Raw genomic sequence first — 144179 nt, 5'->3', positions numbered from 1 at the left:
TTTTGTCTGATCTGTCTATGTTCTGCTCCTACAGCTCCATTGTGTGGTGAGGTCATTACTGGGGGAGCTTGGCTGGAGAGGAAAGGTGTTCAGCTGCCTACCTGACTCCCAGTGTGGAGATTTTCAATGAGCTTTCCTAACATCTCTTGCTCTGGAAAATATTGAATGCAGTTGATTGAGAAACCAGCAACTGACTTCTTCAGAGAATGCCTCGGAGTATGTTAATTGACAGGTTGGGCTTCGGCTCCATTCATGATCACGGCTCCATTCTTTGTGAGAAACCAAATGCAATTTATTGTGCTCTTCTGTTGTTCTTTCTTATGAAAACCAACAGTTCCGAATAACAACCTTGATTATGGTGATGATGATAATAATATTCCTTGGTATTATTTATCGAGTGCTTTTAATGTCAGGCACTAGACACTGAATTGTGTATTATATGCCTCCCTTCACTCTCTCCACAATCCTATGAAATGGCTATTTTATGCTCATTTATTAATAAGAAAATTAAGCAAAGAATCTGAGTCATTCATGAATCTAAAAAGTAGCCAGCATGGAATCTCATTTCTCTATCTTTAACTTGGTTTGGAGGAGAGCACACAATTTAGGGAATGCATTTTTACTCTCAATATTTCTAATAAGTACAAACTTCTTGAAATATAGTAAGCCTTCTATAATATCTTTTGAGGGAATAAATGAAGTTTCAGGAATTTCTACCATAATTTTATAGCAAAGTCCAAAGATTTGTCTTGGCCATTCTACTGGGGAGTTGGGATGTTCGCTGGAACTGAGTATGGAAACTGTCCCTCTGAGATTGAGATCCATGGGAATGAGGTATGGAGGATGAAATGAGGCATTCATTTTCTTTCTTCAACATATTTTGACTTTTTTTTTGTCACAAATATTGAGTTGGTTTCACTAAGTGGATGCATTTGAGCAGCAAATTGGCCATTATCTTGACGTGATAAAGACAATGTTACAATTGAGAATGGGTAGTTGCTCAAACTGCCAAGAAGAACTTTTTTGGATTCAGTTTCTCCACTCGTATCCCTGCTACAGTTCAAATGTGATCATCAAAACTATACCAAAGTGAGGGGCACCTGGGTGGCTCAGTGGGTTAAGCATCTGTTCAGGTCATGATCTCAGGGTCCTGGGTTTGAGCCCCGTGTAGGGCAGGGGAGTCTGCTTTTCCCTCTGCCTTTGTCCCTCCCCCTACTTGTGCATGCTCTCTTATAAATAAATAAATAAATAAATAAATAAATAAATAAATAAATAAATAAAGTCTTTTTTATTTATTTGGGAGAGAGAGACACAGAGAGAGAGAGAGAGAATGAGAAAGAACACTAATCAGAGGAGGGGCAGAGGGAGAGGGAGAATCAGGCTTCCCACAGAGCAGGGAGCTGGATGTGGAACTTGATCCCAGGACCCTGGGATCATGATCTGAACCGAAGGCAGACACTTAACTGACTGAAGTGCCTGGGAGCCCCTAAATAAATAAAATCTTAAAAACAAAACCAGGGAACCCTGGGTGGATCAGTGGTTTATTGCCACCTTCAGCCCAGGGCCTGATCCTGGAGACCCAGGATCGAGTCCCACGTCAGGCTCCCTGCATGGAACCTGCTTCTCCCTCTGCCTGTGTCTCTGCCTCTCTCTCTCTCTTTCTCTCTCTCTCTCACTCTCTCTCTCTCTGTGTCTCTCATGAATAAATAAATAAAATCTTAAAAACAAAAACAAAAACAGAAACCACACCAAAGTGAAGTTCAAGGGTATTCAGTAAGATGGCGTTATAAAAGTAGTGGGAGAAGGCCTTTGACAAAACAGGGAAACTAAGTCTGCTGGTGAGTTCAACTAAAAAAAATTCAACCCAAGGTTGATGGTTTTAGGATTCCAGTTTCTGGTGACAAAGCTGCATCTCAAAAGTTTAAAATCATGAAGTCTTGATAAAATATCATAAATTCTAAAGATTGATTCAACCTCCTTATTACATAGGTGAAGGGACAGAGGGTCCCCAAGAGGCAGGGACACCTGAGCAGAGTTGAAGGACCACATCAGCTTGCCAATCTATAATTACTGTGCACAGGATTTTTCCTCCCTCTCATTTCATTTTTTCCCCTCTCCACTTTCTGGTTTTCTTTCTTGCAAAAAGGGCAGCTCAGTGTGATAGGAATGTTCACTTGACAAATTCTGTCTCCCTGCCTGCCCGGATTCTCCTTGGAACAGCCTGAGATCCCCTCAGGAGCAGGATGCATTGCTTTTCCCATGAACACTGAGAATTCAGTATTTTTATTGGCAAGAGAGGTGGCAATGATAGCACATAATGAATTTTTTTAAATGTCTGAATGGCCTTTTTTTCTCCTAGTTGATGAACTCTAGGCAGGTATGTAGTTTAAGCACATGGGAAGATTTGACATCATTGCTGACAGAGATTTTATTGGATGCAGGAAAATATTAGAATTCTTAGTTGTGTTACTGTTTTCTCCAGGTATTAAAAAATTTTTACCTGTAAGCCTAAGCAGTTGGCTTTTTGGACTTCCTTATAGATGGGCCATGGTATGTATTTATCAAATTAAAACCTGGTTGAGTTTCTAACTAGGGAAAATATGTACATTTATCCAAGGTGAACTCAGGTTGCCAATAATTTGCTGATTTACAGCGTGATGAAACACACACACACACACACACACACAAAATGAACAGACACAACTGCAAACAGCTTGGGAAAATGTCCTTTATCCTTCCCAGAATACTCTGATTTTTTAGTATCATTAACATCTAAACATTTCAATATAGATCATACATTTTAACAAACAGCTTAAATTAAATACATTTTTTAAAAGTCTCACTCGTAAGTATTGACTACGTAAATTTTACTCATTGTGGTAACAGTGAGAAAGCAACCTGGTTATAATCAAGTTGTCAGCATTTCATTCATTTAAGAACACAAATATAGCGGGAGAAACTAACCCCACCCCCATGATCCAATCTCACTTTTGATTGGTTGTGCTCACTCTAGAGTAAGGAATCAAAGGCTTGATGTCTGCTTTCAGATTTCAAAAAATAATAGTCTCTGTAGATTAGTTTTCATCTTTACATCCAGATTTCTTTGCTTTAATGGTTTGTATTAGTTTCAATGCATCTGAATTGATCATCAGAACACAATCCTACAATCTATGAGACTTAGAGGTAAAAATATACAATGCCACACTTATTTCTTGAAGGCCTTCCAGATTCAGATTAGATTTTTTAAAAGTCTGTGTTCAGTTGGGACCCCTGGGTGGCTCAGAGGTTGAGTGCCTTTGGCTCAGGGAGTGATCCTGGGGTCCTGGGATGAGTCCTCCATTCAGCTCCCTGCAGGGAGCCTGCTTTTCCCTCTGCCTGTGTCTCTGCCATATCTCTCTGTGTGTCTTTCATGAATAAATAAATAAATAAAATCTTAAAAAAAGTTCCACAAAATCTTTAAAATAAATAAAAGTTTGGATTCGCTTAAAAAAAAAAAAAAGCTCTTCAAATCTGATTGTCAAGAACCTGCCAAACCAAACAACTGCCTGATGAAAAATTTTCAGGTCATAATTAATTGTTTTGGGTAGGTGGTCTAAAAAGAAAAGAAGAAGGGGATACAATGAGATGATTCTTCGATAAAACATTTTTTTATTGTGGGCATCTTGTTTAAAAACACAAGAAATTTTTTTTTTTAAAGCACAAAACCTAGCTCCTTCCTTGATTTATCTATAAATCAGAAGTATATGCCCTGTCACTCATTCGCTTATTCAGTAAATATTTGTGAGATACTTACCGTGTGTTGGAGGCTATGTTGTATTGGGGAAATGCAATTAGGATGGGACATAGTCCCTGCTCTGGAGTAACAGAGGTAAATGGGTTCTGGTGTCAATCAGCTACTACTTCTTGGGAACACAGCATGAATAAGCCAGGTGGGGCTTTGCTCCAGCAAACCTCAGAGCCCAGCAGCAGCCATAAAACCCATGTTGAGGATACTGGACATCAGACAGAAAGAGCACATTGGTCCCAATAGGCTTGTTTGTAGGGAATCTTCCCTTTTATGGGGGTTTATCAAAGAAGAATTGTTTAAGCTGATTTTTGAAGTGAGAGTTATAGTCAGAGGGAGAGACTGTTCCAGGCAGAGGAAACTGCTGGTGACAGGGCAGTGGGGTGAGGTGGGAAAGAGGGTCAGCAGGAAATAGGAAGGGCTGGGTATGCCTGGTGAGGTGAGGGTGACAGAGGGGCTGGGTGGCCCCACGGCTGATGGAAAGCCCTCCAGAAGCACTGTGCTACCTGAATGCTCCTCAGGACAGTTGGTTTGCAAATCAGCTTCACCATCAGTTGTCAGAGCAGGTGCTCCCTGGGCACACAAACCCACAGACCCCACAGGTAAAGCAGCACATCTCTGTGTAACTCATTATTGCGGGGGACTTCGTATCACACCTCAGAGCTTTTTCATTAGCTTTACAACCACGTTCCAAAATCAAATCGATGCTAAGGGAATCCTAGCCTCCCATTTCTGACTCAGGGTTCCAATGTTTTCAAACTTTTTAAGGTAGTCTAAATTTCAGTCATCTTTCAGCCCCTCCTTGGTTCTTTTAGCAAACCAGGCATTTTGAGATTGCTCAAGCCTTTATAGGCAGGATTGGAAAGAGTCCAGAAAAGAGGCTCATCTTCTTTTGGGAGGTGGAAAAGGCAATAAACAAAAGTGGACATCAGTGTGTAAGGGTGAAATCAGGAAAAAAAAAAAAAAAAGTAAAAGCAACTTGGCTCAGCAGGGTCATTTTGGATGTCCTTTCTGTAGTTGAGCAATCAGGGCCCTATCAGAGCTGAGGTTAGTAATTATTTGCATTGGGCCAGTCGTTTGAAATGAAGGTTTGGGTTTATTTACAGAAGGAGATAACAATTTGGGGCAGAATTAGTGTGACTTAAGATCTTGTAGATGAAAACAGCACACCCAGATCTTAGCATCATGGGCAGATATTGTCTTATTTTACTCTCCTCCCATCCCCAAAGAAAAAATAAATACAGCACATTCTCGGGATCTTTTGGATTACATGCTAGGCATAATTAATACGTCTGTTGAATTTCCTGTGTGGGTGGCACTGGATAACAGTTCAGAAAATAATGTTTCTTTCAACACTTTGAACATCATCAGTCATTTGATTTGACTCTTTTGCATGTCATCAGCCTTTGGTCCCGGGGCTCATTTTTTCAATTTTAGGAAAACTGTTTTTAAGCATTGCTGAACATATATTTGGGATGATGTTGTCCACAGGTGTTTCTCTTAATTCTTTGGATCCACACATACTAGTGAGATTTGTAGTGTTTAAATGTTTATGACATGTAATGCTCTATCCCCCAAACTGGAACTCTCTGAATAGATACCGTGGTTCGCATTCTCTTTTGAAGTTGGTTCTTTTGCTTGTTTTCTTTGATTCAAACCAGAGAACCTTTCACACCTCAGAAGCATGGATAGTACATTCATTATATTTACCTTTGTATTATACTTACCTTTGTAGGTGCTTAGTGGTCTCTGATTCTTTGGAGGTCCAGCCTACAGTATAATGTGGTTGTCACAAAGTAGAAAAAAATATAATGACAGACTACTAAATGGGGCAGAAATACAGCTTAATTGGACAGGAAAAACAAGTAACCCGGAAAGGAAATGAACTTAAGATCAGACCCACTTGACTCCAAATCCTGATTGTACCATTATCTGTTTGCCCTTAAGTGGATCATTGAACTGTTCTAAGCCTCAGTTTATTCAACTATAAAATGGATGTAATAACTGCTGTCAAGGTGGTGGTGAGGACTAGCAATGTAGAACACATCAATGATATGCTTCATCCCTGTCTGTATAGTACTAGGCACTTTTAATAAATGGCATTATTCTTATGTTTAATAGTAATAAAAATAGACATCATGTATACCCAAATATCTTATCATCAGAGCTGTCACCTGCAGAGAGTAGATTAATACAAGCATGTAGGCAAGGTGTTGCCTTAAGGACTATAAATTAAGCAAAAATGGAAGTTGGAGAGCTACTGAAATAAAAGCAAGCAAAATCTGGGACCAATAGACCAAACATATATGAGGATACATTTCACCTGTGTTCATGGATGGTTTTTCCAATGAATAGCTGCACTGTAGGATGAGTGTGGGTCTGCCTCATGAAGCCCTGTGATCTCCGTCTGAATGTGTCCAAGCAGAAGCTAAAAGGTCACTGATTAGCTAATACCAGGGTTTTCCCTTTGGGTACAAATAGAGATGGGTAATTATAAAATGGTTTTTCTGACCCTAAGATTCTATGACTGTATGGTAGGGATCCATATGTAGTGGTATGGATTGGGGCAGTGAGAAGACCTCTGAGCCCAATGTCAGAAAGTCTTTCTCAGAAGTATATTTTTTCTTTTCCCAAACACTCAGTTCTGGTGAATAGGGAAGAAAGGAAGGAGTAGCTGAGGTTGATTTATTTTCAGTTTCGATTCACACATTCTTTAGAGTTGGTAAAGTCCACGAAAGCTATCACATCCAACCTTTCACCCAGTTCCGGAATTTCCTCGCACCGCTGTGAAAAGTGATCACTGAGGCCATTTAGTCCCTTACAGGGCTGGGAAACTCACTTCTTACTTAACAAGGTTGGCCATGATGGTATTGTACAACTCTAACTTTCTGCAAACTCTTTAATAGGTTGAATAAAAATACATGAGCTTTCCTATTCCTGGGGGAGAAATCAGGTTTCTGAGACCTTGGCAAACTCACCAAGTTAATGGCCTCTTGGGAGACTGTTGGCTGGTGCACCCCGGGGGGCGGGGGGGAGTACACAGCAGCCCACATTACCTACTGAGATTAATGCTTCTTTGTATAACTTCCCCAATTACCACACCCCTGGTCACGACCTTTACATAGCTACACGACACGGTACTTTTGGTAAAGCAGAGTTTGTGCGAAGATATTTTACGCAAGAATTACATTATTACCTTGTACACGAAGGGCTTTTCTTTAACTCTGTATGAAGAATTTTATTTTTAAAATTATTTTTAATTTTTTGAAAAGATTTTATTTATTTGGCAGAGAGAGAGAGAGAGAGAGTGCACAAACAGGGGGAGGGGCAGAGGAAGAGGAAGAAGCAAGCTCCTGCTCTGCAGGAGCCCACCAGGGGCCTGGATCCTGGATCCCTGGGATCATAACCCGAGCTGAAGGCAGATGCTTAACCGATTGAACCACCCTGTATGAAGAATTTTAAATATGACAAGGCTAAGTATAATTTTAATTGTTTCAGATGCATCACACTATTTATTAAGAATTCTGATTCCATCTCCTAGTAGCCCAGGGGTTGCCAAAATACAACCTGTGGACCAAATTCAGCAGACCCCTCTTTTTGTAAATTTTGGAACAGAGCTACACCTGTTTTATTTACACATTATCTATGACTGCTTTTGCAATACAATGGCGGAGTTGATTAATCAGAACAGAGACTGTGTGGCCCCCAGAGCCTAAAATGTTTGCTATATGGTCTCTTACAGAACAAGTTTGTTAGCCATTGACCTAACTTATTATATTTCTTTCCCAAATCTATGTCATCTGAAAATTAGAAGAGTACTTTTTAGGTTTTTTTATTATGCTGTTTAAAAAAATTAGCTATGACAGGGCCAAGTGAATTCCAATATAAGATTTATTAATCAAAGTTTTGTAGATACAACTATCACTGTATTTCTATTGTAGCAGACTGCTGGTGCTCACTGGTATTCATGTAATCCATGCTTTCCTTGACTTTTCCTGCCTGCTTCTAGACCTCGTTCCCAATCTTCTTTGCAACTTGGTGTGGCACTGAGACTAAGTTCTGGCCAATGGAATGAGTGGCAGTGCTGTGAGTCACTTCCAGGTATGTTGCACCCAAACTTCTCCTCTTCAATCCTATCTTTCCTTGTTCACCGACTTCATGGAGAAGACTCTGGAGACCCAAAGAGGCATAGCTACAAGGTGGATGGAGTGAGAGCAGAATTGAGATCATCATTCAAAGTCCCTCCACTGACCCACGCTGAAATAAGCATGCATTATATCCAGCCATTGCAATGTGAGAGTTGTTATAGATGCAGACTACTCCAATACCACAATCAAACCAGTTTTTATCCCTCTTGTATACAAGAATAGCATGAGACTTGTCAGATATCTTTTACAAATTGAGGTAAATATGTTCATAATATTTCCCTAATTTAAGACGTACATTTATAAAAATAAATACCATTTAATGTATTATAAATTATTCACTTTATTTAAACTAAAAAAAGCCAAAACCAGTTCATAAAAATAAATACCATTTATTTTATTATAAATTACTCAATTTATTTAAACTAAAAAGAAAAAAAGCCAAAACCAATTCACCCATATCTCTCATCATTAAATACCCACCAGTAAATACCATACTCCCACTGGTAAATATCATCTTACCCCTTCTTCAATGATTGTATCTTCTTTGTAAACCTGTGTTTTTCTAAGTTTTTACCACCTACTTATTCATCAGCTCCATATTTTTTTTTTCAAAGATCAGGAGCGTTTTTTTTTTATAATAAATTTATTTTTTATTGGTGTTCAATTTACCAACATACAGAATAACACCCAGTGCTCATCCCGTCAAGTGTCCCCCTCAGTGCCCGTCACCTGCTCACCCTCACCCCCCGCCCTCCTCCCCTTCCACCTACCCTAGTTCGTTTCCCAGAGTTAGGAGTCTTTATGTTCTGTCTCCCTTTCTGATATTTCCCACACATTTCTTTTCCCTTCCCTTATACTCCCTTTCACTATTATTTATATTCCCCAAATGAATGAGAACATATAATGTTTGTCCTTCTCCAATTGACTTACTTCACTCAGCATAATACCCTCCAGTTCCATCCACGTTGAAGCAAACGGTGGGTATTTGTCATTTCTAATGGCTGAGTAATATTCCATTGTATACATAAACCACATCTTCTTTATTCATTCATCTTTCGATGGACACCGAGGCTCCTTCCACAGTTTGGCTATCGTGGCCATTGCTGCTATAAACATCGGGGTGCAGGTGTCCCGGCGTTTCATTGCATCTGTATCTTTGGGGTAAATCCCCAACAGTGCAATTGCTGGGTCGTAGGGCAGGTCTATTTTTAACTCTTTGAGGAACCTCCACACAGTTCTCCAGAGTGGCTGCACCAGTTCCCATTCCCACCAACAGTGTAAGAGGGTTCCCTTTTCTCCGCATCCTCTCCAACACTTGTGGTTTCCTGCCTTGTTAATTTTCCCCATTCTCACTGGTGTGAGGTGGTATCTCATTGTGGTTTTGATTTGTATTTCCCTGATGGCAAGTGATGCGGAGCATTTTCTCATGTGCATGTTGGCCATGTCTATGTCTTCCTCTGTAAGATTTCTGTTCATGAAAGATCAGGAGCGTTGATGACATCATTCCCTCATTTGAAAATTTGGACACTTATGAGTTTTCTGAAGTCTTTCTGGTGTCTATTTTTGTGATTCCCACTGACCTCTTATTTCATTCATATCCCTTGAATCTTTTGGGAAATGGCTATCCTTGTCTGGAGAATTAACTAAACCCAGGAAAGCAGCCTGCTACTACTTCTTCTCATGTTCCTTAACCTTTTCCCCTCTTCCAGTGGCTTTCAGTGCAGCAGACCTAGCTTACTCACATGGACACCAACAAGCTCAGGCAACCCTGAGTGTGTCTTCATCTTGAGCATGCCCGGGTTTCTTTTAAGGGCCTAGACAGAAATGGAAATTTCTCTATCTCTCCCTTACTGTCTTTCCCCTAAATTTCAATAGCTGTTTTCCATTATATGAAATTAAAAGTTTTAACTAGTGAATGAATAAATAAGTATATTTTTCAATGATTTATACCATTTTTATTCCACCAGAGAAGTTACAAAGGGTGGGGGGAGCCTCAATAAACATATGTAACATGGCTTTGAGATTATTTCTCAAAAGTTGTTGAAAGCTTTCCTAGAGCTGAATTAGCTAAGGAATAAGGTGTGAATTCAAACATGGGAAGAGACAACAGTCCTTGATTTTTTTTCTTTTTAAAGTGAGCTTTGAGATGTTATATGATACTCACCATCACTTCAGAGGAAGTCTGATTAGAGGCAGTGGCTTTAGTCTACTCTGTGACCGTCAGATTGGCTGAGTGAATGCTGCCATAAGGAGGCTCCTGTGTGCCAAAATAGTCTGTTCAAAGGGAAGACCTTGGAATTTCTTCTGTTTGCCACTGGCACATAAACTAGAGTGGATGGGATGCCAGCTTTGATCTTCAAAAGTGTAGAGCTTATGGAAAAAATTAAGTTACTTTGAGTTCACATGTTTCACAAGATTGAGCCATCTAACATACAGAGCAGTGAGGAAGACAAGAAGGGCCGGGTGCGGGGGTAAGGAATGTCAGATTCTAAATCACTTCACTTCTGAAAGTATACAGCCTGATTAAATATGACTAGGTGACAAATTGAGTGACTTTGAACATTCAAGAGAGGCAGTCTGATGTGGAGGAGGAAACACAGGACATAGAGTCCAGCTCAATAGCACCACCCAGGCTGGCCCTGTTTCCCAATCTATACATGGTGACTCAGAATCCTTACTTGCTTTTTGGGGATGTCATGAGAATCAAATGAGATAATAACTAGAGAAGCAAATTGAGACCTTTGAATTTTAAACAACTGAAATAATTTTCCCCCTTCTCCTTTAGGGAGAATTAAATAATAAATGGTTTTCATTTTCCTAGAACTATTCAAAATATGGCTTGAGATTTCATCTCTTTCTTCCATCCAGTCTCACATTCCAACTGATCTGTTATATAACTGACCATGACATTTGCCAGGCCAATTAATCATATACCTAGATTAATGTCAGTCAAGCTCTGTAATTCAAGTTCCCATTAGCGTTAAAAAGGGTCAGCTTAATAAACTTTCCTAATCTGTAAAAATCTCAAAGTGGTTAGGATATTAGATATAATTTTGGCATGTCCCATTTCCCTTTTCCCTGCAAATACTCCAATGATCATCTCTGTCTGCTGATACATCTGGTCATCACAGTACATTTTGAGGGTGTTTGTGCATCAGAGCAGAGATCTCAGAGGGATTAAGACCGCAGTTTTTAAATATGAGAGTTGATTTCCTCTATCTTATGATTAGGGTCTATACTCCAAAGACCAATTATGCTACCTGTCTAGTGTGTAGGTGAAATGCCTCTGCAAAGATCAGTCCATGAGAAAGAGGAACATGTGAATTTGTTCATTCCTTCAGCAAATATGCATTAAGCACAAGAGAGTGCTGTGCACTCTGCTAGGTCCCTTCCCTCCTTTGACTTACAGAGAAGAGGTAGCGACTGACATTCCTGAAGTAGACACCAGTGTGATGAAATTATAAAGGGAAAATGAATGGCCCAGGATATATCCATCAACTGTTTTTGAAAAAATAAGACATCAGTACCTGTATCATTTGCATATGTTAAAGTCCCTATAGTATTATTGTTGTTTTTACTATTCATAAGTTATGGTTTTGCTTTTCTTCACATAGCACTGAGAGTATTACTGTAAAGAGCAAGAATTTTGTGTTGTTCAGGGAAAGAGAGTAATCAGACACCATTTAGCTCATTGTAATTGTTGCTCATCATTCCTCTTCTTAAAAAAAAAAATCTACCATAGGTGGGTGCTATTTTATTCGAGTCATCTTCAGCTATGGTTGACTGTGTTGAAACAAGGCCAGACTGAACATTGATACCAGGTGCCTGTCCTAGCAGAATCCAATATCACACCTGCAGATAGAGTGTAAGATTACATCATGTGTCGTCCTGAGCACCACAAATGACTCTATACTTCATCTCAAATAACATTATAATTTACACTTGGAGACTTCAGACTACGTGGCCTTGGCCAAATGAAAGTTCTTGCAGCCAAACACATCAAACTCAATATATTTTACTGCGCCAGTGGGATTGTTTTTTTGAGAAAGTTGAACATAATTAAATCTATCAATGGCATTTCAAATAAAAAGTACCTGTCCTGGAAAGGTGGGCTTATAAACATTTGGCTGTCAATTAAGAAGATACCACAGCGTTTTGTGCTGGAAACCAGAGACAAATGAAAGGACTCCAGTGTGCTATGTGAATTAAATAAAAGTTCACAGAGGATGGGAGGAACAATGAGATCTTTTGTTTTATGAAAATGTCATAGCTATAAAGGTATAAATTTAAAGTTGAAGAATCACTTCAGGCAAAAATGAAAAAACCCTCCCAATTCAAACATTTTCCCGGCTCTGGGACATAACCTAAGGTAATCTCCTCTGAACTTTTGGAAATATTGTGTGGCTATTTCAACACCTACTCACTCCATGCATTCAAATTTTCACCTTTGCACTTTGGTGCCTGATGGGGTTCTCTTAGAAAGCAGTCATCGTCACCTGCTCACACTTTGATCCACTGGCTGGAAAGCAGCTGCTCCTCTTTGTTCAGAAAGCCATCGCAAATGTTTATATGACTTGAGGAAGGGAAGAATGTCTTCATTCCCTTTCTTTCCCCACTAACTTCTTCAAAGGATTGGAGGCGCTTTCCACCTGGCTATTGGGTTTCTATGACTTTTGGATTCATTCTACGGTTTTCTTATTTTCTATGGAACTGCCCCAGCATTTTGAGTCTTTTAGACAGGTTTATATTCTGTTTAAAACTAGTAGCCAATAATCTGTGATCTCAGTATGATTGTAGGGATAGTGGAACAATCTTTATCATCTATCTCCCCCACCCCTTCTTCTCAGGATAACTCCTTCTTAACCCTGTCTTAATTTTTAAATTTTATCTTGATACTTTAGGGATTCTTTTTAGAGTCTTAAAGTTTCCTATGCATTGTCACATGAATCCTAAGGTTGTAGGACATGGGAAGTGAGGATGTTGTTTGGAGTCTATATACTGCAGTGAGGATCCCAAGATACCTGAAGCATCTGGGATTCTTGGGGAAAAGAATGTGCTAGAAAGATGTTTGAGAACAACTAAGGGGAAGTAAAGGATCACCAGAGAAAACTGATTTATGTAACTGTTCTGTGTTCCATGAGCACAAGCTGCTGGGGAAAGTGTTTATCATACAGCTATGTATGAATCAGAAAGAAATAAAGGTAAAGAAGATCTTCCCACCTGTAAGTGAGGAATATCTATTACCTTGTACACAGAACAAGACTCATTTTTCTCATCAGGTCTTTATGGTCAATTTTTACTTGAACAATGATTTTCTATGAAATTATTTTTATCAATCCTATATCGGGGAAGAATATGTATTAGGCAGTCTTGCTGTGGTAACTAGTAGTCCACGAGTTGCCATGGTCTCCAATAAAGTTTATTTCTTCTTGTCATTTCATGTGGGTGATTACAGTTGGCTGTGGTTGCCATAGCACTACTTGGATCTGCTTGGGTTTGCATCAAATATCTTTTTATTCTTGCATTTAAGCTGAAGGAACAGTATCCATTTGGGATCAGCCATCCTCATAGATGAAGAAAAAGACAAGAAAGCTAGGGGAGATCTTCCATACTTCTGCACACAATCACATTTGCTCCCACTTCATTTCTTCAAAAAAGCCATATGGCCATGCCATACAGTGGCATGGGGAGATGTATTCTGTTTCCACAGAGGCATGTGAACCACAGAACAATAGGCAGGAGATAAATCATCTTACAAGGAAGGGAACAGATAATTTGAAAAATAATACAATGTTGCCTGTCTGTTGTCATGTGGCTTCTTAATCAATTTTGTGGAAATCTCAAGTAAATTCAGCTTTAGAGATTCAGAAGTGTTGGTGTACATAAGGCCAAATAGCCTCTTAGAGTTCTTGGAATTTTTACCCATAACTATTTCCAGTCGGCACGTTGTGTGCTAATCAATATTTTCCAGTGTGTCCTTTGTCACTCATACCTTGGCTTTCAACTATGAGTTGGAGTTCAACTCAGAGCTAAGCTGGACTGAAGAAAATTATTTTTCCTGTACTTAAGTGTTTCTCTCTTGACTTTAAATTTTTCTTCATTATTAAATAAATGATGATAAAATATGTTTTCCTTGATGTGGACTCCATACAAACAGTTAAGGAATTAAATATCAACATTTTTCACAAGTAGTGACAGTAATTTGCTGTGGCTTTTATCCCAAAGGATGTTCTAGTGCTGTTCAGTCTCCCCTAGTAATCAGTTCTCTAACACCCTAAGTGATTAGGTCATTAAAGAGTTCCTGGCACTTTACCTAAAGGCTTTGGGGTGTTAATCCTGGTTTCCTGGTCAGATTCCAACTAGGGTAACGACTTGCTGACTTCTTAAATTACTCTTGTAATATTGGCCAATGTTCTCCTTGCTTTCTGTCCCATGTGGTTTCACTAAGTGGCTTGCTTGTTAGAGAGATGTGCCATCTTCTTTCACACAGGAGTTGAGGATAATTTCAAAGCACTTCTAAAAACTTCTGAGCTGCAATGGTGTGCTTGCTGTGAATCTGTCGTGAATCTCCATGTGGTCCCTTTCTTGACAAAGACCTCAAATATATAAAAATGCAGGTGTTGACCTTTCTCCCTGTAATTTGCTTGGATGGCTTGTCCTTGCATGAGCTCACCCTACAGAGGATATCCAGTTAGAGGACTGTCTCTGGGTCCTGTCTCTGAATGAGGAGTGAAGAAGTTCTGAGGAAACTTTTTGATATCTTCTTCCCTGGCTTGTCAGACAGATTTCACACAATCTCTCTTGGAAAGATCAACTGAACTAAAGATCATGGAGAAGCAGCTTTGGATGTTCACCAAGAGCTACTAATAAACATTTCTTTTTTTTTTTAATATGTAAGGATGTATTTTATTATTTATATATTAAAGTATATTACACTAATGTAGCCTATTTAGAAAAATGTGCATTTATGTGTACATATTTTAAGAGTACAAATAACTTGAATCCGAATTTTCTTATGAATAGAATAGGAAGTGATTTCTACAAAAATTTAAACAAATAATTGCTAAATGGATATTTAATGACTATGTATGTATTTGATTTCCTAGGAATCACACTATTTTCTGATATTTTTGCCAGTAAAATCCACTTTATTAGAGTTTGTCCTATTAATATCAAATTAGAAAGATGTTTGCTTCCTGAATAGAATGCATTAAGTAATAATTAATTCACCTCCCTAATTTCTGCTTTTAGCAAAGACACATACAACTAATAACCAGAGCTATTGATTATCTTGAGCTCACTATTAGACTGTAACCTCTTTGAGGGTAGAGATAATACCTTTTCTTATTTCTGTTCTCAGTGCTGAGCATGGTGGCTAACACATTATAGATGCTCTCCAAATGTTATGGAGGAAAGGAAGGGAGGAAGGGAGGAAGAGGGAAGGAAGGAAAAAAGAGGAGGAGGAAGAAAGGAATGACAGAAGGGGAAGGAAGGTAGGAAGGAAGGTAGGAAAGAAGATAGGAAGGAAGGAGCTTGCTTGCTCTTGACACATGCTAACAGAAGCTTATAAAAGAGACTCATGAACCTCATAGATGTTTGTTGTACAAACATTAAAAATGTAGTTAAAAACCTTTTTTTTTTTTTTTTTTTTTACCTTGTGTCTTTTTTTTATATGAAGACATGGGAAGGTTTATGGAAGGATTTTCCTTAGAAATTGTTTTAATCTTATGGTCTTGCATAACTATATAACTGATTGTTTCCTGGCTGACTGAAGTTTATAGACATCTTTCTGCTAGAAAGGTGTGAGTTCAAGTGAAACTGAGGTGGTCAGTGAATTTGAAAAGGTCATGAAAACATGAGGCTAGAGGCTAATATGGATGGTCCAGTGGACTTAAATTATATTAATATGATTGCAGAGAGGGAGACTGGGAAGCAGGTGAAAATTCTAATGGGAAAATTGGGAGGATTGATCAGCTATAGTGATATGGAAGGCTAAAAAGGTGGTAGAGCTGAATGAAATGGGTGTCAAGTAAAGGGTTTTTATGTGAGGGTAGAGGAATAACTTTCTGAATCTGGTAATAGTGACTAGAGGTTGTCCTTCGTCTTCCTGTGAATCCTGTAAATAGGAGCCCCTGTCATGAACCAAGAATATACTCTGATCCATTTTTCATACTTAACTAGTTTATCACTCTGTGCTCAATATTTTAAGCTAGAGAGCTCTGATTCATCCTTCTGTGTACCTCCCTGCCTTTGCCCCTTATTCATTTTTGGGGATCCACATTGAAAGGACATCCAGTCCTTTTCTTCTCTGGCATTAGCACTGCTGCCTTGGTCCATCATCTCTTCAGTGGATTACTGCAATGGCTGCAAGAGCCTCCAAACCCATCTCCTTACTATTGTTTTTCCACAATTCCACCAACTTCAGATTGTCATCACCCTGATCCTCCTAAAATGTGCTTTGCTTTGCTGGTACCCCACATCAGCTCTCTACTGATCAGAAAAAAAGGGGTCAACTTCTTAGTGGAGTGCATAAGACCTTTGCCATCTGGCCCAGGCCTACTTCTCTGGTACCTCACATGACTCTGTCGCCACTCCCTCATAAACCTCCACTATAGTCACACTGAATGTCCTCCATCTTTTGCCCTCCTGAATGAGTCTTGCCCTTTTCATCCATTAACAGGAAAGCAGAGTCTCTCCTTTTTGGCAAAGACTTTTCCAACCGCCCTATCGCCTTAGTCCAGATGAGTCATCTCTACCATAGTAATGTCTCATTGTTGCATTCATGCTGTGGCTTTAGCTCTTACCTCCTTGTTCCCATGACTATTCCTTTCACTGACGTAAACCCTCCAAGGATAGGGAGTGAATGTTATTCGTCTGTTTCTTTCCAAGCCTGATATCTTGTATATAGCTGCTTTTGGCGAAAAACACATAGATGCTTGGGGGGGGGAAAAAGCATGTCCTTCATTGACCAAGGTATATGCACCAAGGTATATTGGTATATGAAGGAACCATCATCCAGGTAGAACCCTTAGGATTTGTTCTTTAATTTACTCCAAGATCTCAATTGCTCATGTGTTGGATACCCCTTGCATACATTGTTCCACAGTAGATTACATAGAGGCTCTCTAGAGGAGGGTGAAAGACATTTTACTGATCAACTTCTCTTTGATGGTCTGGAAAAACAACCACCTGACCCCCAATATCTGGCCTCCTCCTGGCTATTGCATTAGGAGTACCAGCTGGGTATGTGGCTTCCCAGCTAAATACTGCATTTTCCAGTCCCTCTTACATGTTAGTCTGCCCATTGGCTCTAGATTCTAGGCAATGGGAACAGACATAATGTGGGCAAATTCTAAATAAGAGGAGCATGTCTTCTCTTCCCTAGTTTCATCTTTTCATGGACTGTCATGGTGGGAAGTGGAGTACCATCTTTGATCAGGATGCTGAAGCCTAACATTGAGAATACATAGAGCACTAAGAAATAGTCTATGTTTCTATACTACCTATGGCAATAATCCAGTGAAGAGATGGCTGATAAAGACTTGAACTGAGATAGGAATGATGATGCTAGAGATCCAGATTCTGTCTTTTTACTAATAACTTGGGGCTGTCAGCCATGGACAACTCACTTGTGGTTTTTTACCATCTTGTTGAAGCCATTGAATTTTGAGTGACTTTGTTATAGCAGCCTCACTAACATATTTAATTGCTACCAGTGGGCTCGTGCATTATTAAGCTCCATCAGTAGGCATTTTCAACTAATATGTTTTTATATGGAAAATTGTCAACTTACTTTAGTGGAACGAGGAAAAAGACTCTTTAGATAATCTAAAACCAATGATTTCAACTCTTTCTTTTTCTTCCCATGACTTACCTTTTCTGTGGGAGGTTAGTAACATCATTCTGGTCTATCTTTTATCATGTTGGTCCAGGCATATATACAGACCTTCCCCTTCATTTCCTACTATGAAATCAGATCCATAAGATTTTGCTAAACTCCCAGAACAATAGAAAGGAGTAACTTACATGATAAATTATGTGCAACTTACTGCCAAATGTGGTTCTTCTCAAACCCTCAGGTATCAACCCATCTTATAGGGTCCCTTGCAGGCAGTCTTATGGTAGAGTTCTAAGCCTATCTTTTGTGGCAGACGCCCACTCACCTCTCCTGCCCTCCCACCCAGGAGCACCTCAGAACACATCTAGACTATGAAGCCCAAGAGAGAGTTTGAAATTATCTTCCTGTCTAAGATAAAGATGAAGATTTCACTTCTGGTCTCAGCTCTTCTTTTTCTAGGAGGGTCAGGACTGAAATGGCTGACACTCTAAAGAGGTAGAATAGAAACAGTAAGAAGTGAAAAATTCCAGGCAGTAGGAGAAGTAGGAGAGGTTTCATAATAGGGATAATGCTTGAATTAAGTCTGCAAGATTGAGTTAGGTTTGGAAAGTCAGAGGTAGGATTGAAAATCCACATAGCAGGAGTAGAATAAGCAAAAGTACACCCTGTCATAAAGCAACCTGTGGTGTTAAAGATGCTGTTATTTATAATAGATAATACTAATTCCCTGGACCATTAAAAATATAAATTGGAATATAAACAGAAACTTCGAGAATATCTCACGTTTATCAATCTAAAAGTGTGTATGTGAGGCTAAGGCCAGGTTCATCTTGGGAGGTGGTAAGAAGCATTGTCACAGGGTAACCAGGGAAGGGGGATCACACTTTAAGACCCCAGAGGAACTGGATGTCAGTTTCTGGAATACGTGTCTGCAGAGATAGGGTGAGAGGGGCAGGTAGAGGAAAGCTCCCTGTTAGGGCATCAGGGTTCACAGAGGACATGCCCCAGGAAGCCTGTTCCTGATGAATCGATGGTTCTGATGATTTTCCTAAACTTTGGGCCCGATGACATGTTCTTCTCTGCCCTGTAGGTCAGGTTGGTTTTGGAAGTGAAACATTTATTTTATTCTCCCTTGAAAACAAACTTTACATCATTGATCTGCCGCTAAAAAATGTTTGTGCTAAATTCCTGCTTCTAAGCCAGTGCCTATGACTCAGATGGTGTGCATTTCAAAATTCTCTCAACATAATTTCACATAAAAAAGAAACATCTTACATCGGGCCAACTCTGTTAAAACCAACTGCCTTGTATCACTAATATGTAGCTGGATTGATTCATGGCATACATCTTCAAAGACCTGGATAATCATCTTTGTTTGCAAATTCCTTATTAACGTGGAGATAAATGTTATCATAAATTGAACTTTTATATTATGAGCTAAATTTTTTGGTCTTTAAAGTTCATTTCCAGAATATTCGATAGCATGACTGTAAGGGCTGTATGGCATTTTCCCAATTGGACACAGTTTGAGATTTTTTCTTCTCCTTTTTCTTTAAGCGAGATGATAAACACTTAATAAGAAGATGGAACTTATGGAAGGTAGCCAGAAGAGAATAGCATTCTACCAATGGAATTCCACTTCAGATGCTGTGCTGGAAAGAAATCCTCGTCTCGGGCTCCTCTTGCCTTTTGATGATGGCTTTAAAAACTGTGAAAACAGAGAAAGCCAAGTGTGTGGTCTTTGGCAGTTTCGTAATAGTCTGTGCAGGAGACAGAGGGGGTGGTTTGTTGGAAAAAATGATTAGCTTTTTCTTTACGATGACAGAAAACAGTTGCAATTCAAAAATGCCAAAGGTTCTGCAGCCCTCCCTTTGGCAAATTGTTAGGTAATCATTCCTTCCAGGTGGGGCTTTCAATAAAGACCTTGGAGAGTCACGCCTCCCAGAGATGTCCTCGGGGCAGAGCCATTGTCAACTGGGAAAGACTTGTAGAATCAGTGAGAGGAGGCTGAGAGGAAAGGCGATTTTTCTTCAGAGGACTCCGCTCCTGATTTCCCAGAGTTCAAATGCCTCTTTGACTAATAAGCGTCTAATCTGGCCCTGAATTTCTCCAGCACAGCTAGAGAAACTCTTCACATTCCATTATTGTTATTGTTGTTGTTTACTTTCAGCTCTTCCAGGAAGAGAAGGCCGTCCATAATTGGGATGCATCTCCAGAGGCAATCTATTATAACGAAATAGATGTGAATTAACCAATTATCTTGCTTTTGGATACCAACCAACTCTTCCAACTTAAAAAAGTTCTCCCAAGACTGGATTCTATCATGTTATTTTGGTAGCTGTTTGATTAGGCTGATCTGGAACTGGAGCCTGGATTTAGCTCTGTTCCTCACGGACGTGCGTGATCTCTTTCTATGCCTCAGTTTCTTTTTTTGTAACACAGAGTTAGAAACATAGCAGACACTTCGCAAGGTGTGGGACTTAGGCCTGTTTTGTTGGAAAAGCTGTATCTATTGGGTCATTTCAAAGTTCCTTTTTGAGCTAGACCTAGGACATGCTGAGGGATAAAAGGCAAGCCACATCCTTGAGGGCTCACGGTCCAGTGGAGGGCAGACTTTGGATTATGATGTTTTCAGTATATGATGGCAAACATTAAGCCAGGCTATGCACAAGGTGCTCTAAGTCATTATGGCATTTGGGGTGATATATTTTCCTGCATTACACCATTCCCATGGTCAACCCACACGTGTTGATCCCACTTCTGTGCATGGCCTTGCGGGAACTCAATAATATGGGGGCAGGTGGAGCAGCCTGGATGACTCTACCCTGGGTCCTCACAACATGGGCACCTCCTGCCTCATTCTGCTCACACTTGTAATGGACAAGATCTTTTTCTGTTGCAGAATTCACAACTGCTTTGTTCCTCTTGTTCCCTGAAAGTGGAAGACTTCCAAAATTGGTCGTTCAATCCAAAATGTAAGATTCCTCTGATTTGAAAGAGTTCCTGGAAGCAAATTTTGCTGAAGCTTACTTTTGGTTGCCTGTGACTTAAAATGCCCATTTTCTGCACCTTCGAGATTCTTGAAGGTCAGATTATTTCGGGAACGTTCTCAGTAGACCTAGAAAATGTGCAACAACTTAAACGGCTTATTCCTTAGCCTTTCTAGGACTTACTACTCTTCACCAGTTGATATTTTGGATTCTTTAGCTGTGACAGGGTCTCTTGTTACGATGGATGAGAAAGAAGAGTGGTGACCGGGAACTTATGAGTAAAACTTCCTCCGCGTAGCTTGCTTAGACAAAGAGAGTGCTGCTAATTCAGGGAAGGTAGTCCTCCTGAGACTGTCCCCCTGCCCCCCAACCATTACTCAGGCCATTGAGAACTTCATATCTGAGTACAAGTGAGTTCCTAGGTCAGGGAGACACTTCAAAAGAAATGATGTGGCAGGGATATTAACTTGGGATGTGGGCTGTGCAAAAGAATAGTAGGTTTGCCTCTTGCCTCTCTTCCTTGGAAGATGGGCCGCAGGAGTGAGATGTGACCTTCTGGCAGCGGTGGTGCAGAGAGGGTGGTGCTGGCGGGCATGTGACCCGTGGCATGATGAGAGGTGCATCAGGACATCAGGACAGCGACGTGCCCCACAACATGGAGCCCTGGAGGAAAGGTGCCCTGTCTCTGGCAAGTATTATTTTGATTTGCCCAATGATTCTGCTTTCAATTAGAGAGCTTCTAAACTTCTCCTTCATAGAGCCTTCCTTGATCCCAGTCACAGGATATTTTTTCATCTTTGACACTTTTTTACTTACTGGACCTACCTTTCTCTACCTAATGGTACAGGGATGGACAGATTGCAGGAAGGCAGTGGGTCAGCCTCCTCCGTAGGTCTCCTATGGTCCCAAGGTACACACAGTACTTATAAGAAGTGACCCACAAATGCTTGTCGAGTTGAGCCACTGCCGGTCCCTGGGTGTTCAGGATCTAGGCCAGACAGAGGGATTAAAGGACCAGGAGAAATCATGCTACCTCCCTCTTCCATAAGATTTTCATCAAATAAAAATGCACTGAAAATGAACATTTGGGCACCTGAGTGGCTCAGTCGATTAAGCGGCTGTCTTCAGCTCAGGTCATGATCCCAGGACTCTGGGATCAAGCCTGGCCTCAAGCTTGGCCTCAGGCTCCCTGCTCAGTTCAATGAGGAGTCTGCTTCTCCCTCTTTCTCTGCCTCCCCTTACCTCTCTCTCCGTCTCTGATGGATAAATAAAATCTTAAAAAAAAAAAAAGAAAAGAAGGGAATCCCTGGGTGGCTCAATAGTTTAGCACCTGCTGTCGGCCCAGGGCGTCATCCTGGAGTCCCAGGATTGAGTCCTACGTCAGGCTCCCTGCATGGAGCCTGCTTCTCCCTCTGCCTGTGTCTCTGCCTCTCTCTGTGTCTCTCATGAATAAATAAATAAAATCTTTAAAAAAAAAAAAAAGGAAAAGAAAAGAAAAGAAAATGAACACTAAAGGCAACTTTGGAAGTGAAAAGTCATAACAAAAGGATAACATATGCTCCCCAGGGTTTGTTTGGAATAAAGAAGGGGACATCCCCTCCACGTGTTCTGTGAGAGTGCGGGTTCTAGCTTAACTGCTAGGTGCAGGCACAATGCAACTTTTTTTTTTTTTTTTTAATCACCATTTGCTTTTAAATAATGCTCTTTACTGTTTCTCCGTCTTGGTGCCACTGCTCTTCCAACAACACCATGGGGCTCTGAAGACCATTCTTTGGATACCACCGAGAGCCAAACACACACCGCCAAGTATATATATATATACTTGAGAGGGAGAGCATGAGTGGGGGGAGGAGCAGAGGGAGAGGAAGAAGCAGACTCCCCACTGAGCAGACTCCCAGACTTGAGGCTCCAGATTAGAACCCTGAGATCATGACCTGAGCCAAAGGCAGATGCTTAACAGACTGAGCCACCCAGGTGCCCCTAAGACTTATCCTTTCAATAAATTTACTCAATTCATTTAGCACGCTGCCAGCAAGTCTTTGGTAAGCTCCTGCGGTATGGCCAGTGGCAGTGCTTCCTACCAATGACATCTGAGATTACAGTCAAGTTTATACAAAATTTTGAAGCATAGACCATGTGCTTTTCCTTCCCTGCCAGTGGCTCACGCTCACCTTCTGGAAGAGCCTGATGTAGTCATGCTTGTCTGTGCTTCCCTGCCTCCTGTCAATTTCTGCTTTCGGAAATATCGCTATCATGTACTTGGATTACATGTTATTTACATGAAGTTATATGAAATTACATATTTGCCAAAACATTAAAAAACATCCAACTAATAGGGAGAAAAAAATGTCTAAGATTGTGTCTTTGTCTATTACATTGGTATGATGGAGGTGTTTTGAAACATAGTGGAGGTGGGGTGGAGTAAAGAATATTTCTGGCCCTTCCAGTGCATTTCCTGAAATCCACTGAACAATTTATTCCTTACTCTGCATATGTACAGGGTCTACCTATCCATATCCAGGACTCTCACATGTTATGGCTTCTTTCATGAGCTAAGTTTTTTTTTTTTTTTTTTTAAGATTTTATTCATCCGTTCATGAGAGACACACACACACACACAGAGGCAGAGACACAGGCAGAGGGAGAAGCAGGCCCCATGCAGGGAGCCTGACCTGGGACTTGATCCCAGGTCCCCAGGATCACGCCCTAGGCTGAAACTGCTGAGCCTCTGGGGCTGCCCTTGTTTTTTATTTTTAAATATTTTATTTATTTATTCATGAGAGACACAGAGAGAGGCAGAGACATAGGCAGAGGGAGAAGCAGGCTCCATGCCGGGACCCTGATGTAGGATGTGATCCCAGGACCCCAGGAGCACATCCTGAGCTGAAGCCGACGCTCAACCACTGAGGCACCCAATGTGGCCCTCATGAGCTAAGTTTTAATGTGGTCAGGGAACAGAAGAACTACTGATATAAACCCTGACACAAAACGTAATATTTTGGATGTAGTATATTAGATTTCATAGCCAAGTTAGTGCATTCTCCAGTGCTTTTGGAGCCACTGACTACTGCTCATGATAAACTGTTTTGTTCTTGCGTAAATTTTACTGTCACTCTACCCAGGATGACAATTCCACCCAGTAACATTGCTATTTTATAAAAATTGTTCTATAAAACAGTACTCTATACAATATTGTGCACAGTACTGTCCTCCTGGTTTCCAAGACTTGAACTGTCATTGACTCTTTTAGATTTGATGTTGAATTGTATTATATTCTCACATCTAATGTGGGAGAGTGAAATCATGATCATTAAATAAAAATTTAATAAAATAAAATAAAAAAATAAAATAAATTAATAAAATTTATTAAAAATAAAAATAAAAATTATTTTTTAAATTAAAATTAAATAAATTAAACTTAGACCTGCATTCTATAATCTACAATCTAACCTTCAGTGAAGATAATTTTAAATGAATGCAAATCGACAGAAGTTAATTTCACCTCTTCCAAGTCCAGGTGGTACAATGGCCAGTGGATCTCAATTTTCAGGGCACATGTCGCTTGAGTTGTCAGCACCTGTGAGTCGTGTGTGGTGGCCTCTGGCTTTGCAGTGACCCACATCAGGACACCGGTGGAAGGTGTTAGCCGTTGAAACACATTTAATCTGAGTTCCTGTGCTAAACTCAGATCCATGGGGTCTGATGGGTCAGCTGAACTTTGTTTTTTCAAAACAGTGTCCTTAATTGTAGTGTGTCTTTCCTCTGAGCAGTAGAAACTCCAGACATCCATAAATAGTTTCTTACATCAAATCCTTAGTTTTGAATTCTAGAGACATCTTTCCACATCAAAGTATGGGGCAGCATTAGCCACAGACCCAGAGCACTTAGACCCTACAGGGACTTCGTAGGAAGAGTAAGTGAGAGTTTAATACTCAGGGGTAGGGTGGAAGGTTGAAGAGAGGTCTGAGTGGCAGCCACAGCAGCTTCCTCTTCCACATCAGTGGTCTCTGGACTCTGGCTTGGCTTCCCTTTGTGCTCAAAATTAACATTAACTGCTGCTCAGAGCACAGGTAACTTAGAAGGGACTTTTAGAAACTAGGAAGAGAGCAACTTGAATTTAGCTACTGGGCACATTTAAGATGCATTTCCCAATGCAGGAAATCATTGCCTTTTTTCTATTCAGAAACATGGCAAAAAATTATTTTAGGATATGAGTTTAAAAGACTACAACCATTTTTTTTCTGCATAGAATTAGGGAATGAGGGATTGGAACCTATAAATTTGGAGATGATGTGGGGCTGTGCGAAGATTGCAGACACTGGAGTTCAACATGAGTGGGGCAGATGTGATTTATGCTCATGTGCTTTTTATGGTCATTTGCATTATCACAGAGGAGACCAGCTCTATTTCCTTGGTTATAAAATGATTACACTTCGGAGGTAGTAAAATTAAGTGCCTCTCTTTTCCATATTTGGATTATTAGTGCAAATTACATCTGTTCAATTTTGATGAAACAACTTTACCCCTAATTTTGGACAGATCCCCTAATACACCTGTGTGAAGGAAGCTCCAAAGCAGCAGTTCTCAAAGGAAAGCTCAAAGAAGTACATCTAACATCATAACCAAACACCAAGTTTTACCTACAAAAAACTTACACTTAATACACTTAACTAAGTATTATTCTATTTTCTATTTTACTCTCTTCAAATGCACTGAAGAGACGTTGCCATGAGGCACTAACTTGATTTCATAGCCTACTAATAGTCCATGATACATAATTTGAACCCTCCAAAAGATGTTCTTTTCCTGACTCTACACTCTGTATTGATGGCTTGGGTTGAAACTCTTGGTTTAACCAAGTAGCCCTAGAGACTGTGTAGGGGCATGAGTAGCAGAGACTGGTCAACATGGGCTGCTTCTCTGTGAGTTCAACCACAGTTATGCACTTGGACTCGTAGTAAGAGACATTAAAGCCCTGCTGCCCCCTTTATACTCAAGAAAGTGTCTCTGCGCAACCTTTGATGATGAGCAGCAGGAGATAGCTGCTCTCCAGGGGAGCCCACGAGTGCCATGTGCATTTATGAGACAGTTACCTTGGCCATGCTACTTCTCCAAATGAGAAATGTTCTCTGCCTGCAGAAGTGAGTTACAACCTTTGCATGGTCATGTTCTTGCCCCGAGTCTGTCCATACACTAATATGGAGCAGTAGAAAGTCTCAACTCCATACTCTGCTGCCATCTCCACTGAAAACTTGAATTTTGGTCTTTTTTTTTTTTTTAATTTTGGTCTAATTGTTTGCAGTTTCCTTGCTACCTGCCCTTTGCCCTGCACTTTAGCTAGCTGGAATTGACCTCTGGAATGAGTGGACCTCCGACATTTTCTCTGATTACCCACACTTGGCCTCAGAGAATTTTATGTTGCTTTATGTGACCCTGTCTGCTCCATCACTGAATTTTTGGAATTATGCCAACATTAATTTCTTAGGCCATTGTTTAATTTTTATTTAGCATTGGGATAAAACATTTTACTCTGATGATAACACATAGCACTGCACAGGGGCCACAAGCCAGTGTTCTATGCTTTCTCCAAGAATTGCTATCATTAATAGTCTTCCTGCCAGCATGGATGCAAACATGCCCATGGATGCTTTGGCAACTGCAGGTGAGTCTCCTACAGAGACTTGTTTTCACGATGTGGAGTCTCTCTTACACCATGACAACCACTGGCCCCGTGTGCATGTGTTTTACTAGATGGCAAGGAAAGGATGGTCCTTCGGGTCAATGCAGTGTTCTTTGAGAAAGTCTTCAGAAGTCTGCATGAATTTCAAACCCACGTGGTGGGATCCCTTATGCTGAAAATCCTAGATGATGTTTACCATGAGTCCGCACTGACTTTTATCAGGTTTGATGATGATAAAGAGGCCCTCGCTACTAGCCATGGTTCACTTCACCTGTTGTTGCTCCAACTCCAGCTGCTGCTTGGGCCCCACATGGTCCCCAGCACCCACCGGCTAGCATTGCTGGTCATCTCTGCTCCCAAAGGACAAGCAGTGACCCAGCCGCCAATACTGGGAAGTTGTACAGTTAATAGGTATTTGTCCTATCATTTCTGCCAAGAAAATAAGCATGAGCAATAAGTAATACTGTTGTAAGCTTTACTTAGGGCTCCTGTAAGAGCTCAACTGAGTATGTTTTCCTATATTACTGATGAAGTATGAGATTGATAGCCATCAGCAATGTCAAAGCAGCATTCTTGCTCTCAGGGACCATTTTTTGGTTGTTGTATATGATCATCTGCAAGAATGTGTATAGTTTTTGATTGTAGGAGGCAGGTAAGAGGTAATGGAATGATAAAGGGGGAAAACATTGGGTTAACTTTCATGCTTGTTAGAACAAGGACCATCATTATTGTCATCACCACCATCATCACCACCATCATCATCTTCAATAACTTACATTGATTGTCTCTCTATTATAGAAATTCAGTCTAATCAAAGATGAAATAAATTACTTTGAATGCCTCTGTAGCCCAAAAGTTTATAATGAATAAAATTCCCAAGTCCATTTTGGTTCATCTTACATTTTCAAGCCACCCAACACTACCACCAGTTTTTATTTTGATTAATGCCAGCACAAACAGACAAAACTCTTTTTATGGTTTGATTTTTTATATTTTACACTTTGGCTTGATGTCACATCTGTGGCATCTTCATCTCTGCTGTCCGCTTCACAGCACATGGGGATCCTCTTACAGTCTGTGGGGTTATCAGCCGAGTCCCTGGGGGCCCTGCTTCATTAGGCTCATGCTCCCTTGGGCAGCATTTTCTTCTGAAAATTTTACCCTGAAGTCACCTTTGCCCAGAGATGTGGCTGCTGTGGTTGCCTGTGTTTGTGAAGCCGTGTGACTATGAAGAGAGTCATTCAGGTCGAGCCCAGGGCCAAAAGACAAAAATACTTGTTGATCGGCATGGCACCAACTGTTTGCTATAAATGCAGACCTGAGTGTTGGGGCACATCTCTGGAGGCCCCTAATGGGGATGTGGATTTCCAAGAGGAGAAGAGGGACTGGGAAACTCTGATCCAGACTCGGTGGCTGGTTGCTAGTCAGTATGGGAGCATTTCAGTACTCTGGTGTGCACTCCTGGTACGGCCTTCCTACCACCTACCAGCTGCATGGATCCACTTGGATCAAGCCCGTTGCAATCACTGCTTTGTTTCTGGCATCAATACAGGCAAGGACATTTTTCATGCCTAAGTATGCTAAATGCTAAACACCACTGCTGGGAGATATGTTAAGCCAATTCTGATTCCGGGATTAGTTTTTAGGTTTCCTCCCAAATGACATAGACTGATATGATTGTTATTTTTCTCAGCAGCGTCCAGGCTTAAGTGGGAGGGATGGACAACCAAAGAAAACATTGAAATCTTTGACCTGCCCTTTAACAAAGGTCTCACTGATGTGATATTGATTCTGGGTTAACAAGAAAAATCCACTTTCTTCTACTTTTTCGAGTCTCAGTTATCTCATTATTGAAATGAAGTCATGGTGGATCTTATCAGAATATTTTTTTTTTTCTGGTGAATTGCGGACTTCTTTTACTGAAAGGAGACTTGCAAAAATGGAAGCAATTCTTCTGAAGAGGTCCTATGTATGAATCAGTACTTAGACCCGGTGCCTGAAGGGACCGGTCTGGCCATAGGATCACTCATCCCTCCCGGAGTCGGGCCACCAGTACAGCCCCAGCGCGGGTGAGGACAGCCCTGCTGGCTCTGCTAACCCTCTCTCATCAGCCTTGTTGTAGTTACAAGCTGAGCAGGGCTCTCCCACAGCAGCAGCTGAGACTTTCTGGCCTGCGCTCTGTCTCCTGGCTGCTTGGCTTGGAAAGTGGCCACTGTCACTTCGTTTACCTATAACATCCATCCCAAGCTTGTGCAGCAGGGCAGGGGAAGGAGATCCTCAGGCACAGCCAGACAGGGCATTCAGGGCAGCACCTAGATCAGACCTTCAGGGGAAGAGAGGAAACATTTGAGTCTCATGTGAGATGTGTTTAGAGAATATCTATGCCTTTTGCTTCCTAGCACAGATTTTTCCTAGTGTTGCTTAATAATATCATTTAAACTTCCCACTTTGGGGAACTTTAAACGTCAAACATAACAAAGCTAGAGAGAATAGACTAATGGACCCCTGTGTGCCCATCACCTAGCTCTTGTTGTCAATGAACTAGGGCCAGTCTTGTTTTGCATAATATTCCTCACCTAGGCAAATACTCAAAATGAGGATATTTTCAAAAGAACTGATTTGATCTAGGGATGATTTGGTGGAGTGAATCTATCATAGTGAGAATCCATAAAGGTGTGTCGTTGAGTGAGGCTGTCATGTGAAGGAGGCCAAGAACATGTGCATTTGAGGACCACAAAAAGAACAAATTGTGGGTTAATGAAGATTTTAATATTCAAATAACAAGAACTTTCAAACAATGTCATTGGGTTGAGTAAGAGCATGAGGGGAAAATAAGAAGGAAGAACACAGCTGACTCTGGAAAAATAAAATGTTATTAAAAAAAACAAAACAAAACAGACAAAACATCCACAATGGTACAAACAAAAAGAGGGTGGAATTAAAAAGACATACATAGCCGCTGATGGATATGGACGTGGATATGTTTGAGTGTAACGCATAACATCCAGCTAGAAGCCAGCAGGTAAAGATAAATTCTCAGGGAACAATAAATTTTAGTCCCATGGGCTGAAATCTGTAAACACTGACTGTTTTTTTTCTCCTGGAGGCTGGCCATGACCATAATCTCCAGGGAGAAATGTGTCCCCAAGCCAATTGGTCTCTTTTCTATGTGACATCCCATTGGGTATTTGGTTCGAATATTTCTGATTTTGTTGTTGTGGAATTGGTTTTTATTTTAGTTGGTGTGATGTTGATATTTTCAGAAAAAAAAAAAACCTTTTCTTAACGTAGAAGAAATTGCATTCTCTTGGGCATTTTTACTCTGTCTTCAGGATATGTCTTGAAACATATCCATAATTCGATGAACACTAAAGTCTCACTAATACCTTTATTCATTCAATAAATAGTCATTTATTGTCTATCACGTGTAAGATGCCAGTGGAGGCAGTGAGGTGTATGAGCCTCTTTGTCACCCGAGGGGGTTGCAGACAGCTCTGGGGGCAGGCAGCTGCCGGTCTAGGCAGTATGGGATCAGTGGTGCCCATCCCTACGGTGTTGGTGCTCAGGATGGGATGGTCCACTTGGCTGTGGTCGGTGGTGTCGGGGCACTGAGGCACATATACTGGGCATCTGGCAGAGGGGCAGCAGACAGTATGAGCCCACCTATGGAGGAGGACTCCTGAATCCAAATTCCAGCTCTGTATTTACTGATCATATGAATCTTGGACATGTTATCTTCTCTTTACTTTCCTTTCCTTATCTAGGATGCTCCCAGATGTGCCTGCCTCTGGGAGTGGTCGTTAGTGAGAGTGTGATGAGGCCCAAGGAAGTGATCACTGGTGTCATCACTCTGTTTTGGCCCAGTGGGACCAGTAGCCTTGTGACCAGGGGGACTCAGGACCAGCCTGTAGGTGCCCCGAGTCATGGCAGGGGGGGCGATGGCTGAGCTAAGTCCTCGAGAGCATGGGAAACACGGTTCAGAGAGAGAGAGGATGCTGGCTCCCATGAACCCGGCAGCAAGTGAAGACTGGTGGGTTCATGGAGTGGAGTACGTGGTCCTGAAGGAGTAAAGGAAGCAGGCAGGAAGCAGTGCTGTCCTGAAGGGACCTGGCATCTCCCTGTCAGGGACCAAAGAAACCTTGGCTTGCTGCATTTGAATCCCAGACTTGTGGACCTTGCAAGTCATCTGTTCTTCCTCTCACAGATGGAAAAGGTTGGAGAGGTAGAGTGCCAAACCCAAGGCCACACAGCTGGTTAGGAGGGAGGCCAGCACTTGAACCTGGTTTTCTGCCTCCTAGCTCCCAACCTTCTTCCTCAGTTCGTGGCTTTGTGTAGGTAATGAAATAATAGGCACACACGAAGCACCTAGCCCCTGCAAAGTAGCTGGCTGTTCCCTTCTGGACAAAGAAGGAAAGAATCCAGGCCGAGGGATAAATTGCTTCGGGGCTGTCATTGTGCATAGTGACTCAGGCTGTTACTTTATATCCAACCTTCTTGTAAGGTCAGGGAATGACAAGACATTATTCACTCTTTGATGTTTGCTAAGCAAATATAAAGTTTGCATGTTGGCCTGCACCCAGTTTTCAGTTTGAGAACTTTCCAGTTGCAGTTTTTGGAGTCGTGGATGAGGTTAAGAGATAGACAGCTGCGATAAGAAAGGGTATATCAGACGTATGCACAACGAACTGTGTTTTAATTGCATTGAAAAATGCTTTTGCCCTGATGTGTTTTGGTTAATGCCTTCCACGGCATTTGTAAAGAGGCTGTAAACAGAAACCCCATAATGGAGCAGTCTTTAAAATAGGTGTCTATTCTTGGTTGGAAGAACTTCAGAAGTGTGCTTCCTTATTAAAGAAAGACTGCGTGCTTTTCTGCTTTGAAGAAAATGACTGCAGATTTATGGAACTCATGACAATCAGAAGCCAGGCATTGGCACAGAGTTAAGACTGATTGGGAGGTTAAGTGACTTACATTAACATGGAAAGAAATGCCTCTTTTTGGAACACTGCTTTCTATTTATTTCTAGCAGATAATTTGACTTGCAGCAGTGTCTCAAAGGCTTAGCCTGCTCCTTGTTTTGTTGGCTTGTATCCTTTCCGTTCTTTTCTACTTCAGGATGGAATTTTGAGTTGATCTAAACCTAAGAAATTACTAAACATGAAGCTAAGGAGAAATGTTGCCTGGCACTCTAATCCTTCTAGGGGGCAAGGAGGAAAGAAGTGAGGAGAGAGGGCTTCTTTCCTTAGGCTTCTTGGGCCATGACTCAGCCGAGAGAATGAGTGAGTTACTCACTTTCTCTTTGCCATAGTTTTCCCATTTGTGAAACAATTTTAATAATACCTGGGACTGTGGGCTGTGAAATAATTTTATCCCCTCAGGAAAAAAAAAGAGCTATCAAACTATGACATGATTAAGTAATACATAGCTTTTGATTTATACTAATATGCCAAGTTTCTTGCAATATTTTTTTGGCCAGCTTTCTGAAAGAAATAATTTGATTTTCACAATTACATCGGCTGCCCAGCCTATGATGAATGAGCACAATGGCTATGTGACTCAACAGAACACAAATTCTTCTCTAGTGTGATGGTTCTTATTGTTCGAAGCAACTAAATATGTAGATGACTGTGTTCAGCTTCACTATTTTTTTTTTCTTTTGTTTTCGGTCTTGTCTCATCAGATACGCATTCCAAGAAATTACCTTAAGATTTGTTTCACCATTAAAGCGACATTCTCAGCTGTGCTCCAATCAACTGGATAAAAGCAGAGAAGCCATCAGAAGTTGTTCCTGGTTGACTATCACCTTTCAAAGTATGTGTATGTGGGAAAAAGTCCTCATCTCTCTCCGACTATTGTTAAAAATAAGTAATGATGTATTATAAGATGCTTTTCATGCCAGAGGGTTCCGAAATGTTTTGCAACTGTGCATATAAACAGGAATTACTTCACCAGCCACTGAAATGTGGCCACCTCTTGGACAAAATGTGGCAGCTGTTTAATAATGCATAGCAACATTCCAAAACAGTCGAGGCTTGGAAATGAGGGGCAAACTTGCATCCAACTAAAATCACCTGGGAAATTTCCTGGGCTGAGTTGTGCTGTGTTGGGAAGGATCTTTTGTAACCACAAGAGGCCAGGACATTAGTTTTATGTCTCCCTAGGAAATTCAGCTCCATTCTGTTCAGTGCTGGCTCATGGTCACCTGCTAAATCATCCAGATCCCAGACCGCAAAATGATGGACATTCCTCTGAAGTGTGGCCAGTTTTCCACACTGGCTGATGGAAGAGGCTGGGCAGTGTGGAGAGGTGGCCTTGGATGAGGATCATGGTGACCTGACCCCTGCAACAATATTTGGAACTGTTAATGGCCCAGGGTGATAGAAGAGAAAGCTGTGACCAGTTCTTCCTGGTCACTATAAAATATGTTCTCTGACTTCAGAGATATTTACCACAAACTCATCAACATTGAGTCTACTCTGCTTCAGTGTACCAATGTGCCGTAGTATGTCAAAGAAGATCTAGAAGAGCCTCTTTTTGGATCACAATTTCATTAGCAAAAATAGCTTCTCCTTTAGGCAGAACAAGAACTCAATTTACAAGTGGATTAATCTTTTCCAGATAGGTTTAATTTAGGGAGAAGCCACACTCCTGACCACTTGTATTCCCTCATGCCTTTGTTTTCCCAGTTTAGTGTGATTATTTTTATGGCTAAAAGAGAGGGATGAACACTACATAGTAAAACCCATAGCAAAAGAGAGGCAGCGAGGGCAGTCTCACAGGAAATTACAGCTGTACACACATTCATGAAAAAAGAAGAAAGATCTCAAATGAATAACCTAGTTTTTAGGTTATTAGGTGATTCTTTGGAAAGATCAATAAAGTTGAGAAACTTTAGCTAGGTGAGTAAAAAGAGAGAGCAATAAAGAGAGAGAGAGAGAGAGCAAATAAGAGTGGCAGGGACTTGTTTCATTCTTAGGCACTGGATGGTACCAGGCTGGTCTCTTGATTCATCTGGAACTGAGAGCCTTTGTAGGATTCTCTTAGAAGATGGGGGGTGGTGGAGGGTCCAACGTCATTCCCGCAAGGCTGCATAATACAGGTCAGATAAGACAGTGTGTATCACACCTCAGTTATTCTTCTATGAACAAAAAGGGAATCATAAACATCGAAGGCAATCTTACAGTGGAAGAGAGAAATCTGGAGCTGGGCTGGAGGGTGGAGGGTTTAGTAAAATCAGGAGGAACCGATGGTGGTGGGATGACCTTTAGAGAATGATTGTCTAACCAAACTCTTGGCTCACAGCTCTTGCTGGTGAATCCATTCCTTTCCTTGCCCTGAATCACTCCCTGGGACCAGCAGTCTTGTCTTCTCAAAAGCAGGCGTCAGGGCTGTTGTTCTAATTCACCATATCCTGGTGACAGTTCTGATTCTCCATGGAGAATTCCACTTTCCTAAATAGGTCCAAATTAAATATTGACTTTACTAATTTTAAGTCATTTTGCCCATAGACAAATGTGCTTTCCTAAGGTCATTTTGAAGAAATGTTTTTGCTCAATCATGAGGATGCTACTCTTACTATGTGAGATTTCATGGACATGAGCAAAAGACATGCCTGTAGCATCCCTCCCTGGGTGGATGGACAAAGTCCTGGGCCCTGGAAACACTATCCTTGATCAACACTGAAGAAAGTGCTGGACTGTTATGGGTGTGTCAAATTGTGTCTGCTTTGTTAAGGTGATCCTCTTTCCTTCCTTGCAACATCGGATCCTTCTCTGAGTTCTGATGCTTTGTCTTGTCTTCCCCAGCCCTGATTGGGAAGAACAGCACTTCTCCCTGGGCCATTAGTAGAGACTCCTGATTTCTTTTTTTATTTAATCCCACCTGATCCAGTGCCAGAGACTTATTTCTACACAGGTGGCAAGGTAGTCCAGTTCCAGAAGGGCTCCCCACTGACCACAGAGTGGACACCAGAAGTCAGCCCCTGCCATTCGAGAAGCACTGCAGTCTAGGGAGGACCTACTTTTCTAGACTCCTGTCCTGATCTTCAACTCCCTCCTCAACACCATGTGACCAAGCCATGCAAGACTCGTGATTTCCTGAACTTGCTACCTTTTCCTTTTGTGTCTTCATGTGATCCCAGCTCTGACTGGTATCTTAGCTGCGGTTTCATGAGGGACACTGAGCCAGAGCCACCTGGCTAAGCTGTTTCTGGATTCCTGGCCCACAGCACTGGGATAAATGAATGTCATTGTTTTAAGCGGCTACTTGGGGGAAATTTGTCACAGGGCAATGGATTCCCCTCTCGGCCTGCTATCGTTATACATGAGAAGAAGGATACAAGCAACCCACTCCCTTGTTGCTCAGAGTAGGCCAACCTGTGAGCACAACTGCTATGACAGAACAGCCCTCGCCACACTTGACAACATGAGCTTTGTGTTGACCTTCAACCAATGTGTACCTGTGTTCAACCGATGGGTATTTAGAGGTGCTGTGCTCTCATCAAATTTGGGGAATGGACAGATGCAAATGAAAAGAGATAGGACCTGCATGAGTCACGAGGTGGAGGAAGCAGAAGCAACTGCGGGCTTTGCTGAGTGAAATGCATCTGTAGTGTCTGAATGGCTTTTCTGCTTCTCTCTGTCAGAAAGGACAGCAGAGTGGAGAGAAGATGGGTATTTTGAGACAAGGGCGGCTATTTTGAAAGTCCTCACAAACAATAGAATGTGTTCATGTTTGTGTGGTTTGTGTGGTAGCCCAAGAGGCCAGGGCACTGAGAGGTCTGATGGGAGCCAAGGCTTGGGTTTTCCACCCAGCCATCTGACTACTGCCCTGTGTCAGTCTGTGAAGCCATCTCAGGAAGAACAACTGAGGAAGGCAGCAAAGCCCCGGAGTTTATAGCCTCTTGTCTGTGACCTGCAAGCCCACATGGGAACATGGTCCTCGGTGCACTGCATCATCTGTCTTCTCCCCCTGTTGCCCCTTTCCTGCCACCATTACCGGGGTCCTCAGGTCTGGCAGTTACTGGGTGCCTGACCAGTATGTTCCCGGGGTTCACGCCTTTCCTGATCTATGAAGATGTGAGTACAGGAGGGAATCTTTACACACCTTCTCTAACACCTTACTCAACATGTTTTCTCACCTGGGAGCATTAATACTGTAAGCCTGTCCTCCATGGAAAGAGACGATTCTCAACAGTGTGTAAAGAAATCTGGATTTTATTCTGAAGGTGATGTGAAGACCTCAGCAGATGGCATAACAGGATTATTGCTCTGGTATGCTAGTGGGGTGTGATTAGAGGGGGATGAGACTGGAACTTGGGTGGGGGGATCAATTAGGAAGTGTGATACAGTAATCCCTGGGAGGGATGCCCAGGGCCTGACCTAAAGCGCAGGCTGGAAGCAGGGGTACCTGGCAACTGCCTACGCTTCCTGTGCAAAGTGACTGAAGTTGTTGTGATTGGGATCTTCCTCTGCCATTTGGTGATTGTTTGTGAAATGCCCACATTGCAGGTGCTGTGCTGTGCTGGTGAGAACTGGTGCTGCTCAGGCCCTGGTTCTGCCCTCAAGGGGCTCACAGGGGCTTGCTGGGAGACATTCCTGCCAATGTGGGCAAAGCAAGCTCCCTTGAATGGTAATTATGCATTTCACGCAGGCTTAATAAGATAGTAGACATATGAAGTAAAATCAGGATAATTACTTAAAATTGAGGCAAGACATTTCTTTATATCCTAGGTATTAATGGTTAGTGATAGTGTCTTTTAAGACCTTCTCTCTTTGAGTCATTTTTAATACACCAACCTTAGTCAAGGCAGGAAAAAAAAAGGTTGCAATAGTAGTATCTTCTGTTCAACCAACCCACCTCAATGGTCTCTTCCAGAAATATTTTTTTTCCACAGTCAGCACAAGTACAGTAAGCACTTATGCAGTATTTTTTTTTTTTTAATATTCAGGACACTTTATACTTACTAATTACTAAACAACAAGTACCACAACTCCCCACCCCCAACCCCCTGGAAAAAGAAAAAAGAAAAGAAATAAAAGAATTTGTTTCATTTCTTGGATAGGAACACTTGATCTCTTTTTGTGTGAGTTTTATAGGATTTCCCTTCTTCAGCTTTGTTGTATGAGTATATATCATTTTTCTGGGTTGGACTGGCTGGGAAGGGAGGCTGAGGGAGCTGCTGGCATGGCTGGCATGGATGATGATGGATCTGTGGCAGGGAGGCAATCTCTCTTGACCTGGGCTAAGCTGAAGACCTGTGTGTGCTGGCACCCAGGCAGGCCTGTCCCCAAGCTCTGGGCCTGGTTTCCTGCTGTGAGCTGTGGCCTGGGGCAGGAGCTGAGCTGGGCTGGGCTCTCAGCCATGACTCAGCACCTCTCACAGGACCACCCCTGACCACAAACCAGGCTCAGTAATGGGTTGACTGACTGACTCAATAAAAAGATGAAAAACTTTCTCTTTCTGCATCCCTCTTGCAGGAGAGGCATGTGGGGGTGTGTGTGCTAAAAATTGCTGTTCTTATAATGGTAGGCATGACCATAATGATAACAGGAGTTCTTCAGGAGCCATAGTAAGGAAAGAGAAAGAACCAAGTACCCTCGTTTATCCCAGGGATTTTATGAAAGCTCTGGTTTGTAGGTCCTGCCTCTCCTCGGACACAGCTGCTCCTGGATGAGCACTAAAGGATCCCTAGAATTAGACTTCCAACCACTTTTCGGGACTCAGCTTCCATTAACTTTCTATAAGAGCCTCCTTCATCCGCTCCCCTCTCCCTTCCAGCTCTGAACCTTTGGCCACTTCACTCCCCAGGCTCACAACGCTCTTTCACTTCCTTCCTTATCCTTTGGAATCCTTCTACCACCTCATGGACTCTCCTGGTTATCACAGTGAATTCAAGCAAAGTATTTAGCATGAGACTTGGCCTATAGTATAAGCCTTGGCTCTCACTGGGCCCTGCAGTCATGGTAGTCATGGAAAAGGCTCAGTCAGCAGGAATTCACACAGAATAATGAGCTGCTCAAATAAGAAGTTCATTCTCACTCCTCCGCGCTCAGAATCATTTCTGTTGTTTCAGCATAGTCAGGTCTAAAGATGACTGACGAAGCTAGTCATTCCTTAGACGAAATGTATTTTGGTGATTCCTGGTTTGTTTTTTTAAGAAGTTTTTATTTTTTGAAGATTGCCCAGGCTTTAGAAATATTTTTCTTCATTGCGTTTCTGTGAGGTTTGAATTGGTGTGTGTGTGTGTCTTCACTCACTGTAAATCCCCAGATTCTTTGAGGTTCTGATGACGTGAGAGCCAGACTCCAATCGCCTCCCTGAGATCACAGTCTAAATGTGGGTTCTTGGAATTCTCTTTTTTTGGAGCTTAAAACTGAAGATCTCCAATGAAAGAAAACATAATTTTAAATTCTCTCAATGTGTTTTTATAGATATAGATTCTTTATGTAATTTGTAAATCGCTTTGATAGGTGTTATACATATTCTTAACTTTCAGGTCATCAGTCTAAATGTCATAGAGTGTCTTGTTACTTTTCTTCATTTTATGGGTGGGTAGGTGAGTATTTGGGTATAAAGGTGGTGAATTCAAAAGTGGAAGTTGCAAGTGATGAACATTTTCTTAAGTAGAAGTTGCAAGTGATGAACATTTTCTTAAATTTGAGAAGGGGCTGAGTGAGCCAGGTTTAACAAAACCAGACTTGTTCTAACAACAACAACAAAAAAGCCTGTAGAAGACAGAGAAACCAGGTGGTAAGTTCTGGAAAGATGGGGAGAATACCCCCCAGTTCTAATATTTCTTTCCTCCTCCCTCTTCCTCTTCTTCTTCTTCTTCTTCTTCTTCTTCTTTTTTTTTTTTTTTCTGTTCTTGGTGAAGTGAAGGGAGAGGCAGCAAAGACCAAAATGGCTTGCTTCCTTTAGAAACACTGCTCATCCATCCAACTGACATCATGGGAGGAAATCTCCCTGCCTATTTTTGGGGTGGTAATTCAACCCTAAGTGTAAGAACTGAAACCCTCTTCCACTTTGTAAGGTCACCAAGAGCTATTGTGCAAATCACTAGCTCTCTGGAGGTTTTCAAGGAGTTGTTTGTCTTTCTAACAACAACCCCCATAAATCAGTCGTACCACTGGAGTGTCCTCAGCCATCAGAATTAAGTGTGAGCTTTCCCATCACTGGGAATCAATCAAAATCAACCAAGAGGATCAGATGGTAAGGTGGTGAAATCACAGTCGAAGTGGGGGTGAATAGAAAATCTGAGCCTGGGTGGGGCCTCTGGTTCCCCTTTGTGAATGTACTCTCTCCACAGAAGCTGGGGGTGTGTTTTCACTTCCTATTATTTTAGTAGGTCATCATTCTGTGCGAGTGAGTGCTGACCTTCCCCAGTGTCATCACCAAAGTACCTCTGCATCAGGACACTGTGAACAGCTTTGGTTTTAGAAGAAGGATGCTGACTCTGATTTGTTTGTTTGTTAGGTTAAGCGTCATCTGACTTTCATGAGATGGTGACAGTGGATGGAAAGTGAAAAACTGAGATGCCTGGGTGGCTCAGTGGTTGAGCGTCTGCCTTTGGCTCAGGTCATGATCCCGGGGTCCTGGGACTGAGTTCCACATCGGGGCCCCCAGAGGGAGAAGCAGTCTTGCTTCTATGTCTCTGCCTTTCTCTCTCTCCCTGTCTCTCATGAAGAAATAAATAAAACCTTAAAAAAAAAATAAAGAAAGTGAAAAACTGTTCAACAACTGGAGCTGCGTTTTCTAATAGGTGAGAGAGGGTGTGAAGGGGATTTATTTTCCTCAAATGAATGAATTAGTATCTTTGGCTGATTCTTTGGGGTGATGGAAATAAACTCAGGACACCCCTTCTTTATCTGGATAGAGCTACTGTTGTATGTCCATTATGAAAGATGAGCCATGGTCACCAATCTATTTCCACTTTACACTCATTTTCTTTGTGGTATTTCTTTCCTCTTTCTCATTTTTTCAGTGAAAAAAAAATGTTTCATTGGAGAGATGTATAAGAAAGTGTTATTATGACTAATTTTCTTTTTTTTCTGGTTCTACATCATGGAGAGCTATGATGTTTCTCGTCGATGTTAAACTTTTTCCCTGAGGTTTTTGTACTGAGGCATTTATTCATTTGGAAAATGTTAGTGTAAAGTACAGGGACTTTGGAATCAAATCTGTTTCTCTCGTTATTAGCAGGGCAGGTTGGCTAGCCTTCCTGGTGCTCTTTCCTTCATCGATGAAGTGGGAAGAATAATTTCGATTGGGCAAAATCATTACGGGTTTAAAGAGTGTGTGTGTAGCCCCTGAAACAGCACCTGATGGGTTGTGGGCAGTCAGTGAGTGGAGCGGTGATGCTGATGCTCTAATGCTCGCAGCCAGAGCACTGGCAACAGTAGACACTACTGCATTGACTTTGTTACCACAGTAGTAATGCTACTGGTGTTACGCATACCTTTTTCTTTGCCCTTCACCATAACTCATTTGACTATTTTTATCCAGGAACAAAAGGGAGACACTGAGCTCTCCCTGCTTTTAAAGTGTAAACCGAGAGTCCTATGATTTTTAACATAGTTGAGGTGTTTTGTAAATGGAATACTTAAAATAAAGATTCCTTATGATTTGGGTCATGGAAATTCAATAATTCGTGGCTGCCTACAAGACACTGTGCTATAATATTCTTATTCAAATAGATTTAAAAGCTATTCCCTCTCTGACAGAGGTGAATCATTTGCAATGGCAATTATTATTGCTTCCAAAGAAATGACTGCATTGTTGCTGAAAATAATCAGGCTACATTTCTCAGTAAGTTGGTAAACAATGAAGGTCACCAGAAAATGTTAACAATGACGAGCTTTCAACACCCACATCATTTTAGTGTCTGGCATTTTCTTTCTGGTGACTTCACTGGCAATCTCTGTATCAGTGACATTTAACTTCTGTACCTAGTAGAGTAAGTTTTCCCAACCAGGTCTTACATCTCAAGCCCTGTACGTATTGATCACATAAAAGAAATCAGAACACCAGTTCCCTTATTCTCATTTTGAAGGTATAATAGTAAAAATGGCTTACATCATGGGTTATGGGCGAGGGTGAGCAATTACATTAGTGCACACTTGAGAATTGGGTCTTCTCTTTGATTGGGTCTTCTCAGATGGGAGGCATTTGTTCAGAATAGGAGACATTTGGCCTCTATCTAATCCTGGGAAATGGACGAGGATTTGAGTGGGAAGAAGACATAATGGGGAGCAGAAGCAGTTGCCCACCAGGCTTGGAAGGCTCCAGAAAGTTATGGGTGGAAGTGAGAACAAGGACTATAAATAAGCTAATTCTGAAAAGGGACAGGGAGTGCCTGCAAAGACTCCAGTGTGCAGTTACAAAGAGAATCACCAACTGATTTTAAGGCAGTGCACTTATGTTAGAAATTGGGCACAGTTTGGCTCTTTAGTGATAGAATAAGGCTGCTGGCAGGAGTGGGGGTGATAGTGCAGGAACTCATCCCTCCCTTACCATTTCCTACATCACCCCCTCCAGTGAGTTGGGGAAAGCTTTGGAGTGCACTTTTATTATGGGAATAATTCAGGAACAAAATGAAACCAAAAGTGGCCCAAATTCAGTTTAACAAAAAATGCAGTATTAAAGCCTTTTATGAAGAATTCTTTCTAAATCCTTTGAAATCTAATTCCTGGGGCTCAAATACTTCTTAGAGTTAATATATTAAGAATCTCTCTATTTTTCTAGTTTCAATATATTATTTAATATCAAAGTTCTAATAATATACTTTTAAATATTGGAAGGCAATCTTTCTATCTATCTATCTATCTATCTATCTATCTATCTATCTATCATCATCATCATCATCATCATCTATCTATCATCTATTTGCTTTCACCATGAAGATTGCAATGTCCCTCATCTGTGCAGAATAAACTACAAAACAGTATCTAGAAGTGGTGATTCAGGGTAAACAGTGCTTTAAGAACAGGTTGTTGAACAAACTAGCTTCTCTCTTAACAGCTTTTCAAGGGCATGTGGTCCTAAGTATAAAGGTATGTGGCCAGTGAATTGTTGGAGATGAAAGCTGTGGATGGAGATCTGAAAATTTCATCCCTCTTGGACTATAGGAGCTCAACAGTGTCAGCTGGGATGGTTTTTCTGTGACAAATTTGAAATTTGAGCTTGTGGGTACATGTCACTGATTTGAGCTCTTAATGAACATGTAAGATGGACATCTCACCAAAATTTTCCCTGTATTTGGAAGTAATTGGTAACATGATTCCATCCTAATTGACAGCATCAATCCCAAGACCATGTACACATAGTGACTGAATTGACTCCAGTCTCCAGTATTCTAGATGGTTCCTGTAGCTCAGGCTCATTTCTCACTTAAGTGTATTAAATTGAATGGACAAGTACAAAAAACCCATGTGGGCCTGATGTATCATAAACAGAGGCCTTCTTAAAGGATTCATTTTCTCAGTAAAGGAACAAGAAAAAAAGTTTCAATTCTGTTTCCTACCCCTAAATTACAGAATAGTGAATTGGAAATGGTCCTAGGCCTATAATCAGAAGCACTAGACCCGAGTCTCAGTTTTGGGAGGCAATACCAAGTGATTCTGCGGCCCACAGAAGATTGCTTAATCTGCTGGACCCTGGGTGCGTCCTGGGTGGTACCCGGCACGGTGCTGGCACTTTTGCAAACATTATGTCATTTAGTGCTAACGCCACCAACTTCTTGCTTCCTTCTGCATAAACTAGACTTATGAAGAATAAGTTAAGATGTAAGATATATTTTTATAAAATAATAAAATAAGTGATGCTCTGTTTTGAGTGCTTTCTATATGCCAGGCACTTAACCTATATGATGTACGTCAAGCACCTTCCAACTATCATCCTACTTAACCCTTAGAGTAACACTATGAAGTGGGTACTGATTGAGATGATAAACCTTAGGTCACAAAGCTAGGAGGTGATGGTCAATCCTGAGCTATACTTTGTCATCTTTTACCAGATCTATATTTAGCTTCTTGGAACTCTCTTGGAGGACATATTTTCTTTCTTGGAATGATGAAGTAAAGGCACAGTGAGTAATGAAGATATTAACATTTCTAATCATTCTTCAGGTTTGATACTTTTATAAATATTTCACAATTCTCTTTTTATGTGTACCACAGAAGCCTAATATAAACCTAGAATGTTCTAGAGATCATATTTGCATCTTATCAGGAGGCGACACCTTGCTTCTTCCCTCACTGCCTCAGCTGTTTACAGCCCTGCTCCCTAAGGCCCTGTGGGCCACTGTGACTGGCTCCAGAAATTTTTTTTTTTCATTTTAACCCTATCATCAAAGGGACAAACTGATGAAATTCTTAGAGTCCACGTGTACACTTGCCGTGGTGCTGTACTCTCTTAAGTGAAGGCATGTTTCAGACTTTGGAAAAACCCTGTTCGCTCAGCTGCAATTCCATCAGATGTTCTGTTTTGATTTTCTTGCTGTTGCTGCTGTGCTGTTACTTTCCCTCCAAACACTGAGGTTAAGAGAGATAAACCTTCAAGAGTACGCTTCACTAAAGCATTTGGACTGTTCTGGCAGAAGAGAACCCACAAGTCCAAAAATGAATGGACCTCTCGAAACAGCGCATAGCTTTGCCATGATCTCATTCTATCTCTTGTTCCACAAAAAGAACATATTCTCCAGAATATCTCTTATCAGAGATAGAGAGAAAAGACATAATCTGAGATAGCTAAAGTTTTAGGGTGACAGTAACATAGGATAAAGTTATTTAATAAGTGACTAAGGTACAAAAACTCAATAAAGTGATACACTTTATGTTCGTAGTCATAAAAAGTGTTTTTTCCTTTGTTGCACACACTGGCTGCTTATATAGCTTCCCAAACTTCAATTTCTGTTGTGACCCAAAGGATTTGTCTAACTTCTTTTCTCCCTTTCTTTAGCATTTCAAGGCCCAGCACAGACATTTCATATCAGAGAGCTTTCTACTGTGTTTCTTTCTACTGTGTTTCTTCTGCTGATGGAAGGGAGAGCAGGAGGCAGGATCTTCAATGGTACACAAAACGGTAGAGAAAGGTACAAAGGTACCTTCAAATGGTAGGAGGAAGGTGTGATGAAAGGAAACCAAAGAATAGCACATCTCCTCAGGCACTTAAAATTGAGTGGTGATGGGGGTCCTCTTGAGGTGTGATCAGGGCTCCCCAAGAATGAGGGCAGAAGAAGCCAGTTACTGAGGAGAATGGGGGCCCAAGCTTCCAGGAACAGGACTGGAACTTAAGACTCACCATGAGTTCATTAGGCATGGAGAGTCCAAGCCAGGACAAGAGACCCTGAAGACCAGTAGATGTCACCAACACACATCTGAGGACCAACACACGGTCCGAGTGCAACTGGCCTTCCAAAATGAAGATATGCCAGTCATCTCCCATCCCTCACACTTGGGTACCAAATTAGGGGGTTGAGTAAGAGGGAGCAGCTGATAGGAATGGGGCATTTTAATCTGAGAAAAGCTGGGTATTGCTTTAAAAGGAATGTTTCAATGATCTGATTTAAAGGCCAGGCTTCACATTTTCAGGCACAGTTGAGTTTAAATGCATAATGAGTGAAATTTTGCAGTTTCATCACACCTGTTGCTCCCAGATAGTGAGTCTGCAGATGGCATATCATCAGAGGAGGCTGAGTCCCTTTTGGGTCCATCCAAATCACACCATAGCACAGCCTTCTTTGCTATCTCTACCTAAGTGACCCAGACCCTGTGGTCTGTACAAAGCCTCCCTTGATAGTAAAACATCATATGTTAGATGAATCGGCATCTCAGAAATATGTTGGATAAACCAGAGGTCTAACCCAGAGACCTTTCTGAGTCGTCAGTAAATCCCGTTTGGTACACTAAATGTTTTCTGCAAATCCTCACATCCTCTCCTATGGCCTTATTTAGCTCCTTCCTTTGTTCCTCTGTCCCTTGGTCCCCACCAGTAATCATCTCAGACTTTATATGGAACATACCTGCTTTTCCAGTGTGGACTTCTTTTTGGAGGCTCTGAAATGAGAATGACTCACTGACATGAACATGTCTCAAACACTGGTGTTATGGCTCGGGCCACCTTCGGACCCCATGCCTTCAGTGGCTGTGCTGTCACTGTCTGACCCCAACACAAAGTTCAGCTCCTCTGAGCTCTGGAGTCAGGCCTTGTCAAACAACTGGAATTAGAGAGAAGTTCACTCTGCTCTTATTGGGCCCAGAATCGAGATCGGGATGAGATCCACAGATTTGGGCTCAGAACTAGTAAAGGTCTGAGCTGGTCAGCTGGGAAGGAAGGCCTGGGGCATGACCCCCTGTCTCATTCTATCCTGCTACTTACAGTCCCTGACATCACAATGTGGAGACAGCAATCAACAGTCGCTGTGCATGCCCTTAGTAGCTCTTAACAGACAGTCTGGGAAATACTGTTCCAGAAACACCGCTGCACTATGGAATTATTTTACACAGGTAACTTGTAGAACCAAAGTTTTTTTTTTTTTTTTTTTTTTTTTTTTTTTAATGTCATAAAATTTCCATGACTTCAGCACCTGGGAAAGCCATAGAGGCCAACTGGGCAACCCATTAGACAGGTCTGAAGGAGAGCAGATGGAAATTCTGAGAGTCAAGTAAGAACAGATGGGAACTCTGCAGGTTAAACTTGAACTCGAATATTCCGAAGTTCACGTTGCTGAACATAAAACCCCATTAAGCATGTTCCAAGAAAGAGTTAAGCTGACAGGCTGCATGCTGCCCTCCCCCATTATGAATTCACAGTGCACTTAGCTGTCAACAATTCTGTGGCAGGGGGTAAAGAAGCACTTCCTTCCACACTGCCTGCTCATTGGCAAATGACAAAATTTTAAGCTGTACTTTCTCTTACCTGGGACTGAAGGAGGGTGGCTGTGCTATAAACAGGGAGAAAGGATTGGCCTCTTTTTCTTTTTTAGCCGGTTGTTTACCTCTCCCCTATAATTTTCCCCTTCTCCATTTAGACAGCGGTGCACCCAACGGAAGCCCTGCTGGCCAGGCAAGGCTGACCTGCACGCTGGCCCGTCAGAAGCCTCCTAGTGTTTTGAAACGATGTCAACTCATCCCACAAACGTCCCCTGTGTGAAAGAGGCCAAGCTGTCTGACACAGCCGTAGTTGGGGCAAGACGGAACTAGCATACGGTGTGCTGTTAACGGGCTGGATGGATCCACCACCTGCTGTTTCTTCTGATGGTAGAGAACTCTGCAAGACAGGACACAGCTCAGTTCTAAATTCATCCAAGTCCGGGCACCTGGGTGGCTCAGTCAGTTAAGTGTCTGCCTATGGCTCAGTCATGATCTCAGGGGCCTGGGTTCAAGTCCCCAGCTGGCTCCCCACTCAGTCAGCTTCTCCCTCTGCCCCACCCTCTCCCCTTGCTCATGCTTTCTCTCTCTCTCAAAAATAAATAAGTAAATAAATAAGTAAAATCTTTAACAAATAAATACACAAATAAATTCATCCCAGTCTTTTGTAAGGCACCTGAGTAACCCAAGGGAAGCTTTTCCTCTGGTGAAGGAGGCAGTTCCTTACCTTGGTGGTTTGCCTTTTGATGTCATACTAGGAGAGAGAATGTGTGGAGTGGTGGGAATCATAGCCTCTAACAGATGACGTTATGTTGTGTCTCCTCTGCGGGTGGTCCCAACACAACCTGTGTGGAATTCAACACTAGACTTCCCTAGGGGAAAGATGATATATATTTTTTTTGAGATTGAATAATCATATATATTGCTTTGTCATGTCCCTTTTACATTATGGCTTTAAAAAATATGCATACCACTTGAATCTGTATTTGAGAATATTTACAAATATCCAAGGCCTTCTTCTTCCTTTTTTTTTAAACTCCATTTTTGCTGAGATATAATTCACATAACAGAAATTTCACCAATTTTAGGTATCCATAACACAACTGTATGCATAACCAATTTAAAAACATTTCTATCATTTGCACAACTCCCCCCTCAAACTCACTAGAAATTACTGTCTTTATCCTTTTGCCCCATATTCTGTGGAAATACAAGTCTGCCTTTCCTCTGTATGGGTTTGCCTATTCTCATGATTTCATATAAATGAAATGATACATGCTCCTCTGTGATCATATATTTTCACTTAACATTATAGTTTCAAAGTTCATCTGTGTTGTAAGATATGTTAGTTCTTCATTCCAATTTATGGGCTAAATAATATTCCATTGTATGAAAATACCACATATTATTTATCCATTCGCCTTTTGGTGGACATTCGAGTTTCTACCTTTTGGATAATATTTCTGTGAAACTTTGTGTACACATTTTTCTAGGGACATACATTTTTGTTCTACTTCTGTGTATACCTAGGAATGGAATTACTGGCTTAGAAAGTAACTTTATAACTAACATTTCTTGGAACTGGTAAAATGTTTTCCAAATTGGCACCATTTTACATTCCCACTAGCAATGTTTATCAGTCCCAATCTCTTCACATCATGGTCAGTTTCATCTGTGTTTTTTTTTTTTTTTTTAATTATATTGGCCCTCATGAGTGTAGAGTGATATCTCATATTTCCTTGAAACTAATGATATTGAGCACAAAAGGTGATAATTATTTAGAGTCAGATAATAAAAAAAGTAAAAATTCATTCAGTTGCTTGAGGTTCTAAATATGGTTTTAAGAATGTGTGGGGAGTTACACATATAGATACTTCCCAAGGAGTGACATTAAACATTTTAATGGCATGATGGCATAACCAACTATGATAGAGTCTAGTATGATGACACCAGCAGGTATCAGTGGGGCATCTGTGTTGCTGCTAAATCAGTCCACAGAGCTGTACTACTGCCTGAGTACTGGATTTAAAGGTGCAGTATTTTAGATAGTCTCTTTAGAGTCAGGATTGATCAAGGAGTCACTATTGATAAAATTAGTCACTGTTAGTAAAATAAAATAATAGAATAATGTCCAACCCTGAGTGCTTAGTAAATAGCAGCTGATACTCTGATACTATTCTGCATCCTTTAGACTAGAACATAGTAACTAAATGTTTCACTTTCCAATTAATTTTTCTATTTCTATGTTGATAAAACCTCCGTGTTTGAGATGTACCGAGCTTATTTTGAGCATTGAATGTGTAATAACCAAGTATAAGTGTCAAGTTGAGGGTTGCTGGTAAAATACAGGATATGTACTTATTTTGACTTTTGGATAGATAACAGAAAGTTGTCTAATATATGTCACAAAGATTGCACAAGATATTACTAAAAACCTATCTGTTGTTTATCTGAAATTCAAATCCAATTGGATTTTTATTTGCTAAATATGGAAATTCCAGCCAGATTAGAAGAAGCAATGGTTAGTTTTGGAGTCATTGACATATTTTAGGAAGGCATGCCACTCAACATATAGAACGTTGTAGCATGGAAACCTGGGGTCAAGCAGTGAAGGGGTGTGCATCAGTATCGACCTGCAAGCTGAACCATGGTATTTTATATTCCACTATACTCTTGGGAGTCTGCATTGTTTTCCTTTAAGTGATTTTATCTTATTTGTAACTAAACAGTTTAGAACCAGGCAGGAGTTGTGGAGGCCATAAATGACTGGCTTCCACAAGGTTTGAATGAAATACTCAAACCTCACAGTCTCATTGATGAGAGTAGTTCATGTTGCAGAGTTGGGGTTAAAATTCAGGCTATTTTTATTTCAGAATCCTTGCTCCAGATATCCAGGGATAGACATCTTAGAAACCTGAGACAAAATGACCACATAAGAGGTAGAAAATGAGTCTAGTTCACACCATGCTCTTTGAAAAATGGAGGATTTACAGCTTTTGTGATGGATATGATTATGTGGCTTTATAATTATCATTTTTAATTTTTCATATCTCTTTTATAATTTCAAGTAACAACTGGTTGGCCCAGGAAATACTGCAAGATGGAAAAGGTCCAAGACATGTTTACTAAAAATATTTGTTAGAAGATATTTGCAACAATATTTGCCCCAAGGGCATGATTATTCAATTAGGCATTTCTCTTGATGTGTTCGGTACAAATGTCATTACTACTCACAGAAGATTTAACACATCAGTAAAAATAGCAAATAATTGGGTCTCTGAAAGAAAAATATTCTTTAATGTGCTTGCTTGGGTAGCTCTGTAGTCTGGCAGGGCGATAGTGGTTAAACATTTTATGGCCAGTGGACAATAGAGCATTTGAACATAGGCAGGCCCTCTTGAAGGCCTATGGAATAGGAATCTGGAATACCACCATCATTAGGGTCCTACAAAAGATCCTACTGACAGGTTGAGGGAAAAACCTAGAATAAAGAACATTTTATTAAAATTGAAAGAAAGATGGGGATCCCTGGGTGGCTCAGTGGTTTAGCACCTGCCTTTGGCCCAGGGCGTGATCCTGGAGTCCTGGAATTGAGTCCCGCATGGGGCTCCCGGCATGCCTGCTTCTCTCTATGCCTATATCTCTGCCTCTCTCTCTCCCTATGTCTATCATGAATGAATGAATGAATGAATGAATGAATGAATGAATGAATAAATAAATAAATAAATAAATCTTTAAAAAAATAAAATTGAGAGAAGGAGGCTGACTTAGAACAAATAATGATTTTTAGCTTCAAGCTTTTAATATTCAGTATCATATCACAAATGTAATTGGTGTTCCCATGTTACAGTTTCTGGGAAAAGAATCACCAATCTGTAAAGTTTCAAAACATAACACACAAACTTCTACATCTAGAAGTCTAGCATATCGCCTTTCTCCATATGTCTAGAAACTCTTGATTTGATGGGGTTAGATATCTGAGGCCAAAGGACTTCACATTTTCTTTTGCTGCTCTTCTGTGCGTAGTGGGTTTTCAACAGTCATGTCTGGGAAAATGTGACCAACTGGGGATTCTGTTTCATTCACAGAAGCCAGCACTGGTTCCAGTAACTGCCCAAGCCAGAGTGGTTCTTCAAGGTAAAGGAAAGAAAAGAAAGAAACCCCTCAGTACTTGCTTTGGACCCCAGTGACCAGTTTTGCTATTCAAAGACTTGATCAGGAATTCTTTCATATATTTATTCCATGGGAATTAATCAAGCATCTACTATGCACAATGCCTGTGAGAGGCACTGTTAAATGATGAACAAAGCAGGCATTCAACCAGCCTCTCAGGAGTCTGTTATTTGTCAGGAAAGACTGATAATTATTGGTAAACAACAATGAAGAAGATAATTCAAGTTTTTAAAAAGTAGAACAGTAAAGAAAAACAAAAGTGTTCTACATTTGAGAGAATGAAAGGGAAATCTATTAAAATATGGTATTTAGTGAAGGCTTTCTAATGGGATTTCCATGATTTAAAATATTTCTGAAGGGTTTTGGATCCATCTCAACATTTGATATGTTCCCAGAATTTTCCCTTTGAAGCAGAACCTAACACTTTACTCAATGAAAAGTAAGTAAAATTTGGATATTTGATGAGGTCAAAATGTCATACAAACAGAAACCGTCAGTTTCAGATACACAGCAAAGCACCCCTTCATTTATAAAATTGCTGCTGGTGGTGACCATTATTAACATCTCACAAAGCATTTTTCACTTTCAACGCACTTTGAGCACCTCAGTGAGGTATCTTTTTAATTAATAGGAAGGAGAGGAATGATTCTAGGTCAAAGATGTTCAAGGTTAACATCATTTCTATGGTAGAGCTAGCTTGATAAACTATGCTCTCTCTTTCTCTCTCTATTTCTCTCTCTTCAACTCTCCTTTGTCCCTGATTCTGGCAGGCACTCCCCCACTCAGCTTAATTACCTTTGTTCCGCTGCAGAAATATTTTGCGTTTTTATTGATTACAGAACCCTAAACTTTGGAAAACTAAGCTTGCTCAATTGCTGGAAAACTATGGGTCTTCCCAGATGGGAGAAATGAAGAAGCTTCATTCTTCAAGTCAACTCCTTAGCTCAACTCCTCAGGATGGGTCTTAGGAAAGATGACACATTTCTTTCTAAACTCTGGAGAGCCCTTGAGGAACCTTCTGCAAAGTGATGAGTATTTGTGAGTTCCTTCAGTTTTTTTGTTTTTTGCTTTTTAAAAATCTTATTTATTTATTTGAGAGAACAAGAGAAAGAGAGAGCAGAGGGAGGGGCAGACAGAGAGAAGCTTAAGTAGACTCCCCGCTGAGCACAGAGCACAACATGGGGCTTAATCTCATGATCCAGAGATCATAACCTGAGCTGAAACCAACGGTTGGATGCTCAACCAACTGAGCCACCCAGGCATAGGGAATCCCTTCAGTTTTTGAGAGTGAGCACTTCATGTGAGTAATAGTTTTTCCAGTGCATTAAAGGCTTTTAAAATTTTCTTCTTCCTCTGTAGGCCAAATCAAAGAGCATTTTCCATATCTCAGGCTCTTGTTACCTCTGCTCATTAGGAAAAGCTATGTTTTCTTTGAATTCTGGTGATGATCCACATATCTAAACAATTTTGACAGTTTTCAGCTGCTGCAGCTTCTACAAGCCAAGAAAACTGAAACTCTTATAGGGCACCCTCCCACCTCTGCCAAACACACACACACACACACACACACACACACATACACAAATAAGCTGATATACTGAAAATCCCAAGGTTTTTCCCAGGCAAGGAGAGATCTCAGGTCATGGGCTGATTTTAAAATGTGAATGACTATAATTTGTAGTATATTGCATACAATGGGCAAAAGGTTTTATTTTTAAATCTTAAAATATCTTTTTTTCCCAACAAATTCAAAATAATTTCATTATTTCTCATATCACTGTAAGGTTAGTAGAACAAATACTATCATTTTTATTTCACAGTTGGGGAAACTTGCCCAGATAATGGTGGCTTCCTCTTGTCCTGTGGTTGACTACTGTGCCAAGACCTCTATTTCTAATCTAGTGGTGGTTTCCAGGAGAATTTGCTGCTTCTCTTAGAGTTAAGTTATACTTTTTTTGGGGAGACTCTCAAGTTCCCAAATTCTACATAATTTTAGAAAATTAGAACAAATATCTTACCAGGTCATTTATTGTTTTATAAAATAATTACATGATAATGACCTATTGAATTCTAAGCTTCTTGCTTTTGATTCTGCCGTAAAATCTAGCTGTTTCAAAGTTGGAGCATGCTCAATCTAAGGCTTCAGAGATAGCAATTCTTCAGAGTTTTATCATTGAGATCATTCTCCCATCGATAGGAAATATTTGTAAGGGGAAAGACTTACTAGTGACTTGTGGATGTCTATAGCAGAAAATTTTTATGCTCTCTGCCCTATGAGATTTTACCTCAGTGTATAATTGATTCAGTGGATCAATGATCATGCTGATGAACAGCTGGTTTTTTCTTTCTCCCTCTGAATTAGTGATTCATGATTTACTTTGGTCTTGTGAAGACACATTCTCTGGTTGTGATGACATACACAAACTATTTGACTGAATTCAGTAAAAATAAAGGAAAATAACTCCTAAAGATGAACAGGACAGTTGAATTCCATCAAGTGCTTATTTTTATTTACATGATCACAGAGGGCTAGTTTGATTGTTTGGCTCTTTCAGATAGGCATCTCAATATCATAAAGAATGGTGATTTAATTATGAAAGTGGACCTTTGTGTTCCCATCTCCTTTTCCCTACAAAATGTGTTTGTCATGAAAGGAACTTAATTTTTAGCATGATTGAATTACCAAATGCTTAAAAGAAACATTTTCATCAGGATTTATCTCTCACAAAAAACATTCTGTTTCCTTAACACTGCAGTGGGTATTTCATTAGGTATCATAAACAGTTTACTTTACAATTTGAAATGAAAAAAACGGTAACTTGCCCTTGCTCTGGAAGGGTTTTGTAGTTGTGGCTTTCTAGTGGCTATGGGCTGCTGAAGTCAAAGGTCATCGACTTTTCAGATGCTGAGAGTGAAGCTTTTGATTTCTGCTTCCTGGTTTGTGGATGAGATAAGGAAGGATGGAAGGAAGGGGTAGGTGGTGACTTGGAGCTGACAAAACTCTGCCTGAGGATATCTTGACTTCAAATTTTGCCAAAGATTTTTGTAATGCACATTTTGATTTTAAAAGCAAGGGCATTGTTTACTCATGGGGCATATGAAGAAACAACTGGTGTGACAGGTATTTGGAAAATATTTGAAAAGCATGAGTGCATTGAGTATCTGGAAATTAAGGAGAGGAGACCCAAGAAGCCTGCTTCTTTTACTATGTCTGCCTAAGAAATTATTCCACAAGTAAGTGGCTTAAAACAATCACAACATTTATTTTGCTCATGGATCTACAGTTTGGACAGGGCAGAGTAGCAATGGTCATCTCTGTTCCACCTGGTATCAATGTGGGTAGTTCAAAGAATGGACTGAAATCCTCTGAAGACACATTCACTCTCACAAGAAGTTGGAGAGTTGTCACAAATGGGGGGGGCAGTTAAAAGATATGGTAGATGATCTAGAAGTGAAACATCCAGCTGTGGGTTCCAGAAGAGAACAAACAGAATGAACTGGAAAATTTCTAGAAGCTGAAGAAGGTCATGGTTCTTGAGATGCAAGGGGACTTGAAACCAACAAGATCAACAAAGCAAGATGCACAGCTAGACAGTCTAGTGAAATTACAAAGAAGTAATTTTAAGATTTTTCCACCAAGAAAAGTTAGATAACTGAAAACTAAAGAGAATCAGATGAACATCGGACTTCTCATCACTGATACCAGAGAATAGTGATGCTAACAATGAAGCAATATCTTCAAAGTAATTTGGTAAAACAATTCAAAATACAGAATTATCACATATCTATCACATACCTACTTTGTCATCTGAGTGTGAAGGCTAAATAAAAACAATTTTAGGTAATAAAAAGCCTTACAAAACTTACCAACTACAGATATTTTATAAAATAATTATTTCAGGAGATTTGCAAATGTGATATGAAAAATATGATGTAGACTGTAAAAAAAAAAAAAGGTGGCACACCAAGAAATCAGTCTAAGTTCCAGTTGAATTTAAATATTTGTTGGTAAATTGAGGGTAAAACTGATCAGTTCAACAACATTTAACAAGACAAGGAGGAGCACCTGGTGGGTCAATGGTTGAGCATCTGCCTTTGGCTCATTTTGTGATTCTGGGGTCCTGGGATGGAGTCCTGCATTGGACTCGCTGTGGCGAGCCTGCTTCTCCTTCTATGTCTCTGCCATTCTCTCTGTGTTTTTCACGAATAAATTAAAAGAAAATCTTTAAAAAATAATTAAAAAAATAAAAAGTCAAGGAAAAAAATAACAAGGAAACATGGTAGATAGAAAATAATATCCCTAACCTCCCAAGACTGTGGCAGAAAGATGCTAGCATATAGTTAATCATCTAAATTTGAGCAAGTCCATTAAAAAGAACAAGGCATCCTGTATCATATATCTTTTATGACTTGTTTTACTTCATTTGATATTACGTTTTCAGCTTATGTCTTTGTTGATTGATAATAATAAAAATTGGGTTACTGAAATTAATTGCTCTAAGGAATACATTGTATGAGAAAATAACATTTTATCCATTCATTGCCCTCACTTAGAGGCAGTTATGCTTTAAAGTTTTTTTCACTGTTACAAGCAATAATTCAATAAATGCTTTTACAGATTTTTTTTTGTGTTCACAAGGAGAGTTATTCTGGATAAAATCAGCCAATAGAATTAAGTCTCCAAAATGAGCATCTCTAATTTTCTGAGGCATGGTCTGTTCCCCAAAGTGGTAAATAATTATTTAATTCATGTAAATGGGTATATTCAAATAAAAAATGTACAGAAGCATGCATAGGGATGATACATACACACTTCAGAACAGTTTGTATCTGTAAGGAGGGAAGGAAAAGGTAGAGGGGGATCTTTGTGCTGAATCTGTAATATTTTTCTTTAAAGAGATCTAATACCAACATGATAAATTGTGTTAAAAAGCGTTAACTTTTATAAGTGTTAACTGTTAAAAGTGGATGGAGGGCAGAGCATGTTTTATGCCATTTTCTCATCTTATTTGAAACAAAGGACCTGTATTATAAATTAAAATTGCCTATGTATTGGCCTGTATAAAAAAGGGTATGAGAGAAAAGTCTCAAGTCTAGCTGACTGTTGAGGATAAGTAACACCTTCTTAGGAGGTTAGCGGGGAAAGAGGAGCGTCCAGATTAAGAGGCTGTGTGAACCAGGGCAAGAAGGTGGGAAAGAGCAGGACATCTGCAGCTGTTGGTAAGAGATTGGTGGAAATTTAGATGCAAGGACTGGGTTTGGGACAGATGATTAGAGGTTCTGAAATTCTGGATTGAGATGCTAAATCTCTTGGATTTTATCTCATGGGCAGTGGGGAGCCACAGAAGTCTCAAAACAAAATAATCTGGGTTCTAGAAAGAGCAAAAGAAGCCATCTGAAGAATGAATGGAGCTGGAAAACATTTTAGGTAGGCAAGCACTTTAGAATGTGCAATGATGCAGGTTAGGGAGGATGAAGGACCTGAAGAAGCTGTGGTGGGTAGGACCGGACCTGGTGATGAGCTGAATATGAGGCATGGACACCACTAGAAATTCATGGAACAGTCCTCCTAGTTTTGATAATGGAGAAGGGTGGTGCTATTAATTAAGACAAGAAATACAGAGAAATGATGAAACTTTGGAGAAAAGAGAGTTTCACTTCTCTGACTTTTTATTTTTTAATTTTTTTTGAAAAATTTTGAAAAGTTCTTGAAAACTTTTGAGACTTCTTGAAATCTGAAATTTACACATGTGTCATTCAGGGATATCAGTCAGCAGTGGGAAAGACTTACGGTCATCGAATGCTCATGGCATGTGTTTCACATGCATTATTTTATTTATCCTGTGACAACTCATAGCACACGGGGTGTAACAGGTGCTTGGGTTAAGTGACATGTAAGGTTTGGGGCTCAAGAGCAGCTTTGTCTAACTCCCAAGGAAAGGGAACAGAACTAGCTAGTATGTGCTGGGTGCCCTCTAGGGTGTGATTGATATTAAGCATGACCCACTTACTTAATTCCCCAAGTAGCTTAGATTCTACTGCCATCCCCATTTTACGGATGAAAAAATTCTGACCTTCCATATATTATGTAAACTGTGGTCACTTAAGGTAGCTGAAGATGGTGTTCTGGCTAAAGTCACAGGCTCTGGGATCCTACTGCCTGGTTAAGCTGCAAACCTCTTCGTGTTCTTTGGGTCTTCTGCCCCTCCTCTCAGCCTCAGTTGCTAACTGCACCTTCTCAGCAGTAATGGGGTCATACACATGCATAGTACACAGAAGAATGTTTAACATGGAGTGAGGTGCTCAATAAAAGTGCACTATCGCTAATTATTAAACACATTAGATGTTATCATCCTCTTATAGTGGCAATGCTATACCCATGTACCTCCAGCCAGGGAGTGGTGGAGCTCATACTGAAATGCAAATTCTCCAAACCCCCAATCCCGTAATTTTCTCTTATGTGTCTCTGCCTGCCTTTCTTTAAGACTTCCAGAAGTATCTGATGCATGTTGGAGAGTTTTCTCTCAAAGATGCATGGAACAAAACTGCGTTGGTGTTGGAGAGAGGAGGGATCTTCATTTATCTGGCAAACCCACCTATCAGCCACCTTACTCACCCATTCTGTGTAAAACATTACTGCTCTTGGATTGATTTAAACCACATGATTCCCCTCTGTTATTCTGCCCAGGATCTGCCATCGGCTGTAGAGAGTCATGTTTCTAAGTGGCCTCCCTCGGGCACCAAACGTTGGATCCGTGTCTCGAAAGCTGTGAAGTTGGACAGCCGTGAGAGAACACTCTCCTTTCTCTGGAGGAGAGAATGTCATTTTCAACACATTGCTGTACAATTTGTGAAAGAATAAAAAAGGCTTATGATTTTCCTGTGACATCGGATGGCAGCTGGAAGTTACCCTGGAAGAGGAGTAATGTGCCCTGACACTGCTTTGAGGATAATCTCCCCAAGAGGTATCAGACCACACATGTGAGGTTATTACACTCCAGTTAAATTCCTTCCTCCTTCCTTCTGTTTAAAAGCTCCGCTGTTTCTCTTTCATCCTCCAGAGGCTATCTTCCCTTTGTGATGTGGACTGTGGCCACTGCCCACTCCCGTTGCTCATGATAAGCCCGTTTCTCTTTCAGATTGCACCTCTCAGCTCCATATTGTGACAGTTGGCTTTACTTTCAGTTCAGAGGCAGCAAAACTCAACACTTGCCCAAGAGAAAATGCTAAGCTTTATACGAGGCATCATACATTTACCTCTCTCACATAAAAGGCCAAGAAGAGCTGCCTTCCTCTCCCTAAATAACTGGAGAACGACAAAGAAAGCATTTACTCTTCTTTCTTTCTCTCATGTTTGCAACTCAAGGCTTAGATTTTGGTAGAGATTTATGCAGGTAAAATTCTTTTCCCTTGGACTCAATGGTGAAGAAATTACCTACTGAAAGCCTGTGCAAACATGACTATTTTCAGAATGTTCTATAGTAAAGAAAAGCGGCTTCATAATTTTAAAAGGGGGGGGGGTGATTCAGAGAACACAATCTTTCTGTGAAGTACACCCCCCTCCCCCAAACTGATTTCATTTAAGAATTGAATAGTTAAATTTACTGCTTTTCTGAATCCTGGCATCACCGTGATGTTACTTCTGGACCCACTGTCTGTGCCAACATTTCTCTGTGGTTTTTAGCCTTTTTTATCCACTCTTTTATGTTCCTAGGGGACCTCTCGAGCTGTCATGTATGGTTGACCTTGAACCAGTGCCCACGATGCTAATTTGTAACGACTAAGCTTTGCAGCACAGTTGGCTGATCCAAGGATTCTATGACATCCATATTTGCAGCCAGTGATTTTCAAGTACTTTGAGTTTCAGACTTATAACAATATAGTAAGTATCTTAAAAAATAATACAGATTATTGTGGCAATACTTTGACTATTTCCTGTTAACTATGTCTGACTATTTTAGGTTCTGTATTCAACATATTCATTCAACAAATAATTGAGCACAAATTAGCTCCAGAAGTGTGTTGGAGGCAGGATAGTGGGGATTGTTTTTCTTCCCACATGGAGCTTACAGTCTAATGGTGACCAAATAGCTCCTCGCATGAAGCATGGTCACAAGTGCTATGAAGGAGACACAAAAGGTGCTACAAGGGCATGTTGCTGGGGTGGATAGAATCTAAGAGGACATGTCTAGAGAGATCATCCTGAAGAAATGACACCAAGCTGAGATCTGAAGGGAACCTGAGAGTTCTTGGGTGGGGGAGGACATTTCAGGTTCAGGGAAGAACAGGAGAAAGGACTGGGGGTGAAGGAAAGTATGGCCAACTTGGGACCTAGAGGACAGGCTGGTGGGTGGAGGGCTGAGGAAAGAAAGGAGCAGCCACAGTAAACCAGATTGTTTAGAACCCTGATGACCTCTGGAAGGATTTTAAACTTCATCCTGAAGGCAAAAAGAAGCCTTCCCCTGGTCTTCTGAGACCTTCATGTTGGGGCCTCAGGTGCTCAATAAAAGAATACCAGACAACGGGATCCCTGGGTGGCGCAGCGGTTTGGCGCCTGCCTTTGGCCCAGGGCGCGATCCTGGAGACCCGGGATCGAATCCCACATCGGGCTCCCGGTGCATGGAGCCTGCTTCTCCCTCTGCCTGTGTCTCTGTGCCTCTCTCTCTCTCTGTGACTATCATAAATAAATAAAAAAAATTAAAAAAAAAAAAAAAAAAGAATACCAGACAACATGTCCTTCCTGGAAAACATCCTGCCAGTGGCAGAGCTGTAATGCAGGGCAAGTGTGTCCTTCTGGAAGTTTGCCCAGCAGAGGAAGGGTGGAGCTGAAGGGAGCTTTGGTGTCCTGAAGCCTTCAATCATTCCACGCACTCAGACTTCTCATCCACCTCTTCAAAAGCGCAGTTCTGGTCCTTTCAGTATAGGTATGTAAATGAGCAGGCTTATGCCACAGGGTCGTTCCCTGGGCTCATGGCTGCCTGTGTCTTGTTCCTCCTCTTGGTCACAGCCCTCCTGGGGTCCTGGTCTAGGAGTCTCCCAGGGGATCATTCTTGTTCTGGCTAGAAATGTATTAGTAACAGCAGACATTTGTCTTCTCCCCCTTCCTTCATTTCCCTTAACTTTTCCATCCTGTCTTTCATCTCTTTTTAGGTCATTATCCCCAAAACTCTTACAAGCTTTTTAGTTGAACAACCTTTTGTTGAGTATGTTTCACTGTGTATAAATGTGGGGGCCCCCAAAATATTATGAACCTAAGTCTAAGAGGTAGAAGTATATAATTTCCAGGAGAGAATGAAGGAGAAAATGGTTGTGATGGTGGGTTATACAAAGATTTCTTGAAGAAGTTCAAAAAGCCAAAAACAAAAGAAAAAATATCTATAAATTGAACTTCATAAAAATTAAAAGACAAAACAAAAGCTTTTGCTCTTCAAAAACCCTATTAAGAACATAACAAATGAGGCTAGAGACTGGGAGAAAATATCATAAAGCTTTTCTGACAAAGGACTTGTTTTGAAAAACATAAAAATAAAAAGAATATGAAGAATCTAGGGGGGAAATGAACAAAAGGTTGGAGCAAATTCTTTGCCAAAGAAGTGATGCTTTATATCAATAGCCATTAAGGGAATATACATGAAAATCACAATGAGATACCAACTTATACGAACTAGAATGGCTAAAAAGGAAAGACATTGACCATATCGATGGCTGGGGATGTGGAGCAACCAGAACTCTCATAAACAGCTGGTAGGAGTGTAAAACTGTATGTCCAATTTTGGAAAATGATTTGACAGTTCTGTGAAAAGTTAAACATATACCCACCATATGACCCAGTTATGCACTCCAGGGAGTTCTCCAAGAGAAATGAAAGGAAATGTCCACACTAAGATTTGTATGGGAGTGTTCACAGCAGCCTTATTTGTAGCAGCTAAATCTGCAGACAGCTACCATGTAGCCATCCAAGTCAACTGACATGTGCCACCATAAGGATTACATCCTAAAATGCCAGACCGAAAAGAAATGTGCATCATGTATGATTCCATATATAAAACTCTAGAAAATGCAAACAAATATGGATCTAGAGAATAGAAAGGAGATCAGTAATTTCCTGGGGACAGGAGTGGGGGTGGATAACAGAGGGCATGAGGGAACTTGTAAAGGCATAAGGGATGTTATCTTGAGTGTGATGACGATGTTATACATGCAAAATTCATCTAGTCAGACACTTAAATATGTGCAACTTCTCATACATTAATTCTACCTAAATGAAGAATGCTAGAAAGTATGGAAGCTCTCCTTGACTTCAAGAGTTTTCTGTTCTAGGGCACCTGGATGGCTCAGTCAGTTAAGTGGCTGACTCTTGGTTTTAGCTCAGGTTGTGATCTCAGGCTCCTGAGATCCAGCCCCACCTCTTAGGCTCTGTGCTCAGCATAGTCTGCTTGTATCTTTTCGTCTTCCTCTGCTCCTCCCCCCTGTCAGGCTCTCCTGCGCTTTCTCTCTCTCTCTCTCTCAAATAAATAAATAAACACATAAATAAACTAAAAAGAAAAAAGTTTTCTGTTCTGATGGATCTGATTATTTTTGTTGACCTGATCTAGGAAGTAAGGTCTTTAGAATTATTTTAGCCTCTTGTGGGATCTCTAGGATGTCCTGAGATGACTATACTGTTTCTGGGACCATTCAGGGATACAAAATAATCAATAGACACCCATGAGTTCATGCTTTGGCCTTTAGGAATGAGCAAGGCCTCAGTGGGCCTATAGGGAGAAGTGAGTTGAAAGGTATCTCACCAAAAATAACAATGAAACTCTGTTAAGTCGAATCATGTCAAATATTATGCTAGGTTTTCTGCATGCATTTCATTTTCACAATGACCTTGTGGTTTTGATCCTTGTTTTGTAGCAAGAAAATGGAATCAGGGAAGATAAACCACTTGCTCTTCAAACCTCATTCAGACACGTGAGGTTTGCCTCTTTGAGGCTTGTGGTAAGTACTCGACTTCACAAGCTATTTTTCCTATGACGATGAAATTCATCTGTTACAGATCTTTGTGCAGTGTTAGCATTGCAGATGCTGAAGATGATGGCCAGCTCATCAGCGTATCTTGAACAAAAGACATTAAATGATTTCATCAGCCAAGAGAAGAAACCACTCCAGGGTGATGAGCTCATGGCCATTGACTTCCAATTTATTTTTAAAATTGATATATAGTAAAGTTCATTTTTTTTTGGTGTATAGTTGTGATGATTAATTTTATGTGTCAACCTAACTGGATCATAGGGTGCCCAGAATTTGGCTAACCATTAATTTCTGGGTGTTCTGTGAAGGTATTTCCAAATGAAATTAACCTTTAAATTGGTGAATTTGGTAAAGCAGATTACCTTCCTCAATGTGAGTGGGCATCATCCAGTCCCTTGAGGGTACAAGTAGAACAAAAAAATTGAGGAAGGAAGAATTCTGTCCTTCATGCTTGAATACTTGGGCTAAGATATCCATCTTTTCCTGTTCTCAGCATTCCTGGTTCTCAAATCTTTGGACTCAGGCTGAATTAATCCCTGCCATTTTGGATCTCCAACTTGTGGGTGGTAGATCATGGGCCTTCTCAGCCTTCATAATTGCATGAACCAATTCCTATAAGAAAATTTTCATATACATGCAATATATATGTAACAACTCTATTAGTTTTGACAAATTTACAGAGGTGTGTAACCACCATGAGTCAAAAGAGAGGACAATTCTCTCACCCCTTAAATTCCTTTATATATGCTTTTAGGAAGCCATTTCTCCCATCCCAAACCCCTAGCGATCTCTGACTTATTCTTTATTCCTATAATTTCATATTTTCTCAAATGTCATATAGATGGAGTCATAGAGCATCTAGCCTTTCAGTCTGGCTTTTTTCTCCTAGACTAAAGGCATTTGAAATTCATCAAAGTGGTTGTGACTTCACTATTTGTTCCTTTTCATTGCTGAGTATTCTGTTGCAGGCAGGATCCACGGCACACCTATCTACTCCCCAGCGGAGGCACAGATGGTTTGTTTCTGGTTTGGGGTGATTATGAATATAGCTGCTGTAAACATTGGCATACAGGTTTTTGTGTGAACAGGGATTTTCATGTACTTGGAAAAAATATCTGGGAGGCCCCTCCCAGAACCCTGATACTCTGTCTATTTTTTTCCAGCTTTTTTCTCTGTTTTATTTCTATTAATCTATCCTCAAGTTCACCCTTTTCTCTGTCATTTCCATTCTGCCATTAAACCCAGCCTATGAGTTGTTTATTCAAATATTTTATTTTTTAGTTTGGAATTTTCCTTTTTTAAAAAAATATAATTTCTACTTCCTTCTGAGGTTTTCTATTTTTTTCCTCATTTCAAGACTATGCATTTTTACCTCATGGAGATGATTATAACAGCTGCTTTAACACCTTTGTCTGATAATTCCAACATCTGGGCATCTGTTGATTGTTTTTTGTTTTCACTGATTTTTTTTTTCCCTGCTAGGAATTTGTCAGCTTTTTCTGTTTTTTTGGATGCTGAATGATTTTGGAGCACTTCCTGGGCATTTGAATATTGTGCTGTGAGACTCTGGTTACTTATATCTTTTGGAGATTGTTGATTATTTATTTTAGCAGGCAATCAGCCCCTTTCAGTTGAGACCACAAGTTTTGTCTCACCTTCCTTGGGCTTTGGTTCAAACACTGGTTCAGTTTGCAAAACCTTTTCTGTGGTATTTGGGTTTACCCCATGCCGGCTCCCCTCAGGGGTTAGTCTGGGATCTGGGTGGTGGCTTGTATTGTACTTGGCTTTTAAAGCATTTGCTATGCATTGAGGAGTCTGCTCTGTGTGCATGAAGCTTGGAGGAGCCTGGGGTAGCTGTTGGATCATGCACAGGATTTGGAGATGCTTTTATTTATTTTATTATTTTTATTATTTTTAAAAGATTTTATTTATTTATTCATGAGAGATACAGAAAGAGAAAGGCAGAGACACAGCATAGGGAGAAGCAGGCTCCCCCTGGGGAGCCTGATGGGGGACTCGATCCCAGGACCCTGGCATCATGACCTGAGCCAAAGGCAGATGCTCAAGAGTGAGCCACCCAGGTTCTCTTTGGGGACACTTTTAATAGCCCTTCCCTCCCAGGGGTTTCTCCACACTCTTGGACTTTCAGGGTGTTTTGTCAGTTTATGTCCAGAAATTCCAGTTCCCTTCAAATCTTTTGCCTTGTCCTTCCTCAGATTGAGTTGTCTCAGGCTGCCCTCAGCACAGTGAAGAAAGAAAGGAAAAAGGAAAAAAAAAGTAATGAGCATTTTCCCCAAGTTCTTCAAACCATAGGGATCTCTTTTCCTGTTTCCCCTGCCCAGAGACATGGGTTTTTCTCTTTGTATTTCGGGATGGCTGTCCCAGCATGCATGGCCACTGGGAAGTACAACTCTCAGAGGGACAACTGGCCTGGGGGCTGGGCCTGGAGAGGAGAGAGAAGCAAAGGAAATGTCCACCTGCCCCCACCCTCCCTAAGCCGGCACCCAGGTGCCAAGAAGGTTCGGATAGATGCTGATATTTTTTCAAGGAACCTTATAATCTGAGTAGAAAGAATTTTGTCAAGGGCTGCTAGATTTCAAAAGCAAGGAGGTAGAGAATTTGATGAGTATGAACACAGATTAGGGCAGCATAGGAGGTATGTGAAGAGTACATACAAAATACATAGGGTAAGACCTCCACTTATGTAAAAAAAGCATCTTTATAGCACTTTTTTGAGCAAGAACTTCTGAGACATATTATTTTCATGCAGTTCAAATCTCCATTGTCAGAAACAAAAATTTTTTCCTCTACTTCAGAGAAATCAAGTCAAGATCAAAGCCACACAGGTGAAGTCCAGGACCTGCTGGAGTTAAGACTGAGCCATTTGGAGAAGTGTGTAGAACTCCCAGCTCACTCTCCATCTCATTATGGGAAAGAGAGGGAGGCGGAATGAGGAACGGAAAGCAGAAGGGGCCACAAAAATCCACTCGTTTCAAATGGGAAGAAAAGTCAGAATGCCAAGAGAAAGGGTCAAGAGTAAAATATTTAAATTATTTTACTGGTAGTTTATGGATGCCAGCACCATCTGTGAATAGTCAGATAGTTGGATCAAAGTGTTTTGTTAAAATGTGTTTGGATGGCAAATTTGTGCACTCCAGAATTTTCATCCTTAGTTATTTGGATAGTTTCCGCAATTGCCATCCCTCTCCCCCTTTTTTAATGTAGAGAGCTCAATCAGAATTTATACTGTCTTGTCATTGTGGTTAACAGTACTGAAAAGTATTTATTTATTTATTTATTTATTTATTTATTTATTTATTTTCTGAAAAGTATTCATTAAGCCAATAAAAAAATCAGTTTTTCACCTCCCTTTTCTGTGGAAAAGGGAATCAAAAATTGATAGGTTAAGTGGTAGAAGATGCACCTACAATTGGATAATAAACACCAGATTACTAAGACTACATGAATTACATATTTAATGTGTGCGCAGGCCGAGGCCAAATTCAGAACACTTTCAGAGTGGGTTAAATGCTTCACGAGTAAATGTGGTAGAGTTAAAATAATTGACATCTTTCAAACAGTCTGGGGAGAAAGCCAAAGGAAATGGGCTTTTAGGAGCTTGCATGATAGAAGTAAGGAAGTAAAGATGTAGCATTTAGCTTCTCCATGAGTGATGACCAGATAGAACTGGACTGGCTGGATGAATGGAATGGGAGAACTGAAGTTTGTTGGGATAACCTAGTGTTGGGTTCTGAATTCGATGTCAAAGCCACCAGATAGATGCCATAGAAAGTCCCACAAAATGTCACAGAGAAGGTGTGCCTAGGTGATGGGTGATGGGTTAGGAGCATCCCTGAAAAATTAGACATCTCAAGTCCTCTATAGGAGCTTAACTGTGGGAGTAAATAGCATTGGACTTACCTGTTTCCTCGAGGGTGTTTTCGATTCCTTGGGACAGGTTTCGATGGATGAGTGAGGAAAGCCTGTGAACAGGATTAAGTGTCAGATTCAGAAACTGTATGTACTTTTTTGACTCATCCAAAAAATATGTGCCATGCTGCCCTTACTGATTGTTAGGTCAGAGTTCTTTCACTTTCTCCATGTCACAAGGAACAATCAAGATGGAAAATGGACAGCAGTTGTGTAATACGTGCAATATCATAATGATAGTAAATAGAGACACGTGTGATAGAATGAACTCCTGGGTAATCAATTTAGGTAAAATTTTTAGATATAGAGTGGAATCAGTTTCACCCAAGTATGTGTTTCCTTTTACCTATGGAACAAAATCATTTGGGTTTGAAATTCTTTTTTTTTTTTTTTTTTTTTTTTTTTTAAATTTTTATTTATTTATGATAGTCACACAGAAAGAGAGAGAAGCAGAGACATAGGCAGAGGGAGAAGCAGGCTCCATGCACTGGGAGTCCGACGTGGGATTCGATCCCGGGGCTCCAGGATCGCGCCCTGGGCCAAAGGCAGGCGCCAAACCGCTGCGCCACCCAGGGATCCCCTGGGTTTGAAATTCTGATAAGCTTTGATGGATACCTTTTTATTTTAAAGATTTTATTTATTTATTTGACAGAGAGGGAGAGAGAGAAAGAGACAGAGAGAGAGAGAGAGAGAGATAACACAAGTAGACAGAGTGGTAGGCAGAGGGAGAGGAAGAAGCAGGCTCCCTGATGAGCAGAGAGCCCAATGTGTGGATGTGTGGCTTGATCCCAGGACCCTGAGATCATGACCCGGCCAGAAGGCAAATGCTGACTGAGCCACCCAGGTGTCCCTGATGGGTAATATTGAACAACAGAACCAGAAGACAGAAGGGCTTGAGGGTCAGGGCATTTTACATACGACTCGTAAACCTTGGGCATTTCAGAAACAATATGCGAAGATGTCTTCCCAAGAGCTTTACGGCACGATTCACAGCTTTCAACATCTTTGGCTGAGATTTGACACTAGGAATTGAATTCAAGCAAGTTGAGTCGATGTGGGTTTTACAGAGAAGGAGTAAGGGAGAACATAGCCCTAAGCACTTAAATACTCAAACACTGTGTTGTCAGAAAAATGAGTATTTGGCTGTCTTTGATAATTATAGATTTCTAATGATCTGTTCAACTAAAGCATTTCTTTAAGAAACACTTATCAAGCACCTGGGCTGTACAAGATTCTGTTTGGGTATTGATAGAAGAGGAAGTTGATTAGATGATTTTAAAAACATTTCTTTGAGATTCCTTTTTGCCATATGTAATGACTTGATCTCACGAATAAAAGGCTGCCATCCTTATATCCTCATTCATTAATGTAGAGGTTTATAAACTTTCTTGATTTGCAGCACCTTAGTGTCTTAGTAGTTTTGTTTTTTTTTTTCAGAACACATTCCTGAACCAAAAGAAATACCCAACAGTTCTGTTTGTTAAGTAGTTCAGTCCAAATAATGTAATAAATATTTATGTCCTGAAAGTAGCCATTTGCCAAATGCTGCCCATAAATCAAAAGAAATAATAACATTTTTACTTCACTCTTAAATAGCCATGGCCAGTTGCTAATGGGATGGGCTTGCCTGCTGGGCACTGCCACAACCATTCAGACCTCAGACTCATATTGGACTCTGCCATTCTATACACTGATTTTCATACTGTGCTTGTTTTTTCATCACACCAACAGTAGAAATCCAGCTCTACAGAGCTGTGACATTATTGAAAGACATGTGGTATTGTTTAATGCCGAAACTGTGAACTACCTTAAGCATGTGGTTTGTGCAGCATCCAACCAGGCCTGTACGATTGCTGTTTGCCTTAGGTTGGTACACTGTGCCCTCCACCCATCCCTTTGGTCAGGAGAAGGCACGAGACTAGCCCGGATTCAAGGGGCTGGGTCAAAGATTCCACCTGTGGATGGGAAGCAGCAAAGAATTGGAAACATCTGTCCAGCATGACAGCTAAGTCAGTTTTATTCCATATTTCTTTTCTTTTCTGTTCATCAGCTCTGGGAGGTTGGGTGGGATCCATTTGTCAGACAGAGGGGTGGACTGAAGATTCATTCAGAGGTGAAGGGAGCATTATAACCCTATGAGCCCAGCAAGGAAGAAAAGGGCAGAGAATGCCCATATAAACATTTATTGCAATAAATAATTAGAACTTAAATTTCCTGGTTGTATAAAAGTTATAACCCATGTGCTTCACTTCTCTGCAAAGTCCCTTGTATACCTAAGTGTTGTTTTCTAACATAAGACAGTTTCCTAGCATATAAATCAGCAGGGCTTTTCTGCTTCAATAACAGAAAATCGAATTAGAGTGACTTCAATAAATAGAAGCTTTTCTCACCAAACAAGCAGACCAGAGGTAAGTGGCTGCTGGCGTTTGTTCAGCAGCTTAGTGACATCAAGGCCAATGATGATTTCATTTTTCTGGTCTTTTTTTCTCACGGTTGCCAGGTCGCTGCTGCATATTCAGCCACCATGTCAGCAGAAAGAGGAGCTAGAGTAAGGGAAAGAGCAAGGGATTTAATCAGCAAAGCAAAAGCTTCTCAGGGACACAGGGAGGCTACTGCTAATGTCTCAACAGCCGGAATTTTTTTTTTTAATTTTTTTTTTTAATTTCTATTTATTTATGATAGTCACACAGAGAGAGAGAGAAGCAGAGACATAGGCAGAGGGAGAAGCAGGCTCCATGCACCGGGGGCCCGACGTGGGATTCGATCCCGGGTCTCCAGGATCACGCCCCGGGCCAAAGGCAGGCGCCAAACCGCTGCGCCACCCAGGGATCCCTCAACAGCCGGAATTTTAACCCAGAACCCATCGCAGTTAGGATGTAGCTTTGAAGGAAGGGAGCTGTGAATGGAAGTTGGGTGTGACGGGCGTCTCCCTAGGCCCCCATGATCCCACCTCCTCCTGCTCATACCTATGTGCAGGTCTTTTCTTTTAGGGTGTGTTATACCTAGAGCCTCACCTCTAATGGGAAGACTATAGCACGAGGAATGACATGTCACTTCCAAGATTAGGTTTCATGGAGCTGACTTCTGTCTTGCTTCTCTTGCGTTCTCTTGCTCTCCATTTGGATTGCTTGACTTGGAGTGACCAGTTGCCACATGGTGAGGGAAGCTTGGACAAGGCCCACAGGAGTGAGCACGGGCATGGAGCTAGAACATGTGAGGGGCCAGGACAGGACCTTCCAACCCCAGTGGAGCCCCAGGATGACTGCAGTGCTGGCCGACAGCTTGACTGCCTCCTCCTGAAAAGATGTGAGCCAGACACTCAGGTCAGCCACATTTGATGCCTGCATACAAAAGCTGTTTACCATTTTAAGTGGCTACCTCCTAAGCTGAAGTGCTACTTTGCACTAGATAATGAATACCTTGGTTCAATCAATTAGCCACGTCAGTGACACCTATGTGTGATAATATTAACAACAACAAGGAAAAAACTCCCAAACTTCTTGATGAGAAGCATATTGAGGGTATCTTGAAAGCTGAAGTAAATTAAGTACACAAACCCTCCCTGCCTTCAAAGATAGTTATCTCTTCAAGGGTTCTTGATTAATATGGCATCATATAAATTTTTATGCAGATTATGCTGCTATCACCTAGTAGAAATGCTTCTTTAAATGTTTCATAGGCATGTTGTCTACTTCTCAGGCCAACCATCCATGTTCAGATTTTGATTTCTGTATGTGTAAGTCTCTGAGTCTTCAGGACACCTTTCACAGGCAGAAGTTACTCTGACCATCTTCTGGTTGTGAGATTTTTGTAATGATATGTGATACCTTTCTTTTTTAACACGGTTTAGTTTTCTAACATCCCAGTGACTGCAGTTCTTTTTAAAATTAGTTAGTTATTTTTATTTGAGTGTAGTAAAACAGAATGTTACATTACTTTAAGGTGTACAACATGTACTCCTCATGTTACAGATGCTGCTTCAGCCTCAGAATACTATGTATCTCAATTTCTTTCAAAGTTCTCTATGGTGTAGGCCAATCTTAAATATCAAAAGTAGGTTCATTTTTCTCCAATATACATGGAGCAGGCTGATTACCTTCTTCTGTCTAAATATGCTCTCTCATTCTTGCTTTCGGGTCTTTGATCTTTTTATACCATCATGTAAATTTTCCCTGCACATCCCCCCCCCCACACTCCCTACCATGAATAGAAAAATTAACATTATTCAAAATAAAAAATGTTCCAGAACTCAACAATTTTTTTTAAATCTTAGTTCCAGAAATATTTACTCATTCCTACAGCATACCAGACATTTAGCACCTACAGCATCCCAGATATTTCCTATGTGTACTCTACAAATTATAACAACTTATATAACAAACTTTAGCAATGACAAAGGCATTATTCTATCCACTGTACAAATGAAAACAGTGAGGTGTATAGAGGTTAAATAAAATGCCTAAAATCACAGCGAGTGAGCAAAGATCGGAACTCAGGTGGTCTGAATCCCAAATCCTTGCTCTTCCCTCAAAACAATACTTCCTCCTTTTAGATATGGAGATGTGTTAATACCTTCCTCAAAATAAACCAAAATTGAGAATTAATTACCTCTGTCCTTTCCTTTTAATCCTTGAGCAAATCCTTTGCACTTAGGATCAAAAGTAGTTGCAATGATTCTCTTGTTGGACTTCTGCCTTCGTTACTTTAAGAACCTTTTATTATTGGCTTCAGAGTCCCTTGTAAGGTGCTCCTTGAATTAATCTTTGGCATACCTAATTTCTAGTTTGAATTCGGCATTTTAGCCTGTGTGGGTTTCACTGTTTACACTTGGGTAATTTTTTTTCTTCTAAAATCATCAGCCTTTTTGTTAATTGAAATCTTAAACTAACGCATCGTCATCTCATCAGTGATTTCCTGTCAGCATCTCTTTTGCATGCTCTAGAAGAATCTAATAATATTAAATATTATTTAAATAGAATTTTATTAATGCTTAGAAAAGTCTATTCAAAAATTATAAGAGAACCAGGCTTGAGTTGTGAATTGCATGGCTTTCTTACTGCAGAGGAAGCCACTGAATTGTAATAAACAGGACGACCAGTTTGGTTGAGATGTGTGTCTTTGTGCCTAGACACAATGTCAGTCCCATTATGTACTGCATCTCATTAATTGAGAAAGGAGAAAGTTAAGGGAATGCCATATTTTCAAGTAGGCCATGGGAGCTGATGCTAGGGAAATGGAATAGAAACATTTCATCTCTCCAGAATTGGATTAAGAATATTAAGAAATTTGACTATTAAATTACCCAAACACCTGGAAATTTTCATTCTGAGATGCTTGGCAAGCAGAGGCTCAGAAAAGGCAAAGCGCTGAGAAGGATTCTGACAAAGTCCTAAGCTAGTCAAGTGGATACTGCAAAGCACAAAGCACTTTGAGGGAGCTCCAGGGAAATGTGTGGTAATATGACATTAAGAAAGCATTACAGCTCCATTTTGTTTACATTGAAATATACTTTTAAAAATTAATTGACTGGGCGCCTGAGTGGCTCAGTCAGTTAAGTGTTTGCCTTTGGCTCAGGTCATGATCCAAGGGTCCTGGAATCAGTCCAGCATTGGGCTCCCCGCTTAGCGGAGCCTGCTTTCCCCTCTCCCACTCTCCCTGTTTGTGCTCTCTCTCTCTCTCTCTCTCTCATAAATAAATAAAATCTTTAAAAGAATTAATTGACAATTATCCCAAGGAAGGGATGGAGTTGAGGGTTATAAAAAGAATTAGTTAATTGAGGGCCTACCATGAGCAGTCAATACATAATGCACATTACCAAGACAAAGTATGAGGTGCTTATGAAGCTGGAGGGTGTGGGTTGCCTGGGTAGACATGTGGCTGCAACCTATAGCAGCCACACAAACATGAGTGAGTCTCTGAACCCTTCTTCATCATAGTTTCCTCATCTGTAAAAGGGAATAATAATAGACCATGCCTAATCAGGCTATCACAAAGATCAAATGAGTTAATAAGTGTAAGGTCTTGAAAGTAGCTCCCAACACAGAGTGAGTACTCAACAAAATTAGCTATTATTGACGATTAATTGTGGGGCACAAGCATAATAGACTCTTGAGTTAGAAGCAATCTTAAATATCTTTTGCTTAGCTCTCTACCTGTGCTTTTACCTAGTTTTTTTTTTTCTGACCTCATTTTGAGGTTTCTTTAAAACACAAACACACACACACAAACAAACAAAAAACCTCTTTGCTCTATAGCAGTAGAAAACTTACCATTACACACAGAAAAGTTATAGCTTCCAGGTGACTTAATGGCTAGAAAAATACTTTCTTAGATTGAGTAAAATCTATATTCAATAGCTTCATTTATCCTTCTTTTTTCAATCCACCGAAGGCACATTCAATTTCTAATGACTCTTTCAGATTTGGCCATGATATGTTCCCTAAAATTTTTCTTCGGACTGATCATTCTTATTCTTTCAAAACTTTCTTCACAGGTCATCTGGTTTTGAAACCTTAAAAAAAATGGCCACTATTCACTTTCCATCTTGTTGGCATACCTTTTAAAGCCTATTTTTTCAGAGCTGAATACAACTCTCCAGAATGACCTCTACTGATAAGGTCAGAGCAACCTATGGATGTCACTGTAAAATATGTTGCTTAAGACTTTGAGGATTGTTTGACCACTAGAAAATATTGACCCTTGTCAAAGTTATTGGTAATTTCAATCTCTTAAGTTTTTTTATGATTAATCTTGTCTCCATGCTCCTGTATTTGTAAAATTTGTTTTATTCCCATCTACATCCTTCCTTTCTTCTTTCTTTCTTTCCTCCCTCCCTCTTCCCTTCTTTCCTTCCTTCCTTCCTTCCTTCTTTCCTTCCTTCCTTCCTTCCTTCCTTCCTTCCTTCCTTCCTCCCTCCCTCCCTCCCTCCCTCCCTCCCTCCTTCCCTTCCTTCCTTCCTTCCTTCCTTCCTTCCTTCCTTCCTTCCTTCCTTCCTTCCTTCCTTTTTTCTATTTCTTTTTTGCTGAAGCTAAGTGCTGGTCAGGATTTATCTCTATTATATTCCATCTGGTACAATTTAACTCCTTTCTCCATACTGCTAAGATAATTTGGGATTCTGTTTCTGATATCCTTTCTGTTTGTTATTTGTATCCATAATTTGCAAGTTTGATTATGTGTTTCCTACAGAAGAGCAAACTATCACAGGCTGCTGACTCACTTCTTTGAGTCTAGTCCAGCATGCAGTAGGTACAGGTGAGAGGGAGCCCAATGGTTCTGCCAAGTAACAATAGAAACTTGACAAAAACGAAGCCCTGGTATGAGAGAGATAAAATCAGCCCAAAGTAGTTTTCACTGAGGCAAAATAGTTTCAGCAGGTACATTTTAAATTTCTCTGGGTAGACAGCTGCCTACCCATCAGCACTGTAAAATGGAAAGGACAGCTGGGGAGAAGACCGGTGTCAGAGTGTACAGGAGTGCTATCAGGCTCGGGCTAATTCATAATTCTATGCAATTTCCTCCACCCTCACCTCTCTACTCCCTGTGGGCTGGGCAACTATGGACGCTAAAGAGATGATGCTGAAATAGAGTGGAGTCAGCATGAACATTTAGATTGAAACACAGGAGGCTCTCCTTCCTGGAGAATTCCTTCCTTCTCAAAGTCATCAGAAGTGCATCGGCTGGAGCCTGGAATTTATCTCCTTCCTCCAGGTACACATTACCTTAAGAGATGCCTAACACCCTCAGGAAATACATGCTCACAGGAGATAATAATGAAATAGTTTAGGATTAAAATCTCTGTAAAAAAACACAACAAATAGAACAAACTTAGTTATTAAGCAGAATTAAGAAATCAGAAAGAACAAGAACAGAAACTAAGGATAATGAGTACCTTAAAAGAGATAAGAGATTATATGAGGAACATGAAGCAAGAATAAAAAAAGAATTAGAAAATGAGTCATTTAGAGTCACTGAGTATAAACATATAATGGTTGAAATAAAGCACATGGTAGATGAATCAAATGGAAGAATGTGAATAAGGCATAAAAATGAATTAATTGGCTGGGATATTTTGTCAAGGAATCCTTTCAGTAGGCATCACGACAGGACAGAGAAAGGCAAAACATAAAAGGATTGCTAAAAAAAAATGAAGAATAGACATAAAAATGCCATAATATAATAGAGGTCATGAAAGTGAGAAAAAAATGAAATTATAGAAACAGATTATTTCCTACTGTAACAGAAGTCTGGAAGACCTCAAGTTGTAAATACTGTTAGAACGCCGTAAACTAAGAAAAAACGCACACTTAGATACATTGTAATGAAGTGTGAGACTATCAAAGACAATAAGTAGTTTTTAAAAACTTCCAGAGATAAAAAGCAACACTTGTAGTAGAAAGGAAACAAGGATCAGATTCATATCAAAGTTCTGTGAGAAAGGCAACGTTAAAGTGTTTAAAATGTTAAAAAACTTTAACATCGAATTAGAGTTCTATATTAAATAAACTATCAACTTAAATGCACAGTCTTAGATAAGCAAGGCTTCAGAAATTTTACCAACTACCCTTTTTAAGAATCTTCCTTGAGGAAACACTTAAAAAAAAAAAAAAAGTAGGTCCCTGAAGGCACTATTAGATGGGAAGTAAAGTTAAGATTACTGTTAAAATTAAAACAAAAACAAAAACCAAAACCAAAACCAACGCAATCTTAAAAAGGGAGGGGGCGGGTACCTGGGTGACTCATGGTTGAGCATCTGTCTTGGGCTCAGGTGGTGATCCTGGAGTTCCGGGATCGACTCCCACAACGGGCTCACTACAGGGAGCCTGTTTCTCCCTCTGCCTGTGTCTCTCATGAATAAATAAATAAAATCTTTTTAAAAATCCAAAGTTATAATGATTTTTGAAACAATATCAACATGGCTGGGTGAGTAGAAGGAGTGGAAGAGTCAAGTGGGGACTGGAGCTATTATGTTACCACTTCATCAAGGAATGGGGTGGAAGGTGGAGCTTTAGTTATGGAGAAGCCTAAGAAACTGATAGGAGAAAATGAACAAAATATGACAAATAATGAAATAAGAACGAAGATGGCTAGGAATCAAAAGGTAAAAATGTACAGATTGGATAAACAAAATTTAATACTTATACAAAAAACAGTAAAGTTAGAGGGATAGAAAAAGATGATGAGATCAGTACAAAGTAAAGGAAATATATATTAATAAAAAGCAATCATTTTTAAGAAAGTATAATAAGGGATCCCTGGGTGGCGCAGTGGTTTAGCGCCTGTCTTTGGCCCAGGGCGCGATCCTGGAGATCCGGGATCGAATCCCACTTCAGGCTCCCGGTGCATGGAGCCTGCTTCTCCCTCTGCCTATGTCTCTGCCTCTCTCTCTCTCACTGTGTGCCTATCATAAAAAAAAAAAAAAAAGGATAATAAATATGTATATGTGTGCATTAAAAAATTACCTTGGGGAAATAAACAACTGAAGGAACTATGGGGAGAAATAGATGAATCAACAATTAGGAATGGATATATCAATTGGAAAAAATTAACAGGTGGTGGAGTTGAATGCATAATCGGTATAAATTACTTTCGTCAAATAGAGAACATACCTTCTCAAACCTCAACAATTTTTAGAGAAACATGATCACACATAATATAAACTCTGATTACACAAGTAGGAGAATAAGGAATCAATAACAAAAATAGCTGAGAAGTCTCATATGTTGGCAACTTGAGAAAATCTGAATACTTGAGGAAGAAATTATAAGGGAAATTTCAGGATAGAACAAATAGCACAGCTGTGACACAGGTAGTGCAGTTCTTAGAAGGAGATTTATAGCTTTAAATACATTTTCCTCAGAAAATAAGGAATAATAAAAACACATTCAATCAGCCTATACTCATGTTTTCATTCAAGTCATGGGTGACAATGTTGAAGGGGACTGAACCAAGACCAAGGGTCATAAGACTTCAAAGACCTCCCTCTGTTAAATCAATTTATTAATTGATAATCCTGGAGCAGGTATTCCATCATGACACAAAAACATTAAAACTCAGGCAATAGGGGTACCTAGGTGGCTCAGGAGTTGAGCATCTGCCTTTGGCCCACGTTGTGATCCTGGGCTTCTGGGATGGAGTCTCACATCGGGCTCCCTATAGGGAGCCTGCCTCTCCCTCCGCCTATGTCTCTGTCTCTCTCTCTTATGAACAAATAAATAAAATCTTAAAAAAAAACAACTCAAGCAATAATTCTTCTTATGACATAGTAAGGCATCTTTGGTATCATTCTGTCAAGTGACCCTTAAATACAGATTTGTGCTATCTATAGCATTCTCTTTTATGTTCCAGGCAATTTTCAAAATAAAGGAGAAGGAGGAGCAAGAAAAGGAGAGGAAGAAAGGTGAGGAGAATTTCTAGGAAATGGTTATTTTGAATGCTTCCTGACTCCCAATGAATATCTCTTTATTTTAAAATTATTGAGCATTATTTATTTACTAATTTGTTCAAAATATTTCCTAAGCTGAACATCAAATTTATCAGCTTCTATAGTTCGTAGTACCGACTATCTCTCTTTTTGAACATTGCAACTGTTACCCATCCCCAGTCTGGCTTTCCTTATGTTTTCTACAATTCTTCTAAATTTCACAATTGAAAATCTCTGTGGCAGGTAGTAAGGTGCAAGCTAGGAGCACGGGTGAGAGTCACTGAAAATTAATCACACTAGACTCCTAAGATGATGATGCCTTTGGATAATTAGTTATGATCATGATAGGAAGAAAATCTGGGAACTATTTTTTTTCTTTCTTGATCCTGAAAGCTCAGTGATCAAGAAAGCCAATGGACAAGATCAAGACGTATGTTGGAAATTTAACCTGTTCAAGTAGAAAATAACTTTTTATGGGTTTTTTTGTTTTGTTTTGTTTTTTTACTTTTTATGTTTAATAAAACATTGTTCTTACTCTGCACATGTGATCATCTATTCCCATCGCTCATTGTCCTGTGTGTTCCCAACCAAGGGATATTTTCTTTCATTTATTGCATGAGCCCATATAAGATTGCTGAAGTTTAAACTTTTTGAAGATATGAAATGACAATGGTAGTGTAACAGCATATACAAGGCATTGGGCATCCATCCAGTAGAGAACAAAAACAAAACAAAACAAAACAAAAAAACAAAAAACAAAAAACTCTGCTCTTAGGACACTTACCTTGTACACAGACAGGGACAACACGGTGGAAGAAAGTCTCCTAAGCCTAGGAAGTTTAGAGTGAATATATTGTTCAAACTCAGAGGGGAAGCCTGGGTGGCTTAGAGGCTGAGTGTCTGCCTTTGGCCCAAGGTGTGATCCTGGAGTCCCAGGATCAAGTCCCACATCAGGCTCCCTGCATGTGGCCTGCTTCTTCCTCTGCCTGTGTCTCTCTGCCTCTCTGTGTGTGTCTCTCATAAATAAATAAAATCTTAAAAAAAACCCTAAACAAACCTGGATATTTTTGAGAGTAAGTTTGGGGGCACTACTAATAGTATGTTGGGACAATAGGACTGTTGAGGGTAAACCAGGATGTGTGGTCTCCCAACTTAGAGAGGATAGAATAGGTTTGTATAATAAGCCATGACAACAGATGGTACCATTTCTTGGAACCTACATATGCTAAGCACCCTAACAAGCACTGGGCACATCATTTCTTTTACAGTCATGTGAGATGGATTATTGAAGCTTTTAGAGGTTCCCAAGTTGTTAGCACAGGAGTGAGATTTGAACCCATTGAAATCCAAAGCCAGTGCTGGTAATCAGTGTGCCTCTCATCATGGCTGTAAGTGTGTGCCGTAAGTCCCCTAAGTGAGAGATTCTCTAGAAGCTTGAAAGAAGAAGCTTCAGGACATTTAGGGAAACTGATATTTTATATTTTACAGGATGACTAGTCATCTTCTAAAAGGCATTATACCAAAACCAAACCAATCTCTGTTTTGTGGCACTCAACAGAGTCAACTGAAATAATGTGAACAAGATGAAAATGTGAATAAGCCCAAGAAGGGATGAAAGCCATGGAGGCTGGGTTGGTGACAAATGACTCTGTGAGGTCAGGGACATTTACAGAGACCGTACAATTTTTTTGTGTCCATGTCATGAACAGTGGCCATTATACCTTTTCATGTAGCTTTGGCCACTACCATTAGTCTTAGAACAGGATAGTCTTATTAGTCTTAACCCGTATTTTTAATGTTTGCACATTTTTGATAAGCAACCAGTTTCTAAAAGATGTTGACAGACTCAGAGGATTGAAATAATTTCATTACACTACTTTCCAATTGTCCACCTGTCAGCCCTCACATCATTTGTCCAGGGCACTTGCTATATACTATGAACTCTTTGGGGCTAATGATGTAAAAAGAATTTGAACTTTCAACAGTAAATAATCTGCTAGATAGCGGCAGCTGGCTGGATAGAAACCATCTCTGGTGCCATGAACATCTTCCATCCTGCCAAACATTTTTGTCCTGTGGCACACCATCCAGAACTCACTTTATATCCTGGAAACGTTCCCTGACTAAGCACTTTTGGTCCCAATATTCTTATCTCTCATGTGGCAAATGTGTTTCCCTACTAATGTGTGTTTATATGTACATATGTATAAAAATGAGGATTTGGCAAGAAATGGAAATGGACTTATATAGATAGACTGCCTTTGTTAGTGCTAATATTTATCCATCCATCTTGCCTCACTCTGGATTACTGGGACTCTGTATGTAGAGACAATCCCTATCTCAAACTATAAACAACATCTTAGCACTTATTATATAGTGTGATGGAGCTAACAGTACCTCAATAAATGCTCCCAGAACATTATGACTTTCCAATCTCTGTTTTGTGGCACTCAACATAGAGTCAACTGAAATAATTGTACTGCATTTGCAATGAAGCACTCAGAAAAAGGGATGAGTTGGAATGCATGCTATGACACAGTTTTATACAGCAAGGTACATGTCACTGTAACTTTTCTCTTTGCTAAATTTAAAATGGCCCCAAGAGGTGATTTCACTAGGTCACAAAACTCTTCTTTCTTTTTAAATAAATACAGTTTCTTTTCCAGTAGATAAGAAAGGAAATATATTGGCTTCAGGTTATGTGAGGTGAGGAAATCGGGGGAGGCTATCCTATTTGAAAGGATAAGAATGTGCACAATGAAAATAGTTAGAGAGCCCAGGTTCTGGTTGGCACCACTTTTATCTAGTGTATGATAGCAGGAAACTGGGTGAATTAAAATCTTTTTCAGGTGGATTGGAAAGGTACATTCTCATTACTTCCCTCAGATCATTGGAGGTTCTATTTATTTTCTGGATTTTTCCACTTGCTACTTATTTCTAGTTTCCAAGTTTTTCCTCCCTAGGTGGTGGTCAGTAACCAAGGAATTCCTTAACTCTGGCAAGTGGAATTATTTTTTGAATTATCAATATCATAATTGTTATTACAACTTTAAAGATATTCCTTTCCAGATACTTTGACTATTACAACAGGGCCCCTCATTGTTAAAACTCGTGACTTTGGGTTTCAATCCCAAATAAGATATTAGGTCAGTTGACTCAGAAGGAGAACTCCTCCTGGAGTCTTTAGTGACTGTAGGGGAAATAAGATAGAACAAAAGAAAAAAAAAAAAAAACTCAACAAGTCCATAACCATAGAAGAACCCTCCAATGTCTTGTGTTGGTATTTCAATGTAGCATAAAGTTAAGTTATAGTTGTTAAAATCCAATTGCATTGCCAGGTGTGGTTAATACCCTACCTATCTATGAGGTTGGAGAAGTTTCCCTCAGTGGAAAAGTTCGTAATCATATTTAGCTACTCCACCATTCAGCCCTTGAGTAATTATTTTGTAAGCACACACATATCATCATCATCCTCATTTCTCTAGTACTTATTAACTTGTGGCATGACAATAATAATTTGAAAATCTTTGCAGTCTTATGTAATGACTAATCTAGGATCTGAAGATATTTCTAATTAGTATTTTCCATGAACCTTTTAAAAAAGAGAAATTTGACTACTTTCTTTATCTACAGCCCTGCAGCTGCATCAATTCCTTTTTTGAGAAGTGAATGCTGAGTTCATTTAGATCTCCTGGAAAAATAGATCTTTCATGGGCAAAGCTAACATCCCATCATTGACATTGCGAAAACCCATTAAATTTCAGATTTCAAGGAAGGAAGTATATTCTTTTTATTGCATATATAAGTGGGAAAACTAATCTTTTTTAAATTAAGATTTATTTATTTATTTTACGGAGAATGAGAGAGAGAGAAAGAGGGAGACAGAGAGACAGACAGAGGGCACAAGCAGGCAGAGGGAGAGGGACAAGCAGGCTCCCCGCCAAGCAGAAATCCCAATGTAGGGCTCAATCGCAGGACCCTGGGAATCATGACCTGAGCTTAACTGACTGAGCCACCCAGGCACCCTGAGAACTAATCTTATAGAGTTTTTAAAAATAATTTTCCTATTTTAGGCATCCTTTGGGACTACATATTCTCTTATATGAGTTCTAAATCTAGTATTATTCAAAATATTGCAATAATACAATTTTTCATGTACGTTGGATTAGTGGGTATGGCATTAACTTCACCACTTTGGTAGGTATGGAATAATAAGACCGATTACCCTGAGATATGCCTCATTATTCTAAGTTAGTTGTTTTAAGCATCTTTCCTCCCAGGGAGACTGGGGTTTAGGGTCCTGAAGTCTAGCATACGATTCCCCTACCTGGCCCAGCTCTCTGAAACAGAAGCTGTGTTTGTCTTTTTTGTCATCAGCATGATTTAGTACTGCGACCTCAGTCAAGGTGTGGTCTTGCCAGACAGTAAACATATAAAAAGAATATAACTTCCTTCAGGCAGTAAAAGAGATTAGTTGAAGGAAGTTGGTGGTGACCAGGATAGAGCTGGAGACTGAAATCAAAAAATTTGTTTGCAAAGGTCTAGAAACAATCTACTGTTTTCATTATAAGAGGGCTCAACATGCAGTTCTATGGTCCTGGGAAAATCATTTTGGGTGCATATGGGGCTCCAGGTTCTCCATTTTACTCCTCATCTGTTAGAGATGCAAAACTTTTCTCTTCATAGGGAGTAGATTTCCAATTCCTAGAAGGAATTGAATAAGTAAATTAAGAATTGAATAAGTAAAACTACCTTTAGAAATTCATATATTTATCTTGAGTGTAAGGACGATTTGCCACCATTGAGAGAATCTATGTTTCTGGTATCCAAAGTGTATGTAATACTTCAGAGAATTTGATATTCAGAGCATTTGAGCAATGTATCTTATGTTGAAAATTTTAAGAGTGTGGTTTAACAATGGATTCTAGACTTGATATTGAAATGCATGAAAGAATAGAACTAAGTTCTAAAGCACTGGTTATAAATTGCTTATAAGATTTCTAAGTTGAAGGACACTGGGCTGGCTCAGTTGGAAAAGTATGCGACTCTTGCTTTTGAGTTTGAGCCCCACATTGGGTGTAGAAATTGTTAAAGAAATTAAAAAAAATAAATAAACCTAAAAAAAAGGTTTGTAAATGGAACTTAAAGCTTATGGAATATTGGGGCTTTGCATTTATAATTTTACAAATTTGCATATTAGTTTTAAAAAATATAGTGACTATAAATCATGGTCTCTGTAAACAAAAAGCCCCCCTCTAACATCTAAACACTCATGGTGATGCTTTGTGCTGGTGCAGATATATAAGTCCTGTCTGTTTAGAAAATGCTGCCTTCCTTCTCCTAGCCCTGCCCTGTCATCTTCTTTGGAAGCCTTTCCTGATATACCTGTACCAGGTAGAGCCAACCACTCCCTCCCACAGGTCCAACTTCACCCTGCCTCTAATGACTTAGTTTTTGAACTGTATTATTACAATTCTTTATTGTAATACTTCTACTACTTCTACTACTCATGCTACCCAGAAGTAAAGTATTTATTTATATTCCTACCTCTGCTACCTACCAAAGTTCATGTTTTGTTTTCGTCATTGTGCTAGGCTCTCTAAGGTGTTATATGGACTCTCTGAAATGTTCTAGAGTATTGTTCTACAGCCCAGGGAGCTTCACATTTTAATTCAGGAGCTAAGCCAGCTCTGTATGAAGCACCCTTGAACAAGAGTACTGTCTAGTTCCTGGAGGCTTTTATTTGCTAGCTCAGAGTGGGTCCCAGAAATCCATATGTGTGAGGAATTGCCAGAGGATTACAATGTGCAGCCAGGTTGGCTATTGTGGGATTAGAGGACAGAGGTTATAATTGGGGAAATTAGTTTAAAGGCACTAGATTATTTAAAATTGATATTCAAAAGCCTGACTTAGTATAAAGGTAACGAATAGAGCAAGAAAATGATTGTTGTTTTGAGTGCAGAGCTATCACCTGCACTAACAACCTAATTTAGTGCCTCTCCTAATGGGTATCAAGGCCCATGAGTACCTGAACACAGTGGAAACCCTGGCCTCAGTAGAGAAAATGAATGCAAGTCTTCCTTTCTCTGCACTGGGAAAATGTCTAGAAAACTAACAAGGAGCCTGGGGTGAGGGCCAGAAAGCAGCAGATCCTGGAAAGACCTTGGCTCAGAGAACTGCAAGGATCTTTGTGTCAACCACAGCTCCTTGGATTGTATGGAGTCCCCTTGTTCTCCATGAGACCAAGAGAGAGCTGCACAGGTGGGAATGGGTCCTCACTGTCCTGAGTCAGATGAGGGACCTCAGCAAAGACAGGCAGATTTTTTGTTTTTACATATGTGACTTAAAGGGGGCCTTTACCTTTCATTCCCTGTGAGGATACGGCCTTTGCTCCACCCTCTGTCCTCCACTGAAGCACATTTCTGTCCACACAGAAGTCCCTCTGAATATCAGGGAGGGCAAGATTGGGCAGAAGTAGTACATTCCAAGCCTAGAGGGGAAAAAAAGTGATGGAAGAGATATTTAAGATAAAATATTAAATTAAAAAGACTACTTAACTAACTATACCTGAAGACATGATTTCCTAACTAAACAACTGAGGAATTACAGATGAGGTGGTTACACTTGAGACTCTAAGAGCTAGAATCTGGTCAAGTGGACAAAATATCTCAAAACAGAACATAATTATAAAGAGACAGAAATAATGAGGAAAAAAAGAATTTTTGTGGGGAAAACTGTCCGCCTTTAAGAATGAAACACTACATCTTTGTGTGGTAAATATTGGGTAGCTTGTTTTCAAAAAAACAGAAAATTATGACAGATAACTATTAACAGAATAAAAAAGTTATGGTAAGATTTACAAATTAATTAAAGGAAAAAGAAGAATTAGCAATGATCAAACTAACAAAACCAAGGAAATTTTCTTCTAAAAACTGTAACCATAATTTGAAACATTTACATTTATATGTGTGTGTATATATGTATATATATGTACATATATACATATACAAGTATATTAGCCAGTATTGTATATGCAAATAAACGGGATCCTCTCATTAAAGATGATGTTTGTTGTGTTATAATATATACACACTTACCACTCTTTATAATAATCACACTTAAATGAATACAGAAAACTTGAAAATAAGGGTGAGAATAGAATAATTTAAAAAGGCAATAGAAAACAAAATAAAGGGATGCCTGGGTGGCTCAGTGGTTGAGCGTTTGCCTTTGGCTCAGGGCATGATCCCAGAGTCCCAGGATCAAGTCCCACATCAGGCTCCCTGCATGGAGCCTGCTTCTCCCTCTGCCTGTGTCTCTGCCTCTCTATCTCTGTGTCTCTCATGAATAGATAAATAGATCTTTAAAAAAGAAATCAAAATAAAACTAACAAAACACCTACCAAAACACCCTGAAAAGTAGAAAATGGGAAAGGCAATATATGAATATATAATTAATAGTATTGTATATTCAAATAATGATTTTGCATCAGATTAAGTATTGATGAGAACAGAGGAATATTTAGTAATCATAAAAGGAAAGCATAATAATTTCATACCTCTATGGTCAAAAACATAGCATCTAAGTACACAAAACCAAAACCATGCAGGATTTTAAATATATATATATATATATATATATATATTTATTTATTTATTTATTTATTTATGAAAGGAAATTTTGATATATGTTTTTCAAAGATGGGCAGATCCAGCAGACAAACAATAAGCAAGGCTTGGAGTCATTGAATAATATAATCAATAAACAAAAAATAGATGTGAACACAATCTTACATCTTCCAAATAGAAGCTGCAGTTTCTTGGTATGACTTTCACACAGAAAAGAGTTCATTATTTAGCCACGAAGAAAAACTTAATAAATAGATATTTTCAGACCACAAGTCTTTTGAGAAATTACCAAAAACACCTCACTCCTTGAATTTCAGAAAACATTCCCATAAAATCTTTGGCTCAATAGAATAAAAAGGGAAATCTAGGTAGCAATAAGAATAAAACTTTATACCAAATGTGATAGGGCAGACACAGCTGACCTCAAAACATCTTATAGCTTAGATTATTTTGTTATTAAGGAATGAATAAATACTAACAATAAAGGAAGTAAGGGAAAAAAAAACCAAAGAGACTAGAAAGAGAGAATGATCAAAAATCAAAGCTGAATTTAATGGAATAAAAAATGCACAACAAGGGGCACCTGAGCAGCTCAGTTGGTTAAATGTCTGCCTTTGGCTCAGGTCGTGAAGCCTGGGTCCTGGGATCGAGCCCCGAACTGGGCTCTACAGTCAGCTAGGGGGTCTGCTTCTCCTTCTCACTCTGCCCCTGCTTCCCACTCATGCTCGCTCTCTCTCTCTCAAATAAGTAAATAAAATCTTTAAAAAAATGCACAACAAAAAGTTCCAGATAGGATAATTTAACTCAGAATTTTTTTTCCTGAAAGATCAATAAAATGCAACTTCCAAAGGATCTTGATTCATGAAAAATGAAAGGTCAAAAGCAAAAACTGGACACACTTTGACAGACCATTTGTTATACATTCTCAGTTTGAATAGATGAACTAAAAAGAGGGAACCAAAATGAAGTGCATTTCCTGGCCTAAGAGTTAGTAGATGCTAGACTGAGGGAGGGCATTTAAAATAGGAGATAGAGGAATTCTGCTACTGATAAGCATCCTTCTTAAAGACTTTTTTTAAATCTTATATATGATAATTTATTGACAAATGCTAAATTTTAAAGTATCTTTAAACTTGAAAAATGGGGGAGCCAATTTATTTGTTTATAGTTATGACATTTGGTATAATAGTTATTGGTGTGTTTCACATTCAAGGTGTTGAATATAACCTGGGCAATCCATGATGGAATGTGATTAATGTCATTCATAACCCACATTTTAATAATTTCCTTTTATTGTGTGTTTACATTTGGAAATATTGCTGTATTGGGAGAGAAGACTAGTATCAATCAAAATAGACAGCTGTAAAATGTTTAGCAGTATGATGAAGAATTACATACATGGATTTCTCCGATTTTAAACAATGGTAACAACATAACTTGAAACTAGATAAATGTGCATCTTAGCAGAGTTCAAAGAAGCACTTTGAAGATGTTTCTATGAGAAACAAGAATGACTTTGCGTAATTGGAAATAGAATTTAGGAAAAGAGTTGAAAAGTCTTGATTCCAGTATTTTCCATGCTTTTACACCTCTTTTATGAAATACTCCACAAAGTTGTCATTACATGAGAAAATGAAACAAAAAAATATTAAAAAGTTTTTAAAAAAACATAGATATATATACAGTAATAAATTTTTTTATCCATAGTATTATGACATTCACCATCTTATTTGATCTTTTTAAAAATACTGGAAGCATAGAGGGTGTACTTTTCCTTATTGTATACATGAGATCTAAGATTCAAATACAGATCTTCGTCCACTTACAATGGGGTGTTGTCCCAATAAACTCATCATAAGATATTGTAAGTCAAAAAGTGCATATAATACACCTAACCTACCAAACATCATGGATTAGCCGAGTCTACCTTAAGCTTGCTCAGGTTACATTTGTCTACTGTTAGGAAAAATCATTGGAATACAAAGCCTGTTGTATAAGAAAATGTTGAACAATTCATGTAATGTATGGATACTGTACTGAAGCAACAAACAGAATGGCTATCTGGGGACAGAATGGTTGTCAGTGTGTCAGTTGTTGACCCTTATGGTCGCATGGCTGATTAGGAGCTGCTGCCACCACCCAGTTTTATGAGAGAGCATCGTACTGGCTATTGCTAGCCTTGAAAAAGATCCAAATTTGAAATTCCAGGTATGGTTTCTACTGAATGCATATTGCTTTCACATCATTGTACAGTAAAAAAAAAAAATGTAAGTTGAACCATTATAAATGAAGGACTGTCTGTAAAATGAGTTGATAAAGATACTTTGGCAAATGGATGGCACCTGAAGATTCTAGACCAGCAGTCCCCTCCTGATACAGTGCTCTGCAGGAGAAGGCGGGGAATAAAGGCTGATTTTATTTAATCTCATTCCATCTATTGATCTCTAATCTGTTAGCTTTTAGCATTTTATGTATAAATAGATCTTGGTCATCTTAAGGGCAGGTGAAATAGTCTCCAGAATGATGATTGAGGAGTGTGTATATGTGTGTGTGTGTGTGTGTGTGTGCGTTAAAGAGCCTTTTTATATAGCATAGCATAGCTGGGAGAAATCCAAGCCAAATAAAGTGAAAGTTGAAGGTGTAAGGACATGTTTCCTTACTGTTCTGGGCAGTAGCCTCAATTTCCACAGAATGACGTGGGGCCCTTCTCATCTGAGTCATTCGAAACTGCCCTAGACAAAACACTCAGAGTCCCAGCCTAGGCAATAAGCTTGCATTGGCAAGAGGTAGGACTAACCTATTTCTCCAATTCTTATTTTGACATTACAGTGAATATACAATCTTTATTTTAAACACACACACACACATACACACACAATTGTTACATTATTTTTCCATGTGGCTAAGGAGTCACTGTTCACTACTTTCATCTGGCCTTCATTAATGAGGTAGTTCAATTAGATAAATTACGTGTTGCTAAGTTTCTGATCTTTAAAGCTTCTCTAACTTATGCTTTCTGCATATGTGTTTTGAGGATAAGGATACAGCTTTTCTCCCAAGTATTTCAAGAAGGGGCAAGTTTACTTCAAGAGAGATTTTTTTTGAGAAATTTTTATATTAGATATTATATTAGATATTTATAATTAGATTAATTAATTAGATTTTATATTAGATATTTCCAATTCCTAGTTGGATTTCTAGCAGCTCTTAAGGATGGTCACTAAGTTCTTGCTGTCAGATTCACAACTCTATTATTTAAAATTATTTCTTACTTTTGTGTTAAAATTCAATTTATCATTTTAAAATGTATGGTTCATTATTATTTGAATGCACAATTCAATGGCACTTAGTGTATTTACAATGTGCAGCCACCAGCTCTCTCTAATACACCCTGGGCACACTAAACAATAACTTAACTCTTCCTTTCCCCCAACCCTTTGGTTTATGTCCTTATGGATTTGCCTAGTCTGGATATATCATGTGTGATAGATAATTTTATATGTCAATTTCACTGGGCCACAAGGAACCCAGTTATTTACTTAAGCATTATCTTAGGTGTTTCTGTGAGGGTAGTGGATGAGGTTAACATTTAAATTAGTAGAATGTATAAAGCAGATTGCTCTTCCTAATGTGGGTTGGCCTCATCTGATTCGTTGAAGGCCTAAAGAGACCAAAAACTGACTTCTTCCTGTCTGATGGTCTTCGAACTGGGACCTTGACATTTTTCCTCCTTTTGGACTTGAACTGAAACATTAGCTCTTCTTGGTCTGGAGCCTAACAGACTTTGGATTGAAATTAAACTTGGCTCTCCTGAGTGTCCAGCTTCCTGATTCATCTGCAAATCTTGCCAGCCTCCAAAATCTCATGAGCCATTTTTTTTCATAATAAATCTTGTTTTCTGTGTATATCTCCTATTGAAACTATTTCTCTCGGGAACCCTGATTAATATAACATATAATGGGAATCATATAATGTGAGGCCTTTTGTATCTGGCTTTTTATTTTTATTTTTTTAAAGATTTTTTTATTCATGAGAGACAGAGAGAGAGAGAGGGAGAGAGGCAGAGACATAGGCAGAGAGAGGAGAAGCAGGTAACATGCAGGAAGCCGGAAGTGGGACTTGATCCCAGTATTCCGGGATCACACCCTGAGCCAAAGGCAGACACTCCACCGCTGAGCCACGCAGGCATCCCAATGTCTGACTTTTTTTACTTAGCATAATGTGTTTGAGGTTCATCTAAGGGTAATATGTATCAGTAGTCTGTTCCTTTTCATAGCTGAATATTATCCCATTGTATGTATTCACCACAATTTATTTATCCATTCATCCATTGAAGAATATTGGGGTTGTTTCAAACTTTTGGCTACTATGAATAATGCTGCTATTTTTGTGTACAATTTTAAGTATGGGCATAGGTTTAATTTCCCTTGGGTATATACCTAAAAGTGGAATTGTTGGGTCATATGTTAATTTTATGTTTAAATGTTTGAATAATCACTAACATGTTTTCCACAGTGGCTGCACAATTTTACATTGTGAGCTGCAATGTGTGAGGGTTCCTATTTCTCCACATCTTTGCCAAAATTGTGATTTTCCATTTTCTTCATTAAAGTCAACCTAGTGGGGGGGCACCTGTGGCCCAGTTGGTTAAGCATCTGCCAGATATCCTTGTCTTAGGGCAGATATAGATCTGCCTTCAGCTCAGGTCATGATCCTGAGGTCCTGGGATTGAGCCCTGCATCAAGCTCCCTGCTCAGCGAAGAGGCTGCTTCTCCCTTTCCCTCTGCCTTTCTCCCCTGCTCATGCTTTCTCTAGCACTCTTTCTCTCTCACATGCATAAATAAAATCTTTAAAAATAAAAATAAAACCAACCAAGTGGATGTAAAGTGGTATCTCATTGCGGTTTTGATTTGTGTTTCCTTAACAATAAATGATGCTGAATATCTTTTTGTGTGATTGTTGGTTATTTGTAAAGATTCAGTTTTAGATATGTTTATTCAATTCCTTTGCTCCATTAAAAATATTTTATTTATGTATTTGACATAGAAAAGAGCACAACAGGGGGAGCAGCACAGGAAGAAGGAGAGGGAAAATCCGGCTCCCCATTGAGCAAAGAGCCTGATGCAGGGCTTGATCCCAAGGCAGACACGTAACCAACCAAGAAATCCAGACAACTTCCTTTTGCTCCATTTTAAATTATGTTATTTGTTGCTGTGCTGTATGTGTTCTTTATGTATTCTGTATACTAGCCCTGCATCAGATATCTTGTTTGTCAATATTTCCCCTTTCTGTAGATTTCCTTTTTATTTTTATTAATAACATAATTTGTAGCACAGAATTCTTAATTTAATGAAGTCCAGTTTCTCTATTTTCTGTTGTTCATGCTTGTGGAGTCATACTAAGAATTCGTTGCCAAATGTGAAGTCATGAAGATATTCTCCTACATTTTCTTCTAAGAGTTTTATAGTTTTAGCTCTTATATTTAAGTCAAAATGGTTTGAGTTAATTTTTGTATCTGGTATTTTCTATATGACAGAGGTCTCACTTCACAGTCTGAATGTAGTTATTCAATTGTCCTAGCACCATCTGTTGAAGGGTGCTTTACCCATTAAGTGATCTTGGCACCATTGTTGAAAATCAGTGGCTATGGGTATTTGCACGTTTTTCTGAACTCTTAGGTCTATTTATTCTCCATATGTCTGTTCTAATAACAGTACCACATTATTCTGATTACTATAGCTTTATAGTAAGTTTTGAAATTGGAAAGTATGAGTTATATTACTTTATTTTCCTTTTCAAAATTGTTTTGGCTATTTGTGGCCATTTGTGATTCTATATGGATTTGAGAATCAGGTTTTCCATTCCTGCAAAGAAGGCCATTGGAATTTTAATAGGGATTGCATTGAATCTATAGATTGCCTTGGACACTATAACTATTTTAGCAATAACTATTGCCATATTAACAATATTAGATCTTCTAGTCCATAAACATAAGTCTTTCAGTGTGTTTAGGTTTTCTTTAGCTTCTGTCAGCACTATGTTCTGATTTTCGGTAAACAAGTCTTTCATCTGCTTGGTTAAATTTATTCTTAGGATGCTATTGTTAATGGAATTGTTTTATTAATTTGCTTTCTGGATTGTTTATTTCTGGTGTATACAGCCATAAATCTGTTTGTGTGTTTATCTTATATTCTGCAATTTTGCTAACTTCGTTTCTTTTCTTTAGCCTTTTTTGTGTGTGTGTGTGTGTGGACTCTGGAATTTTCTGTATACAAGATTGTGTCATCTGTGAATAGGATTAGTTTTACTTTATATTTTCCAATTTAGATGTCTTTCATTTTTTTCTTGCCTCATTTCTCTGGCCAGAGCTTCTGGTACCATCATGAATACCAATGGTGAAAGCAGATATCCTTGTCTTAGGGCAGAAATTTTAGGTCTATTGCCATTCAGTATGATGCTAGCTGATTCTTTTTCCTCAATGTCCTAATATCATGTGAAGGAGTTCTTTTCTATTTCTAGTGTGGTGAGTGTTTCTGTCATGAGAATGTATTGAATATTGTCAAATGCTTTTTTTTGTATCTGCTGAGATGATCCACTTTTGCATTCCTAGAATGAATTTAGAAAGTATTTTTCTATATTATATATTCTAAAATTATTTCTTCAAATATTTTGCCTTTCTGTCTCTCTTTTCCTTCTGGGACCTCCATCATGCATGTGTTTGAGAGTAGGCCATGGAACCTTCTAGTGTTGTCTTTTTTTTTTTTTTTTTTTCTGCTCTTTAGATTGGGAAATTTCATTTTCAATCAAATTGTCTTTAAGTTCACCCATTCTTTCTTCTGCCTGTCTGAATCTGCTGTTGAACACTTCTAGTAATTTAAAAAATATTTTAGCTGTTATTTTCAGCTACAGAATTTTTACTTTGTTCTTTTTTATAATTCCTATCTTTGTATTGATATTACTGATTCATTCATTCATGTTTGTCTTCAGATTGTACAAATCTCTTGTCTTTTACTGACTCATTTATATATTGTTATCCTGACTTAATTTATTCTTTGTTCGTAGTTTCTTTCAGTTCTTTGAGCATATCTAAGACAGTTGATTTCATGCCATTGTCTAGTAAGTCTAATGTTTGTGATGATTTTGTAAATTTCTCTTTTTTCCTATGAATGGGCCATACTTTTCTGCTTCTCTGTATGCTTTGTAATTGTTTTGTTAAGATGCAGAAGTCTGAATATTATGATGTGGTTACTCTAGAAATCAGATTTATCTCCTCTGTAGACGTTGCTGTCGTTATTTGATGAAAGCTGGAGATGTCTCTTTTTTTAGTGACTTTTCCAACCTGTTATTACAAAAACTATATTCTTTGTCATATGTGGTCACTTGAGTGTCTGTTGTGTTATCACCGCAGTTAGTCAATGACCTCACAGAGATTTCCCTAAGTGTCTAGGTCCAATAAGAATGAAAATCTTAAAAATGCTGTTTTTAAATTTTCTCTGACCAGTATGATTGGAGAATACACTTCAGTCTGCATGGCTTGATATATCAAGCCATCAAAAGCAATGGTCAGAATGGCTAATCTCTATTTTTGGAATACAAAGTGCTTATTGCCCAAACTGGCACTGGCTAACCACACAAGGATCATGGGTAGCATTCCTGCCTCCCATAGGGCTTGAGGATGGGGGATGTTGTCACCAAGTGAAACACAAACATACACCCCCAGACACACACACACACACACACACACACACACAACAATGAAAATTTTCAGCTTCTTTCTACCTCAAACACTCCCCTGGATATTACAAGTGTTTGTCTAGACTACAGCATTCCACAGTTGTTCCAGATTGTTCTTGCTAGCTCAAAAGGTTTTTGATGGAAAGACCAATTCCTGAAGCTTCTTATTCAGGAAGCTTTTTCTTTTTTCTTTTTTTTCTTTTTTTTTTTTTGTGATGTAACTCCTCCTTTGCTGCTTCTGTTCTTCTCTTGATAAAGAAGAATTCAAAGCAATATTTAGACAACTTAGCCAAAATCACTGTGTAAAGTCTTGGTAGAAATGACTCATTCGCTAATTTTCCTACTTTGTCGCTATGAACCATAGAATAATAAGTGGGCATCTGGAAAATATATCAGAATTTTAAAACAGCCAATGTGGATAAGCCATTCCTCTGCATTCTGGAACCTCCTGGGGACAGTAGAGAAATATGGTGTTTTTGAGGGCTATTGTGAGCGGTGTGTTTGTTTTTATAATTAGTTATATTAATTCCAGAAGAAAAGATCATTATTTAAGACATTACACATTGTAAAAAGAAAGGAAAATTTAAAATTATTATTATTGTGGGAAACAACCTCATATCCATGAGTAATCAGTTTGGGATAAATTTATAGTATGAGCTGTATGCCATTATGAAATATCTTTTAGAACAGCTCAACCAAGGTATCTTAGAAGCTTGGGAAAGTACAAGTAATGACTTAGTATGAGGCTTTTCTTTTCCAAAGCAATGCTTTTCTTTCCTGGGGCACATGTCCAACTCAGCAAGCTTCTTGAGAGGAGGAGGTAATATCATACAAATGAAATTATAATTGTCTTTAGTAAAACACACCTACTTCTTGGAACTTCCAATTCTTTGGAAATGACTACCAAAAATGGATATTCAGTTTTTCCTAAATTTTTAGTAAGGGAAATATTAACAAAACATATATTTCTACTATGTAATGCTAATAGCTCTCCACAATGTAAACTGCTTTATTTTTAAATTTTATTAGCAGTTCCTGATCTAGGCCTAATAGAAAATGAATTTTAAAAGTCTCATCAGAGAGGGGAATTTATAGATCACTGAGTCAAACTCTTTGTTTTTTTTTTTTTAAATCTTTTTTTTATTTTTATTTATGATAGTCACACAGAGAGAGAGAGAGAGAGAGAGAGAGAGAGAGTGGCAGAGACACAGGCAGAGGGAGAAGCAGGCTCCATGCACCGGGAGCCCGCCATGGGATTCGATCCCGGGTCTCCAGGATCGTGCCCTGGGCCAAAGGCAGGCGCTAAACCGCTGCACCACCCAGGGATCCCAAACTCTTTGGTTTTATAATGAGACCTAAAAATGCTAATTGAGCAAGAATCCAATTTTGTGTTTTGTTTAGTAAGAACAATTTGCTTCCAAGGCCATTCTGATTTTAATTATAAAGTTTATTGTATATTTTAATATATCAAAATCATGAGTGTTTTCTATAAAATTTCTATAAATTGTAATTTACTCCTAAATTTAGTTTTTTTTTCTTCCCGACCAATTTGGATATATATTTAGATCTTAAAAACTTGCTTAGATCCACAATAAATGTGGTGATTATAATCTGAAAATAGTAACAGTAATAAGCATAGAAAAAGTAAAAGAATAATGTCAGACAGGTTTTGCTGGCAGATGAGAGGTGATTTTTGAATATTTGACATAATATAGAGTCTCACTGTGTACAAACAACCTGATATTTTGTTAAAATTTCATAACCTAGTCAGCATTTTAGAGGAAAGACATTTTGATAAAAGCCACATTGTATAGCCTTTAGCTTCTGTATTCATTAACTCTTTTGAGAAGCAAATGTTTCATGTAAGGAGGAATGTTTCTGAGGCAGTTATGCATTTCACATGTATGTCTCAATGAATCCTGTGGTGTGAAACATTTTATGCAACTTGACAAAAATTATATTCACTATAGTCAAAAATATTAAAATATAAAAACTCATTTCAGGTATGTATAGATAGTTGTCTACTCAGTTCTGTGCCATTTGGAATGTTCACAAAATTTTATGAATTGGAGAACTTTGGTGGCTCAGTGGTTGAGCACCAGCCTTCGGCTCAGGGTGTGATCCTGGGGTCCTGGGATCAAGTTCCGCATTGGGCTCCTGGGAGGAGCCTGTTTCTCCCTCTGCCTATGTCTCTGCCTCTCTCTCTCTCTGTGTGTGTCTCTCATGAATAAATAAATAAAATCTTTAAGAAAATTTGTGAAGAGATAATTATACAGATGCAAACATACACGTATAAATGTACAGGATGTGTATGTCTGTGTATACAAACACATATGTTTATATTTTACATTTCCTTTTCACAGTATGAGGGAAATAGAAACTTTACTTAAAGCAAACCATGGCTTTTGATATCTCTTTAAAGATTTTGCTGGCCAGAGTGCCATGAACATCTGCTACATGCTGAATAGTTCTGATGGTGTTAACTGAGAAGGGGGAATCATTTCACTGGAAACTATAATTCTCAGCTTCAATACTAACTTTCTAGCTATTGCAAATGTATTTCGTTGTCACTTTAAATATTCTGGGTGATAGGCAGGCTCAGCAATAACAGATTTGTAGAGTGTACTGCAGTTCATTCTCTGAGAGCTTCTATCTTTTTCTTTTGAGAGAAGAATAGGAGTCCTAACCTTACTCTAGGAGGTGTCAACATTTTATTTGGGTTTGCATCATCTTGGAAACCTTTTTCTCTCTCTTTGTTTTGTAATTTCTTTGTGAATTTCCTCTTTTTTTGCATGTTGATGTTCAAGATGGAAGCCAGAGGCTGGCCCCAGAAGCCTCAGTGGGATCTGTGCTCAGGAATGTGCACAGCTGTGGGCACCTGGGCAGCTACATGGAGAGGATTTTGCAGTTGCTCAGTTTGTGATACAATGAACACACGAAATATTCCAGTCAGAAACTAAGATCGCTTTAATGAAAATTTATAGGGGGAAGGAAAACAAGTGAGAGTAGATTATTTAATCCAATTAAAACCAGGGGGACTTTGTTCCTTATCTTCAAATAGTTGTTTCTAAGCACACCATAGTGTGACTTTTTCCTTTGCTCTAACGTGGCATAAGGATGCATTTTCGATTTGTGTGCACCATGAGGTGCCAGAGATTACTGAGGTAGTTTGTGGAATGCATGTTTCTCCAAGCTTCGTAGGTTCACTTTGGAGCAATTTTGCTGGAAAATTGAAGATCCTAAAGGAGCTCTTGAGGTCTCTTCTTAGAACTTTTATGAAGTGATAAGTGAGTTTCAATAAAGAGTCAAACTGGAATGGGGACTCGTGACAAGTGGTGGAGGAATGGGTACTAGAGGAAAATCTTCTTCTCTCTAGCTGTTTCCTTTTCTCCTTTGTCTTAGATCTCTTTTGTTTCTTTTTTACATTTTCTTTTCTTTTCCTTTCTTTTCTTTCGCTATCTTTTCTCCTCTCACATTTTGGAGTGTAGCCTGTTTCTCCCATCTACGGGTCCACTGACCCCTTTCCCAAAGCATTTGTGTTACATGTATGAATTCATTACTTTTAGAGATCAACCCTAAATTCTAATATAAGTTGAATGTGAACAAGAGAAAGATGCTGAAATTGTGCTTTAAAAAAGAACAATGTTTTCTATTTCATCAGAGAATCTGGCAATTGTTATGAATTGTGGAACAATAGGATTTATGAAGTGGTTTCACAAAGGCAAAGCAAGCCCAGAGCCAGGATCCAGAGCTAAGGAGGAATAGGTGTTGGGGAACTTTCATGACCTCATCTCCTCTGCCCTGGAGTCAGAATAGTCACTGACCTGCAGCTCTGAGAGTGTTTCACAAGAGGGGGGTGTGGGTCTGGATGGGCAATTTTGCAGGGGGTCACACAGGTGAGGAATTGGGAACTGTTGATCTATGAGCCTTGGGAAGGATGCACAAGTGAGGTGAGAGGCTTGAAGCAAATCTTCACGAGCAAGCTAGTCGTCATGATGGATGAGCCATTTTACTTGGTTCCTGTCTTATTTTCCTGGACCAAGTAACTTTGCCATTTTTGCTTGTGGTCAGTATTGTTCATCACAGGGACATGAAAGGATTTTGGACTTACTTTTCAGCCTGTGTCACCTTGCATGGGTGCGCATCAATGTGGTATATCACAGTTATCATACTTACAGTACATGCCTTTTCCTTAAGACTGAAAAATTAATCGCACATTATCTCTTTATCATGATAAATATGTTGCCTGGCAGCAATTTTAAGTCAAATTTTAAGGTTAGTGTGTAATATAACGATAAGACAAAACAAAACAATCTCAAAAGCCTCTCCCATTCCCACCTCTTAACAGAGCACTATGATCGCGGGGTTACACAGATGGCCGGAAAAATCTCAGCACTTCGTGGTTCCTGGAACATGAAGCTGGCAGGATTTAATAGTAAGAATAAAATTTTGTAATGGAGGTGAATGGACCACACTGATTATTTCTGCAAGAATATATTCTGCCTAATGTTGTGGTTTACCCTATTGTGGAAGACTCGGCTGACTTCTGCTGATCTCAGAAATTAGTAGGTATATTCACACTCGTTTTCTTGAAATTTGTGTGTCATTGCACACATTTTTCCAGATTTTATAAACTCTGATAAACCATATCATTTGCTCAGGAATAAATATAGAAAGACCATTCAGTTAACTAATGATACTTATCAAATGCTTATTTGGCAGGGCACTGCCAAATACAAGATTCCTTGTATAACGACAAAGAGAATTTGTGGTTTCTGAGAGCCAGCACGCCAGATTTAGTGTTCTAGGGCAAAGAAACTAGATATAAGCAAAATAGGTTAATAACTTTGTTTCTGCATTCAGATTTATTTTCTCTTGACAGACTGAGGCCTGTCCTGAGAAGTATCAGTAGCATGATGAGCTGGTCTAGGATCACATAATATGAAGAGCAGTTGGAAGAATTAGGCATTTTTAGCCTGGGGAAGAGAAGACATAATGAGGACAAGATAGTTGTCTTTAAACATTTGAGAAGCTGTCAGATGGGAAAGGATTAGACTGGTTCTGTGAAACTCCAGAGGGCATAAATATGGTGGATGTTTCAAGGAAGCAGGTTGGGATTGAAAAGAAATTTTGAACAGTTTGAGTTATACAAACAAGGGATGAGTTCTAAAACACCGCAGAGTGTGTTCACAGAAAGAATTTCTGCCCCAATTAATTCATGGACACGTGGATTAGATAGCTTTAAAGGTACCTTCCAACTCTAAGATTCTTTGATTCTTGGATATGAAAATTCCATTGACATAGAGTCAGCTCTGTTTACCATAGTCACAATAGCACACTTAAAGATGTCCTGATGTCCAGACTTGAACATGGCCTACAAGGACACCGGAGAAGCAACCTCTAACAATCTCTACCCTTCTCCAGTCAAACTCTCCTCCTCATTCTCCGATGGGCTGCCTTTCTGCTGCTTCTAGACTTTTCTTTTTAGCTCACAGTCATCACACATGCTTGTCTTTCAGCCTAGAATCCCCTCCCTTCACTCTTTCTCAGTTAATTCTGTACATCTCCATCTAAATGTTTCCTTCTTCCAGGGAAGCCTTTGCCCACCAGGTTCATTTCCTCTGTTAAAAGCCTGCATGGCACTATGCACTCCCCTTTTGCAATGGTCCTCCCTCTATTTAAGAACTATTTGTTTACTGTCTGCCTTTCCTACAGGACTTGGGGTGGGGACATGTCCCTGGTTCATGGCTTTATCATCAGTATCTTGGCACAGTTCTGAGCACATTTTCCAAAAATATTCACTAGATGATTGTTATACTTGTGGATTTAAAAGTGCTCGGGTATATTGATATCAGATTTACTTTTAAAGTTTCCAGAAATCATCACTGTGTGTATCTATGAGGGAGCTGTGACAATTTAGGAATTGGAAAGCTTTTGAATATTTTTAAGAGCTGTATATCTTCACAGTGTTGCAAAACTTCTTTCCTGTGGCAATACTTTTAGAGTTCTTGGAGAAGCTCTCCCCCCATATCACTCCAATGGTCCACCTAAAGGGAACAAAAAACCATGGTCAGATTTGCCTGATTTGGGGACAGAGTGAGCCTAAAAGGGGAAGAAGTGTTAATAGTGAGGAAAGATGATAAAGAGGAAAGGCCAGACGTAGCTTTGCCTATAATTATACCTGGTTTGCTCGTCAGTGATGTGAGAATTTATGATTTTTTTTTAAAGTTTGTATTTACTTATTCATGAGACACACTGAGAGAGGCAGAGGGAGAAGCAGGCTCCCTGCAGGGAGCCTGATTTGGGACTCCATCCCAGGACCCTGGAATCACTACCTAAGCCAAACCACTGAACCACCCAGGCACCCAAGAATTTACAATTAAAATGCCTTCTCCTCTCCCACCTCACCACAAGCTCTAAAGACCTCAGAGCCGAACACACAGGACAATGCTGAGCTGTGACATCCAGGAGAGAAATTGAGAGTACTTTATTGTAAAACAGTACTATTTACCGTTTTTGTTTTCTATAAACCTGTTCTTCACTATCCCTGCTGCTTTTGCCTAAGGAAAGTTAGTTTTCTGTCTCACAGGCATTTAGTCTGTTGACAGTTTTTCACATCAGTTGGCAGGGAAGAGCACTGGTCGGTTTTCATGGTGGAGCCTGGATTCATGGTTACCGTCTATAGTTCATTATGAGCTGTTTCCCTGAACTTGTTTGGTGGTTTTGAGATCATATTGAAAAGAGATGCTATTCATTCAAACTGATGGGATTACATGAAGCCATTTGTCTCCTCCTGCCCATCCATCCCATTTGCTTTTGCTACCAGAAAATAACCCAATCTTGTGTTATGAACTATCCTGACAGAAACATAAGCCCTTCTTTGGTAGGCAATTTAACAGATTCATGTATGACACTGTTAGAGTTAACTGCCTACAGAGGCCCTTAGAAGTTGTTTTATTCAGAGAAGAGATGGTAATAATGGTTATGAGCCCTTTTGCAGCAATTGCCATGGTCCTAGGAATATCAGCCCTAAATTGTTGCTTTAGTAGTGACAATGGAAAGAAGAGAAAAGCATCTGAGCCACTGTGTCTGATGCCTAAATGGTGACTTGATCCATTTTCAGTAGGGAGTGGGGTTTGAGTTATTTTTTCCAGAACTGAAGATGTGTCTATGATGAGTCATCCTTGCTCTCAGCTGGTTTTGTTCAAGTCAACAAGCATTTCCTGAGAAATTTAGAGGAATACTACAATGAGTAAGAATCTTACACCAAAGCTCTTCTGGGCCTGTGGACCTCGTTGCATTTTCTGGGGACACAGCGATTGGATGTGTGACCTTATTCCCATTAGCAAGATGCTCAGGTCACTGGAACCAACAAGTGTGTGGTTCTAGGTCACATAATAGAACAACGAAGTCCTGTGGTTGTTTTTTTTATCATAAAGTAGCAACTGGAATATTGGAGGGGAGCTTCCCAATGAAGTCCTGGTTGGCCGGGAATTGACCAGAATGTGACCAAGGTAGATGTTGCATAGAAGCTCAGATGGACCATCACAGTCTAAGCAGGAGCTTTGCTAAACAACTCTGGATCTTATGGTTGGAAGAACAGTGTGGTAAAGTCAGACAAGAAGAATAGATAAAAACTGACCAGTGAGAAGATGGTTAAAATAATTGTCCTTGAAAGAATAAGAAATAACCCTGAATCAGTCTTGGCTGGCAGGCCCTTCCCTGGTGTGACCTCAGCTTGCCGGGGGCACTGCGCATGGTCGCTCTAATCCCTAGGGTGGCTCTTTCCAAACTGCTGCGTGTCCGTGTGTGCATTCCTGCAGAAGCCTGCAGCCGCACGTGAATACAGAATCCTTGTCTCCGGGACTGTCAGGCTGTCACATTTGATGAGTCTTAGATTTGAAAAGGAAAAAAGAAACAAAACACTCACATCAAACCAATATGCGGTAGCCAGAGCTGAGAAAGAAAATAGGCCACACTGCTGGACCTCTCTCTCTCTCTCTTTCCCTCTGCAAAAAAAGCAAAAGTCACATGAATTCAAATTTGGAACAAGCCTGCATCCTCCGCAATGCCTGCCTCTCTGAAAGCCTTGGGTGTCCGTGGCTCTGCTGCATTGCTGGGTCTGGCAAAGACAGAAGGAGGTGATTCAGGACAAATTGAAGCAGTGCGGGGAAACCTGGCACTAAATTTAGCAAGAAATCTTGTAATCCTGCGGCTGGCTGAGTCCGTTGCTGGGTAGGATCTGTCCACACAGAGCCTTATGCAGCCCTCAAGGACAACTGATGGAGCACTGGCAGAGAGCCACATGGTCCTGGAAAAGGCTTTCTAATCTCCTATTCTTCTTTTCTAAAACTCATGCACTTTTTAAGTTTTTTTTAAAGGCTGGAAAGATTCCTTTGCTATTGGCCTTCCATTACCTAATTAAAATAAGAACAGCGTGTGAGAAAACTGTTAACATATAAGAAGAAAGTCACTCTCCTCTTGGGCAAGTTGGACTTCCAAACCTTGTAAGATGTTCCCCTGGAGGGTGACTCACACCCTCAGAAATACCACTCCCAAGCACTTCAGAGGGAACAACATTTAGTGTGTCAAAGAAAGGACGTGCAAGAAGGGGGAGAATTTTCCACAAAAGTACAGCTTCCTGCCAGAGAGCACACGTGAGGCCTGGACATTTGGGCGTAAACAACTCACATGTCGGAAAGGGTGAGAACGATACAGAGAAGACTATTGAGAGGACTGAAGAAACCCACAGATTTTTCAGAATGTGGCAAAAGTCTTCCGTGGTCATCCTACCTGAAGCAAAAGTATTTATGTGGATTTTTATTATGTTAAGCCAAATGGGCCCTTCCCCTTTCAAGAAATAAGGCTTAAAAATATATGTGGACAAAAAACTGGAATCCTGATTTTTCATGTAGTTCTATTACCTGAATGTTTTACATTTTATTTTCTCCATATTTATGTGTAAACAATTTTATGACTTATCTCTCCACCTCAGGGGGATCTGTGACAATTAAGAAGCTAAGGCTACAGTTCTGTCCTCCATCTACCACAGAGGGTTTCGAAGGCACCCTCTCACGGAGGAGTGGTGAGGGGTTCTCTGTGGGGAGGAAACTGGATTAGTCTGATGTGGACTGAGGCCATTCAGTCTCCGTGAGATAACCAGGGTCAGTGGTCAAGAGCCAAGGGCAGAGTGGAAACAAGCCTGTTCCCCCTTCAGCCTTCCTGTAATGATTTCACACTCTTGACCATAGAGACATTTTTAGGGTTATGTCTTTGGAGTTTCCCACTCCATCCTCACATCTGTCTCTGTTTCAGCTTGACTTCAGTAGAATTCCCTTGGTGTCATTCTTCGCTGACCTCGTTCCCTCACTTCCTGGCTCTTGCTGCTCCCCCATCAGTCCTGTGCTCCATGGTGATGATGTCCTTGCTTCTATAGCCTCAGCTGCTGCCAAAGGGTCTCAGTTCCCCACCTTTAGCTTAGATTTTCTGCTAGAACTCCAAGGCTTGATGAAAAATATGCCAACCTGGAAGCCTTGTATGTACCCCTGAACCAATATTTCCCAAATCAAACATATTCACTGATGTGCTTATTAACAAGCTGCCACATGCCAGATCCTGTGCTAGAAATCAATAGCCAAGCCAACCAATAACATACTCAATGATAAAGCAGCTTTAGGATCATTTTTAGAGGTATGGGCTTTGGAGAGGGAAAGGCTGGGTTTTGTCACTTTTTAAATGTTTTTTTTTTTTTTTTTTTCACTTTTAAAACTGTATGAACTTAGGTGAGTTATAGAACTTCTCAGGATCTCAATCTCAATTTATTCATTGTAAAAAGGGGATAATAATGTTACCATCTTGAAGGGCCATTGCAAGAATTAAATGTGATAATGTTTGAAAGGTACATAAGCAATGCATGGTATGTAGCTGAGATCAGTAAATATTAGTGGTTAGGAAAGAGATGTTAAAAAAAAAAAGTATAGGGACAGCTAACAATTCCTTAGTGGATCAGGGATGACTTCATAGTGGTAGAGGGGTTGAGATCATCCCTCAAAGCTGACAAGCAGGGTGGGAGAGGGGAGTGGTTTTCCATTCCCCCATTTGTGAAGGCATGGAGAGTGAAATAGCATGTGACATTTGTTGAATCTTAAGCAGTGTGTACCAAGAGCAAGGAATTTGTGGGGATTAATGAAGAGAGATGAAGGTAGAATGTGTGCAGGCATCATATTATGAAGTGTCTTGTGTGTTAAGCTAAAGAATCTCAACTTTATCCTGAAAGCTATGGAGGAATTGAAAGAATTTCAACAGGAAAATGACATGATTGGATTTGTATTTCAGAGAGAACACATTGGCAACTGTGTGAAGTAGGGATTGGAACCGTGCCAGGCTTGAGGCAAGGAGACTAGTTAGGAGGCAGTTGTGGTAATCCAGGCAAGAAGTGATGAGGGCCTGGATTAAGGTAATGGCTTTGGGGATAGAGAGAATGGCATGGAGATGAGTCGATATTAAGGAGGTAGAATCTGTAGGACTTGGTAGCTCAATGTGAAGTCTAAATTAGAAAAAAAAGATCTGGGATGCCTGCCAAACTTCTGCTGTGGGCAAGTGGATGGATGGTAGCATCATTCAATAAGATGATGGAAGCTTGAAAGAGGAAAACATTTTGATATTGGATCCAGTTTGAGACCTAATGATTTTTTTGATTAGATTAATTTAAGAATTGATGCTAATGGAAGTCTGGGATTTTCTTCCAGACGTAAGGAGCCAAATTCCAGGGGATGGTAAGTTGTTCAGTGTGTTCAGGTGAAGAATCAGATGTCAAGTGAAAAGAGCCAAAGGCAAAGACCAAGCAGAAAAAAGGACATTTAGGAAGGAAGATGACAAATCAGTGATGTAGTTAGATGGACAAGTCATGGAGCTCAGAAGAGAGAATCAGGAAACGTTAGCATCAGTAGGGTGGATGAGGGAGTGATTCATATGGTCACAGACACAAACACATCAAGTTAGGCAAGAGGAAACTAAACTCTTGATTGGGAAATGTGGAGGTCATTAATGAACTTGGGGAGAGCAATTTCATGGGAGTTGTGAAAGGAATGTCTTAATACAATTCAGTTGAAAAGAACGGTGAGTTGAAGGAAGGAAGTGAGAAAGGGTAGATCTCCAATATATTCTACTGAGTTAAGAAGCTTTATCATGAAAAAAGGAAAAGAGGAGATAATGGAGTTTAGAAAGGGATTTGAGTCTGAAGAAAGCAGGGTTCTATTTATTTTTGGAGCAAATGTAGAACACTGTGTACGTGTGTGTGTGTGTGTGTGTGTGTGTGTGTGTGTGTGTTGAGAAGAAAGCCAATAGAAACAGAAAGATAGAAGACAGAGAATGGATGAGTAATAGAGCACTACCCTTGAAGCAATGGGAAAGGATGGGTTGCAGAGCATGAGTGATGGATGGCACAGGTTCTGGAAAGAAGGGTTAATTTCTCCACTTAGAACAAGAGAAAACGAGGAAAGACCAGTGCACATATAAATTCATTTTAACAGTGGAAGGAAAGAGTCCTTGCTTGATACACTATATTTGTTTCTGTTAATCAGGGGTGAGTTCATCCATTGAGAATACAGAGGAGGTAGGCTTAAAGTTAGATATAGCACTGTAAGTAGCTTTTGGGAGGGATGGAATTGGGAAATGCCTAATTTTGTTGGATGTTTACTGTATTCTAGTTATAACTTTAATTGTTGTAAATATATTCAGTTTTTTTATTATCACCTCTATGGCAGATACAATAATTATCTTTATTTTAGAGATGGAGAAACTGAGACACATATTTTTTTAAATGCTTTGACAATTATCTTGATAGAGAAGAGCTTTAACTCAACATTTTAACTCTGCAGACCATTGTTTTACAAACTAATGTATATAGAGAATACTAATATTTCATTTATTCACTCAGCAAATATTAACCAAATAATTTCTATGTGCCCAGATTTGTTTGAGTCATATAAGATACATTGATAAACAAAGTAGTCAAGATGCTTATGTTCGTAGAGACTGGCAAGAAATAAAACAGAAAAACTATAGCTTATAGTAGATGATGAGTAGAAAAAAAGGAAAGCATATAACAGGGCGAGGGGCTGGAGAGGTATGTTGTGAATACAGGTAGGGGAAGAACCCACTTGAGATGATAACATTTGAGCAAAGACTTGGAGTGGGGAAGGGGTTAGCCATGTAGCTAGTGGAGAGAACATTTCAATCCCCAAGGCATGACTGCAGTTGACATACTCGAGAAACAAGGAGGATAGTATGGCAAGTGTTTCTTAGCAAGGTGGAGATGGGGAGGAGTAGGAGGAGAGGTCAAAGAAGATGCTACGGGGGAGGCAGATCATGCAGGAGCTTTGGCTTTTACTCTGAATAAAATTGGAGCATTGTAGGTTTTGAGCAGAGAAGTGACATATGAACATTCTTAGGCATTAAAAAATAACTCTGTTGATGTGTTGTGAATAGATAGAAGCAGGGTGAATGAAGAAGCAGGGAGACCAGAAAGGAGACCGTGGCTGTCATGAAGGTGATTGGAGATAGTAGCTGGGAACGAATTAGTGGTATTAGAAATAGCGAGAAGTGGTTGGACTATGGATAAATTTAAGAGAAAATCCAACAGAATTTCCTGATGTACTGTAGGTAGAGTGTAGTAAAGGAGAGATACACAAAGATAAATCTTGAGAGTTTTTGGCTTGCATAATTATAAACGGAGTTGATGTAACTGAAATGTGGAAGAACAGGTGTAGGTTTAGGGGAGGATCAGTTGTGACAATATTCCCAAATGTGTAAGTTTTCTTCCTCAGCATTCAGCATGCCTTATAGATAGAAGAGTAGAATGGGAGAGTTTGACAGATCAAATATTAGGGATTTACAAAGTAAGCTCGAAGGAAAGACCAAGGCTAAGAGATTCTAGAGTAAAATAAGACTCAAGAAATATGGAAGTAATACAAGTGATGGAAGCAATAGACCGTGGATTCTAATTTTCAAAGAAAAGTAAATTAAACCTCAAAGATGATAGTAGTGTCACCAGATACACAAGGGTCTATGATGGGCATTTTCATAGAGTATCTGTGTCCCCACATGAGGTTTTGGGGGGGGGGAGTTTTAAGTGTGGTGAAGAAAAATTGCAAAATGCCTGGGTCAAGGAATATAGGCTTTGAACTGGTTGAAGATTAGAAATCTTGAGAATAAGGAAGTGAATGAATTGGAATGACAGGTTGTGTGAGTAAAGCAAGGTATTAAGTTTGAAATTTCAGAACAGGATGGGTTCTGGGTAATGGCCAGCTTTAGGGTATAGCCATTGATGCAGCTGCTGAAGTGAAGTGGAGGCAGGCAGATGAAACTACAGTCAAATGAATATGTTGGATGGATTGATCACTCAGTTTTTAACTTTATTGAGATATAACTGATATACTATAAAATGCAAATATTAAAATGTGAAATTGGATGACTTTTGACCTTGTAACGATCACCACAATCAAGATAATGAACATATTATCCTCAAAAGTTTCTGGATGCCTTTTTGCAATCCCTTACTCTTTCCTACTCCACTCTGCCCACCCCATTCCTAAACAACCCTTGGCCTGCTTCTGGCACTACAGGTTAGTTTATATGTTCTAGAATTTTGCATAAATGGAATCATACAACGTGTATTCTTTTAAAAAAATATTTATTTTAGAGAAACAGAGAGAGTTGGGTGAGGAGAAGAGGGAGTGGGAGAGAGAGAATTCTCAAGGAGGCTTTCCACTGAGTGCACCCCTCACTAGGAGCTTGATCTCACAACCCTGAGATCATGATCTGAGCCAAAATCAGAAGTCGGTCACTCAATCGACCGAGCCACTCAGGTACCCACAAATATTCTTTTGTTATTGCTGTTTGGTTTCTTTGACTCAGCATAATTATGATTATTTTCTTAAAGATTTTATTTATTTATTCATGAGAGACAGAGAGAAAGGCAGAGTCACAGGCAGAGGGGAGAAGCAGGCTCCATGCAGGGAGCCCATGTGGGACTTGATCCTAGGACTCCAGGATCATGCCTTGAGCCAAAGGCAGACGCTCAACCATTGAACCACCCAGGGATCCCACAGTATAATTATTGTAAAGGTTACTTGTATTGTTGAAAGTGTCAATGGTTTTAATTCTTTTTTGTTGTTGGGTAGTATTCCAAACAACTGATCATTTTGATTATTATAGAGTTGCTATAAATATCTATATACAAGTCTTTGTGTGGACATATGTTTTCCTTTCTCTTGGATAAATACCAAGGAGTTGAATTGCTGAGTCATATGGTAGGCGCACACTTCACTAATTAAGAGACTACTGAATTGACTTTCAAAGTCAGAGTGGGTTGGACCATTTCACTTTCTCACCAGCAGTGTATGTGAGTTCCAGTTGCTGTACATCTTCACTGACACTTGGTATGGATAATCTTTAATTTCATCAGTTCTAATTGCTGTACAATGGCATCTCTTGGTTTAAATTAGCATTCCCTTGGTCCCAGATAATATTGAGCATCTTTTCATATGTTTTTTTTTTTTTTTTTGCTATTCATATATCTTTTTGGATAGGTGGCCAAATATTTTTTGTCATTTTTTTTGTTGAGTTGTCTTATTAAGTATAAGAGTTTTAGAATTATTCTTTATACAAGTCCTTTGTCAGATATATGTTTGCAAACATATCACCCAGTCTGTGATTTTGTTCTTCATATTCTTCACAATGTCTTTGGAAGAATAAAAGTGTACAATTTGGAGGAAGTCTAATTTATGGATTTTTATTTTATTGTTGTGATTTTTTTTGTCCTATTTAGGAAATCTTAAACCCAAAGATACTACGATTTTTCTCTGATATGTTCTAGAAGGTTTGCTGTTTTAGCCTTCCACATGGTCTAGGATTCATTTGTATATGTTATGAGGTAAGTGGTAAGTTGGGTTTTTTTGTTTTGTTTTGTTTTTACATATGGCTGTCCACTTTCTAACAGAATTTGTTGAAAATATTTTTCCTTCCTTATTGAATTTCCTTCCTTATTGAATATATTTCCTTCCTTTGAGAACTTTTTTGAAAATTAATTGGTCATAAATATGGGAGTCTACTTCTGGGCTCTGTGTATATTGTCATTTACATATCTGCCCACCCATGTGGCAAGACCATGTTGTCTTGATAATAAGTAGATATAAAATAAATCTTCTTATCATGTACTATAAGTGTTCCAACAGTATTCTTTTTCAAAATCAATTTGACTACTATAAGTTATTTACATTTTCACATAAGTTTTTGAATCAGCTTGCCAATTTCTACAAAATCCTATTGAAATTTTGATTGGAAAAGCCTTTCCCCTATGGGTTAATTTATGGGAGATTGAGTTTTAATAATTGGGTCTTATGAACTTTGAAAATGGTATTTTTTTTCTTTATTTAGTTCTTTAATTTCTCTTATCAATGTTGTATAGTTTTCAGTGAGCAAGTCTTGCACATTGTTTGATTTACTCCTACACATTTCATATTTTTCTATATAAATATTTTTCTACAAATATAAGATTATTAAAAATTTGACTCTTAATAATATTGCTTTTTATCTTAGGCTTTATTCTTATAACAGTTTTAGATTGACAGAAAATTAAACAGTTTTAGATTGACAGAGTTCCCATATACTCACCATATATATGCAGTTTATCCCATTACTAACATCTTACGCTAGTATGGTGCAATTATTATGATTAAAGAAGCAATATTTGTATAATAATATAATAATGATGTATGTTCTTATTAACTGAAGTCCGTAGTTTATTTAGATTTTAACTGATACCCTCTTTCTGTTTCAGGATCTCATCCAGAAAACTACAAAGCATTTAGTTATGTTGTCTCCTTAAGCTCTGCTTGGGTGTCACATTCCTCAGACTTTCTTTGTTTTTGAGGACCTTGACAGTTTTGAGAAGTAATGTTAGACATATTATAGGATATCCATCTACTGGAACTTGTTTGATATTTTTCTCATGTTTAGACTAGGGCTCTGTGTTTTTAGGAGGAAGATCACAGGGATAAAGAGCCATTGCCATCACATCATATCAAGAGTACATACTGTCAACATGATTTATGAAAGTTAATGTTGACCTCGATCATCTGGTTGAAGTAGTGTCTGTCAGTTTTCTCCACTGATATATATATATATAATCAAATAAAAGTTACTCTTTTATTTCCCGTCTGTACTATACTCATTGGAAAGAAGTCATTATGCACAGCATACCCTGTAAGAGCAGGAAGTTATACTCCTCCCCCTTTTACAGTGGAGTAGATGCATGATTGATTTGGAATTCTTCTACAAAGGAGATCTGTCTCTTCTTCATTTATTAATTTATTCTTTAATTTACTTATATGAGCATGGACTGAGGGATATTTATTCTATTCTTTGGGTTATGATCTGATACTAATTTATTTATTTTGTTGGTTGAATTGGTAGGCATGCAAGATTGTGTGATTCCAGTTCTATAACATTCTGAGAAGAGGCAAGATTGTAGACAGTTAAGGAGGTCAGGGACTGCTTAGGAGACTGCAGAGGGAGGAATAAGTGAAGTGCAGGATATTTTAGGACAGTGAAACCGTTCTTTATGATACTGTTATGGTGGACATATGACATTAGGCATTTATAAAAATCTGTAGAACTTTACAACACAAAGAGTGAACCTGAATGTCTGCAGACCTAAAAGTCATTTAGGAGGTCAGGGGATTCAAGGAAAGACTGAAATTGACAAGAGAATCTGACTATATTACAGATGTAGGAAATAATCTCAGGGAAGCAAATGGGAAATGGTGCTGATCTAAGTGACTCTGAAAATGAATGGAACCCATAAGACTGGGGCAAAGAAGCTGTGTGTATTATCATAAATACATCTATGTCTTTGCTCCATCAGATGAGATGGCCTAAAAGAAATGCCACCCCAATAGCAACAAGCATACCTACTACCCAAATCTTGGTTTCTACTATCATTTTTTACTTAAAAGAAAACGGGGCTCCTTAGAAAAATGGCTGATTCTGGAACTGGGGCATGAAATCACAAAGAGCCTAATATATCTTATTGTGTGGGAAAGTAAGTGATCAGAAACAGAAAAATAAAAAAAACCCCACAGTGTTGGAGGTATGTCAAAGAGGCACAGGAGAGCCAACAGTAAGAGGTTCTAATGAGCAAAACTGGAACAATTATACCTGGGCATTTTCTTTTCTAAGTAGGGAGAAACCCTGCTCTTCCCTACTGTGTTTCTCACTAGTGAGTCTCCTGTGCTGTTCATATAGGACATTTCACTTCTGATGCCCTGGTCACCAAACATGTGGAGGTCTTCCCCCACAACAAGCAATTCTTTGTGACACCAGCTAGGTGTCCTACCATTCAACTCAATTCTGAAGCTATCTGTCTAGAGACAGTGTGAGATCCCCCAGGCTGAGGACAGGGTCCCATACATAAAACTGCCTCATGCCTCCTTCAGATGCCAGTTGCAAGCCCAGGTATTACCTTATGAAAAGATTTCAATCTAAAAGGGAACCAGAAGATATGAAATGGAGAATGTCAGGCATGTACCCTCAGAAGAATAGAACTTAAGAAGTGAGAGACTGATTTTCCATAAATGCCAGAATTATAGACCAAGGCTTATCTTCTGACCAATGAACATCTGCCAAGAATTTCTCCGTCTCCTTCAGCTGATGAGCTTACTGCTTGGGATCAGGCTGGATTTCCCCCTCTTTGCTCTCTTTGCCCATAAATACAGCCCACCCCAAATGCTGAAAGGATTTGCCTGCAGCATGTGGCAGCATGTATTTCTAAAATTGCAATTCCATTGCTATTCTCAAATAAAGTCAGTTTTTGGTAATTTGATTTTGCCTCAGTTTACCTCCTTTTTTTAGGTTGACAGTCTGTGCTTCTGACCAATCGGCTATACGTTGGAGGTTCCCACGATCCTCTTCCTTGGACTTCTAGACACCAGTCGCAAAACCTAGTTGTTGCCTGCACTTGTGACCCATTGTCCGTAAATCAGAAGCTCCCATGACCTTCTCCTTAAATTTGGTTAATTTGCAAAAGCAGCTGACAGGACTTGGAGAAACATTTTACTTACTAGACCACCTGTTTTTATAAAAATATATAACTCAGAAACAGCCAGATGGGAGAGCTGCATAGGGCAAGGTGTAGGGAAAAGGTGTGGAGCTTCCATGCCTTCTATGGGCACACCACTCTCCTGGAACACCCACATGATCACCAACCTGGAAGTTTTCCAAAGCCTGACCTCTTGGGTTTTAATGGAAGCTTTATTACATAGTCTTGATGGATTAAATCATTGACCATTGGTGATGTATTCAGCCCCTTCCTGGAGGTTGGGGGATGGGCCTGAAAGTTCTCACTCACTAATCATATGGTTCATTTTCCTGGCAACCCACCTCCATTCTTAGGTGGGGGACAAAAGTCACCTCAGAACAAGAGACACTTTTGTCACTGTCAGCACTTAGGAAACTCCAAGTGTTTGGGGAGCTGTTCTTGAGGAACCATGGATGAAGACCGAATACATGTGAGAAATACATTTTAATCATCTAAAAGACCAAATATATGTACTTCTGTAATAAATCATAATATTGCAATAATTCTTTTTCTGTCTGTACAAATGAATACAGTCACATGCCACTTCTGATGTAAAGTCCTGCCTGAACCCCTAGGGAGTTGATTGCTTTCTACTTTGGGACTCACACAGAACCTGGCTTCTACCTTTATTACAGTACTTAACATACTACATTGTTTTTATACATTTTAAGTTCTGTAACAATACTGTGAGCATCTGAGAACAGAACTGCTTTTACTGAAAACTCTTTCCCTTTGTACCTGTAGCCCCAGAGCGTTGCTATTTAACAGTAATTATCCTTATTATTCTTCCCTTTTCTAATACTTATGCTCTGCCAGACACATGTGAATACTCAAAAGTTCATTGAAAGAAAAAAAAAATTAAGTTCCAGACGTAAAACATGCTCCAAAGCCAGTCAGTAAAATGCTGAAATATTTTAATGGTATAAACCTAATGCTGATGGTGACATATAGAAAAGAATCCCATTTATTTTCAGTGACATTTTAAATGAATAACCTGGCAGACTTTATCAGTAAGGCAGCTACAGATTTCTGACCTTTGAACCCCCCAGGGCTGGGAAGAGCAGAGAAGGTGGCACTGAGACTTTATCACTCGTCTGGGCCACCCGAGATATGAGCTAGGTGTGTATATTGCTCTGTAAACGTGCTGACATTACACCAGACATTCAGGTTGCTTCAGTGACCCTGACTTGGCTCTGCGGCCAGCCTCACTCATTCCATTTTTAATCTGTCTTCTTCTATCTCAGGGTGGAGGAGAAAACAGAAGAAGGCATTTTGTATAATTGTTATTGATTGGAAAGGCCTAAAATAAGTTGCACCATCTCAAGCCTGTGGAATGAATCAGGGTAGGGGGAACGGACAAAAGGAATCTCTTTTTTGAAGTTTCTATGAAATCATAACTGAAAGGGAGATTTGAGGACTCTTTTAGTCTCCTTTATTGTGAGTCAGAAATTTTAGAGACCCTTAACCATTTCAACTCTCAAATAAAGATGCCCATTGTAAAATTTATATCCCAACCAAGGATCATGGCCATGTTTCTAGAACATTCTTCACTGTATATAAGATCTTTTGGGGCAGCCCGGGTGGCTCAGCGATTTAGCGCTGCCGTCAGCCCAGGGCCTGATCCTGGAGACCCGGGATGGAGTCCCACATCAGGCTCCCTGCCTGGAGTCTGCTTCTCCCTCTCCTGTGTCTCGCCCCTCTCTTTCTGTGTGTGTGTGTGTGTGTGTCTCGTGAATAAATAAATAAAATCTTTTTTTTTTTTTTTTTTAAAAAAAAAAGATCCTTTGAGATCTTGTTGTTTTCATTGGGAATGCTTTACAGCAGCCTGAAGGAATCCTACGAAAACCCTTACAAAGCACAAAACACACCCGGGGTATCAGTAATACTTATCAGCTACTTTAGTGAGAACTTTCTCTCCAGTGTAGTGGACCAGACATGAAAACCCATCAGCTAATTGCAATGAATTGCCTGAGCAGTGTTATTTTTGTTTTAAAAAACCACTACCCTGGTCTGAGTGAACTAGACTATTCCTTCTTGAAAAATTATAATTATCATTTAGTAAACCCATTTTCCAATCCTACTTATTGTTTTCCTTGCCTTAAAACTTCAGATATATGTAATTACTTTTGAAGATAACACAGTGTTATAAAAAATTATTTTGCAAGTATTCTCACTTATAATTATTTCAATATTCCCATGAGGTAGATAATTAAAGTATAATAAGACAAAATTTTTAAAGATTTTATTTGTTTATTTATTTATTTATTTATTTATTTATTTATTTATTTGAGAGAGAGTGAGAGCATGAGTAGTGGGGAGGGGCAGAGGGAAAGGGAGAAGCAGGGAGCCGATGTAAGGCTTGATCCTAGGACCCCAAGAGATCCTGACCTGTGCTGAAGGCAGATGCTTAACTGACTGAGCCATCCAGGTGCCCCTCTAATAAGACCCATTTTTAAGGTCACACATTTGTTAGGGCTACAGTGAAAGGTGGAACCTCAGCTCCCTGACCCTAAACCAGAATTGCTCCAGGATTGCAGACGATTGGACACAACGTGTGCTAAGGACTTTTCATATATTAATGTATAATTGTGAGCTGTTACCATGACATCAGTTTTACATATTGAGGGGATCTAGGCTTAAAGAGATAAGGCGATATTCTCCAGGTACTGTAGAACAAGTTTATACCTGGACATGATTGATTCCAAACTTTGAGCTATGTTGTAACACCTATGCAGCTTGGCCAGAGCAGGTGGTGTCACTGTATTGGGCTGTTCAGGCAATGCCCTGCGCAAAAGTGCCTGACTTTTGGGATCAGCTCCAGGCTTACTGGCTGCACTGATGCAGGCTTGCACCATGGCAAGAGGCAGCATCATCAGGGAGGAATATCTTAAATTGTAATGTCCAACGGGGGACACTTTTTTCTTCTCGGTTTGTTGGAGGGGTGCCTTTTCGGCTCCATTCAAAGGTGCCATATGTGCCTGCTGCAAGCCTGCCAGGATCACTCACATACATTAGTACCTTGGGATCATTACTTTTGCTGTCTTAGCCAACCCACCTGTAGAATGGGCCTGGGTTATAGCCAGAGCTTAGGAGGGAGGCATTCCAAAGTCAGTTTATAACTCTGCAGCTACTTCATGGGGTGGGAGGGGGAGACAAAAGCTATATTCACTGGAGATAGTGTTATCTCTTCACTGCAGCCAGGTAGAGTGCAATATGTAGGTCTGAGATTGTGCACTTTTATAAAGAAACTTCAGAGCTCATTGAAAATATTATCAGTTACCAACTTGCTACTGATAAAAAAAGACTATAATATTTACTAAGCAGTTAAAGTATCAGGCTACAAACTGTGAACTTTCCTAATACTGATATTTGATGTTTCTGGTGAAACTCAATTCAGTGCTTGAGATGATACCTGGAAAGTCCATAAAACTTCAAAGATCTATAAACAAGTCAATTTAACTACCTCAAATATCCCGACATGCCGCTTGTACTTCAGCTTTTCCACATGTTTACTGAGAAATAAAACTCAAACCACACTCGGGGGTTTGAAGCCGTGTGGGTATGTGAGTTGGGGAATTCTGAGCTTCTCACGGGGATGTAGAATCTTTGGGTCCCTGGTTTACCCAGGGAGAGGTTAGCCTTGTAAGTTCGGACTTCTTTGCAGTCAAGGTAATACGAATGGAGGAGGTTTTTCGGCCAGGAACTTGACAAGTGCCATTTAAACGGAATATAATGATGGGTCTGACTGGTTCAATGTCAAGAAAAGTCAGGGAACTCAGTAGCTAACTTGGCTACACTGTGCATTTGCATTGGACTGGTAAACTTAACGCCTATTGCAGGAATGGAAAATGCTACTGACACATGAGTTATGGTTGCTGTGAAAGCCATAACTTTGAATTTATTGACTTTGGTGTCTTTAAGTTTTACTTGTTGTGCTAGCATGTTCAGTGCAGGTATGCAGAGTAGAATTCATGTCGCATTTTCAGACGAAGACCGATTCCACTTTAAACTTTTTTTCCCCCTAACAGGTTCTCTGGAGCTACAGAAAGCTGTCAGAGACTTCAACTCCAGTTCAGTCACTCCATTTCCATTGGCTTGAGTTAGAAAATACATCAGTCCTGTGTCCAACTCACAAAACTTAGACCCAAAAGGAAAAATAAATTCCTTGTGAGGTCATCCCTCTCGTCTGAACACTATCTGGTAGACTCCTTGAGCCACTAAAATGGCAAAGATCTTGGATGTCTGCCCAGCTGTCGGAGAGAATGGAAGAGACAGGAAAGTGGCTAGGAGCGGTGGCGCACCAGAACACGGAGCCTGAACAGGAAAACAGGAGATGGAACAGCGCTGCATATTGATTATAGCTACTTACATGGTGAGGCGAAGAAAAGCAAGTCTGTGTGTGTGTGTGTGTGTGTGTGTGTGTATGTGTATGTGTGTGCGCGCGTGTGCGGGTTTTGGGGGAGGGTAGGGGAGTGCTAACGAAAACCTTTCAGACAAGAATAAAATGCTTATTCGCTTCTTTACAGGTGTTCAGTCCAAAAGAGTGCCAGAAAATCCAGGAACATAGCTGGTTGCTTTTTGTCTTGAAAGGCCAAACAAAAAGCAAAGGAGTAGAAAAAGTAGAGGCTGAGATGATGGTAAGCTATATTTGGTAAAGTGATCTGGGTGTGAGTATGTGTCTGCAAATTCTAGCTTGTTCCTCAGTGTCGACACTTCCTCAGTCTGCATTCACAGCCAGCAGTCTGATTACTGACCTTTATAGAAAGAAGTCTGCTGAGATGGGGAAATTTCAGCAGTTCACTAGCAAGCGTGAGGCTGAGTGGACCCTTCTTTCTGCAGTTTTCCTTTTTCAAACAGACTAGTTACTTATCTGAAGGGAGTTAAGAGGTCCAGCAAATCTTGAATCCTCATCCTGTGAGCTTGAGATGCATTTTCCAAGAAGGTTCTTCTTAGGCATTTGGAATATTGATAACATACCGCCATGTTTCTTTGATTTTATTCTTTCATTTTTCTAAAAAGCAATCTGATACATTTGTATTTCTCTCTGGATAAGATCATGTAAAATTATTTTATGCTGCCTGACAGGCTGCATTGTTAACCCTCATAGGATGTAGTATGTGTCAAGGAATGTATTACATACAGCACACATTTATTGGACACAGTGTAGTCTCTTAAAACATGGGTAAAAGCTGCTGTAAGCATCAAAATATCTCTGTTCTTACAAGAGCAGTGGATATTGGGTTACTGCCTGTTGGTTTGAGAGATACAGTTTAAACATTTACTTTACATAATGATACATATAAAATAGAGCCCATTTTGGATCACCTTTGATCTGTAAGTGGTACCAAAAGGAATAGATTTTACCAGGAACTCACCTAATCTCTACCAAGTGGGTTAGTTATTCACATATTTTTATAAAAGGTAAATATGTTGTTCATTGCCTGAGGTTAAAATAAGTTTCCATAAAGGTGTTTTAATGTAAGTTTTCTTTTTTTAAGCTTTTTCTGACTCGCTACGGTCTTCTGTACCTGCACAATTTCTCTCTAACCCGTTTCAGCTAAATACCTAATTGAAGCTGATGTCCACCAGGGAGCATTAATGAACCCGTGGATCAAGGTTCCACAGGCACTTCCATTATCAGAGTAAAATCTTTGTTGGTTTAAGTTAGATCCTGTACATTACAGGAGCCACAATATGGTAGGGTTGGCTGAGTCTCTATTTCTAATTTTTCTTTGCTGAGAACTCTCATAAAAATTCATATCTTTGGGAAGAAAACCCAATAATTCCCAGGTCTGAATTATGTTTTGGATAAGTTCCTGGGAGCACAAGCATTTTTCTGACTATATTTAGTGAGGAGAATTAGGCTGTTAATGGCTTATTTAAAAACTGTATGCTATACAGATATTTAAGAATTATATAAATCTAAACATTTTACATATACATAGCTGAAATCATATGTATAATGCTAAAACATTTATATATTCATATATCCATGTGTCTGAAAGAGGTGGCCTTTTAAGAAAAATATCTAATTTAGTCATTTAGAGAGACTAGTCATGCTCTTGAGCAGTCTACAGAAAGAGGGGACATGAAAGCCTTGTAGAAAGATGAAATAAAAGTTGAAAGAACCTAAGTGCATTTTTAGAAATAAGTAGGTCTAATATGCAAATACGTAAGTGGTTTGCATTGCCTTGATGTACAGCCTTTTGTAGGTTCAAACCTTCAGTGACTTTAGCTTTTTACACAATAGAAATCAAATAAAAGGTCCCAATTCCATCTCATGGAGACATATACCAAGGTGCATAAAAAACACATTTCTTACCCGGACCATGAGATCAGTATTGCTTTGTGGCTTGTATGTTTAGTCACTTTATGTGGATAGACAGGGTTTCCATATGCAGAGAAACAGGACTACTTCCACAAATGTGCATTTCACTGAGCGTTCCTGAGGCCATGAGTATGATCACATTCACCTTTCTCTGGGATATTTACAATGTGGCCATGCATCCGTGTTAAATTAGATTTGAGAATTTTCTGCCAGTATAATAAGTCTTAAAATCTAGGATGCTAATACATATATATTTTTTAAATTTCCGATTGATTTTAGATATTGGTGCAGGCTTTTTATTGCTAGGATACTTCACTCTATTGTTTTTTGAATGCCTTCTATGCAGATGTAATTGTTTTCATTAAATATGTTAGAAATGATATATTACACGGCCTTATAAAATTGGCATGAAGTAAATCCTTGCTTGGGGAAAGTATGTCATATACCCATAAAAATAGAGAAAAGTTTTAGACATTTGCAACACCTACCGGGTCTATGAGGAATTCTGTTTAAGTACTATTTTGTAACATTGACTTTAGCTTCTTTTCAGTAAATGATGTTGGATTTACTGATTCCTGCAGTCCAGTGAGGAGCTGGCCTTGTAGACATCAAATCATGGTTCTGTGTAGAAGACCTCTTAATGAATCAGATTTTCAATAAGTGCCAGAGTGCAAAGAACAAAAATCAACTACAGAAATTTAACTACTGAATTGCATTGATCACTTTGATGCTTGTTCAAACAAATATTAACAAAAGAAAATACTTGAGGTATTAAATAATGGAATTTACAAAGGATTCTTAATAATTCAGACATTTTCCCAAAATTCTTTTCTGTATTTTGAATGGCATCCAGCAGGTACTCAAAGTTTTTGTTGACCTGATTATCTGCCTTCTGCAGATTACATATTACATACATGCCTTTGCGGCCGTTCTCCATGTGGCTGCACATTGGCAGCATGAGGGAGATCTCATGACTACAGATTCTGAATTCACAGATCTGAGGTTGGGCTTGCTCACTGCATGGTTTTGAAAGTGCCCCAAGAGATGCAAATACGCAGACAGGAGTTAAGAGCCATTACTCTACTACGGCATTTGTTGACTTTTTATTTTTTTATTTTTTTACTGTTTCTTCAATACAGCAGTCAGCATTTTGGAGAGAGGGCACTGCCAAGGAATATATATTTTGCATGTCCCTAGAGAGGACCAGGGAAGCATGTGCACTGCAATGGCGGGTATCTCAAAGGAAGAGATGGTGGCTTGGGAACCCATATCAAGGCTTAAAGGAATTGAGGATCACCTAGATCTAACAGTTGCCAAAGAACACCTCAGGCAAAAAGCTTGAAGATCTTTATTTTTTTTTTTTTAGCTTCTAACTCAAACAAGTTTAGGTGAGAACATTACCAAAGCATAGGTGTCTACCAAACTAAACCAGGCAAGTCGAAATTTATCTAGGATTATATACTTTGTAATAGGCAGTTTGTTTTTGTTTTTGTTTTGATTTGTTTTTGTTTGCTTTTATAGATTTGAACTATATTGAGAGGTTAAGTTAGTGACCTAGGCTAAAATAGTTATTATGTGGCCTAGTTGGTGTTTAGCGGGTAATTCAGTGATGGAAATGCAAAGCAAATGCCAACTCTGCAGGTCTGCGTGGCCTTTCCATCACAGAAAGGGGACAACAGAGACTGTCATAGGGTTCTCTCCTAACCAACCACAAATTCATATTTCAAAAAGAATTCTCTGAGGCACAACTATGTGAGCGCTTGTTTATCAGCCTGGAAAGCTGTTTCTTTTAATAACAACTGAATTAAAATATTTGTTCAGTTATAATTTTTCTCCACAAAAGTTTTCATAATTGACAGTAGGTTAGCCCTTAGAAAATACTCAACCTTTAACAAATACTTCAGCACTATGTAAGCAAAAGATAAGGAAGAAGAGTAATTTTGTGTCCAAAAATTAAAATAAATGTGCTTGCTTGCTTTGTGCCGACTGAGCCTGAAAATACCAGGTTATGGGATTTGTGCTGTGCTCTCTGGAGTGTTTCATATTTTGACACAGTTAGATATCTTCTCTTCCTCCTTCTGGTTGGTCTTCAACTGTTAAATTTTTCCTTATCCTGTCCTAGATATGTTTAGTTTTTTCTTTCTTTTTAAAAGATTTTATTTATTTATTTGAGGAAAAAGAACAAGGGGAGAGGCAGAGGGAGAGAGAGAGCCCTCAGAAGACCTGGAACTGAGCTCAGAGCCCCATTGGAGGGAGCTCGATCCCAGGACCCTGAGATCATGACCTGAGTCGGGATTGAGGCCAGATGCCTAACCTACTGAGCCACCCAGGCGCCCCATGTTTTGTCTTTCTATTGTCTTCAATTTACTTGTGGTTTGTGTATAATTCACTTGAGTCTCTTGGTACCTTTTGGATATTTTTTAAAACCTAAGGTAGCCATAAATTCAATTTTCAGTCGTATGTTGGTTTATAATTGATAGTTCATCACCTTGTATACTGACCTACTCTTGTTCTTTGGTTTCTAGGAGAAAAAGACTATCCCTGAGCTTCCTTGCAGCTTGGCACCATCTCGTTCTGACACCTGAGGGATTACTTTGTTTCCACATCAATATCAGCTTGTCTGTGAAAGCTCTTGCTCTAATTTCCAGTTATATTTACTTTATGTGCTATAGATTTTAGCTCATCTTCTTACTTGGTATTAATTACTTGATCAATTAATGATCATTTATTAACCATATAGAAGGAAACCATCCTGAACCAGATGCTCATAAAGGTGAAAACCACGAGTCTAATATTTTAGTGATGTCTGGTAAGAAAGCCCTGAGACATTGAACACTCCCTTTAATGAGACACCCAACAACCAGGTCCCTGTACACAGAAGAAGGCAAAGAACTTGAATCTTTCATGTTAACAATGGCTTCTGTTGCCAAACAACACTGTACATCCTACCAAGTTGAGTACAACTCCATGGAGTATGATCTCAAGCAGTTACCCTGAATGAATGAGAACAGTACACGAGTGCTTATCTGTCCACAACCACCCCAGGGCCCAGCCTTATCACCCCTTCTTCCAGGCCAATGCACAGAAAGGCCAGTGTAGACTTCTCTGTGAGAAAAGCCAGAGGAAATCAGTCAGCATGACCATTTGGCCCAGATGGGAAAATGAAATGGCTCAGAAGACTTGTTAAAATCCTTCTTAGCTGGGGAGGGATTTGGGAAAGGAGGTTATCAATTCCCAGGCCTGTCTTCCTCACCCTTCTCAGCCACATTAGTGAAGAGAACTTTGAAAAAGCAGGAAGAGAGGCTGGGCCTCTCCAAGGAGGAGATCCACACTGCCTGAGGTATCGAGGCTCCTCGGAGGAACAGAGTCAAGTAAAGGATGAGTAAATGAAGGTTTTATTATTTTTTATATTTATTATTTTTTAAAGATTTTGGGATCCCTGGGTGGCTCAGTGGTTTGGCGCCTGCCTTTAGCCCAGGGTGTGATCCTGGAGTCCTGGGATCGAGTCCCACATCGGGCTCGGTATGGAGCCTGCTTCTCCCTCTGCCTGTGTCTCTGCCTCTCTCTCTTTATATATATATATGTATATATATATATATATATATATATATATATATATATATCTTGTGAATTGATAAAAAAGATCTTTTTTCTAAAGATTTTATTTATCCATTCATGAGAGATACACAGAGAGATAGAGAGGCAGAGACATAGGCAGAGGGAGAAGCAAGCTCCCTGTGAAGAGCCTGATGCGGGACTTGATCCCAGGACCCCTGAACCAAAGGCAGACGCTCAACCACTGAGTCACCCAGGTTCCTCTAAATGAAGGATATGAAAGACTCGCCAGGCTTTCTGCTTCTTTGTGAGACTTTGTTCTTCTTCATCTAAATGCTGCATGCCCGAGAGAAAGAGAGAGAGGGAGAAGAAAGAGAGAGAGAGAGAAGAGATTGGGGGTGATGGAGAGGCATACTGCGAAGTAGGGCAGGTGCAGGGAAAGAAATCTTCTGTTCCCTCTGCATAGGTTCCCATGAATTCCAGTCCATGCTGCTTTCTGGACAGAGCCACTGAGAGGACAAAGTTTTGTCCCTCACTTCGTTGCCCCCTTTCTTTTCTTTCTTTCTTTCTTTCTTTCTTTCTTTCTTTCTTTCTTTCTTTCTTTCTTTCTTTCTTTCTCTTTCTTTCTTTCTTTCTTTCTTTCTTTCTTTCTTTCTTTCTTTCTTTCTTTCTTTCTTTCTTTTTCTTTTAATATCGTAGACTTCTTTGTCAATCCTGTGAAGCCTAAGGACCCTCTCACAGAACAATGCTTTTAAACACATAAAATAAGTTACAGAGGATGACAATGGACATCTAGTATATTGAAATAGACTTCTACCCATGGATCGCTAGGGGCATCGGGGCCAGATTGAGAATCCGTCAGGGTCCCCGCAGGAGATATGTGGCACACTCAAGTTAAGTTAATTTGAAGTCTAGTTAATAAAGAGATATTTTCAAAGCAGGGGTAGGGTAGGGAGGCCACGAAGGGTTGCAAAGTACATGGTTCCAGAAATTGCAAGGCTATATTAATGGCAGAGACAAAAGGAGGAGGGTGGGCAGTGTGTAGTGAGGCACATATTGAGAAGAGTGCTTCAGCCATGGGAATAGGCCACCACCGAGGAAGCCAGAGCATAGGTACCTGACCTCATTCCTCCTGACCCCCAGCTCGGGCCCCCAGAGATGCTATACATTCAGCTGACTTAAAAAAGAAAAAAAAAAAGGTAAATTGATTTAGGCCTCAGCAATTGTCCTGTGTGTCCTAGAGTCAGACTCCTGGTCCTTCATCTCCCACTTGGCCCTCGTCCTGTGTCTTGTGTTCCATTAACCAGGAGCATCATCAAAAGGTAGCTTATGGAAGCAGGTAAAGAACCATGCTCCGATGACATTGGTAAAATATTCACTTACCATAACCCAGTCTTTATTTTTGCTGGTGAATATTGAAAAATACTTTAAAACATATGTGGTATTAGAGTAATTGATTCCGCCCCCCCTTCTCCTTGCTAGAATAATTTTTCTTTTGTGATTGATGTAAAAAACAACACTCACTGATAGATTTCTCAGGAAATCTCATTATTTGTAGGTTAGCTGGCTCAGGACGTCATCTGTCTGTGCTGAAGGAGAAATCCTTTACACGTTTCATCTTGAGAAACGGTTAAATTCACCAAATTCTTTGGGAGCAGCGCTTTGGTCTTTGAAAATGTAGGTGGAGTACTTAGGAACTATTTGAAAAGCTATTTGTTCCAAAGGTTCATATTGTCATTCTACATATTACACAAGACTCTTTAAAGAGGAAAAGAAGAAAAGAACGATGATTATCAGCCGGGGAGCGTGGTGGAGAACGTACTCCCAGGGCCCTGAGGCCTTGCCTTTCGCGGTAACAGAACAGTAAGGAAGAGGCCCGAAGTGCGATGGTCTGGGCAGAGAGGCTGTGCGCCCAGCACCCTTGTGAAGGGAGGTGTGAAGGGAGAGCCACCCAGACATGGAAATCCCTTGCTGGGGGACTCAGCCTTGGCCGCGGAGAAATGATCTGCACCCGGGTGTACCAGGAGTTCCCAGAACTGCGCCCCTGGGTGTTCCCCTCCTCTCTTTCCATGGCTGGCTGGCTGGGTCTGTTTGGGTGTATGTCTGCATGTGTCATAATGTTCTGTTTTAAAACACAGCAAAGTTCAAGAAGTTTTGCTTCCTTAAAAGCAAGCTTGGTGCCTAGAGATGAAATCCTGAGCTGCTGTCCACAGGGTTTTGTTTTGTTTTGTGTTTAGAGTACAAAGCAGCTCTCTAACTGATCTTCCCAAACCAATGGGAGGATGCTAAATTTTCGTCTGACACTGGCATCCCTAAATGCCAGATTGCTACCACCATTGTTTTCTGGTCTTATGTCCCTTTCATGAAGATCCTAACGTGGCAGGTGACTTGGTGGCTGCAGAGGGTATTTGCAGATGGGTTTTTTGCAAAATAGTCCCATTTATTTATTTATTTATTTAATTTTTTTTAAGGCAGTGATTCTTTGCAGAAGAATTTTTTTTCTTTTTTTAATGAATTCTCAGAGGGCGAACAGAGATGAAAAGGGAGGAACAGCTGGATATTTCTGCTAGTGTCTTGACCAGAGCAGCCCTAAAATGTTCTGTTTATTAACACGGGAGGGAACGGTTTGTGTAAGGTTGATGTTGGACTTACGGAGCCCGGTCACTCCTCCCGGAGCGTCTGCATGAATTAGGAAAGGCTGCCAGGTGCCCATCTGTTAGCAATACAAGCCCAGCCACAAACACAACTGTCGTGACAACCACACCGAGTTAGTCTTTCAAATAAAACTTGTTAAAAGCTACTGCCCTCCAGCCTCCACCCAGTGCAGTTAACGGCATGAAATCCCCCTGTAACTAGTATTTATTTTCTTAGGCGTGCCTCACTGGTGCAGCTGTGCCATGCCAGCCTTTGATTTAAAATAACCCCACCAAGATGAGCGTTTACAGTCCCCGGAAGGTCAGGATGTGTTTCTGGTGATGTCTGAAAGCAGGGTCACACCTGACCTTTCTCAAGTTGGTGGTGCTGCATCCGGGGCCCTCTGGTCTCCTCTACCTGCCAGGGTCTTCAGTCTGGGAGCTGATAGGCCAGTTGATTTCTTCCAGATGATGGCCAACCATACAGACTAGAATATTTGGGCATAAAGATTAGAGGAGAGCTATTAGCGTGAGGGGTGGAAGGACTCACCTCAAGCCGGTGCCCCTCCCCAGGCCCCCTGGTTTTTCCATTTTGATGAACTTGGGTGGCAAAGGCAAGTTTGGGCTTATTTCAGCTCACCTGTGAAATGTGAATTGAGAATGGAATCGAAGCTCTAAGAAAAAGAGTTCACTGGCACTGGATTTCCTGTAGTGTGCATTTTCTTTCAACTTTTATATTTGAAATTTTAAGACATCAAGTGGACTGGTGACCCCTTGGTATGACTCTTTTATCTAAGAGCCATTTAATGCTCTCAATATGCTTTCTAAGGAGCTGGTACTTTTAGAAGACCCGCCCATAGTAGACACCTATACTGAGGGTAGGTTGGTAAAATGGGCACTCTGCTTAAAGAAAAAAATAATGGCTAGGGTAGGAGAAGTGAAATGATGATGAAACACATTGTGCATTTCTGAACTCTTTGTACCTTTTGAAAATGAAAAAGAGAAGAGTCTTCTTTGAGTGTTAGAAGAACACCAAGAGGCCATGCCTGTATCTGAACAATGTGCTCAGTACCAAGCCCTTAGGAAAACAATTCTGCCTCTAATACTCTAAGACAATTAGTGCTTTTGAAATACCAGATTCCACCTTCTACACAGCCCAGTACACACAATATTTATGGAATGAATGGGTGGGTAAGTGAGAGATGAGGAGTATGAAGACAGCGTGAAAAAAGACACTTTATAAAAGAATAAATACAAAATCAACATGTGTCAACATTGTACATAATGTACTAAGTAATGAGGAAAGCAGTAAGATATTATTACACCTGGTCAAAAGGGAACTCAGGAATCACACATTTAAAGCAGACCAGCAATGCTGACGTGGATGGACCAATGACGGAAACTGGCAAAACTGGCCCGTAGCCACGGGGCGATGATCAATTGTCCTTCCATGGGACACAGTACACACTTCTTTTCTTTCTTTTTTTTTTTTTGAGATTTTATTTATCTATTCATTAGAGACAGACAGACAGAGAGAGAGAGAGAGAGAGAGAGAGGCAGAGACACAGGCAGAGGGAGAAGCAGGCTCCATGCAGGAGCCCGATGTGGGACTCGATCCCGGGACCCCAGGATCACGCCCTGGGCTGAAGGCAGGCACTCAACTGTTGAGCCCCCCCGGGGATCCCCCCACAGTACACACTTCTGTGGCAAAATTCTTCTCCTAGCTCCTGCTTTCTATGAATTAACTTGTATCTCTTCAGAGCCCTAAAATACCCTTGTCAACGGGAAACAAAGTCGCGCATCCTATAGAATCAAACAATTCTTGGAGTCCCAGCATTCAGCTGAAGGCTACCAACAATCTCTCAGACCCATTTCAAATTCCTTTCCTAGACCAGCTGACACATATGTGGTACTTATGTGCCAGACACGCTTCTGGATTAGATGCTTTCCATGATAATTCATTCCGATCTCAACAGCTCTGGGCGGCAGGTACTTTCTACAACCCTATCTCTACAGAGAGAAACTAAGAACCTGGCCGAAAGTCATAGAGCAAGTAGAGGCAGGACTTAGATCCAGCCGCTCAACTCCATGACCCCAGGCTCCTCCTGAGCCTGCAGACCTGCCTGATGATGAATATAGTCAGGGGGATGGATGTCCCAGCCTGGAAGAGAGGCCACTGTTCCCGCTGGTCTTGAGGTCACATGAGGAAGCATGGGTGGGGGTGCGTAGGGCATTTGAGGTGCTACCTTTGGAGTAGAGATGAGTGCATTGTGTTTCTTGTCCCTTTGCTTACTCATCAAATCTGCAATTGCACAGCACTTTTATCTTGTCACGATTTATGTGTCTGTAGACTCAGACGCCCTTGGCACTAGATTCTGTGAAACAGCTTCGTGGCAGGTTGAGTGGAATCGAGTCATCACAGCTAGATCTCTGCCTGTTACAAGTTCAAGTAGCAAGTGAATTGGGATCAAATGTAGGTCAAATAGATTTGCTTCAGGACATACCCTTCTGTTTGCTTGGGTCGGCTTGAGTTAGAAAGGCTCCTAAGAAGCCACCTGCCCACCTGCTGCGGCACCAGGGGTGTGCTTGGCAGCACTCTCACATGGCACCTTGACTCTTTATCCTCAGGGGAACAGGCCTAGTTTTGTAAAGTGGAGTGTGGCAAACACAGAGCGCTGCGAACTCCCAGACTGGCAAAAAGTCTGTCCTGTTCATTTTCTCCCCTTGTTTTACTGCTTCGTATTAAAAAAAGAAAGTCCAGGAAACATTTAGTACAGCCATAGAGCTGTGTCCCAGGAGCTATAAAACTTCCCCATCCTTGGCCTTCTGCAATCTGTCATCCTCACTCCCCTTGAAACCGGGAGGATTAGCCCTGCGGAGGTCAGCTACGCACTGTGCCATGCATGTGCAAGTGAAGTACAGAGGTTCAAGGACAAGAAAAGGGACTGCGGAGCTCCCCGCCCTGGTGGCCACCGCCTGCCCTGAGCCACACTTCAGTGGTGCCCTGGAAAGAGAAATCAGAGCAGGTTCTCCCTCACTCAGCAAGGATTCTCTTTGCTTGAAGTAAAACCAGAGTAAAGACAGCAAGGCACTTACAATTTTGGAGAAGTGTGAATTTTGGGGGGAGCTGGGTTGTTCTTTTTTTAAATGAGCTTTGGTCCTTTATGTGTAAGTAGAGTTTGAGCAGCAGCCGGTGTTTTAGATGATTCTTCCCAGAGAAAAACGAAACAAAGCAATGTAATGATAATCGAAATAATTAAGTCTGTTTCATTTTTTTAAAAATTGCTGTCTCTGAAAATTTCCCTCAGGGAGACTTGGTGAGGGAAGGGCATTGGGCCACACTTTATCCGCACAGGACAGTGTCAGAAGGGAAGGGCCATGGGGGCGGGGATGGGATGATGATGGTTTATTTGTTGATACACAAGTGCTGGTGTGGCAGCCCTGGCGGGTTATGGGCATCTCTTCCCCCCTCTCTGGCTCGCTGGCCATGGTGGGGGTACTAATGTCGTGGTAACTGGCAAACACTACAAATCAGGGCTTTCCCCCCACCCTGCCTGAGGGTCCTAGGTGTTTGTTTACTAGCAGACCTCTTAACACACCCCAAGTGGCCAGAGCAGTGCTTGGCAATAGCTGGTGCCCAATAGATACTGGTTGAAGGAATAAATGAAGAAGACTTCGCTCTAGTAAACTAAATAGTATCCTCAAGGTATCTAAGTTTAGAATTTTATCTTGAATTTTCTTTGCCATATAACTTAACTTATTGTTTTGTAGGCTATATTTAAGTTGCTTTTCACACTATGCTTCTTTTAGTCTCCATACAAAGTCTCTTTCGCAAAGTGAGAATTTTCCTCATCTTACAGAGAGGGCGTGAAGATTCAGAGGTGAAGAGTAGCAAAACGAAGGTCGCGGGGTTCCTAAGGGGCAGAGTTCACACTGAAACCCAGGTCTGGGGCACCAGGATGGCTCAGTGGTTGAGCGTTTGCCTTTGGCTCAGGTCATAATCCCAGGGTCCTGGGATCGAGTCCCGTCTTCTCCCTCTGCCCGTGTCTCTACCTCTCTCTGTGTGCCTCTCTCAATAAATAATAAAATATTAGGGAAAAAAAAGGAAAAAAGAAACCCAGGTCTCGCTGATTTCAAAGCTGCTGCTTGGCCATGAGACAAGAAAGTCTCATGGGAACTTAAAGCAGACCTGTGTCTTATAGCCGGAGGAGAAAGCATTAAGGCCGCTGACTGCAGGAGCATCCTGAGGGCTCCACTGCCCTTCCTCAGTTGTGATGTTACTTAAAGAGCAGAACCAACGAAATGCCACCTCTACCCATCTGCCCTTACTCCCTGAGAGAGAGAAGAGCAGACACCTATTACTGGGCCTGACAGCAGTCCATGCACTTGAGACCCAGGGCAGTAAAATTTAGCCACCTGTTTCCCCAACGCTGTCGTGACCAACGGAGCATGAATGTGTTGGCTGAACAGAGGAGACACAGTGCTAGAAAGAGCTACAATATTCGATCTCAAGCATAAAGAGGGCTACCTCTGAATGTGAGTATTTACTTGCTAAAAGACGTCGGCATCCTCCAGAGTGGCCTCTGGGGTTTGAGGCTTTGGGATGCCTACTGTGCCCGTGTCGGCTGGTAGAGGGTTTGTAGAGGAAGGGGTGAAGCTGGTCTCAGCTCTTTGAGCATCTCTAGTGAAAAGGCTGAGATAACAAAATAGTGAGCTCACCCCCCATCAGCCCACCCACCTGTACCTGGTGGCACTCCGCTCTCAGGGATAGGAGGGCAGCCGTGTGCGCATCACTCTCTCTCTTCTTCATGGATGCTCCCCTTCTGGGCCCTTTACCTGCCCACTCTGTGCACACAGAAAGGAGAATAATAAGGGGGGGCACGTGATACTGCAGAACAATGGCTGGTTCTGCCAAGCCCACATTTTATATGAAAGAGGGAAATAATATGGCTGTCACTGTACGATCAAAAATGCTCGTGGGGAAATACAATAATGTGAAATGTGCCTATTCAGCTGCATTGAATGCATCTGAGCTAAAATTAGGATTGGAGGCAATCAATCCTAACCATATTGCTATAGTCTGCTTTGAATAAGATTCACAGACGTTCAGAAAGAAACCCTGTAGTGCCACTTTCCTGAAATTTTGGTGCCTTCATCAAAAGGATATCTGCTATTTCCTCTCCCTAAAAGTTGATCCTTTCTAAAACTCCATTTTAGAGGTTACGGGCTTTGAGATTTGTCCTGCAACCTGCAGCCTCCACTCTGAGGCATGAGGCTCACTAGGGCTCACCAGGTAGAGCAGACGATTGCTGAGGAGGCATCGGGAATAATCTGTGGGTGTCCTCTGTGATCCTCTGTGAGGGTGCAGCAAATGTGGCCATTTCAGTCCTAAAAGCCTGAATCTAGGAAATCTTTGCAGACAATATGTTTGAGAAAGATAATGCCGTGACTCCACAATGAGCTCTTAAAATCAATAGAATATAAATAGAGCTGAGAGGGAAATCAAGTCCCATGTCTTGGGCCCAAATTGCCCAGCCCAGTGGGATAGGAAGGATGGAGTGGGGCCTGTTTGTACAGCATCTCATGGGCTGGGTTTGGGGTTTTGACATCAGTCTAGGGCAGCGGTGAGGCTCAGCAAGTGGGTGGCGGGGAATGTGACACGCTTGTAGTTGCATTTCCAAAGTTTTTTTTTCTGGCTAGAGAGCAGGTCTGAAGAGGCTGGGATAACGGCCTGTGCTGGCGACATCGGGAGGGTCCGGGACAAATGTCGTGGTAGCCCGAGAAAGCCTGAAGTTTGTGGCATTGAAAGATAGTTAATGGAATGAATGCATTTTTAGGAGGAACAATTGGCAGAGGAATGATTTGGATGCAGGGGTGAGGGAGAAGGAGTTGCGAGGCTGACCCTTGGGCTTCTGCTAGGCTGACTTAAACACCGCAGCCTGTGGGACCCCAGACGACACCCACGGTTGACGCTGGGGTGAGAGGCTGGACCGCAAGGTCAGCCTGGTTCATGCTCAGTCTGGAGCTACTGTGGTCCCCTGGTGACCCCACAGGGAGGGCTGGGCTGCAGGTGTAACCCCACCCTCGTCTGGGCTGGGTGCGGGGAGACTTCCAGCCTGGGTAGGGAAAGATGTGGAGGGGGCCTAGCACTTCACGTGTTAGGAACTTTAGCATCCAACATCCAGGTGGAAGGTGGTGGACCTGGAAGTGGCGCAGGAAAGGAGAGGCCGGGGAGGGGGAAGGAGGGGAGGGGGGGCTCCTCTCACAGAGACTATGGAGAGCTGCCGGGGGCAGAGGCCTGGACTGCAGGTCCCCCAGCTGGCAGCTCAGGGGGGCTCGGCCACACCCAGCTTACTGGCCACCTGAGCGAGAATTGTTTCATTACAGCAGCAGGGGCACAGCACACGCTGGAGGGGGAGGCGGGAAAACGAAGGCCACAAACAGAGAAAGTCCTTTAAAAGAGGTTGGCTGAAGAAGGGGGGCAGTGAGAAACGGGTGGGGGGGGGGAGAGAGAGAGAGAGAGAGAGAGAGAGAGAGAGACATCAAGAGGAAGAAGCAAACCAGACGGGGAAGAGCAGATCATTGGGAGGAAGTTCAGACACAGAAGGGTGGGGGCATAGACGGGCTCCAGGACACAGGCACGTGATTATCTGAGCTGGGAAGAGAAACGGCTTTCCTTGAGTGACAGGAGGAAAAGCAGACTGGAACAGGGTGTAGATGGAGCCGGAATTCTCAGCTGGGCGTCTGGAGAGGTGGGAGCTCCCATACGATGGCTCCAAGTTTTCTCTAACACAGGAGTCAGGTGGCCGTTGCTAATAAGCATAGCCAGGGAAGGAGGAGCCGGCGGTGGATGGAAAGACCCCGGTGCAGACTGGACAGTGGGCTGCTGACCACACAAATGTCAGACTAGAATATCTGCTTAAGATGGCAAACTCTTCTTATCTCTGCTTTAGAGTCTTATCTGTGTTGATGAAAAAAAAAGCATTCTTTTGCAAGTATAGCTATGGCAGGAACAGGAGAAGGTACTGTATTAGTTGGCTAGAGCTGCCATCAGAAAATTCCTCAGCCTGGGTGGCGCATCACACAAGACAAATTTATTTCTCACAGCTCTGAAGGCTGGAGGTACAAGATCAAGATGTGGGCAAGTTTGGTTTTCATGAAGCCTCTCCTTGGCTCACAGGCAGCTGCCCTCTTCTGTGTCCTCACATGGCCCTTCCACTGTGGTGCCCGTCCTTGGTGGCTCCCTCTTCTTAGAAGGACACCCGTCACCTTGGATTAGGGTCCACCCGTATGACCTCATTTAGCCTGAATTACCTCCTGAAAGACCAGATCTCCGAATAAAGTCATATTAGGGGTTAGAACTTCAACATATGAATCTTGGGAACACAGTTCAGTCCATAATGGGTGGATAAAGATGGATTTTCTTTAAAAAGTGGCAATGCTTTACTTGTTATTGTTAAACTTTTCTTTATAGGCTCCAGGCAAGCGCTTGCTTTTTTTTTTAACGTTCTATTACAGCTTTCGTGCCTCAAGTCTGATGGGCACTTTGTACTTTATTTACAACTTTTTTTCCCACCTAATGTAATATCAAATACTGTATGGAAATTTTCTATGCCTTATCTTTAGTCCAAAAAGAAGTTTGAGGGGAGACAAGGCAACTGAAATTCATCCAATTCTTTTTCCAAGTAGACTCAAGGAAAGACATTGTTTTTCCTGCTTTTCTAAGAGTTCTCTTGAGCAAGTTGCTCTGAAATACTTTTAAAAGGAGCTGAATTAAAATTTTTTACAACTAGTCTTCCAGTAAAGATAGGTTTTTTAAAAAAGAAGTACTGATTTTTTTTTTTTTTACTATAAGTGCGATAGTTTCACAAGTATTTATCTGAGGAACTTTTCAAAATATTTACTTCTTCATAAAAGACTCTGACAGAGTAAATACAATGAGTTTTTTAAAGGTTACATTTGGATTTTTTTTCCTCAATTCATCCCTCTTTAAAAATTTTGATATGATTATGACTTTATGAATATGTGTCAAATATTACCCACTTTACTCTTCATATTCAGAGATAAAACTACTGATAGCTTGTTATCTGATGTATCACTTCAGGTTAGGTTTGGCTGGGAGTTCCAAAGACCTGAAAAAAACGTAGCTAACACCAGATAGGGAAATTTTATTTCCTCATGTTAATCAGCCCAAAGAAAGGATGTCCAGGACTGTGAGATGCTGCTGCAGCCACAGGGAACCTACGCTTTTTCCAAGTCTCTGCTTTGATTAAAAAAAAAAAAAAAAAAAAGCCTTCTCATAGTCTAAGGTGGCTGCAAGAACTCCAGCCATCTCATCTGAGTTCCAATCAAATGTGAATGAGGGATGGGTCTTCTCCTTTAAAGAGCACTTCTGGAAGTTCCACCTGCTTCCAGTGAAATTTCACTGGTCAGAACTTGCAGCTTGTCTCGAATAACTTCAGAGCTTTGTTGCTAAGGAAGATGGGGAGAACAGACGCCAGTGGTCACAGAGACCGCCAGCCTGCTTGCCCATGCCCCATGTGCCACAGTGCCCAGGGGGGCATTGAATTGCAGGGGCTGTGGCCTCTATTCTCCTGCAGATAGGCCTGGACTGTACAAGAGCAATAATAAATAATAAATCCAGAAAGCATGCGAGCAGTGCTTTGCCAGTTTGTGAAGCATTTTCACACGTGCTACCTCAGTCCTTGCAATGCTGTTCGGAAGTGAACATGATCCCAGGGACCTGATCCTCATAATTATTTTGTAAATGATCTGAAACAATGTAACCCATCAAAGCTGAGGCTCCTATGCCAGGCTCTGATGTGCAGCTCCATGTGTCGTCTGCCTGACCAGGCCTCCTTGATGTGCCCTATTGTACCCCTGCAACCGCTGGGCCATCTTGCAGGGACCCAGGGCCAGCCTGCACCTGTCACTGTGCCTCACCCTCCCGTGTGCAAGCCCCACAAACAGGATTGTCCTCCACTCCCGTTGCTGGGATCCATTCACCTGCCCTCTCCCGCTGGTACAGTAGCTGAGTGTTTTCCACGCGCTTCTTCGCTGTTCTCAACTCCCTTTGGAATGATCTAGAATGCAAACCCAGGCACGCTACTTGCCTCCTCAGCAACCTTCTCGGGTTCCTCTTGCCTTCAGGATCACTGCAGCTTCTGTGACAAATCCAGCCCTCCACAACTGGAGGTCCCAGGCCCTTAGTCTCACTGGCAATTTTCTCACTGTGGGGTTTCCAGGAGGTTGGGTGATGTCCGTTGACCTGACCTTGCCCCCACGGAGAAGCCCCTGGCCCAACAAAGCCCAGTGCGGTGCCCTGACTGAGTGCCCAGCTCTGTGCTGCATTTTTTTGTATCTTATCCTCCCCAGCTAAACAGCTAAACCTTGAGGGGAATGTCTTAAACTCATCTTTTTATGCTGATGCTTTGACACCGCTCCTACAGGGGCTGTGCCTCCCAGGACTAGCCAATGCCCAGAGATGGCTAAGACCATCTAATACTCCAACCAGCCCCCTGAGAGCCTGCACCCCCCCACCTCCTTTATCAAGCTGTTACCCTCTGGGCCCCGTTCCCCTGCCCTAATGACAACAGCTCAGATGACCCAGGACAGCTCCTGTGCCCCAGAATCCACGGAGATTACTCAAGCTAGTCAGCTTGAGCCTGCTTACCTGTTCCTTCCACAGAGATGGCAGCAAGTCTCTCACCCACACTTCCCCCCACGTCCCATGCCCCCTCTGCGACCCTGGTGCTTCCCTGTGAGGCTCCACGTGTCATGGCATGCCCCCTCTGCTTGTGAGTAGGAAATTATCTTTGCAGTCTGTCTGTCTGTTGGCCACATCATACCTGGATGAAAATAAACCTACCTTTTCAGGGATCCCTGGGTGGCTCAGCAGTAAGCACCTGCCTTCATTCTGGGGTCCTGGTATGGAGTCCCGCATCGGGCTCCCTGCGTGGAGCCTGCTTCTCCCTCTGCCTGTGTCTCTGCCTCTCTCTTTCTCTGTGTCTCATGAATTAAATAAATAAAATCTGTAAAAAATAAATATAAAAAATAAAACCTACCTTTTAAACTGGGAGAGGCCTTTGTCTCATCCACCACTTCAACCTAATGCCCATGAGGTGCTGCACATAGTCGGTGCTTTGTATTGGCTGGCTAAGGTGGGATAAAGAAGGAGAGCGGTAAGTTCAGTGGAGAACATCCAGGGAGGGTTCCTTAAGGGGTGACGTCTGAGCAGGGCTGGAAGGAGAAGCAGGATTTCACCTGGTACAGGTGAGCAGGCCAGGCATTCAAATCAGGTCGAGAGCTGCTGCCTCACCTGTGGTGCTCCCTTAGTGGTCTCCGCATCCTTGATGCCTGGGCTTCCAATCACCTCCCCAGAGGGCTCCCCTGATGGTTCAAACCATGTAAAGGTGCCTAGTCATATGCGTTTTCTTTTTTCCTTTTTTTTTTTTAAGAGTTTATTCATTTATTTGAGAGAGAGAGAGAGAGAACTTGCACACATGAGTGGGGTGAGGAGCAGAGGGAGAAGCAGACTCCCACCGAGCTGGGAGCCCCATATGGGGCTCAATCCTGGAACTCTGGGATCATGACCTGCGCTGAAGGCAGACACTTAACCAAGTGAGCCACCCAGACACCCGCCACATGGATTTTCATGGCACTCTGTCACTCCCCTCTTAGGACCAAGAACAATTTAGGATTGTTTTTTATTTTTTATTTTTTTTATTTATGATAGTCACACAGAGAGGGAGAGAGAGAGGCAGAGACATAGGCAGAGGGAGAAGCAGGCTCCATGCACCGGGAGCCCAATGTGAGACTCGATCCCGGGTCTCCAGGATCGTGTCCTGGGCCAAAGGCAGGCGCCAAACCGCTGCACCACCCAGGGATCCCCAATTTATGATTTTATATTTACTTGTGTGAGTTGACGGCTGCCTGCCTTTGCTAGATTGTTAGCTCAAGGAGAGGAAGGGCTCTCTCTTTGTTCACTATTGGTATCTCTTTCCTTAACAGGATACTTCTTTTAGTAAAGGCTCAACACTTATTTGTTGGGTAGAGGAAAGCATGGGTGAATCCAGAAAAGAGAGCATTTTGGAAAGGCTGAAACATGTGGTACGAAGTGGGACATGCTAGTGGAGGGAGCCTGGGCCTGGCCAGGTGGCTGCTCAGGTTTCCATTCCTGGCCTTCTACAGCCAAAAGGTAGGACAGTCAGAGAAGGTGAACTCAAACCCAGGGTAGAGGTAACAGCACCTGGGAAACAGGGTGGGAGACGCCTCCGGGAGTGTGTTTCCACAGCTCATGCTGCATGGTGGGAAGCTGAGCTTGAATCCCTTCAGAATATCTGCCCAGCTCCCCCATGCTGGTCTCAACTCCATGGCCATGAACGATCTAGAGCCTGCACGGGTGACCCCATCTCCGAATCCCGGCACCTGCCCCTTTCTAGCTCACAGCCATTTCCCACTAGCCCTCTTTTTCTTTTTTCTTTCTTGTTTTTTTTTTTTTTTATTTTTTCCCAGGGAAGAAAAAGCTAGTGCTTTCCAAGAAAAGTGCAGCACATTCAAGAAAAACACATACAAGCAAAATGTAGAGCCATTTTTTTATGACGGCTCATTTGCAAAGCTAAATTGTCAGACTTTTAATAGAATCCATCATATGTATGCATATCGCTACATAAAGCTCCTGCGTTATTAGGTTTTACGCATGGACACTAGAAAAGGAGAGAATATGATTCTGATTTCTCTATTTGTGATTTTAAAAAATAATGGCAAAGGAAACAAAGGGCAGAGTCTTCAGTTCTTAAGTCCCTAATTAAGCACACACACACACACACACACACACACACACCCAGGGTGCACATCAATCCACCATTCTCGGGATGAAGAAAGGCCAGCAAGTCACAGTTTCTCTTTGCTAACAATTCCGTGTTATCTCTTAACTGGGATGGATTTAATAACTGGGAGACTGAGAGCCATTGAGATTTGATGACCCTTCAGTGGCCTCAAGTTATAGGACAAAAACTCGTGAGGAAATACCTTCTGGGGACTTTGCTTTGGTGATTTCCGTAAATGACTCCACTTTAAATTGCTGGGATTGTGTAGCCTCCTACAATTACTGGTGTTCTAATTTCCTGGGACTAATTTTAGAGGGTGGAAGATTTTAATCATGGAAAGGAATTGTTTCCATTGTTCAGACTAACTTCAGAAGCCGAGTTGAAAGCAGGCGCCCGAACAAGCCCCCCGAAAATTCCACAGGGACTGGGCGGGCCGGGCCTGTCTACTGCCTGAAAGAGAAAACCCTCCACGAGCCAGGGCCTCTCCGATTCTCCCACTGAACTTCTGAGTCTCATTTAACTTTCTTTGTGTCACCAAGACGCCGTGGTGCGGCCTCTGAGGATTTAGTGAAGACCCTCAGAGAGAGTTTATATGCGTCATTCGTCCTCAGGGAAATTTCTAGAGATGGAAGAGGCCCCTGGTACCTCCTTGTGACTTAGGAGGCTGACCTTCGGTATTCCCGTCGACAGAAAGGCCTTGAGGGGACATGGGGGGTTGTGGGGAGAAGGGAGCAGGGCCTTGTAAGGAGAGGGTGGCTCCCCTCTCTGGCTGTCCCCCTGGCTTAGAGCTTTGTTTACTTTTTCCCCTCTGTGTCACACTCCTCTGAGCAAGAGATGAGGGGAGAAGCTGGCCGGGCTGTCCATGAAGTGGCCTCCCCATTAGGGACTATTAAAGGGCTCTTCCCTGACACACCTGGATATCCACTTCAAAGTCGGGCCTGCCCACAATGGAACCTGTCAAGCCCTGTGGACTTCCTGTGCCCTCTGCATGACCTCTTCAGAGGTAATTTCCTTCCTCCAGTCCTGTTGGTGTAGACCCCACCCCCCAGCCCCCCACCAATATGCACTAAGTTTGATTTAGGCTTTATGGAAAAACAACTATCCCATTAATGATTGTCCCCTGCTAAAGGTGTGCAGGGCATATAAAGTAGGGGGACCAGATCGCTGGCATCTCGTGGCTCCCTTGCCTACTTGGACTGCGCAGCCTTCCCGTGTGGAACATTAGAGCTGGACGGAACCTCTCCATCTCATCCTCCTTGAGACATTCCTCAGGCTGCCTTCCTACCAGCAGGTCACCTGTCTCTCCTTTGAAGCTTCTAAGGAACACCTGCTTTGGAAGAAAACAGCTCAATAAATTTGTTGCACATACAAGGTAAAAAGACAATCCACGCCCAGAAAGCACCCTTAGTCGAATGTACGGTGAGTGGGAAACTGAGGAAGGACACTACTGGTGGATTCTTAACGCGTCTAGTAGTGCTTTGCTTTCTTCCTGTTTCTCTCCTCCCCTGAGGAAAGTTTATTTGGACCATCTGAAAAGAAGCCACATTACAATCCGTCGGCTTAGTGTAGCCTGGGGAGTCTATTCTGTTGGGATAGCTCTGGTACCCGAACCTCAGCTTTTGAGGAAATGTTAGAGGTTTTTCCAGTCAAGGACCCCACCTAATTCAAGCCCATGTTCTCCTGCAAATCATCGGACCCTGTCATTCAGTTGTTGCTTGAATCCTCCCAGTTACGGGCAGATCACTATCTCAATAGGCCACAGATTCCCTTGTGGAGCAGCTCTGTCATTAGAAATAAAAAGAAAAGGAAATCAAAGTGGGCCAAAGAAAGAAGAGAAGGAGGGAGGAGGAGTAGGAAACATTGATACTTGGTCAAATTCAGCTTCCTGCAATATTTAGCTATTCCACATGGTTTCCCAGTTGAGCAGCACAGAACCAGCTGACACCTCCATAGGCTTGATAATAACGCCCCCTCTTTGTTCCTCTGCACTGAACATCTCAAGTCCTTCACTTATTCATGAAATGGCATTGCTTTCAGCCTCTCGCCATTCCAATTCCTTTCTTATAGACTAACGGTTGTTAAAATTTTCTTTGCAAGTGTATTTCCTCAGTTGCATATAGCACCCCAAAATAAAAATTATTTACATTTATCTTCATCTAAAAAATTAAAAAATAAATAAAAGTCTATTCCCTCTCATTGAGTGTGGTGCCCTGAAGTGGGTATATGACAACACGGTTCCTTCTCTCCATCTGGACACCATACGTGTGGGTCTTCAGCTCAAGGCGGCATTAGCATTTTTAGTGGTTACGTCACACTAGTAACTTATATTGAGTTTGTGGTCATCTCAAAGCCCTGCTCAAATATCGGAAACTCATCGGGTAGGGGAGTCAGGACTGGAGAAAAAAACGTGCATTGTGTCTGTGCTGGAGATTCAGACCTGCAGGCGTGTCAGGTAAAATTAGGGCAGCTGACATTGAAGTCTCGGCCCCAGGAGAGGACCAGCAGGCAGGAGGGCCCCCCAACAGTAGGGCCTGAGGGCTGAGAGGAGCGGGGTTCATGGTTGCAGTGTTCTGAGACCCCTTTCAGATCCAGCCCCCTTTGGATAGGTGTTACTCTGGGAAAGGAAAGAGCTGCATTAAAACCAAGAGCCTGGTTTTTGATGCCTGGGTGGCTCAGCAGTTGAGCACCTGCCTTTGGCCCCGGGCGGGATCCTGGAGTCCCGGGATCCAGCCCCATATCGGGCTCCCTGCATGGAGCCTGCTTCTCCCTCTGTCTGTGTCTCTGCCTCTCTCTCTCTCTCTGTGTGTGTGTGTGTGTGTGTGTGTCTCTCATGAATAAATAAATAAAATCTTTAAAATAAATAAAATATAATAAAACCAAGAGCTCTACACACAGGTGACTCCAACAGGCCTGCAGTGGACCCTGCAAACACAGAGAACATAGTCCCAGGCCTGTTGTGAGGGCAAAGCAGTAGTTTGCTGGACTTGGTGTCACTGGGCTGTGTCAAAAGCCACAGTGGAGCAGAGAACAAGCAGGTGTGGGTAGAGTGGCAGGGACGGAGCAGCTGCCTAGAGGAGCAGAGTGGACTTGGAGGGAATTCCGGAGGAGGCAGCTGTCCTGGAGTGTGCTGGAAGGTGTCGAGCCGTGACTGCAGGGAGCAGAGTCGGAGTAGGATCTGGTAGTGTCCGTGGCCTGGGCACAGGCCACTGTTTCAGTGTAACTGGGTGTTAGGGCTGGTGGTCTGATGGGAACAGCACAGTTAGGGCCTGGGACTGAGCAAGGTTGGTGGTACGGGTAACGGCCCACAGGGATGTGGTAGCAGATAGAAGTGTCTCTGACTCCCAGGAAGACGCCTAAAAGATGAAGGGGCCTCAGAGCCAGCAAACACGAGGCCCTGCAAATGGCAGAGGAGAGCTGTTGGCTCTGCAGGTGTGACTTCTGAAACGTATAGGCCTGGAGGTGGAGGTGCTTTCTAGGCAGAAATTTTATTTCTTTTTATTTTATTTGTTTTTATTTTTTAAAAGATTTGATTGATTGATTGATTGATTGATTTGAGAGAGAGAGAACAAGCAGGGCAGAGGGAGAGGGGGGAGGGAGAAGCAGACTTCCCGCTGAGAGGAGCCCAATGTAGGGTTCCACACAGGACTCTATCCCAGGGCCCCGAGATCATGACCTGAGCCGAAGACAGATGTTTAACTTGACTGAGACACCCAGGCACCCCCAGAAATGTTTTAAACTCACCACTTAGACATTGGTTTTTATGGAAGATTTGTGGTAAGAAGTACTAGAGCCAGAGAGCCATTTCATGCTGTGACTTCTCGAGCCTGGTCACATCCAGGACGGCAGACCTCTTGGTGCTTTTGCTCATTGACCAGCTCTCAGCAGATGCTGGATTCCAGCTGATGGCACAGCCTGGACCCCAACACCCTGGAAGAGAAAGGAGACCCTCCAAGAAGGCTTGGAGAACAGAACTGGTTGGTAGCCAGGCCAGATCGTAGAGGGACACTTCTACAGGAGGAAACCAGGGTAGGCTTTTCCTGGCTCAAACCTTAAGGGTTTGAGAATCAGGCCATTTTTACAAGTTACATTTGAGACTTAGTCCTGTTGTTTCCAAATTGCTTAACTCAACTTTCATAAGCATATTAATTGGGGAGGATTCTTTGGGAGATTTTCTGGTTCATCCTTTGACATTCTAATCTATAAAATCAGGCAGGAGATAGGATCACTGAAAAGGTATCTATGATAATTTATTTTTTATTTTATTTAAAGATTTTATTCATTTATTCATGAGAGACAGAGAGAGAGAAAGAGATTGGCAGGGACACAGGCAGAGGGAGAAACAGGCTCCATGCAAAGGAGCCCGATGTGGGACTGGATCCTGGGACTCCAGGATCCCGGCCCTGGGCCGAAGGCAGGCGCTAAACTGCTGAGCCACCCGGGGATCCCCTGTCTATGATAATTTAGATGTCCCTTTGGAAACCCATTTGAATCATCAAACTATTTTTTTTCTTTCTTAATAAAAATGCACAGACATGCTGAAACAGTGATTTTACAAATATATCAAGTTGAGATCTGTTTTAAGATATGTAAAACGTTTCTACGTAACTTCTTCCAGAAAGGATTTCTTATGTATAAGCTAGAGACTCGCTCTTTTTTCTAATTTGCCTCTTATTTTGTGCTCAATTTAGTATCCGTTTTACCTCTGTTATTTTTGCATTTATTGGATTGCAACTGTCTTAATGAGATTTAAATGAAAAATCCTGAAGTACCCAGTCTAGGCGTCATATTGAGCCCACATGGCTCGCTAAAGCAGGTACCGTACCAGCAGGGCTCCCTCGTTGTCACAGCTGTGAGTAGCCTCCTAATTGCTTGTGACATGGGGCTGCCTTTTGATCTTGACCATGTTCTCCTAATTATTTAATCTTTGACAACATGAAAACATGTTTAACCACATACCATGAATAAAGATCCAGCCTGACTTTCCTCCCGAGGCCTGGTTGAGACTGCACATTCTGAGCACTCACAGCGGCAAAGGCAAAAAAAGGTTTATGTCCTGTACTCCCTTGCAAGGGAACCTGGGGGTGGGGGTGGGGGTGGGGAGACCCCTACACTCCAGACTTCTGCTGATACATTTCCTGTTGGTTCTGAGTCACTCCGGAAGCTGTCCCATTCTCAAGCAGCCTTATCAGGTTGGTAGTGACAGTGGTTCTGGCCTAGGGAAGGGAGAGAGCTCAGTCTAGACAAAGAAATGAGGAATGGATTCTGCTGTGTTACACTTGATGCTGTGCTCATCATTTCTCCTTGGCAAAATTTACATTTTATTTTATTTAGGACCCACGTCTGTTTCTTTCCATTGACTCTAGGCCACTTGCTGATAGGCCCTTACTACTTTACGTATTTATCTCCTGTGCTTGGTAAATATTCACTGAGTGAATGACGAATGAACGAATTAACAGTGCTGTAAATCAATGAGTGAATGTGAAGTTATGTTTGTCTTTGAGGACTTAGTTAATGGCATAAGTATAAATGCTGAGGCCTCCGAGTGAGAAATTCAGAAGAAAATCTGCATCTTTTCTTAATTGCAGCAAAAATATATTCACATGAAGATTTCCCACCTGGATCTGAGCAATATAGCCCCATGTTCTGTAACTGACCAATGGTCTCCAAACTTCTTGCTGTGGAGTCCAGTGTAAGTCACCAAAGTCCAGGATTTATGTTCCTTAATAAATTATCACCTTTATTTACTTATGCTGGAGATTTTTGTCTCAGTTCCTAGACTATGGCTGTTGGCTAGCAGAAATGTTTACTGGGACGACGAGTTGCCCACATATTTTATTTAATACCTGTGCCTCTGAGTTCCTTTAGAGGGCTGTCCAATGTTGTGAGAGCCTCCACTAAATCCCAACCAGAGCAGTTAGCACTGCTCCATGATGTAGGCCCTGTTGGAATTTTTGACATCGGGTCAGCAATCTCTCACATCTGGGGTTGCTAAATGTTTTCCATAAAGAGCAAGGTAATAAATAATTTGGGCTCTGTGAGCCTTGTGGGTCTCTATCACAGTTGCCTTACTCTGCCCTTGTAGTGCAAAAGCTGACACAGACAGGACCTAAACAAGTGGGGATGGCTGTGTGCCCGCAAATCTGAAATTTGAATTTCTTGCAATCCTCATGTCAGCAGATAACAGTACACTTTTGACTTTTTTCCCTGTGGATGTCAGAATGAAGACAGTAAGCGCCATGACTGGAGGTAACCATTTTTCCTGAAAGGAAAACACCATCATTCATTGTGAACTTCCTTTCAGTTGGCTTCAGGTAAACTTTTAACAGTTCTTATGGCTCCTGGCTTTAGCGTTTTGCATTTGTCTGTGTTGCCCTGAGTCTATCAGGCTCTTCCACAGGCTTGAGCCACAACTATGAGGTCCTAGTGTCCTCTCTGCACAAGACCTATTTCATCCGGTGCCACATTTTCTGTGTAAGAAAACATCGTGACCATCATGCCTACTGGTTTGGCTGCAGGAAGGAGAAGCCTTTCAACTGGGAAAGAAGGCATTTATAGGTATCTATACCACTGAGAGGGGAACAGGAGCTCTCAGAGAGGAATGACCTGGGGCAGAGCCAGCCGCCAGTCTGGACAGGATTCTCTTTGACCTCCTTGGACTTCTCTACACACATGGGTTTCTCCAGCCTCTGTATGGGGTCTCAGGTGTCCTATTCTTAGTAAGAAGGGGAAGGATAAAAATAGGTTCTTCTTTCTTCCCCTGACAGCATTTTTCTAACTATGGATGAGTGAATTCAGCAATTCACACATTCTGAGGCCTTTTAGCCTTAGTCTCTACATAAAAGTCTAGATGCTACAGCTCCTTGAGATTTCTAAAAGACCAATCCTTGGGAATTTAGTCCTTGTTTTCTTTCTTTCTTTTTTTTTTTTTTTTAAGATGTTAATGTTTAAGGCAATTTTAGATTCACAGCAAAATTGAAGAGAGGTACAGAGATTTCCTTTTACCCTCCATTTACCCAAATGCCCAGCTTCCCCCACAACCAACACCCCCCATCAGAACAGTACATTTGTTACAGCTGATGAAGCTGCATTAACACATCATCACCTGAAGTCCAAAGGTTACCTTGGGTTCACTCCCAGAGTTGAACATTCTACGGGGTTAGACAAATGTATAATGACATACACCCATCATTATAGAATCATACAAAGTACTTTTACTGCCATAAAATCCTCTCTGCTCCATCTATTTATTTTTCACTCCCTCCTGAACCCTGGAAACCACTCACCTTTATACTTTCTCCATAGTTTTGCCTTTTCCAGAATGTCATATAGTTGGAATTGAACAATATGTGTAGCTTTTTCAGATTGGCTTCTTTCACTCAGTAACAGGTATTTAAGTTTCCTTCATGTCTTTTCATGACCCGATAACTCATTTCTTATTAGTATTGAATAATATTCCATTGTATGGATGTACTATACTTTATTTATACGTTCAGCTGCTAAAGGAAACCTTGGTTGCTTCCAAGTTTGGGCCATAATAAATTAAGCTCCTATAAACATTCACGTGGAGCTTTCTTTGGGGACAGAGGTTTCAGTTCCTATGCATAAATACTAATGAATGCAATTGCTGGATCCTATGGTAAGAGTAGGTTGACTTTTGTATGAAACTGCTAAACTGTCTTCCAAAGTGCTGTGCCATCTACATTCCACCTGCAATGAATGAAAGTCCCTGTTGCTCCACATCCTCAGTGGCATTCAGTGTTATCGGTCGTTTGGATTTTAGCTATTTCTGTAGGCAGATAGTAGTATCTCGTTTTGATTTGCGTTTCCCTGATGACATATTCCCTGGAGTAGCTTTTCATGTGCTTATTTGCCATCTGTATATCTTCTTTGGTGCGGTGTCTGTTAAGGGTCTTTGGCCCATTTTTTTTATGTCAGTTTGTTTCTTGTTGAATTTTTAGAGCTTTCTGTATATTTTGGATAATGGTCCCTTGTCAGATGTGTCTTTTGCAAATATTTTCTCTCAGGCTATGGCATGTCTTCTCATTGTCTTGATGTTGTCTTTTGCAGCACAGAAGTTAATTTTAATGAAGTCCAGCTTTTGAATTACATCTTTTATGGATCATGTAAGTTTTCTCCTACATCATCTTCCAGGAGGTTTATCATTCTGAATTTTACATGATCCATTTTGACTTAGTTTTTGTGAAGAGCATAATATCTGTGTCTAGATTACTGTGTTTGCATGTGGCTGCCTACTTGTTCCAGTGCCATTTGTTGAAAAGATGGTCTTTGCTCCAATGTGTGGTCTTTGCTCCTTTGTCAAAGACCAATTTTGAATGTATTTGTGTGGGTCTACTTCTGGGCTCTCTCTTCTGTTCCGTCGATCTATTTGTACTGTTACCAATACCACACTGTCTTGATTACTGTAAATTTACAGTAACTCTCAAAATTGGGTAGCATCCATCCTCCAACTATTCTCTTCCTTCGATATTATGTCCCCTATTTATTTTTTGACTTACCTTTGAAATGAAAAGAGACACTGAGAAAATATGATTTTGAATCATCAGAAATCAACTTCATTCTGGAATATTTTAATTCCAGGAAAATTTTTCTGGAACTCATTCCAGAAGTGGACAAAGAAATTGAGTAAGGTTGAGGAAAGACTTATGTACATTTTTTTTCTCAGTAAGTCCTGTGTTCCAACTCCCATTTGTCACACAGAACATTATCTGTTACTTATTCTTGAAAATCAGGAATGATGCATTCACATATAGATGGGAAGTTATTTTCTTAGAAATTCAAGGAGCAAAATCAGCTGTCAATAAGCTTTTAGAAGGAAAGCAAAGGATTTGCTAAGAATGTGAGTGTGATAGAACATTTCTAGTAATATTTGAGACGCTATTTGCCACACCTGTTCTAACTAAATAGAACATTCTATAAAGCATTTGGAAAAAGCAACTTCATCCTGCCCACATCTTTTGTGTTATCACAGAACTACAGAATGCAAACATACTCATATCATTATGGACACATGTGTCAAATTGATCACACTCCAAAATCTCTATGATCAAAAAGTTCTCAAGTAATTTTAGTCCTTGACATAATCCACTTCTCAGTTTCAAGACCTTTTTAAACTGTTTCCACGAATGCCGACTTAAAGTCACCCATGTGTGCAGAATGAAGAATGGAATGAGAAACATCACATAGCATCAGAATGCAGAAGGGTCTCTCATTTCAAAACAAAACCAATATTTGGGTTTGCCTTGCCTGCACAACTGTATTTTTGCACAAATGTCTTGGTTTCAGGCACATGGTTCTTTTATTCAAAGGTTAAGAGTAGGGGCCAGGGTCTGTTCTGATTTTACGGTTCAATTTTCAAAAATTTGTAAGCTGTAAGAACGAGTTCATTCTAACTTCTTTAAACAGTTTCCATACAGGGTTCCTTACTCCCATCACTGTAGAAAAATTGACTTCATGGTGGTTTGTTCTAGGTTGGCATCACCTAGGACTGGGTAAGTGGGTCCCGTCCCGCTCAATCCAAGCATCCATAATCCAAATAAGACACAGAAAAATACAGGGTGGCTCACCCTCCTGTGCCAGGACTGTGTGTCTCCATGTTAATGAATTCCCTCTCTCATGTGTCTCCCTCCTTTAGGCACCCCTCTCATTGGAGACTGTGTCAGATAGAAAGTCTAAGCAATACTTCAAAGAAGTGAGTTTTGAGAAGAATTAAAAGGCAACTACACAAAGCAAACATTTCTGGTCATCCCTGCAAAGGAAAAATTCTGGAATGCTGGGGGTATAGTCATACAAAGTCTGAAGATAATGGTGTCGAAGACATGGGCAGACAGGGGGATAAAATGTGTGGGGAAAAGTAAGGTCCTCACTCTCCACACTTTCAGAATCTAGACAAGTAAACTGGCTGTCAGAAGCCACCAGATGCAAGAAAAAGGTGGCAGGGAGTCTTGCAACAATCTCAAGAGCATTTTGCCCCAATTCAAGGGATTAAATGGTGAATGCACAGGCCTTTGCAACCCCAGACCCAAGCAGTGGTTGGGAGCTGGGTGGGTCTCAGTGACGGAACACAAGTGCACAGACAGATTGTGAGAACTCCCTGTAGTGAACAAAGGGCTATAAATAGGGTTAGATGGTAGAGTCACTGCTGAATCTTGGCAAAGATGTCTCGAGATCACAATCAGAGCATGGGGGCACCCAACCAGCAAAGGGAAGAGGGATGAAGTAACACTTCAAATGATGCAGAAAGTGGGCAGTGACTCATTATCCATTCACTTATTCACTTCTCTTAACAAAACAACAACAAAAATAGATGGTGGTTTTGAGTCATGTGCTGCCTGCTTTTATAATTGATATTCCTGATAATCAGGGAATCATCTCTCTGAGCTGCTGTCAAGATAGAATCAAAATGGCAAAAGGGATCTCAGGATTATAACCTATACTTTGCTAGGCTGTAGTCACTCCTTGCTTTCGGGAACGTTGAAGAAGGAAAAGAATTTCCTTCCTGCAGACACTGTGTGTATGGCCCCGTGGGACCCTGGGGACGCTGCGCTGACACAGCTGCCCCACCGTAGAGGAAACTCTTCTTCTGCACGTACAGGGGGAAGGGGCACACTGCGAGAGTGTCTGAAGCCCTGATGGCTCTCCGATGTCACGTGGCCTGGGATGACTTCTGCGAGGCCACAGAACATAATGTCTGAACACCCAGACATGTACGTTGGGTGCTTTTACATCCCAAAGAGCCCGGAAGTCATGATGGAAAATACATTTCTCATTTTGTTAAAAAACTAAGAACTTGGGACGCCTGGGTGGCTCAGCAGTTGAGCATCGCCTTGGGCTCAGGTCGTGATCCCAGGATCTGGGATCGAGTCGCACACCGGCCTTCCTGCATGGAGCCCGCTTCTCCCTCTGCCTAGGTCTCTGCCTCTCTTTCTGTGTGTCTCCCATGAATAATTAAATCAATCTCAAATAAATAAATAAATAAATAAGAACTTAGTGCGGTTCCTCTGTCACATCAAATCTGGATTACGCTAAGCACCTGTTCCCTAGGTGACAAAGGTACGACGGCCATCAATCAGGAAACGGGGTGCAGACCAGACTCTGAGAGAACTACAGATCCTCAGATGAGAGCATCACCTGTGATGTGACTAGAAATGGCTTTGAAGCTGCAGGACCTGCGGGCTTGTGGATGGCATCATGGGGCCCCACGCTCCTTCACCAAACTCCCCCCCGCTCACCCCCTCTTTCCTCCACTCTGTCCCCCTAGCGCTCCTTCCACTTCCTACCGGTCAGTGCCTTGGAGACCAGGGGCCAGACACAGAACCCCAGCCCGTGATTTCTTCCCCACCCCGTTGTACTGATTTTTCTCAACGCGGGGCTGGAGACCACCTTGAGGGGTGACAGGGTAATTCAATTTCCAATCCCATTTCATTCTGGGTCTCCGTGTAGAGACTGCCCACAAGGCACCAATTAGGGGA

The 144179-nt window shown here is 40.7% G+C and overlaps 3 long non-coding RNA genes across 9 annotated transcripts; 2 read left to right on the top strand and 1 right to left on the bottom strand.

The window, feature by feature from the left end:
• Positions 1-27409: 27409 nt before the first annotated feature.
• On the bottom strand, positions 27410-44945 carry LOC144295839 (uncharacterized). Its single transcript, XR_013362935.1, has 2 exons — positions 44460-44945; positions 27410-28763 (listed from the first exon to the last, which is right to left on the bottom strand). It is a non-coding gene; the product is annotated as an uncharacterized LOC144295839 (long non-coding RNA).
• On the top strand, positions 42398-106424 carry LOC144295840 (uncharacterized). 7 transcript variants are annotated; one of them, XR_013362938.1, is made up of 15 exons: positions 42398-42524; positions 43397-44943; positions 45468-47337; positions 49395-49443; positions 50319-50517; positions 56168-56444; positions 57194-57361; positions 60379-60462; positions 66292-66434; positions 66772-67748; positions 70919-71042; positions 74770-74821; positions 94556-94642; positions 105038-105142; positions 106049-106424. It is a non-coding gene; the product is annotated as an uncharacterized LOC144295840 (long non-coding RNA). The 7 variants fall into 7 exon arrangements; XR_013362940.1 differs by lacking the exons at positions 66772-67748; positions 70919-71042 and having other exon boundaries at positions 42399-42524; XR_013362939.1 differs by lacking the exons at positions 66292-66434; positions 66772-67748; positions 70919-71042 and having other exon boundaries at positions 42400-42524.
• A 5124-nt stretch (positions 106425-111548) lies between these two features.
• LOC144296459 (uncharacterized) lies at positions 111549-117454 on the top strand. The gene is made up of 3 exons (XR_013363576.1): positions 111549-112718; positions 112873-112983; positions 117200-117454. It is a non-coding gene; the product is annotated as an uncharacterized LOC144296459 (long non-coding RNA).
• Positions 117455-144179: the final 26725 nt, after the last annotated feature.

This window comes from Canis aureus, chromosome 24 (assembly GCF_053574225.1).
Source record: "Canis aureus isolate CA01 chromosome 24, VMU_Caureus_v.1.0, whole genome shotgun sequence".
NCBI classification, from domain to species: Eukaryota; Metazoa; Chordata; class Mammalia; order Carnivora; family Canidae; genus Canis; species Canis aureus.
This window is presented reverse-complemented; position numbering and strand designations above follow the sequence as displayed.